The sequence below is a fragment of the Lontra canadensis genome, unplaced genomic scaffold, assembly GCF_010015895.1.
Source record: "Lontra canadensis isolate GAN:19392208 unplaced genomic scaffold, GSC_riverotter_1.0 scaffold196, whole genome shotgun sequence".
In the NCBI taxonomy this organism is placed as follows: domain Eukaryota; kingdom Metazoa; phylum Chordata; class Mammalia; order Carnivora; family Mustelidae; genus Lontra; species Lontra canadensis.
This window is the reverse complement of record NW_022631190.1, coordinates 133,742-277,920: the sequence shown is the minus strand read 5'-3', so window position 1 is coordinate 277,920 and position 144,179 is coordinate 133,742. Positions and strand designations below refer to the sequence as shown.

Genomic DNA, 144,179 nt, shown 5'->3' with positions numbered 1-144,179 from the left:
GCTGTGCCTTCCTGAAACTTTCCCAAGCTTCCAACGGACATTTGTAAAAGGAGGTGAAGGAGGGATGAGTAGGTGTCACATTTCCACAGATGTGGAGCTTAAGCCTCGGTGTCCTTCCTGCTGGGAGGTGGTGTGCTATGAGAGAAAAAGCATGGGCTTTGAAGTCAGACAGGTCTGGGTTCCAGCCCTCTTTCGGTCGCCATATTAAACAGTTCTGGCTAAGTTATGGAGAAGTAACAGACAAATCCAGAATGTTGGTGGCTTGCAATAATAAAGGTTTATCTCTCACTCAGTTCACATTCCATTTGTAGGTCAGATGCTGTTCTGTTTCAGGTTTTTCATCTCAAGGCCCAGGCTGAAGCAGCCTCTCTCTGGGAAACTGACCTTGCGGTGGAAGGAGACGATACAATGAAATCATACGCTGGCTTCTCGTTTCTGCTCTCATCCCTTTCCATTCATATTTTACCAACCAAACTAGTCATACTGCCAAGTCTTAAACCAGCAGAGCAGGGAGAGCTAACTCATCCCCAACAAAGGATAGCAAATATATTGAACACTAATACACCTTGCCACAGCCACCTACTAACTGTGTGTCCTTTGGCAAATTACGGTGAGGTGAGAACAATGAGGTGAACCTGAAGTTGATGACAGGAAGGTTAAATAAAATACTGATTTTAAAAAATGAGTATAATATAGTAGGAACTAGACAAGTTAGTTCCTTCTCACAATTCATATATCAAACTTATCGAAGAAATTCTCATCCTTTCAGAATTAGCTTTTCTGATACTCTTCTATGCAGCTGCACCAATGTTAATTACTTCTCTTGGGAAATACTTGCATTTTAATAATGGCCCTACATGCTATTTTAACCTAAAGGCTTAACTCTAATGGTGGGAATTTCAGACACCAAAAGGTGTTGGTATGCTTGACAACTTGCTTCCCTGCATTGCTGACCCTCTAAACTTTCCAGTTTGGACCACTGTCAGAATGCAAAGGAACTATAATGCATCATGCCTTGTAAGAAAATGATAGTTGGGAAAGCCTCAGCTCTCAGTCCCCAGGACTCTCAGAGGCTAAGAAGGCCTCAGTGACACCATGCAAAGAAGTACAGACATTGTAGCGCAAGGAGGAGTTACAGGGAAGCCAGTAGGCCAGGTGAAGGGATATCCCCTTGGGAGAGGAGGGTGGAGATATGGACCACTGGCTAGGCCAAAGACACACAACTAGCTCTCTACGAGGGATCCTCAGTACCAAGGGTGGGGCAGGGAGAGAATCAGACAAATTTGACATCACCCTCAAAGAAATCTTGAATAGTTATCTATAAACACACCCCATTAGCAAAGGCAACCAGCATCAATTCGAATGGGATCAAAACAGAGCTTGGCCAGGGACATCTTCTTGATGCATATATATGGCCAGACATATAATATGACCCCTGCCTATACCATCTCTCCTTCCAGCCCCCTACTACCTCAGAAGATGGAGCCCTAGAATAGGAGACAGCAGGATGTGTGCATCTCACCTCCTCCGCTTTCCGCGTCCAGAGGTCATGCTCAGGCCTGTGCTGCAAGGAGGGGATAAGGTGAGTTTTTATAGACTTTGAAATTGAACTGGACCCTAATTAGCAAAAGTGACAAGAGAATTATGGAATCGGCTGAAGATCCTGCTAAGAAACAGAAAATGGAGGGCTTATCAGAGCGTAGTTTAAAATGGTAATTGGAAAAAAATAAAGCTGTTATACTCCACTGAGTTAAATCTCCTCAATAAATTGTGAAACCTATTTCTGAATCATTACTTGATTGTATTTCCCTGATTAAAGACTAACTTTCTAATTCCAGAGGTAGAGTTAAAAGTGGGTTCTTCTTCCTTTAAATAGTAGGCACTAATTCAGGGAACATAGACTGGTAACCACAGGTAAAAGCCAACCAAGCTTTAATTCTGCCTTTCAATCTGCCTTGTCCCAAAGGGATCCCAAAAGGAAGTAGGTCTCCCAACCAGAAGAGAGTGAAGTTTTGTGGGGTTTTTTTGTTTTTTTTTTTTTTTCTCATTCCAAGCAGGATTTCACACTTATGGTAAAGAGGGAATGGAATGGTTCCAACTGCCTGGTAGGTTCCTAAGAAAACTAGGTCTCCTTCCTCCAGTCAGGAGAAAGGACGGCATGAGAGTAGCTCTCAGAAGGTGTACTGTGGAAGCATGGACTATGAGTCCCATTACCTGAGACTATCCTGGAGGGACTGGGTAAGCCCTGAATCTTAACAAGAGTGGTAATGCCATTTCTTCACTAATTAAGCTGGTACATTCATACAGCAGATACATACTGAACACCACAATAAGTCAGGCATTCATCTGCTTTACTGTTGGGTCACGTAAGTGAACACACAAAAATATCCTTACCCCTGTAGGGCTCAGATTGCAGTTTGGGGGAGAGAGATAATAAATGATCATCATATAATACACTTTTTTAAGCTGGTGAGGAAGTGGGCTGAGCAGTTATCCGCATTCTTGCATTCAAACAACCAACTGACTCAGCATTGAAAGATTACTTTTTCCTCTGCTATTTTTTTCCAGCAGGCCATATACCACATGAGCAACTTCATAGAGTAATGTCAAAAGGTTATCCATCATTGCCTTGACCTTTGATATCAAGAAGACTTACAGTGAGCAGCATGTGCCCCTCCTTGAAAAGACTATCTGTGATAAAAATGATGTACCCTAGACCAAGAAAAACAATCAGAAAACATTGTCACTTTCATGCTGTGCTCAGAGTACGTGCACTCCTTTTTATATCTGCAGGTTGTATTAACATTTAAATTAGGAAAGAGTCTTTCAAAAAACCTCCAGATACTGGCCATTTCTCACCAAATCTGTCACTCTCACACTGATGTAAGTGGCCATCATTTTTTATTTTAGTACATAATCAAAGTTACAAACCAAAACAATAGTGAAAGAACTTATTATTTAGAAAATGATATTGGGAAAAAAATCAGTATTCAAAAAAATTGAGGGAATCCCCATCTCTTACTATATATGAAAAAAAAAAAAACCTTCTTGTGATTAAATTTCTAAATGTGAAGGTAGTTACAAATGAGTAAGGACAGATTTCAAATCCTGAGTTTGGAAATAGAACAAAGGTATGTGCCACCATCCCTTCAATAGAACATTGTACTGGAAGTCATAGCAATGTGATGTGGGGCAGAGGGCAGTATGATCTTAGAAAAGAAAAATAAAACTGTCGTTATTTGCACGTGATATGTAGCGTAGACAATTCACAGGCTGTAAATATAAATTTTTAGAGTTACTCATTTAATTTAGCAAAGTTACTGGTTACCAAGTCAATATTAAAAAATCAATAGTATTTCTATATATAAACAAAAAATTAGAAAATAATATCTTCATAATAGTATTAAAAATATCAATTCCCTGGAATAAATTTAACAAAAGATGCACAGAACATCTACCAGAAAACTCTAAAGAACTGCTGAGATAAATAAAAGAAACCTAAGTAAGTGAAAACTTCCAGTTGAAATCCTAAGTAGGTTTTTCTATGGAAATGGACAAGATGATTCCAAAATTAATAAAGAAATGTGAAGGGTCATGAATGGGCAAAAATCTTAAGTAATAAGGAAAAATGGAAGTACATGAATAAATTCAAGACATATGAAGATATAACTTTAATAGAGAGCAGAGTTGATTGGGAATAGACAAATAGATCAATGAAATGAACAGAGTGTAGAAACAGAGCGACAACCACATGGATCTGTGAAGTGTTTACACAGGTGGTACTGCAGAGTAGTGGGAAAAGGCCATCTTTCAATGTTGACTCGACTGGTTATTTGAATGACATTAATTGATCTCTACTTCACCTTACACAACAATTAATGCCACGTGAATTGAGAATCTATCTGTAGAAGATAAAACATTTCAACTTGAGACTCATGTCTTCATATTAGAGATAGAGATTAAACAGGTACAAAAACATTAATAACAAAGGAAAAGATTGATAAATTGAAGTAAAGTCAAAAACTTCTGTTCATCAAAAGATGCCATTAAAAGAGTGAAAAAGGAAGTATAAAGTAGAAAAAGATATTTGTAATTCATGAAATGAAAATTTATAAAGAATTCCCATAAATCAATAAGAAATAAGAAAACGCAATAGTAAAATGAACAAATACCTGGAGACAATATATAAGAAAAGTTATCCAAATGGTTAATGAAATGAAAAGGAGTTCAATCTCATTAGAAATCAGATAAGTACAAATTAAAACTAAAATGAGATGTTGCTATACATTTCTGAGAACAGTTAAAATAAAAAAGACTGATAATACCTAGTGCTAACAAAAAGGTAGAGTAACTGGAACTCTCATACACTGCTGGTGAGAATGTAAATTGATAAAACAACTTAAAAAAAAACTCTGGCATCATTTACCAAAGTTGCATATATGCATACTCTATGACCCAGCAGTTCACTCCAAGGTACATATCCATCAGGAATGCATGCACATGTGTACCAAAAGTTATGTGCAAGAATATTTATGCAATATTATTTGTAATAGCCCCAAACTGAAGTCAACCCCTGCCTACAAATATATCAACTGTGAGATAGTGGACTGCTATCCAGAAATTAAAACGAATAGCATACTGCTATGCTCAGAAATGAATCCTACAAATGTAATTCTGAGTGAAAGAAGCCAGATACAAAAGAATATATTCTATTTCTTTAAAGTTCACTCAGAAGAAAAATTCAAAGATGTTAGAAGTAAAGGTAACTATAGTGATGATTTAAAAAGTGTATCTACAAATGTTTTGATGTTGCTCGCTTTAGGAAGTGGAGTCTAATTATCTTTTCTTGAAGTGTGGGCTGGACTTAGAGTCCAGCTTCCAACAAATAGGATAAAGTGAAAATGACAGTGTGTGACTTCAGACAGTAGGTCAGAAAAAGGCACTATAGATCTTCTTCCCACTCTCTCTTCTTCTCTCTACCACCTCCACTCTGGCAAAGGAGGCTAACACATTCTGGGAGCTTGAAAGGCTCACATGGTGAGAGAATGAGGCCTCTTACAATAGCCAAGAGAACTAAGGACTCCAGTCAAGTCATATGAATGAGGCTTCTTGGAAGAAGATCCTCCAGTCTTAATAAAGCCTTTAGATGACTATAGCCCTTGACCACATCTTGACTTCAATCTCATGAGAGTCAGTTCAAATCACCAAGCTAAGCTGCCTCTAGAGTTCTGACATTCAAAACCTGTGGGATAATAAATGTTTATTATTTTAACTCACTAAGTTTGGGATAATTTGTTATGCAGAAATAGATGACTAAGGCAGAAAGAAAAGGTAGTAAAGAGAAGAGAGCAAAAGGGAGACATATATTCTTAATGTTCTATTTCTTGTCTTGAAAGTGAACAGAGAAGAGTGTTCATTTAGTCGTAAACCATTAAGTTGTACACTTAGGTTGTGCAAAATTTGCATCTGTCATATTCCAGATATATCCCAACCTGAAAATTTTGCTAAGTTCAACTACCTCATCCAAAAGGTTTCTGCTCTTTACAGAGAAGCTATAAACAAAATTTACAGTTATATAACTATTTAAGAAAAAATGTTTATAATGTCCATGACTGACAAGATCTAAAATATGCAAGAATTTTGTAATGCAAAGAAAGGTAAGCAAACACTAAAGTGGTCAAATAATAAAACCAATTCACAAGAAGCACAATTACTTAATAACCACATAAAGAAATGTTCAACTTCACCAGTAAGCAGAGAAATTCAAATAACAATAGAAACATACCTCTTTGTATGCATCATATTGGCAAAAAACAGATAATTTCAAGTGCTGATGAGGATGTGTGAAAACAGAATCTCTCTTACACTGCTGGTGGAAAGGCAAATTAGAATAGCCATTCCATAAAGCAATCGAGCCTACAAAGCCCACTTGACAGCTCTGTAATTCTACTCCTAGATGTATAACCACAGAAACAAATGCACAGAGAAGCATATAAATTAATATTAATTGGAGTGTGGTTTGAAACAGTAAAGAATAAGATTCAACACCAGGGGATTTCATAAGTAAAATGCAGTGGATATACAAGTAGGAAACCTAGGCAGGTGTCTGATAGAATGAACTAGGTCTGCATATTGAAATGACAACAAAGCTCAAAACGTAGTTCTGAATTTTAAATTAAAGAACAAAATGATATTTCTGACAAAATGCCATTTCTGTACACTTAAACACACAATACTATGTATTTTATTTATACACCTGTGTGTACATAGGCATATGAATAGTAAAATGGGCCTTCATAAAATAAGCAAGAATGGGTCCTTTGAGTGAAGGAGGAAAGACAGGTTGAGTTTAGAGGGATATGGGAGTTAATATTGAAATAAGGTATAAATAAAGGAAGGGTTTTCTATGAACCAAGGTTGAGAATGAGGCATGAATTTAGGAGACAGTGAGGCATGAACTTGGGAGTATATATGATGAACTAATTCTGTACTCCAGAGTGAAGAGAAGAAAAGGAAATTTATGAACAGTGGATAATGCATTCGACTACCCTGGATAGGAAACTTAGCTTCAAAGCTCTCAAAGCCTCATTCTTAACTGCCCTAGCCTGTGCCATACACTTTACCATACAGTTTCTTTCTCAGAGAGAATAAGGGGGAAATGAACGTGCTCTGGGCCTACCTGTAGTGAGACTGCATTGGCTCCTATTGAAAGATAATATCTTCTTCTTCTCTGCCCACACACCCACCTCCAAGAGAAAAAAAAACTTACTGTAAATAGTAATATTTAAGTTTAATAACCACCATTTATGAGGCACCTACTATCTGTCTTGAACTATGCTTGCACTTTACATGTAAAGCCTCACCACAATCTGTAAGTTAAATTTCTTACCCCATTTTATAGATTAGCAAGCCAATGTTTACAGACTTAATTTCCCCAAAGTCATATATTTGACACATTAACAAACTGAGCTTCTGGGCCTCTCTGGCTTTCTACCACACTGTGCTGCCTCCACACTGATTTTTGAAAAAGAAACCAATACAAACTCTTTGGGACAGAAAAATCTAGACATCATAGACTAATAGAAATAGAAAATAGAATATAAAAATAGAAAATAGACTAATAGAAATAGAAAAAAGTCCCATGTTTAAACATGTTTTAAGTGTGTCCCTGGAAGTGGTGCATTTGTAAATACAGTCTCAGCCACAACCCTGACAATAACTGCTGGGAAAAGTGGTCCAGGAACAGCTGCTGAACTATGTGTCCAGACACCCACAGCCCGGCTGCCTACACATACCCATGGCATTTGCTGCATCAGGACATGGGGGCAGAGAGCACCTACACTCACTGTGCTTCCCCCACACTAGTGTACTGAGCCTTCCTTGGAGTCAATGAATCACATAAGGAATTAAACAATGCACAACCTGTGCTGTCCTCAGTGATGACTGCTCATAAACACTTCGTTCTCTATTAGTCCAAATGGAGTCCGCCTACCCTTTGCTCAGCTTTTCCTCTAGATAAAAGTCTTCATTTCTATCCCCCTCCCCCAATTTTAGAAACCAGTGCCATTTTTACAATCTGCTTTACCCACACAGAAATATCTGTTCCAGCACCAAGGACAGCAGCCCCTGGCATCTTGGCTCAGTGGATGGTAGACCCTGCCACTCTAAGAACCACACAAAGTTTAAGGCAAAGGTCTTCAGCAGGTGAAGGGGACTTATAAATACTGTCTGATCATTACTGTCTAGCTGATCAACCCCTACTTTATTTCCAGGCCAGCTCATGAAATGAAAGCCATAAACACTAATGATTGTTTTAGGCAATCCCTGATTATCTTAGGGCTTTTCAATAGCACCCACCAGAGTGTACTATAATTTTCAGTGTACTTCTCTGCCTCCTCAGTTAGAGAGTAAGCTCCTGGAAGCCCGATATTTTATCCATTTATTCCTAAAAACTAGCATGTCACAGAGTACATACAGGCTTTATAAATGATTGCTTAAATAAATGAGATAAAGACCCTGATAATGTGTCTAAATAAAAACCTAAAGGATATACAATGTTTTAAAACTAAAACCAAGGGCTAAATTTTACTATCACTTTCTCAGTCCTTCCTTGGCTTCCTCCCCAGCCCCAAGCCTTCCCTGCTCCATTTACTCAGGCCACCATCTTAAATCAAAAGAAGAATAATTAAACAATTTATTTATCCATACAAAAATATGGTCTAGGAATTAATTGGGTGTGGCTGGAAGGATGGTGAAAGGGAAATTCAATGGAGCTAAAGAGTGATGATTTCACTTAAGGTAATATCAACTCCCAAAATCAAAAGAGAAATTATAAAAAGAAAAAGAAGAATATAAGAGTGCTCAGCGAAAAATGAGAGGAGATTGTCCAAAGCCAAAGGAACTACAGGCAGGTACTGACGTCATAGTACGGAGTACAGATTAAAAGTTGGAAGCAAGAGCAAGCATCAGTGAGTGCCATTATCTCTGAACATGGAGACACGAAGGAAAGTATAAGTAATATTCCATTGAGATACTATCTATTTAGATGTTTAAGAAAAGATGTTTTAAGAAAAACTGAATGCAAATATCTCTTAATGTAATTTTTCCAGAAAAAAAAAAATTCCACAAATAACCCTTGGCATAAACACAGACAACTTCTAATCAAAGCGTTTAGTCATTTCTGCCATCACTGAGTAGTTCCAGACATACTTTCACAGCAGTTCAAATTTAATATGACTTAAGATATTTTAAGAACTGTTCACTTAGTTTTACACTTAGTTCACAGAAGTACCCCTCTCCAAAACGATGCAATTTTCCATGAAAAATTGTGCTGAAGTATAAATCATGAATTCTGATGCAGATTGTTGCAGAGTGAAGCAATATGGAAAAGAAATTCTACTCATTTTTTCCTATAAATTCACAGTCTTTTGTGCATGCTCTGATTTTTCAACTACTCATCTGTGAAATGAATACAAAGCATGATAATTTAATTTGATTATAAATTTATTCCATTGGAAGAGAAAAATTTTTTTTGCACAGACATAAGGAAGCTTTGACAAATCATCCATCTGAGTAGCCATGACTTACCAAAGTGATGTCTACAAAAATTATTATACACTGATTATTGGAGATGATCATTTGAGTAGCGTATTCTACCACTAACAACAAATATTTCAAATAAGAGTGGCTTTAAAAATTTATAAGTGAATTTTTCTCACACATAAAAGAAAACTCTATGTAGGAAGAACAGGACCCAGCATTCTTCTCTTTCTGCTCTTCTGCCCCTGCACATGGTCTCCATTCTCAAATCCCCTTCTGATCCAAAATGGCTGCCTGGGCTCTCATGATTACAGCCTGCTTCAAGGTAAAGAGCGAGATAAAATAGAGAAAGTCAAGAAAGTCACACATCACTTGTCAGTTCAGCTTTTAAGATTTCCCAAAAGCCTCAGAGACAGAGTAGACCAAAAAACATAGACATTAGCTGGCAATTTTCCAATCAGAACAGAAAGGCACTATTATTACTAAGGAAAGAGAAAATGGATATCAAGTAGGTGAGTAGCCCCTGTTATTCAGATAAGGAAAATAAAGCTTGAACTGGCTAGCTGTCTTGCCCAGTCTCATACAGCTAGTGAAGAAAGATCCTAGACTAGTGTCTGGACATTCATTCTTTTTCTGCTGCTTCCCTAATGGAACCCTGATTTTACTCAGATATCCACTCCTCACACACATGGTGCCCTTGTATTGACAGAAGCTGTGCACACATCTAGCCCCAAAGGTGGGCTCAATTCACTTAAGACCATCCCACCTTTCTTGCTATAATTGGCTCCAGACTACTCACAGGTTATCAATTAGATCAATTAGATAGGAAAAAAATGTTTTCTCAAGGCTTCTGAAAAAGTTATTCCTTGATCTTCTAGAAGGAAGTCCCTCGAAGCAATACTTTATTGGTCTACCTTTATGCTCCCTCATTGGTAGATAGGAGGTTTAATTCTAGGGCAACACCTCAATACCAGCATGAAGCTACCATGCAGAGGGGAGAGAAGAACCAAGAAAACAGCAGAAAAATAAAGATGGAGTAAATGAATTTATTTGGCATAGATAGTACTTACCTCTGGGTTATTGGCAAATTTCCTTATTCTTTATGATGATTTCAGTTTGGTAGTTCTTGTTATTGTTGGGTTATCAGACAGTCAGACACACGTGGTTTGACACTGGTCCCTACTTGTTTGCCTGAACCACCTTGAAAGACTGTTTTTCTTTCTATAATGAGAGCCATGGTATTAACATGTTAGTGCCTAAGAGTACTTTGAAATTAACATACAAAAGGCCATGTGAGTAATAATAAGTGCTTTCTTCAATTTAGACTAACCCCAAGGGTATTTCTGTATTTAGCTATTTACCGCAGTAAGTATAATTAAAGCTTCCTTTTTTTCTGCTTTCACATAAATCCACATTTTCTTTCTTTAACAAAGTTTCATGTTATAGTATGGGTCACAGCATGTCTTCTTTACCTCAACAATCATGTCAGTTTTGTGGCTTGACATAGATTGAACATCACTTGACTTCCCATTGTTTCCCATTGCTTAATACATTCTTCATTGTGTCTGATCTCTAGCTCCTCTAGCATGTCAGCTGTCTCCTTAAATTGTTATTTGCTGATGCATATATGAGGCAGCAATTTAATCAGCTGAAATTGATGCTGCTACATTTACTCCTGGGGGAGTTGCCATCACAAATACTACTGTAGCTTGAGTGAACATGCCATGACCAAAGTCCACCAACAGGTTAACCTGTATCAACACTGGCTTTTCAGAATTGTACACAAGCTGTCTTTACTGACAGCTGTTTACACATCCAACAATGTTTGTTGATCCCAGTGATTATCATAATTGGACATTTTAAATATTTTTTGTTGTGCTAAGTATTTTTATGATTAATTGTTAAATAAGGAACAGGCCATTAGAGGATGTAAGCAGATTGTCAACAAATGCACAAATACTGATTAGAGGATTATTAATGAATTTTAGCCAGTTGATGGACATTTGCTGTAACAGCATATAAAATAGATAACAGTGTTTATAACTGAAGTTATTCACTTATATCAAGGTTGAAAAAGATAAGTTATTCATTTATATTGAGATTACATTTTATGTAATATGTATTAATAATGGAAGATTATTAGCAAATTAGCTCAAAACTGGCCTATTTATATATCGATTGTCAAGTTAGTTTGTTATAGTATACTCAATAGTGTACTTATTGAGTATAAGTACTCAATAATGTACTTCAATTTCAGAAGTAATCATGAATTACACACTTGCAGTTTACTCCCTGAGATCAGTCCTTAATCAAGTTTTTTTTAATGTTTATATTTTATTTATTTTTTTAAAGGAAGTTCTATGCCCAGCATGGGGTTTGAACTCATGACCCTGAGATCAAGAGTTACATGCTCTACCAGCTGAGCCAGCAAGTGCCCCAGTCCTTACTCAAGTTTTAAACAGTGATTCTTTTTACAATGTCTTACTTAAGATTAAAAATAATGACTTTGGGGCAGTAACTGTTAATAAATTTGCTATAGACTACTCCCAGTTTTCCAAATGTAATCTAATTTGGTTCTTTAATAAGTACAGGTGCCTGAGTGGTGCAGTTGGTTAAGTGTCTGACTCTTGGCTTCAGCTCAGGTCACGATCTCTAGGTCATAAGATCAAGCCCTGCACATGGGCCTGTTTTTCTCTCCCTCCTGGTCAAGCTTTCTTGTTCTCTCTCTCTAAAATAAATAAACCTTAAAAAAAAAAAAACAGTACATATTACATATTAGAAGAGAAATATAAAACGTTAAGAGCTAAAGGCATTTCAGCAATCATCTAGTACACCTCCCTTATTTTATAGATAACAAAGTTGAAGGCAGGGAGGTTAAGTGATTTCCCCAAAGTTATGAAGATACTTAGTGTTTAGAACCTACACCTTCTAATTCTTAGTCTGTGATCTTTCTACTAACCCACAGTATTTAGTTATTATTACTGTTGATAAATGTTTAATCATTCTTAAACATGAACTTCCATTCATTTGCACAATAGCTACAGCTTTTTTTAGAGTACAAAGTCTACTTAGAATTCCCAATTAGATTGCTATTTCTCTATTATTTTCAGTCCAGAAACAAAGTTCTCAAGTTCAACCTATAAATGTGTTTAGTGATAAGATAGAATTTGTGCCATAAATACAGATTTCAAAGAGTTTAAAATGGAACAAATGCATTTACCCCTAAGGCTGGTCTGAATGTTACTCTGCCTATGTTTGATAATTCAGAGATACTAACAGTATCTTGAGAGTCACAATTACAAATATTAAGCAACACTGAACTATTAAATCACATGTATACTGATCAGCATGAATTTCCAGTATGTAAAGACAAAAATTGATTTTCCAAGTTTCAAAAGGTGAGAAGTAGATCTATAAATTGACATATTGATAATTAATGGATGGCTATCTGTATTTTATACCCAAATCCCTCTGGTAAGGGGTTTGGTAAGAAATCAACTTGGAAACATTAAGCCAAGAATGCTAAGACACTTTAAGAAGTGTGAAAATCACCATTTTTAAATGTCTTAATGTCATCTCCTAATCATTTTTTAGGATTAAGAATATAAGGAATTTTATCCAAAATACTTATGGACTTCTGAGGTTTAAAGAAAAAGCTTCAGAGGTGAGGTCCTCCCATTATTAGCTACTTGTAAATTTACCAGTTACAGACAGCCTGAGGAATTACCACTTAGTAAGCAGCTACTATGTGCCAGGCACCATTTGGCACTATATAGTCACCAACTTACATAACATCTCTCAAATATAATGAGGCCAGTGTCATTATCTCCTTTGTCATATGAGAAACCTAAGGATCGAAGAGGTTAATGATTGTTCCTGGTTATACCACAATATTGTGTCTATCTGTTCCAAAATTCATGTTTTTTACCTCTGGATATTCCAAGGGGAATAACTGGTACAGTACTTTACACTGCAGAGCATAATTTCTCCCCACATGACACTGTCCTAGGATTCTGAACGTGTTTCTAAAAATAACTCATTTGATCATAGAGGCATCCATCTGGTCTTTTTCCAGCTATTCCAAAGTCATTGTTTCCGTGCTCAGCACCATATATCTAAAAGCCACTGCTGCTGCTTTTTTCGGCAACTGGAGGTTTAGGATAGAACATTTTCCAAAGCAAATATGCTGCTCTGAGTGATTGCTCTGAAATCTCTATTCCTCATTAAATGATGACAGCCATAAAAAAATTAACAACTTACATTTGCATTGTAAACTAGAAAATGCTACTAAATTTGTAATCTTTTCTTTGATCACAACAACCTTGTGAGGTAAATAGGGTAAATATTATTCTCATTTATCCAATGAGAGAGACCGAATTTCAGATATAAGATATGGGACTTGCCCAAGGTCACAGAGGTGGGATGTGGCATCAATGAATTCCAAATCCTATTCTCTCTCTGTTATCTTCAACCCCTTCCTATGGATGGCCCACATCAGCTTAAAATGCTTTGTAGAATGAAGATAAATAGATAATATCTCAAAGGTAAGAAAGATTGGGTAGGGGGAGAATATACAATAATATAATCCTACTCTAATGGGCTTTGTCTGAAGTTTCATACCCTATATCTGACTCCCATTCCTTGATAACAACCCAGTTCACTCAGCCCACATATGATTCAGAGTAAGTCCACCCCACATCTGACTGCAGGGACAGAATATCGATTGGCATAATCCAAATATCTGGTTAGAGCTTTTGATCAGGAAGGGGTATATGATCTATTCCAGGCCAATAAAACTGGAGAGTATATTTTCTAGGGTCTCATGGGATAGAAAGACATGCTCTCCCCTTCTTGATGGCATATGGAGCAGATGTAAAGCCTTTTCGATGCCATGTTAAGCTCTTTTTGATGACTGTGGTAAGCCACTGAATCAAACAAATGCTGAACTCTACCCTACATATTATCTACCTATCTACCTATATCTCTATCTGTCCAGTCATCCATTGTTGTCCTAAGACTCTAAGGCAGACATAAGGTTATATGAGTCAATAAATTCCCTTTATTTTTAAGTCAATTTGAGTTGGACTTTCCTTTACTTACAACCAAATACATCCTCACTCATTCATCCTCATTCATTCAAATGTATATTCAAATACACTTATACATTCTTGGTTAAAAATGAATTGCTCAAAGCTCAGTGACAACTCCAACTAGGCCATGTCAATGTCACTGCTCTTAAACCTAAATACCTTGGGGCCTGGACCATTGCCTTCTGTCACTTTTCAGATTGAAAAGTGGGTGCTATTAGCCAGTCTTCTCCCTCCAAGCAGCCTTTTCTTCTGCTAATTTCTTATGGCACTACAATGAAAGATATTTTCACTAAGGCATAGTTAATTAGCATCTTCATTAAGAGGTTTTGAGTCCAGCAAGGTGACAGGTAGAGTTAAAGGGAGCTGGGAATTGGGTGTGATATTTTGACAACTAATAACAAGAAGACTGATGTCTGGTAGCTGTGGTCATTGAGTAATTAATTACATTTAATAACATCTAAGCGCTAATGAGATGGTATGTGGGGGTAAAATTTGATAAAATGTACAATACTGAACAAATGCAGAGTGGTTCTTTTAAGAAGAAATTTAATCACAACTATCACTGTCAATATGGCTGGCCCTAGGGGTATAAAAACCATGCAATGCATTTGTCACCTTTATTTACAAACAACTTTAATGGGGTCAGTTAAGAATTTCTAGGCATAAGACCATGATTGTTATGAGATATTTTTTAGGGATGAGATCACTTGAGACTGCATTTACCCAAGTATGTTCTACTGAATAATAATCTCAAGGAAAAAGGATTCTATAGGCAATAAAGTGTGGAAAATCTCCATTGTTCTCACCTGCCTATAATCTGTTACTTTCTCCTGATAACTGTCTTTTTCCCACTCCAAGCCCATGTGGTTTATATGGTTCTAATCTCTTCTTCTAGAATTATAGTGGGCACTGGGCATAAATCAGCCAATTAGCACATTCTCTTTCCCTGAATTTAATGATTAGTAAAAGAATGGGCAAATGACATCAATCAGTCCAATGAGAATCAGCCCTGGGACTTGTGCTGGAACTATTAAAAATAGTTACTCTCAGGGCACCTGGGTGGCTCAGTTTCTTGAGCAATTGCCTTCAGCGCAAGTCATGATCCTGGAGTCCCGGGATGGAGTTCAGCATTGGGCTCCCTGCTCTGCAGGGGGTCTGCTTCTTCCTCTGACCTTCCCCTCTCATGCTTGCTCTCTCTCATTCTCTCTTTTTCAAATAAATAAATAAAATCTTTTTAAAAAATAGATACTTCCCTTCCACTGGAGTTGTTAGCCTTTTTACAAAAAAAAAGAAAGAAAGAAAGAAAGAAAGAAAGAAAGAAAGAAAGAAAGAAAGAAAGAAAGAAAGAAAGGAAGGGAGAAAGAAAGGAAGGGAGAAAGAAAAGAAAAAGTGAGCCTGGGGCCAGTGGTGGTCATTTGCCACCTTTGAGGAGAGCTTGGCTGAGGCAGAAGCTAACTCAGAAACAAGCAGACAAACACCTTGTAATGGTCTTTCACCACCTGAACCTGGCTGTATCTTTAGTCCCAAAATTTTCAGTTACTTGAGCCTTCCATTTAGAAAACCATTCACAAGAAAGATTGCAGAGGCCAAATCACAGCCACCTTCTCCTTACTGCTCACTCTAGATCAGATCACAGCAAGGCAAACTAAATTGCTGGATGCCAACTGCCCCTTACTTCTACCTACTCTTCATTCACATATGTCATCCTAGGGTCTATATTAAAAAAAAAAAAATCTCAGTTCTACTAAGCAATTCAATTTTAGGAATTCTGTTTTTCCTCTTTTTCTTTTATCACAAAGGCCCATGTTAGTCCCAAATGACATCTGTCTTTCTCAAATCCCATCAAGTCAGCACCCAATATGTGTTAGCCTTTATAACTTTTTTTAAGGATTTTTATTTAATTATCTGAGAGAGAGAGACCGAAAGCATGGGCATGAGCAGGGGATGGGGGGAAGCAGAGGGAGAAGCAGATTCCATGCTGAGCAGGGAGCAGGGAGCAGGGTGCCTGACTCAGGGGCTCAATCCCAGGACCCTGGGATCATGACCTGAGCCAAAGACAGATGCTTAGACAACTGAGCCACCCAGGTGTCCCTTTCATTTTTAAAAATCTTCTAGTTTTCTCAACCAGGCTGAAATCACCCAAAAAGATGCTTTTTTACGTGTATCTTCCCATTTTGCCCAAATAAACATCTCTTCCAATAATTGTGTTAAACCAGCCCAAGTCTTATCAGAGAAGGCTTTAGGTCATAGCAGTCATTTGCATATCTCATATCACTGAAGATTATTTTACCCCTGACATAAACACAATACACAAAATTTAGGATTTCTTTATCTTGTAATTCACTTACCCAACATGGGGAAAAGATATGATTCTCACAATCCTTAGTGCTATTCCCTTAACTAGACACACACCTGTCTCAAATCCCAGAGGTCATGTGCCTTTCTTGACCTCTCTTTCATGTTGACCATTTTTCTCTTGTTTTATGAGAATTTCAAACCATCCAAAACACTGGCATGTGTGACATTGGCCCAAGTTTAATACAGAGATCATAGCAAAGAATTTGGAATATTAAGCTACTTACAGAATTCAGAAGAGATGGGCACTTGCTTGTTAAACCAGCCAACATCAGCAACTGTTCTGGACAAAACAATTACAGTCTTTAAGCTTTTGTAAGATGGGATTAATTTTGTCTTAAATAGCTTAAAGAACCTCTTCTGATGATACATTAATTGGTACAATGTTTTCAAGACTAAACATAATGAAAAGAGCAGTAGCTGGTTCAGCCTGGGTAGGGGGCTTGGGGTACTGGGGAGTGGGAGGAAAGGCATCAACACTGTTACTGCACTGCCATCATCATCATCTTCATCACCATGTCTTCATAGCAGAAGGTGGAGATTCCAGGGAATAAGAAGGAAAGACCAAGACTGGAAACAAACCTCCTGGATGAAACAAAACTTTGCAATTACTTATCAGGACAAGGTAGGGGTAAAGGGAGCAAACCTTATTTCTCACCATTTCAATAGAGATTCAAGCCTCTATTGAACATGGATATATAAACATAGATCAAAACAAGGAATAATTCAATGTAGCTCCTATACAATAATACAAGGCTTGGCTAGATCATTAAAAGGGAGGCCTGTAGTGTCAGAACAGAAAGCAGTGAACTTGCGTCTGGTTCAAGACTTGGTCCCAAAAAGAGATGAATAGAGCACAGAAAATTTTTAGGGCTGTAAAAATACTGTGTATGCTATTACAGTGATGGATATATGTCATCATACATTTATCCAAATCCACAGATTGTATACCAGGAGTGAATCCCATGGTAAACTATGGACTTTAGGTGATAATGATATGTAGTGTAGCTTCATCCTTGACTAAAAAAAGAAAAAGTACCACTCTGGTGAGTGAGGAAGGCTATGCATATGTAGGGGCAGAGGTTATAAGGGAAATCTCTGTATTTCCTTCTCAATTTTGTTGTAAATCTAAAATTGTTATAAAAGAATTCAGTCAAAAAATAAAAATAAAAAAGACTTGGTCCAAGAAGCTAAGTCATATTTCAGGATCTGAAAGTTCATCAGTAGTTACCCCAAGCCACACAGAGAAGGTGTCCCAAACGGATCTGAACACAGAATGAAGGGCCAGTGCCTAGGGGGTTAACCCAATCTGAAGACAGAGGGCTGCAGTCCTCCAAGCACTTGAACATACTGACTCTTACTTGAATCAACTTATAGGCACCCCTATACCTGATATGATGAACATAGAAAGCCTTAATGCAAGGATAACTGAATACTATAACATTTTGTTGAAGGAGGAGTGGGGCAGCCAGGCTATAAATTCTCCCTCCCTGGGATTCTGAAAACAGGTGTCTGTGGTCATTGACTTAGGCCTTCCTCCACTAGGACCTGGAGGAGATGAAGACTGGAGTTTCATTGCCTTTTCTAAATTATCTCATAGCTTTCATCTACTGTGCTTGAATGCTTTACAGAGTCTTTGGTCTTCTTAAGAGCTTTAAGGAATGAGTAAATGGAATAAAGTATTCTCATTTTCTAAAAGTCATTGAATTAAACAGGAGAAAGCTCTTACATTGCAGGTGAATACATATCTTTAAAAGTCTGACAATAAAATAATCACTGTTTTACACGATGGATGTTTACTCAGAGTGTAGTGGTTTGCCTGCCCATTTCATGAAGGGAGTGTGCTGTGGACATACTTGACCCACTACCGATAAAATGCATCCTTTGAATGGTGGCAATAGCAAGGGTTGTAGAGACTGGAGCAAGCTTACAAACTCATTAGTGTGAGCTCCATTCTTCTTCCTGTATTTCTCTCTGGTGTTTATTGATTGTTTTGTATTCAAATCTGCTGCTGAGGCTGCTGTCTCTGTTAATAATGTGACTTTCTTACATGCAAAGGTGGCTAAAAAGAGCGCCCCTTGACCCATAATCATCCTTACATTGCCTGTTGTAATGGGTCATTGGTTGATGGCAATGGCAATCGCAGCAGTTTATTGCTGTCTGGGGCTCAGAAACTCTGACGATGGGCCCAGGGACTCCTTCATTCAGCACGAACTTTTCCCCTTCTCATTGCTGCACTAGGTGTGACTGGTCACTTGGACTATTCCTTAGCTTTCCGCAGGAGAACTCCATGACTCCAGGTTCATTGACTTGAGTCTATGGGGGAGCTCTCAGAAGAAGAAGAAATCTGCTCCCATGCCCTCCTTTTTCTGAAGAACAGATGAAGGCTCAGAACAGGAAACTGCCATAGTTAAACCTACTCAAATAATTGGAGGTTGAGTCTCTTCAGTCTCTTTCACATTCATCTTCTTTTTACTAATAACATTAATGATAGCCATTGATGTTGAGAAACTATATGCAGTGGGCAGTTTATGTATATTATTTTCATTCTTCATCATAACTCTGAAGTTAGGCATTATGACCTCCTTTTTACATATTGGAATGCTGAACCTCAGAGAACTTGAATGATTTGCCACATGCCAAATGCCACATCTGTAACAACTGCTCTGACTCCCATGTCCCTGCTCCTTCCCATGATGACCTCAGCAGCACATGGGACAGTTCTAGACCACATCATTCTCAGGCTCCAGAGAAAGACCCCTCAAGGGGTGCCTGGATGGTTCAGTCTTTAAGCATCTGCCTTTGGCTCCGGTCATGATCCCAGGGTCTTGGGATGGAGCCGCGCATTGGGATCCTTGCTCTGTGGGAAGCCTGCTTCTCCCTCTCCCACTCCCCCTGCTTCTGTTCCCTCTCTCGCTGTGTCTCTCTCTGTCAAATAAATAAATAAATAAATAAATAAATAAATAAATAAAATCTTTAAAAAGAAAGAAAGAAAAAGAAAGACTCCCCAATATCCATACTAGCCCTAACTATTACATCCCCCACCCCAGCCCGCTTAGTGGTCTCCCCTCGGAAGAAACTTGGCCTTCCGGGAGGACTATATAATCTCACATAGTAACTACAATGAAATCAGGATGTTTCAGCTGTATGTCTGCAAATGCCTACTGCAACAGTGCCAAGTCTCAGGAATTCGAATGTCACTGTGACCAAGTAACCTATTCTCCAGGACCAATCTTGCCTTGTTCTGTAAGAGTGACTTTCTTAGACTTCCTGGGAGACATTCTAGGTTTACAGCCTGGCATTGATTCTGATTTACTCTCTGTGTTGACCTTGACCAGTTATATAAACCCTCTGGGCCTCTGTTTCCTTGAGTGTAAAACAGGCTAATAACAGCCTGACAGGAATTTTTTGAGGACAAAATCCGTAAATGTCCTAATAAAGGGTCTAAAATTTTCTAAGCCCTATAGAAATGATCATTTCCTTTCCTTTCCTTTCTCTTTTTCTGTGCGCCTCCCCCTCTCACACCATAACATCTTTCCCTGACTGGCCTCTTTCTTTTGATGCCCCTGCTATCACTGAAGTTTTCTGGCATCCTACATTCTCAACAATTAAACTTTCTTTTCTTTCTATGTGATACAGAAGGACCCGGGAGAGAAATGGACTAATGGTAGCCCTGTTAGCCTGGGGAGATCATGAGAAGAAGGAAAAGATTGACATGACAAAATCATGGATTGTTAGTGATAGGAAAACTATATTATTTGGGAGACTGTTAATGTTCACTGTTTCTGATTCTACTCTCATTCTAGGCAGATGGAAGTATTATTCTTCTCCAACCACTCTTTGTAATTGCAGGTGAGTTCTAGCCAATGGGTTGTGGGCAAGGAGGATGTGCATCACTTCTGAGCCAGGGCATTCAGTTGCTGGTATAAGGTCCTCCAGCTTTGGTCCTGTGAACTCTGAAGTTAGTAAGTAAGAGGCTCTTACTGCGAGTATAAATGAGGTAGAAGAGAGAATTAGTGATATAGAAAACCAAATGATGGAGAATAAAGAAGTATCACGTTTGTTGGAATGGGGCAACAAAAAATGGCATAGAGTGACTACACGGAACAGTGCCCATAGTGACCCACAGTGGAAACAAAATGTCAACAATAAGTAAACTAATTTTAGGCTACTGCCAGTTTGGGCATGTTTGCTACCACAGCATCACCTACAGAATACAGCAATCCAAATTGGCTTTCCTGTCACTGCCCTTTGAAAAACGTGTTTTGTTTTGTTTTTTTTGTCCCGAGTATCAAGTCAGGGACTTTACAAGTCTTTCAGGAAAGAGCACTAGGTTGAGAGAGAGGAAGCCCATGAAGTGAGTTTTAGCCCTGCCTTATCTACCAACTATAGGACCTTAGGTTATTCATAAACTCCAAGTCCTTACTTTCTTGTCTGTAAGCTAAGAGTTAGCATATCCCCAAACATGAGACACATAACACCACTGGTACTTTAGGTCCTTGCTACTCAAAGAGTGGTCAAAAAACCAACAGCACTAGCATTCCTGAAATTGTATTAGAAATGCAAGTCCTGGGACATCTGGGTGGCTCAATTAGTTAAGCCTCTGTCTTTGGCTCAGGTCATGATCCCAGGATCCTGGGATCGAGTCCCTCATGGGGCTCCCAGCTTAGCGGGGAGTCTGCTTCTTCCATGCTTGCTGCTCCCCTTGCTTGTGCTCTCTCTCTCTCTCTTTCTTACAAATAAATAAGTCTTTTAAAAAAGAAAAGAAATGGAAGTCCTTGGGTGGACCCAAGGATAATGAGTCCAATTCTACATATTTAACAAAATCCCCACATAATTCCTACGCACGTCAAAGTTAGGAGAAATATAGGGGCACCTGGGTGGCTCAGTCAGTTAAGCCTCTGACTCTTATTTTGGCTCAGTCCATGATCTCTGGTGGAGAGATCACACCCCTCCCTCTCACCCCTGGGGACTCGGAGCCCAAGGAGACTCTGCACCCGGAGTGTGGAGTCTGCTTAAGATTCTCTCCCCTCGGTAGGAGAAGAGTAAATGAAGCAAGATGGGATTGGGAGGGAGATAAACCATAAGTGACTCTTAATCTCACAAAACAAACTGAGGGTTGCTGGGGGGAGGGGGGTTGGGGGGGATGGGGTTATTATGGACATTGGGGAGGGTATGTGCTATGATGAGTGTGGGGAAGTGTGTAAACCTGGCGATTCACAGACCTGTACCCCTGGGGAAAAAAATATATGTTTATAAAAAATAAAATTAAAAAAAAAAAGATTCTCTCCCCTCTCCCTCTGCCCCTCCCCATTTTGAGTGCCTGTGTGCTTCAGCTCTCTAAATAAATAAACACATAAATAAATAAAGTTAGGAGAAATGCTGATTTAGATGGTACTAGGTCTCAAACGAAATGGCGTATAATCACAGAGCGAGAAATTATTTCATTTTCCATTTGTTTTTCAATCTTTCTGATTACTTCATGGAGAAAGTCTCAGTTTGATGTCAATATGTCTTTAATACTTCTCTACAGTTGCTAATTTCCTTCTTTAATAAGGATAAAACAAGCCTCAGGTTTCTAGCCAGGCAACAGTATTTAGCTTGACTATAATAGCATTGTTTTATTTTCATTGTGTTTATTTAAGTGGTTATCTTGTATTTATGGCAACTGATACCAGCTTTCTATTTAAAGTAGTAATAGAAACCTCTTCAAAATAAATTAATTTAAGTAGAAAAGTGAATGCATTTAAGGAAAACATAACAAATGCAAAGAAGTGTTTGCTCTAATGTTTCCCCCCATGTCAGGGAACTCCATTGTTTTGACACTCCTAACTCCTCTCCACAGCTTCATCATTAGAGGTCTTTATTCACTCCACTTGGTTGGGAGTGGGAAAAGTGATGTATGTCACTGTAAATTTGGGAAGAATGAAATGAACATGCTTAGGACAGAATCCCCCTTCTTCCTCTTAGAATTTAGATACCCAGAGTATAATTACTCGTAAATAATTGACTTACAAACTCCCAGTACAATTGGTAGAATCCTAGCAGCAGGTTATTTATCCAATATACCTTTATCGTGTGCCTATGACATACTGGGCTCTTCTCTTCTCCTCCAACTACCCAGAAACACCTCTCCCTTTGGACCAGCCTCTGACCAGGCTGTTGTGGTGCTTTTGATTTCTCAGCTTCTAAATATACTCAGAGGAAAATGTCAGTAGCATTGATGGACTTGGAATCCTTCCAGAAGAAAGCATCAGGTACTCATTATCATAAGTCATGAGACAAAAACCAGGGAATTGTTCTTAAGGCATCTAGCCAATTCCTTCAGAGCCTAACCATAATCCACCCAAGCAGGTCTATAATGAAGGATTTTCATGATTACCCTGCTAATGACACAGAATTTTGGCAAAGAGCCCTTATATAAAAGGGTATTACCCCTTTCTTGCAGAGTAATCACTTTCATGTCTGGACCCTTACATTTTCCTTTGTCAGTTCCCCACCATTCAATACAGCAGTACCCCTTTACTCCTGGTTATAACACTCCATTTTGTTTTTATCATGATACTTATCTCTACTTCTTTGTTTTCTTGCTTAGAGTCTGACTCTCTCCCTTAGACTGTAAGCTAAAGGAGAGCAGGAGTCATCTCTGTATCGTTTGTGGCCATATCACAAGTGTCTAGAATATGTTGAATAAATGATTCAACCCTCCCATATTCCAATTGGAATAAATAAACAAGGATGTATACTTTCAAGGTCTAATTAGCAGTCACTCTGTAGTATCATTGCTGAACCCTAGAACTGAGATATGTATCAAGTTTTCCTACTATGTGTGACTCTACACATTTTTATCTACTGCCTTTCTATTCGTTGGCTCATTTATGCTCTCCCAACAGCTGAAAAGTATCTCCACTGGCTTATAAAGGCAACAGTCAACAGGCAAAAGATAAGAGCTTATAAGTAAAGGAGTAGGACCCAAGGGAAATCTTATCAAGAAATCATTGTTAAGGTACAACCTTTCTATTGCAACCAATCCAAGATCTGTCCCCCAACCTCCTTTTTCTGCCTTTAGCTGGGTAAAGTTGATTTGGGTATTCAAAACTGGTTCAAAAAAAAAAAATTATTCAGAGTGCCAGAGAAATTTCTGGTGAAACTATTCAAAATTCTCTAAAATTTATACTCATCAGAGTAACTGCTTATAAAAGCACCATTTTTGAAGCAAATTATTTCATGCTTGTTCTTCCATTTCTCATGTTTTGTCGTGACAACACAGAAGTGGGTAGGAGTCAGGGGCAGCATTTTACCTAGCCTGGACAATATTTTTAAATGATATGTTTAGAAGCATGAGTTGACACCTTTTGGTCTTTTGATCTCTCTAAATTTAAAGAGGCCTAGAATGATACTTTCTAAGGAATATTAAAAGGAAATAAACCAGAAAACTGGACTAGAGTCTGCTTAAAGGTAGGGGAACTTCCTCGGAGGTTTCTGGTTTGTGTGAGGATTTTATTGGATTTATTGGCAGTGGATTGGAGATTCATATCACCATTTAGGTGCTGATGAATAACCGGAAATTGCTCCTGGATGCTGAATATTTTTTATTTTGAAATCAAACCCATTTTGAATTTCTAATGCAAATCAATTTTACCTAGCGAAGACAGAAAAATCTCAACTCTACTGTCCTGAAATACAAGCACTAACTTATCTCAGATACTAAATACTCAAAACCCCTGTGACTGTGGCTGGTGGTGTTTTAAAAATGAAAGGCCAGGGGAAAAAATGAGATTTAATCCAGCAATCCATCACAGAAGAGGGAAAAGGAAAAAACACAATGCTCAAAACACCACAACCCCTGAGTTGCATGCACACACACAGATTTACAGAAATACATTGACATCTTAGTAGGTGTCCATCTTATGACAAATCCTATCTTCCCATCATGCCCATAATAAATCTAGACAAATTCAGGGTTTTTTCAGTCCATATTCAGTCCATAATATTTTCATATTCAGTCCATAATATTAACAGCTTGCATTTGTTTACCCTTTTTTACCTTTCACAGTGTGTCTTCTTACACATTATCCCATTTTAGTATTACAACTATCTCATGGAGAAGGCAGATAAACATTCCATTCCCACTTTTTTTGAAAGATTTTATTTCTTTATTTGAGAGAGAGAAAGAATGAACAGTGGGGAGGGACAGAGGGAAAGAAAGAGAAGCAGACTCCCTGCTGAGCAGGGAGCCTTATGCAGGGCTCCACCCCAGGACCTGAAGATGGTGACCTGAGCCAAAGGCAGATGTTTAACCAACTGGGTCACCAAGGAACCCCTCTATTCCCATTTTAAAGGTGACACTCTGAAAGCTTGAGTGATTTGCCAAAGACCATACAATAAGTAACAGGCAGAACATGCACTAAGATTCCAAACTTCTGATTATTTAACTCTATGACTTTCCTGCAATATTTCAGAGCTTCTTGGGTATCCCAGGAGGTCTGACATACCCTGCAGGACTCTCATAATCTTGATTATGGGGATGTCTCAAGACTTCAGATCTGGATCCAAGATAGTAATGAGCTTGAGCTAGGTGTACTTACCAAGACTGTCCTGGCACCATTCAGTCAGTTTTCTGGGGAGAACCAGAGCCTCTAAACTAAAATCCACAAACTAAAGGTAGATTTGAACTGCTCTATCCTAGGGAGGGGGTATCAGTCAGCCAGTATTCTTCTGAAACACAAGTCCAGTGAATTTGTTTCCAAGGGTAGATTTCATCAGTTTCCATGTATTTTTGAGGGCTTGGACCAAAGATGCAAGAATTCGTGTGGGCAGTTTCCATCTATATCAGTCTACTCAGTGCATGTTAAATAATTCTTTCTCTGATGAGACCAGACATGCCTGGATTAGTACAATGTAGTCCTCATCCTTTTGAGTCGTAACATAGTTCTGGGATACTTACTATAATGGAACCAATGAAAAATATAAGTCTTGTGTCTCTCCTGCGTCATTTCAGACTGGTTATCTCTCTAGCTTAACCTCACAGATGCCCAACCCAATTTCATAGAAAATACTTGCATTCTGCTGGCACAAATCACATTGTTCTTGTTTTCTAAAATTTATTCTAATAGAGGCAAGGGAAGAACTCTCATTTATTGAGTTACAAGTATGTGTCCAGGACTGTGCTAGGCAATTTCAAGAACATCATTGTTTAGAATTCTCATAACAGTCCTGTGAGGTGATCATTTCACAGATGAGAAAAGGAAGCATAGGAGTTAAATAACCCAAGCTCACACAGACTAGAATTCCTGGTGGGTCTTCAAATCTCAAACCCACAGTCTTTCCATTCATAAGATGCTGAGAACCCAAAGATGAATTTGACCTGCTTGAGTTTTGGAGAAGGAGGAGGGTCTTATCTTTTTTAGGAAGAAAGACGAAATCAATCTCTCCCATCCCTTCTCTCCAGTAATGCTGGGGAAGTGGAATAAATTTAAGAACAGCAAGGCTCAGCAGAGGAGGGAAGCTTTCAGAGGGTAGGAAGCAGGTCTGGAGAGCCTGCGTAGTTCAGCGCCAAGTCCAGCAAAGGTGGAGCTGCTGGAGGATGCCTTCTCAACACACAGACACTGCAGACTTCTGCCTGGCCCTGCTTTCTCACGGCAGGGAACAGGCAAGGAGCCCCTAAGCCTTAGGACAGCCTGAGATACTGGAAACGGCACCCGGAGGCTCAGTAGACCACAGAGAAGTTGAGAGTGGCATAAAGCTGTGTGTGTGTGTGTGTGTGTGTGTGTGTGTGTGTGTGTACGCGCGCGCGCGCGCGCGCTGGGAGGCGGGGGCGTCTGGAGAGAGGCCTCAGCTCAATAATGTAATGGGCCGCCCACGTGACTCCAGGAAGGCGGAGACAGGCGAGCTGGAGAGAAGACTGACAGGCTGCCTGGAGAGAGGTGAGGAGGGGGTCGAACTGAATAATTGAGGAGCTGTTCAGCAGCTGCGGCTACCTCCTGCCTTCCTTTGCCACCGCCACTCCGCATCACAGTGGGAGAGACAGACTCTGGCGCTGTAAGTGCAGACGACTAGCCACCAGTCCCCGCAGCCTGTTAATCGCCTCCAGCCCTCTGGTGAGTTAACGTAACCCTTCGCCGCAGTCTGTCCCCCTCCACAAACCCTGCACCCAAACTAGACCCCCACGAATAGGATGGTCGCTTCTTGTTGAATGAACGAGGGAGCCGGAGCCAGAGGGAGGGGGGAAACAGGAACATGGCGCGGAGGCTGAGGGCGCCCTCCGGGAAGGGGTCCGTTGGAAGAAGGAAGGAGCTGGGTTGGGGTCTCTTTGTATCTGGCCAGAAATGGGGTCTGGACAGCGTCCGGGGTCGGGGGACTCCAGGTTCCGATTCAGGGGAGGCGGGGTTGGGGCAAATGCAGCCCTGGCGCGGCCGGAGTGAGACAGAGGAGGGAGCTTCGAGCAGTGTCCGGGTCGCCTGGGTCTCCACAGATGCCGGGCCTGTCCTTTTCTCCCTGCCTTGTCATACACCCAGCTCCCGCAGCTAGGTTATCGGCCTCGGACTGAGCCCACGGAAAGGAAGGGACGTTTTTCCGGCCGTAGCCCGAGGGGAGGGCGGGGACAACATCTGTCCTTTTACCTGGGAGCAAAACTCTTCAAAAGGACTCCCCCTGAGCCTGATACCCAGACCGGGCTGGTGCGCTACACAAGGGGTATCTGTCCCCAGAGAGTGGTGATACGCCGCGGGGCATCGAGAAGGACGTGATGGGAGAAATGTCCAGGGAAGATCTCTGGCCAGAGAGGGCAGCCCCGGGGAGAGGATTCTCGCCCGCACTTATTCATCCCATCTGATCTTCCTTTTTCCCCCATCCCAAATACATCCGTTTGTAAGAACAAATCCAGAAGACCAGAGTAAGGCAGTGTGGCCTCGCGTGATGGAGCCCCAAACCTTCTTCCCTCACGAGAGTCACCCCCCCACACACACAGGTGTATTTTAGATTGTGATCGAAAAGTAAGATAGAAGTCGCCGAATGACTAGAAGCAAAGGGAAAACAGGAAAGATAGAAGGAAAACTAGAACAGCAGGGCTCTCTCGCCTGCTCCTGGCACTCCTCACCGCACTATCTGTGCGAGACTCCATTCAGAGTCCTGCCTGAACTGAGAGTCTTGAACTGGATGCAAATTCAGAGGAAAAACTTGGGAGGGGGAGCAGATGTAATCTTCTGAGTGATGGGGCCAGTCCCTGGAAGGAGTTGGCCAAGGACCACAGAGTGTAAATCCGCCAATCCCCCCGGGTAAGGGGTCCCGAAGAACATCCCAGGCAGCAAAGCAGCACCAGGGTGGAGCCTGGGCTTGAGAGCGAGGGGACAGCAGGGTTGGGCGCTGTCCGCGGTGCTGAAAGTTCGGCGAGGCCGGGAACTAATAGCGCGGGAGAACGGGCGGCTCACCGCTTCCCAGCACTTCCCCCAGGCAGAAACTGCGTTAGAACCATGTAAGGAGGATCATATGGAATAAGCAAGCTGGAGAGATAGGTATAGGTGCTCTGCGTTCCGCGGTTCTGTGCCTTCCCCCGGACTCCTCTTGGAAGGAGGTACTCCGATCTCGGGTCGAGGAGCAAGGAGTGGGCGTCACTCCAGAATCCATATTTGCTAACTTCAGGTGGGAAAAGGATGTGTGGCTCCGCTTTCTATGTCTTCTGTCTGTGCGGTGAATCTCCCTACTGGTAAAGTGTTGGAAAAGCAGTTAGGTTGTTATTCTGATGAACACTTTTGTGGCTTTCAGGAAACAGAGAATTGTGAGGCTTCACTTCATTAATGGCGAACCTGGGCTATCTATTCCTGGCTATGGTTTTTTCCTCTCTTTAGCACCCTTCCCTCCCCTCCACAGATTGTTTACATCCTCTAGATATAGATCTCTAAGCAGCCCTGCATGGCTGTTTCTTTGGTTAGTCTTTTATATTATGGGTAAAATGGGAAAGAATTGAACCAATTTGGGGAGGCCAAGTTAAGAAAATATTTACTGAACATCTACAATCTGCTGGGTAATATTGTCTCATTTAATCTTCATAATAGCTGCTAACTGTAAATATCACAAAGATAAGAAAAATGAAGTTAGATGTCTTGAATCTAGAGCTTGGATTCAAATTCAGGTCTGCCTAACTCCAAACTCCAAGCAATATTCATGCCCTCATTTTGGCACTTGGCTTTGTATAGCTGTTATTGGAAAATTAGCAAAAGAATGCCAAAAGAGGAAGGTCTACTTTCTTTTTCACACATGCTACTCTCTTCCAACCCATTCCTCTTTAATCTGTTCACCCACCCACTGTCACTCACTCCCACCATACCAACTGCTTTTGTGCATGCTGATTGAGTTACCACTCTTCACACAACTTGGTATTTAGGATTCCAGAAACAAGTTAGGGGACTAAAACAATAGGCTTTCCTGATAGAGCAGCAAAGCTTCATGGGATCTGGAGGACTAAAGCCCACAAGTGGTTTCATATTTAGAATTATGCTCTTGAGTTTTAGGGCTGGAATAACCTTAAAGATCATTCAGCATCATGCAGATCATTGTTTTCCAAGAAGGGGAATTTGGGGACCAAAAGATGATGATTAGTCTAAGTCTCATGATTGAGAAGTTAGAATTGGAACCCCAATAACTCGATTCCAAGGTCAGTGTCCTTTTCACTACCCTCGTAGTGACTCGAATAGTCTTCCCTGCTTCTTTCTTGGGTTATTTTTGACAAGAACATTAGCATCAGTAAAGTACATTCAATAAAAGCCACATATACAAATACCTAAAATACAAACACTTGTGTTACCTACATTTTCTTCCTATTCTTCTTCCCTCTGATCTCACTGGTTCATTTTTGTCTGACCCAACGTACCTGACCCACCTTCCTCAGCAACAGTTCTCCCTATGGTAGTAATTTGAAAATGGGGATGTGGCTATGACATTTCTCTACTTGCCTCTGTGTTGCCTGTACCTCCTCTTCTATGGTCTATTCCCAACAAAATAATTTTTCAAATAAATTATCCTAAGCATTTTCCTATGTTCTCACAGGTACTTGGAAGAGGCCTTTAAAAGATCCAGGCAGAATCAAATGATCATTATAAGTGCTAATATCAATCAACTGTGAGGCACTATCCTAGGTGCTTTCATAAATAATTTCATTGAAACTTCACAATTCTGTCAAGTAGATAATTTCATTAGAGGTGGTCCTACAGTTCTAGTCCACTCTAACATGCAGCAAATCTGATGTTCTATGTATTTCTTCTTGCTTCTCTTCAGTCCCTAATAAAATCTCAACTTTATTAATTGGATTCTTGTAACCCTAATAATTACACTGGCAAGAAGAAAATTTTTATATTGAATTGAATTGTTCTGTCCTATTCCAATGTTTAAAGTTTAGAAACTCAAATTCAGTTCAAATGGTAATGTTCTGTTCTTTTATCTCAATATTTACCACAACATATTTTCTCTTCATTTGTTATCTTTTACTTAAAGATCCCTATATACCTTCTTAATTCTAATATTAAAGATTTGTTTCAAACCCCATTTAGAACCAACTAAGGCACAATTCATAACTAAATACATAACTTCTATTGAGCCCTCACAGAGTGATCCTGGAAGGATGTTGTTGCTGGGATGCTCTGGGCCCTGTAAACCATAATCTTAAACTGTCTAGAAACATTCTGCCCAATATGGTATCATTAGCCACATGTACCTATTTAAATTTTAATTAATTAACATTAGCATTTAATTAACTTTAAATCTTCAATTTTTTAATCACACTAGCCATATTTAAAGTGCCCAATAGCCATATGTGGCTAATGGTTACTTAATTGAACAATGTAGATATAGAACATTTCCAGCATTGCACAAAGTTCTATTGGACAATGCTGCTTTGGAAATTGCTGAAAACATCCTCACGGGAAATGAGAACTTGGAACCGTGAAGAAGAAATAGGGACAGTGCTTTAAAACTTCTTCCAACAAAGGAGGAAAAGCCACTTGTGGCCTAGGACACCCCCAAAAGCCCAAATAGGCTCAAGACAATAAGGCTAGCAAGGACAGTATATGTCTCATTAAAGGAGCTGGCAACCATGGGATTTGCTTCATATAGATTGCATTTTACCATGAAGTGAAACCGGGAATGGGTCTTGCTAGTTTCCTGGGTTCCAGCTTAGAAATAACCTGGAAGTTCTTATTCAAAATTCAGGTTTTATACATAAACACACACACACACACATGCATATTAAATATACATGTAACAACATGTATATATGTGTGTGTTTATGTGTTTATGTACATGCATTTTGTCTTAGTAAGTATAGTATGATAAATATAGAAAGAATACAGGACTTAGAGATAGTAGTAAGTGAGCCACTTCCTACTTGGTGACATTATATGGCCCTCTGGAGCTCCACTCCTTCATTTGTAAAATGGTGATGAGAATTGCTACACCCATCTCAAAGGGTTATTGTGAGACTCAAAGTATAGGTAAATGAAAGTCCTTTTCAGAGAGCATGATTGATACGTAATGGTTGATAATCTCTTATAGAGATTGTATAGTATATAAACAAATAGGGTAGTTTAAACTGAATGCATTTCTGAACACTTTTAATCCCAGATAAATATATTTTGTTTTTTCCCCCATGTAAGTGAAGTTTATTTTCAGTGAGTTAGATGACTAACACTATCCAGTTATGAGTGGTAGGAAAACTATGATGTGCAGATTTCTAAATATGTTAAAATATGGTGGTATATCAAGGAATAAAATAAATTATACTTCACATTGAATTTGAAAAAATATATTTTGCTTTTGTTGTAATTTTTTTCCCTGAAAAGTAGAATGCTGAAGAAAAAAATCTTGTTGGTTAATTCCTATGAACTGAAATACTGTTTATTGCTCATGGTTTACTTTATTTTGCCCTGAATATTTTCCTTTTTCCAGAAAAAAAAAAAAACTAGAAAGTCTCAGTGGTTCTGAAACAGCTTTTACCCTTTAACTAATAGTTTTTTTAAAACGATTTGTTTATTTATTTGAGAGCAAGAGGGCATGAGCTAGTGCATGAGCAGGGGGAGGGACAGAGGGAGAGGGAGAAGTGGACTCCCTGCTGAGTGGGAAACCTGATGCAGGCTTAATCCCAAAACCCTGAGATGGTGACCTGAGCCAAAATCAGGAGTCAACTTGAGCCACCAGGAGCCCCTCTTTAACTAAAAGGTCTAAGTCAATTGCCAGCCATTAACCAGTCATGACGATAGTGGTTCAGATAACAGAAAAAGTATTATTGATATTCTTCAGCATGGATAGATGAAGGAGATGATTTAATGAGCTTCTACCCATCTCGTGAACTGATGAAAACAAAAATAATTCTATTTCATGCATTGATTAACCCAATATAAAAGTAAAGACTACCAGTTTGACTGAATTCTTAAAGGTACATTAGGAATTCTGACCTTAAATAAAGGGTCTCGACACCATCCCTTCTCTAAAGTAAAATCTGTTGGGGGTCATAAGTGGAAGCTTAGCTTACTGACAGGGGAAACTGGGAGGCCAGAAGATCCAGGGCACGATGCAGTTATTCTCTACCCCCTCTGAATCTTAATCCACATCTTTTATAGAACAAAGGGCATTGTGGTGAGGTAAAGGGGTAGTTACCTAAAGTGGCACACCTGTGTGCCAGTCATCTCTATTGGTCATCTGAAGTGGAGACTTCTGTGTGCCACTTTAGGGAAGGTCGGAACAAGCCTTCCCGTTTCTGATCAAGACACACATTAACTTCTGAGGGGCCTGGAACATGTAGCCCTAAGGAAGTTCACTGCATGGGCACAAAAGAGATGAAAGGCCAAAGATGGAGACAATGCTGTCAGCACTCCTACAACTTAGCTAACATTTACTGCCAAACCTGGCATCTCTTGCCTATTCCTAAACCCTGATCTACAGTGTTTATAACTCAAGTAGGAGTGCTTTTTTATACCTCTGACTGGGTCAGGAAATCGCAGACAAAAACACAATCATGCCTTCTTTAATAGATCGTCATTTTGATACTTAAGTATTTTTCTCTTATAACACAAAATTAACACAATGCTCGGGCATTATAGGAAATAAGCCTGCAAAGGAAGCTATTCCATTAGCTGAGTCTTAACTCTATTATGTTTGCTATTAATCCTGAAAATTCAATGCAGTAATAATTTTATGGGGGCGGGCAGAAGCCCCTGAGAAATCAAGCTGAGTATAGCTAAGGGCTCTAGATTCTATCTCTAGTTCCAGGAGCTCCGGCAAGTTATTTCCTTTTCTGGAACCTAGTTTACCTTTATTCAGATTTTGTTAAGGCACGAATGGTAATTGATAAGATTCTATGCCAAAGAAATAGCTGAAATAACTCTCAGCCCCACGTAACAGCCAAGTGTGCCGTTCTCAGGCCTTTGTTGCATATGAAATTATATTACTAAAGGGAAAACTAGTTGCATTGTCAACTCTGGTCTCTAGTAGCTCATGCTGGCTTTAAAAATAGACACCTTTTGCTGGGAATCATGGTTTATTCATTTCATTGGAATTGTTTGTCTCTCGGAAGGACTTGGATTTTGGAAGGAGGAAAATACACTACCTTGGAGCTGAAAAGAGTTTACTTTTCACTGTCTTTAGCTTGGGAGATTTCAATAATTTTATATCTCAGAAAAGAAAGAGAATTAACAATGTAGCTTTGAAATTTGTGCTGCTAGCAAGCAATCATTTGCTTGATAAAGTAACTGAGACTTGCCCTATATTGGTAATCATGGGTGTTTGGAACTCCTATAGCCCGGCACATGAATGCTCAATAAACATGTTGAATTAAGGCCATGGTTTCAGGTCAGTTCATGCCATACACTCATCTAGCCAAGAAATTAGTATACGCTGCTGCATTTTCCTTTAGCAAATAAAACAGGAGATAAGCACAGAACATCAAATCTTACCCTGAAAACCAGACTTGTAACCCTTTTGGGGGTGTAGGCTGTGGTGGGCCAAGACAGACTGCTCCTGAGAATTGGGTCTTGCTGCTTTCCTCCAGAAAACAAGGGACACATTAGCTGATGATCTTGCATTTCACTGCGATGAGGCAACTCCATAAAGTCAAAGCTTAAATAGAGTTGTATGTTATTTTCCACTTTTACTTTAAAGAGATATTTATTATTTCCTTGAGAAAGTATTTGACTGGTAATTACTATTGTTCCTAAATTCAAAAGGAGCTTAGCTTAGAATTAAAGCACATGCATTAATTAGAGAGCTTTGACATCCCAGTCTGGAAGAGCACAGAATATTATCCTTTTCCAGGAATAATTGGGCCTTCCTCTAAGAGTTTTAACTGGTTGTTACTGACAAAAATGAAAGAAAAATCGATCATTCTATTCTAGCAAATCAATAACCAAATGCCTAGAATTAACTGACTCTCACTTGCTGAAGGCAAAATATTCCAGCCCGATAAACTGTCCTACAAATGAGCAAGCTGGCTTCCATGGCCTGTTCGTGTATTAAATTGTTATTTTTCTTTGTTTCTTAAATGATTAGCAAATTTAAAAAAAACAATTGCATTCAGGTGTTTGAACATTCTGATGACAAAATAATCTTCATAATTATAAAGACTTAATGGTTCATTTGAGACTATATTTGTACAATATATTATCGCATCAATGGTTTGTAATAATCACATAACCCAACTCTCTCATTTGACAGAGAAGAGCCTGAGAACAGTCACCCAAGTTAACAGCAAAGGCAGAAGTAAGATTTGAGCCTCCTCTCTCTCCATCCACTGCTCTTTGCAACTTTCAACCTCAGGCATCTTTTCATTAGTCATAAAAACCTATTTGATCAATGAGGTTAGCCACCAAAATTTACCAGGGCAACTAGGAGTAGGAAAGTATATGTATTTGGATTTCATAGTGTCTCCATTTGCCCCTTCAGGTGAAAGAACTTCTGAGTCAAGGATAGTCAACAAGTAGAAATTTCATGGATGATGAGCCAGAAGAAAAGCATCAAAACCCCAGATCCTTGTGAGAACCTGGGCTAGGATTTAAGGGGCACATTAGCCCTTAAACCATTATCTTCATCATTTTCATCTCTAAGAGATTTGAATTAAATAATTTCCAGATCCTGTGAGCCCTAACATTCTATGGTTCTATGAAATGAGGCCAGGATTCGAATTATCCATATTCTGCCTCATTCAGCCCACATAAAAAAAAAAACAAATCAAGATTCTTATTTTTATACCATTACTTATTGGAGGCTCACATTTCATGCTAATACTTTACTCAGTAAAACAATAATAATAACAGCTCTAATGACCATAGCTAACAATTATTGACTTATTTACACTTACTATGACCCTATAATGTTGGTAATACTAGTATCCCCATTTTACAGTTAAGAAACCTGGGTCCCAAAGTAGTTAAATAATCTGCCCAAATTGATAAAACTTTGTGCTTTTAACCAGCATGCACACTGCCTCTTTGAAAAGCACTGGTCTCTCAAATAACCGATGGGCATCATTTACAGGACACTTAACACACAGGCCCCTTTTCTGGGGGAATTACGGTTTTACCTATATTTTCTGGCTAGAACAGCAATCAAGAGAGTAAATAGAACTTCAGGTCTCTGGAGCTGATGAAACTGTAGGGTGATCTGCATTGTCTTTCTGCAAGACAGCTCTTGTCCTTTTGAATTCATGCCATTGATCAATTTTTTCAGAGGTTTAGTATTGAATGTTGGTGCTTTGCCAGCCGCTGCGTGTATTGAAGACCATTCTGCTGTGTTTTTCCCAGAACATGTGGACTGCTTGCATTGCCACAAACGCATGGATGCTGGTGCAGGATTCAGCACCTTCTAAGGCCACAGAAGTCACCCTAGCACATCTTCATTATTCAATGGCATCTTCTGGCTTTTGTCTCTAACTTTTTTTTTAAAGATTTTATTTATTTATTTGACAGAGAGAGAGAGTTCACAAGTAGGCAGAGAGGCAGACAGAGAGACATGGGGAAGGAGGCTCCCCACTGAGCAGAAAGCCTGATGCACGGCTCAATCACAGGACCCTGAGATCATGACCTGAGCCGAAGGCAGAGGCTTAACCCACTGAACCACCAGGGCGCCCCTTGTCTCTAACTTTTTGACTCAAAGTAACAATCTAGACAGTTTTTAAGGTAGAGGAAGAGAGAGTTTCCAGAGTCACTTCCTGGTGGTGGGATTCAGTCCAAAAAAAAAGACTAAAGCTTTCAAAATCATGTGTGAAACTCATTTTCTTCTGAGTAAGCCTACCTTACCAAATTAGTCATAAACACAGTACACCACAGTTCCCATCTATTTCACTGTAGATTTCAACATGCACTAAATCTGTTCATGGACATCCTTCACTTAATATATCATATCTAATAAGCAAAAATGCTCTGACAACAGCCTAGTATGTACATATATTTTACTCCATAAATATATGATTATATAATAACTCATAAATATATAAATATTTGTTTATGTATTTTATATGCATTGTTTTATTCTTTATAAATTTAAAAATTTTTTTTAAAGTTTTCATTTAAATTTGAGCCAGTTAACATACAGTGTAATATTAGTTTCAGATGTACAATAGAGTGTTTCAACACTTCCATAAAATACCCAATGTTCATCACAACAAGTTCACTCCTTAATCCCCATCACCCATTTCACCCATCCCCTCCCCACCTCCCCTCTGGTAACCATCAGTTGGTTCCCTATAGGTAAGAGTGTATTTCTTGGTTTGCCTCTCTCTTTCCCTCTCTCTCTCTTCCCTTTGCTCATTTGTTTAGTTTCTTGAATTCCACATATGAGTGAAATCATATGGTATTTCTCTTTCTCTGACTGACTTATTTCACTTGGCATGATATTCTCTAGCTCCACCCATGTTGTTGCAAATGGTAAGATTTCATTCCTTTTTGTGGCTGAGTAATATTCCATTGTATTTATATATACCATCTCTTCTTTACCCATTCATCAGTTGATGGACGCTTGAGCTCTTTCCATAATTTGGCTACTGTAGATAATTCTGCTCTATACATTAGGGTGTGTGTATCCCTTTGAATTAGTATTTTTGTATTCTTTGGGTAAATATCTAGTACTGTGATTGCTGGATTGTAGGGGAATTGTCTTTTTACCTTTTTGAGGAAACTCTGTACTGTTTTCTGGAAAGGCTGCACTGGTTTGCATTCCTACCAACAGTGCAAGTGGGGGGTCCCCTTTCTCCACATCCTTGCCAACACCTGTTATTTCTTGTGTTGTTGATTTTAGCCATTCTGACAGGTGTGTGATTATATAATAATAATTTATATAATACAATAATATATATATTATATACTTAATAGCTACATATCCCACCAATACCAAAACCAACTATAGAATTCATAAGTTTACTCCTGCTTCTGTTTTTTTCTAGATACTTTATAGAGAGTGGGGATGGTTTAGGAGTCAGCGGAGACCTGGTTTCTAGTCTCCACTTTGAAATGGCTGTGAAATTTAAGCCAGCACCATTCACCTTCTTTTTTTTTTTTTAAGATTTTACTTATTTATTTGTCAGAGAGAAAGAGAGAAAGAGCACACAAGGAGGCAGAGAGGCAGGCAGAGGCTGAGAGAGAAGCAGGCTCCCTGCCGAGCAAGGAGCCCACACGGCACTCGATCTCAGAACCCTGGGATCATGACCCAAGCCAAAGGCAGTGGCTTAACCCACTGAGCCACCCAGATGTCCCATTCTTTAAGACTCAGTTTTTATACCTATTAAATTGAAGTAAAAGAATATGCTCCTCATATCACAAGAAGGGCCAATAAGATAACATTTGTTAAAACTCCTTACAAACTATAAAGTCTATATAAAAGAAAGAAATGGGTTTTCCATCCTTTCAGTCTTTCTCAGTCAAAAATAACTCTCAAACAGAACAGGACTCTCAAGTTGCTGATACCCAGTCTTAAACCAAAGTTGACAGTTAAACCAAAATCTTATGGGTTAAGAAGACCTTGGATTGAAACATGCATGTCAAGAAAGTGGTATTTATAATGTGGGAGTCCTTCTTCTTCTAAATCAATTGTTCTCAACCTGGAGCAGTGCCACCTCATTAAGAGGTATTTTCTATTGTCCCAATCATTGGGGATCGAAGGATAATAAATATCTTGCACTAGGCAGGATAATCTTGCAAAATAAAAATAATATGACTCCAAAATGCCAACAGCTCTTCTTGCAATGAGAAAGAGTGCTCAAAGTAATGTGCTGTTCATAGTCCCTAAATCCCTAACTGATATGGAGAGAATTTACTTTTGATATCCTCCCCCAGCTAAAATCTAGCCAGTCACACTCATGAGAAGTCTGCAGCAGCTCAGAAGCAGCACTGGGCTTTCCATAATTTTATTAAGAAGGAAAATATGAGGTCAGAGATAATAGTTTTCAAACTCACCCTCAGAACCTTCTACAAGAATCCCCCTCTAACATTAGCAGGAGCAAGGTGTCCCAAGAGGTTAACATGCCATATTGCAGGGCTCAGACTAAAGGCTGGCATACAAGGACCCAAGATGGGTGAGTCATGGTTCTGAAAATCTTTGCAGTTCATTGGTGAAACACTGTGACTTACTTTGTGACGGGCGTGGGTCTAGCTGAGCACTGGACACAATCCCTCCCCTCAGCAACAATCTGACAGACAGATAAAATCTCCACTAATCGTGTGTGCAGCATATCAATATATGTTATGACATGTTATGAGGAAGTCTCAAGGACAGACCAGGGAATGATTTATGTCCATAGAAGAAGTACATTGGAATTGTACTTTGAATGATATGAAGTATTTCCTCATGTGGGTAAATAAGAGGGAAGGCCATTGTAGAAATGGGAACATCATAAGCAAATGCTAGAAATGTGCATGTAAATGACATTATGTGCTGGCTGATGTGGTTAGTTAAAGACCTGGCTGGGAATAGTGGAAGGTCCTATCAGAAAGACTGACGAAACTTGAATTCAGCTGGGTGGATGTATTAATTCAACCTGAAGTTTATCCTTCGAATAGAGTTTTTATGAATATTTTAGAAATACCACTGAATTCAGGGCTGGTTCTGGCCAACACCAGAATCATCAAAGTCTAACTCCATGGCTAGAAAGAACCTCAGAAATCAGCCTAGCCTTCCCCTTTCTCTATATTTTACAGTTGAAGTAATAAAACCCAGAGATATCAAGTGACTTGCCCAAGTTCAGCAGCAAATTAGTAACAGGACAAAAACTGGAGTCTTGTCTGTCCTCTTAGCCCATAGCATTTTGTCCTTCTCTGTGCTGCCTTCGGGAATTTTATTCATCATCTGAACATAATCCAATGTAACACATAATGTGATTATTAAGTATTTATGAAGCTCCAAGTTTTCCATTGCTCACTATTAAGATATAGTTCCCTCATTACAGCCAGATGATAGATCAGATCCTGAGCTGCTTCTACATGAGCGCATTCTCTCAGAAACACAGACAAACGTCATGCCAAATACACGGGCATGACATTCTTCCCCCGCCTCATACACCCTCCCCTGCCTCCTCATTTCAAACTGCCAGAGATTACAGAGGCACAGCCTGAACAGAAGCCATCTTAATCTCTGGTGATTCTGTAAATAATATGCTATTCATGCTTGCATATAAATAATCACAGCTTCTCTATTTTCTACATGAGGGATCCTTCAGAAAAATGAAGTTGCTTGCACACATAGCACATCAGAGAGGATTTCAGATCCGAGGGCACCAGACCTCTTTGTAACAGGTTTAAATTTTTTACCCATCTGCACACTCCTATTAATTTATCCAGGCTTGTTGTCTTAAATTTATTTCATGATGTACTTAGTCTTAAATTTTATTTCATAGTCTACTTAGTATGGGCATATTTAAGTTCTGAGATTGGTTATTCCCCACTTCTTTTTCTCTGGCCACCTTTCCTCCACCTCTTATTCAATATACATCCAATAGAAATCATCTAAATTAACCCATTCATTTTACACAGTGGAAGCTGAGAACCAAAGAAGTGAAGCCACTTCTTCAAGGTTGCACAGTCAAAAGCAATATTGTGGCTAGATTCCCTGACTCCCGGGCTCATGCTCTTCCCTCCACGCTGCTCGATCCTTTCTGAGGGTTTATTTCTAATGCTTTCTAACACAGCATTTTCCCACTCTCCACCACCCCATCCCCCAATTCATTGCAAAATTCCCTAAGGATGGATGGAAATGACTAATTGCACTGCCCAGGAGTTCATTCCGAAACCTTATTTAGAATATCCACAACTTACCACCTCCCATACTATACTGGCCCATCTATCATATTAAGAAGCTGGTTATGGAAGAGCTTGGCTCAGTTTCTAGTCTAGAGGATATATATACAATCATGGCCATTGCTCAAGTACAGATTATCACAGAGAACAGTGTGCTCCAGAGGAAAGAGGACAGGGTCCATGGCTCCCATCATTTGATAATAGACCAAAGTTCATCCAAAATTCATTGTAAGTAGCAGGTTATTAGATTCATAATCCTAGAAACCAGACAATTGGTTGGAGTTAAGCAAAATTGGTAACACCCAAGAAAATGAAAAAAGACAAATCCCACACCATTTCTTCTTTAGGAGTGAAGTGTTTTGCCTGAATTGATCAGCATGGTGTGCTTAGTTTAGTGTACATAAAGTTTACAATGATAGGTTTTTTGTTTTTAGAAAATCAGTGGAATTCACACTTTCTGTTTAAATTCCTTCTGGTGAGTCATTTTAAGACAAAAAAAAAAAACAGGTGGTGTTTGAGTAAAGAGCATATTGGAAATAGAAGTAGAGAAGAGGGCAGAGAAATCCAAGAACTGGCTTCTCAGGGAGGGCTTCATAGACTCATGACTGTCTCACAGTCTGACCAGGCACATTAGGTAAAGAAACCCAATTTTGTCAGTTCTGTCAAAAGCTCTCTAGTTCTGCAGAATCAAGCTATGCCCCCCAAATCCCAAGAGGCTGATTTGTAAATAAATGCAATATAGTCAGGTGCGATGGCAGGAAGATGTAGGGTGTTGCCCTGGTCATTCCCTTCCTGGTATTAGGACCAGAAGAAAACTAAATGAGTGATCACAGATAAGCTGTATGCACCAAATAAGGATCAACAGCATTAGACAGACAGTCTCGTGAAATGTCCCACCCAGGCTGCAACAGACAAAATTCTTTCAGATTCCACCCAAGAACACCTTTCAGAACACTGGAACAGTTGTGTCCTTCAAGTGGACCCTCACAAGAGGGCCTTCTTTCCATATTCCCTAGTGCTGGAGAAATTTCAGCAAATACTTTCAGTAGGAGACAGAGACCATCTAGTCTCTATGCAGTCCTCATCTTCTGTTAGGATATGCCTTCAGACATGTTGTGGCCTGTTAATTCATAGCCTATCTCCTATTAGTTACATGCTAGTCTCCTTTAGGGAGTTCTGGTAGATGTCCCAGTTTAACCACCAATCATGAATAAACCGCCCTAGGATTTTTCTGTAAGGTTAGGTTAGGTTATTTCTGTAAGGGGCACATCTCTTGTACTTTGTGCTGGTTTTGTTTACTCTGCTTTAGAGGGTACCATGAACTGACCTTGCTCTGAGAGCATGGGGTCTGGTTTATCCTTGTCAGTAATCTCCGTGTATGGACTCTGACATTTGAAACTGTATCCGTTAGTCACTCTCAATACAGAAAACATTCATAGGTGACTATGACTCATCCACAAAATGCCAAGGAATCAACTTTTAAAGGGTTTTTTTAAAAAAAAAATCAGACAGTTAACGCTGAAAGAGGCCAAATAACCATTTTAACTATTTTTATTCTCCCTTTGACCTGACTGGTTATCCTGGTTCCATGCAGGCACAAACTACACAGACAGTTTGGGATTCATTTTAAATTCATTTCTAGTCACACAGACTTTTGACACACTTTCTATTCCAGCATCAGAATACAGAGGAAAAAAATATCTGAATGAGTATAAACTATTGTGCCAGAAATAAATTCCTAATATAGACAACTGAAATATGCCTCTATAGAACTTTGCTGTCAAAATAGAAACAAAACTTCTGTTTCAATACTATCTTAGTGACTATTCTGTGTTCTTCCTTTCTGCCCCCAAGTTATAGTTATAAATAAATACTATAGTGCCATTGCACAGTACGTTAAGAATCTGGTGAGAACTTGTCCATTGAGCATTATGATGTTATCTCTTTACATATGTGATTCCAATATGGCCAATTATTGAGTATTCTTCTTTAAGTCAAGAATAACAAGATAGCTACATCATAATACTCCTAAACAGAATAGCTCACATTTACTCATTTAATCTTATGAAGTAGGTGGGATTATCCCAATTCTACATATAATGACTATCAAATTTAAATGACTTTCCCAAGGCTTTACAGCTAAAGAGCTTTAGGGTTGAGATTCAAATGCTATGCCTCCTGACACCAAAATCCTCCCCACTCACACTGCCCAACCACAATTTGAAAATTCTTTCTGAAAGAGACCAACCTTAATGTGTCTCATATGAGTAGATGGTTAATAAGAATGATCTTGCAGGTCTACCTTCATGGTCTTTCAGAGGATTAAACTTGGGGGTCCAAAGATTTAGTATGGGACTTTGGGCAACTCATATCTTTTTTTGGCCTCAGTCATTCTAAGAAATGACTATTTTTCTCTTTCTCTAAGAAAGAGAAAAATAGTGGCTCTTTATCTAGTTAATTTTTCATGTATTCAACAAATATGCTTAACACTGAAGCTACAATGGGAAAAAACACAGACCAGGAGCTGTTAGTAAAAATAAGAACCACTGTATAGAATATTGTTACTAAAATAAAAAACAATACCAAGTTCCCAGTGCTTATGATATGGGGATCCTAGGATTGCATCCAAGATTGATTGTTTAAAAAAAAGGAGGGGGATTGTTTGTTTGTTTTTTTAAGGTTTTATTTATTTATTTGACAAAGAGAACAAGGGGAGTGGCAGAGGGGGAGGGAGAAGCAAGTTCCCCACTGAGTAGGGAGCCTGATGTGCTGCTCAATCCCAGGACCCTGCCATCAGGACTTGAGTGAAGGCAGATGCTTAACCAACTGAGCCACACAGGCACCCAAGAATTGGTTGTTTTGCTTTAGTTTTCGTAGTCAGTGAGGTGATTTTAATTCTTCTCATGTAATTGTCAAATAAACAATATTTTGGGCTAAACTAACCAATTAATTCAAGTTATTACTTAAAAAAACAGAAGCCTCAATCCTGAAGATTCTTGTGGATGGTTTCTGGAAGATAGATTTGCCCTAAAAGTATCAGTAATATAAATTGCATCTAAGGACTTAGTACATTCGTATTCTAGAAATTCAAAGTTTATTTTCACTGCCTAAGGAACTCATTCCTTTCAGCAACAGCTAAGAGTATTTGATTGTCCCAAAGCAAGAACACAGTATAGGAAGACTAATAAGCTGTAATGGGAGACTGACAGCAGAGAGATATTTATTAAGCAAAACAAAACAGGGGATTTGAAAGAAAGAAAACTAATTTGAAAGGCAATTTTCAGATTAAGAGAATTCTAAAGTTTAATATTATTGATGGACTAGAGTATATTAAGGAAATGTTGAATGAGAGGAAAAAAGAAAATGAAGTCAATGAAAAAAGGAGAGGGAAAGAAATTACCTTCATTCTAAGGCACTTTTCCTTAAAATTACCTTCTTTCTGAGTACTTCCTCTTTAAAAGTCATGTGAGAGATATTTGCTGGGCAGTGAGAAGGGAAGAGACATTTCATTCCACCTAATCAAAACCTTTGCCAATATCCCAGACTTGAAAGTAAAAGGTACACCCCACACATAAAGATAGTTGGCTCTTTCTCAGTTCTGCATTATTCAATTTGTCACCAATTTTCAGAAGCCACTTGTGAGAGGCATCATCACAAAGCCATTATCTAATGACCCCAAATGTACCAAGCCGAGAGGCCTAATTTATACACAGGGAACTATTCGAACTTTCAAGGTGATTTTCCCCTTAAAACATGGAACATTAAGTCTTTCCTAGCATAAGAAGAAAGAAAGTGGTGGGGGAACCAAAAAAAAAAAAAAAAAAATCAAGGAGAAACCACTGTCAGAAAATGAGGCAAATTTGCCAGCCTAGTCTTCCAGCTGAGCTTACGTGCAGGGCCAGTTTCAACCACGAAGTAGGATAATATCCACTGTAAATGTGGATATTACTACATCACATCTCTCAGGGTGGTCCATTTTAACTCCACTTTTAATATTAAGGCAAAGGTTTCAGTGCTGGCTGTTTTGGATTTTCTTTTTTTAAATAAACTATATAGTGATCCTCACCAACATTTGTTCGGGGCTCAGCTTTTTGGGGTTTTTTAGAGAAGCGTTTCATTACAAATTCTGTGGCTCCAAGATGAGTAAAACTCATCTCTCCTGGATCTCGAACGCAGCACAAAAGAAATTAGGCTCTAAGCCACAATCAGTGGGAGCCATCAAAGGTTACTGTGCAGAGGCGTTGTGACCAGAGGAGTGACAGAAGTTTCCAACAACAGTGAGAGGGATAGATCGGGGAAACACAGAGAAAGGGTGAAACAGAAAAGCAAGTCAGGAGATGAAACTGCAAAAAAAATGTGCAAGAGACGGGCACCTGGGTGCCTCAGTGGGTGAAAGCCTCTGCCTTCAGCTCGGGTCATGATCCCAGGGTTCTGGGATCCAGCCCCGAGTCGGGCTCTCTGCTTAGCGGGGAGCCTGCTTCCCTTCCTCTCTCTCTGCCTGCCTCTCTGCCTACTTGTGACCTCTGTCTGTCAAATAAATAAATAAAATCTTTAAAAAAAAAATGTGCAAGAGGAAAAAAAAAATTTCATAGCTACAGAATCAGAGGCCATTGTTGCTATTTCTAGGCTGGTATTGAACCCTGTAACCCAAATCTTGTTTGAGATGAACATAGCACTGAGGGGACTAGGAAGAGAGCACCCTTCTCTTCTTGGCTTCTCACCTGACATTAGTGGTCCCACTTTCTCTCCGCAGACAGAGCCACTCTCTGCTGGTGGTGAAAGGGTTGGTAGGGGTGGCAGCAGTGCAGAGAAGGGGGAAACCAGAGAAGAGTTGCATGCCTGGAACCAAAACAAAGCCAAGTGGATATGTGGAGCTGGGGAGTGGTTTCGCAGCCTCTCCAGCTGTGGGGGCCTCAACTCACACAGGTCCTTTTGCTTTGGGGGGCCCAGAGATGCCTCATCTATAAGACAGAAAGTCTGCCATACAAGATTGCCATGGTTCTTAACAGCTGGAAAATTTTTAACTTTGGCAGCACATTATTAATTTAAAGATGCATTTCATGGATCATTTTCAATTCAATTCAATTCCAGGGTAGATCATTGCACAGAAGTCCAAAGCCCCTAAGGGCTTGATTTCCTCACTTTATTTTTCTGCCTTCCATTTCTTGTTTTTTTCCATTACTTCTCTAAGGCAGTATTTTTCCCCTCTTCCAATTTTTTTTTTTCCTTCATTCTCTGGTGACAGCAGGGAAGGGGCTGTTTGAGTAAGACAAGAAGCTGAGGTCATTTGTTTATCCATAGGACAAGGAAGACCCAGTGCTGAGGCAGCCCACCATTCTGCTGCGGAACCTCAGTCCTCCCCAGCAAGAAGAGAAAGTCTTACTCAGCCTCCCTTCTGACTGATTTTTTTTTTTTTTTATCACTGCTTTCTCTGCCAAACTGCAGGCTCACAGATGTTCTAAGCAACTCTCTCTCACTGCTGGCAGGCCAAGCCAGGTGATTGCTGTAACCCCGTTCTCGTAGGAAAAGTATTTCAGAGGGAGGTGATTTGCACAAGTCTTGGTGTAGTTTTAGCTTGGTGATAACCATGTGAGATGCCATGCACGCAGGCACACCCAGGGCCAGTATCCCTTCTGCAACTGCCTCTATTTAAACTTGGCCTGCTCAAATCCAGCAAGTCCGTAGAGCCATGGAGGTCACACTTCCCAGAAAGAACTGAACCTTGAATTAGTCATCTTCTAGTCTCCCAAGCTACATGTGCATTTCAGAATCATCACCTCCTTGCCTTGCTCATCCCAGTGGAGGCTGAGCTCAGGTAGGTTCTCCCCTACCTTATCACCCTTCTTCATCCCCACCTCCAGCCCAGAGCTTCTGCTTGAGTGACTCATTTCCTGTACTAGCCTGGTTCTCTCTGGAGACAACTGAATATGCCCTTGAAAGATGGGAAAGAATACAGATTTATTTCTGCTAGTCCTCAGAACCAGGAGAGGCTAGAGATTTCCTCCTAATGACACAAGAACTAGATTATTGATTGCCAGAGTCCTTTAAAAAAAATTGATTCCCAAGAGAGGCAATAATCCTAATCCTACAAGGTGGGCGTGATCATCTCCATTTTTTAGATGAAGAAACCAAGACTCGGACAGATTATAAAACCATAATAGGCAGGGTGGGGACTCTAACACATGTCCACCTGACTTCAGAGGCTAGACCCCTATCACTTCTGTGAAATGGTAAACCACTAAAACTTAATAAAATAAAACCAAAGACAGACCTCTTGAGTCGTGGAACCACTGCCTCTCACCAGCAGCGTGACCCTGGGCACATCTTTTGGGTTTCACTTTCTTTGTCCGTGAACTGAGAGTGCTGGATCCAATTATTTCTTCCAGCTCCAGCACCTAGGAGTGTGCTTTCTAGTCCCTGTGTCTCTTCCACAGCAGCCAGCAGCTAAAATCTTACCTCAGCATAATAGATATCTAACAACAGGAAGTGCCACTTCAGAAGCTCTGGAAATGCTCATAATATTTCTGTTCTCCAGAGAGAACCTATCATTTATATGACTTCGATTACCCACGGGTCAGGGCTGGCTGAGGTCACCATTCACAGCTGTTTATTCTGTGGCAGGAACGCTCCATGGCATTCTCTGCTGACGTTGGAGAGAGGATCTGGGCTCAAAGCTGTTATCCCCAGTTTAAAGATTCAAAAGTAGTGATTCAAAAGTGAAACGGAGGAAAAAAATATATTACACACTGACTCATACTTTTTTAAAAAGATTTATTTATTTATTTATTTTTAGAGAGAGAGAGAGCGCACGTGCAACCATGGGGAGGAGGGGAGGGACAGAGGGAGGGAGAGAATCCCAAGCACACTCTCCACTGAGTGGGGTGTCTGATGGACCCCATGATCTTGACCCCAAGATTATGACCTGAGTTGAAACCAAGACTCTGACACTCAACCAACTCAGCCACCCAGACATCTCCACTCCTACTTCTTATGTGAAAACCTATTACAAGAACGTGGTACAGGTAGATAGAATTATTTAGCAGCAAAGATTCTTCACTTTAAAAAAGGAATCACCAGGATTCCTCAATAGTGTGTATTTAGTCTGAATATTAGAGACTGAATTTGATGGAGAAATACATAATAAATCCAATGCTGACTGAATACAGATCCTAATCAAAGGGGGGAAATGTGTTGTTTAAAGTGAGAAAATGATATCCTTTTTGCAACAGTTTGCTTTACACACAGCTGTTAGGAACCAGTGTTTGTTAAACTAAGGTGAATGTATCTTTTGTGTGGCAGGAGGCCCACTGGTGTAAATCTACACGGGGGATCTGGGTTGTACACTGGTAAGGGAAAAGAAAAGGAGGTAAAGACCAGATGTGAGTGAACCCCATTTCTGCCTAGAAAAGCATCATGGTGGCAAATGTTCTACTGACTTAAAAAAAAACTGGAATGATGTTATTAAAAGGGATGATGACATTGGTGCAATTCTTTCATTAAACAGCTAAAAATGAAGCTTTTTCTAAGCCATCTAGAATAACAGTAAGACTCCTTTTGTCAGCATATTAACCATTAAAGAAATTTTGACAAGTGAAAATAATATTTCTATAGCATAGCCTGTGATAATGCCAGAATAAGTAATATTTCCCAGGAGGAATCAGGAAATCTTATTACTGCCTCTGTGGTTTACCATGTCCTGACCCACAAATAATAACACAATATCAACAACACCCATGGATCGACTTTTAAAGTTTATACCAATGTTGCACATGGCATTTCTTATTTAATCCATGTCTCAGTTCTGTGGGGTAAACAGAGTAGATATACTATCTTCATGTCAGAGACAGAAAACATGAGATCCAGGAAGGTAGAATTATTTGTCTGAAGACACATAATTTTGCTATAATAGATTCATCTAAAATCCTGGTCTTCTGACTCCTTGTCCAGTGATCTCTTCACAACACCCCAATAGGATCTGAGGCTTAGAACACTCCCAACTTTATCAGTTTAATTGGAAAACAGCTTATATATTTTTTTGAAGATACACACACAGCAATTGCCCGGACTGGTGGGTCTGTAGATCAGAGAACAAATATTTGTTGCAGGAAGCTTGCTAGGTTTTACATTAACCCTGAAAAAGAGTAAAACATGGGTGATATGCTCAGCAAGCTGACAGTTGTGAGGTCTAGACTGTGAAGGGACTTGAAGCCATAAGATGTATTATCAGAAGAAATGTTAGTAAAAATTAAGGCTCAGAAAATGAAGAGACAGAAGAGTCAGAGGATAGAAATGGGAGCATGTTCTTACAGGTAAGGATGAGAGGAGGAAGAGTTATAATACCCAGGAAAGGGTACTAATGCATAAGGACTTGGATTTGAAGGCCCATGTAGGAAAGACAGCAGATTTATGCTCCCTGGAAGAAGGGAGTTGGAACTGAGACCCCTACATGAAGCTAGGACCGTCAAAGGACTTCATTCTCAGTGAAAAGAGGGGCTAGAGAAACACTCCCTGCATCACTGATCGTCAAGGAAGCGTGTCCCTGCCCCAAGTTCTGAGTAGAGGACATACAATGTCTTGCACGAGAAATAAAAATCTTAAGCCTTTCCATGTAAGGGTTTAGAGTCCAGGTTCATACTACTTACATGATATGAGACTCCCAAGGCTGAGAATTTAATATAAAAATCGAGCATGGATATTTGTGAAGCACCCAGCAGAGGGAAAACGCAGAACCCTGGAGGGATGTACTTCCACAACCCAGGCTAGACAGGATACCCCAGAGAAAACAAACCTGCTGTAGTTAGCTCACACACAAAAAGTCAAGAAACATACAAAATTCAGAATGAGTAAAAACAAAGAACTGAAGGTTAGCATTCCAAGAGCCTTATATAAAAGAAAATCTGAAGGAGACTATGAAATAAATGAGTTTGAAGTAATTAAAGAGCTCAAAGAAAGGGGGCAGGGAACCACAAAGTAAAAATAAGATGTCATGAGAAAAAAGTAAACTGTTTTGAAAAGGAACCAATTGAATATTTAGAAATAAAAAATATGGTCCTGAAATTTAAAGCTTAAACAGATTACACCTAATTAGAAAGAGACATGGTGAACTGGAAGATTTTAAGGCAATTGCATAAGATGCATCAGAGAAAGATTAAAGAGCTAAATATATGAAAATACGATTAAGAGACAAGAAGAATAAAATGAGAAGGCCAAGCATTTATCAAATAGGCATTTCAGAAAGAGGGATCAGAGAAAATTTATAGGCAGCTATGTTTGAAAACATAATGTCTGAGAATTTTCCAGAATTTTCCAGAATGCTTAATGAAAGTACAATTAAAGAGTATTCTTAGGGAAGAAGGAGATTGAACCCAAAGGAATAATGAGCAAAGAAAGAAATTGGGAAACTTGCCACAAATCTAGGAAAGCAGCTACCTGTTAAAAATAGATAAACGAATGAATGAAAAATAAAAGATGATTATCAAGGCAGTGGAGTCTTAAAAACAAGGTGGGAATAAAATAGTAGGCAATAATAATACTGAAGGATAGGGGAAATTAGTAAGAGTGAAAGGAGTTAAAGCACTTGTTTTATGCAGAAAGTAGGCAAAGACACCGACCAGCTTCAGATTTTTAGTCAATACTTACTCAAATGTTTAGTCAATACTTACTCAATATATTTACAAATATTTAAGTTAATATTTGTAACTTACAAAAATAATATATTCTGTAGCAATAAAATAAGTAGAAGGGAGAATTTATTCAGTCTATAGAAACATAAAGGGAAGGGGGCAGAGGATGCAGTGAAGAAAAGGCACAGTAAATACACAACACAGTACAATGGATATAATTCTAACTATTCCAGCAATCCAATAAATATAAATAGATTAAATGAACAATTTTAAGGTTCTAAGATATTTTTAATATTTTAGTTATGAGATATACTTGAAAAACATAAAAACACAGTAGGTTTTTTGTTTTTTGTTTTTAAAGATTTTATTTTATGTATTTGACAGAGAGAGATCACAAGTAGGTGGAGAGGCAGGCAGAGAGAGAACGCAGAGGCTTTAACCCACTGAGCCACCCAGCTGCCCCAAAACACAGTAAATTTTAACATAAAGAGGTAGAAGAATATAATCAACATTTTTCAAATTCTGATTAAAAAAGGCTATTGTGGGGCACCTGGGTGGCTCAGTCGGTTAAGCATCTGCCTTCAGCTCAGGTCATGATCTCAGAGTCTTAGGATCAAGCCCCATATTGGGTTCCCAGCTCAGTGGGGAGCCTGTTTCTCCTTCTTCCTCTGTCTGCCACTCCCCCTGCTTGTGCTCTCTTTCTCTCTCCAATCAGATAAATAAACAAAATCTTAAAAAAAAAAAAAAGAGGCTATTGTAGCTCCATTAATATCAGACAAAATAATTATAGGATAAAAACATGATTATTATAAATAAAAAATGGTAATAACATAATAATAAATGGAAGAACTTACCAGGAATATATCATAATTCTGAACCTCTATATCCCTAACAACATAGCCTCAAAATATGTAAAGCAAAAATTGTCAAATGAATAAAGTTCCCAAATGTGAAAAAGTAAATTTTAAAACTTTTAGATCAATAGATAAGATAAAATCCTTATGACATCAGAAGAAAAAGGATTTCTTAAATCACAGACACACACACAAAACAGTAAATCATAAGGTAAAATGGTTAATGACTACATTAAAATCAAAGACTTCTATATAAGATGCTATTTAAAAAAAAAGAGATAAGCCACAGACTCATTATAGCTGTGTATTATGAACCACACATAAAATAATAGAATGCAGAGTAAATGTTAAAATAGAAAACAAGACTAGCTCCCACAGCTCCTCATATACGTAAGAATTTAAAAAAAAAAAAAAAAATGGAGACAACTGGCCAGCACTGTTTTTTATAGGTCAACACTGGAGTTAAATGTGTGTGTGTATGTGTGTGTGTGATGGTGGTTATATATGTGACTGAGGCAATTTCAATGTGCAGGCTAAAATAAAATAAGTCAAACAGATTAGCTGAATATAATTGTTATTGAAAATTAAAAACAATGTCTAATAATGCTCAGGATTTTCCTGAAAAAAACTTACTGCTATTTTTGAGAAAAAAAATTGTTACTGAGAAGAGTTGCAAATGCTAAACCACTTTTTTTTTTTTTGCTGAGCCACTTTTTGATCATGCTATTTTCTTCCATGAACCAAAATCTTGCTCCATTATGTGCAGATTATGTGGGACTCTGTAGAGAGACATTGCTTGCTTTGTCTCTCAGGGAAGAGACTCATCTCCCGGTTAAATGATTTCTTTTGGCTTTAGAACATAGGTGTCATTTTAACCAAAAACATTTTTGCAGGACTCGAGCTGTTTTGAATAAAGAAAATCCAATCCCCATCCCCATAATTCCTTTTTTTTAATTTGTAAAATTTCTCTCAATGGCTTGAAGAAGTATGTGACTAAAGCATTACCCCAACTAAATTCTCTTTTAAAGCAAACTTTACATTAGCTATCAGAAGTGGTAGGAAACTGTACAGGAGGTCTACAAATCTTAAATAATTTTATCATCTTTCGTTTTAGTTTCTGAAAGCGAAACTGCATCAGAAAGAAAACTCTCTTTAATTTTTAGGATTCTGTCACCAAAATAAGTGCATTAGTTGTAAGTCTCCTTGATACCATGATAAAAATATACTTAAAAAAAAAAAGAAAAAGAAAGAAAAACCACAGACCTGGGGAAGATATATTCAATGTCTATAACTAAGAAAAGATTAGTAGAAATCATATGCATCTTTAAATTCCTACAGATATACAAGAAGAAAATGAACAATGATGTGAACAAGCAGTTCACAGAAAAGGAAACTCAGATGGTCAAAAGTTCATGAAAAGACCCACTTGACTAAAGGAAGAATTAGAGAAATACAAATGAGACCATGGAAGCCATGTCAAACCTATCATATAAGCAAGTTTGAAACTCCATAACAAGAGGTGTTGGTGAAGTTACACATTGCTGGTGGAAGTACAATTTCTGCCCTCACTTTTTTTTAAGATTTTTTTTATTTATTTGTCAGAGGAAAAGAGAGAGAGCATAAGCAGGGAGAGCAGGAGGCAGAGGGAGAAGCAAGCTCCCTGCTGAGCAAGGAGCCTGATGTGGGACTAGATCCCAGGACCGTGGGATCATGACCTGAGCTGAAGGCAGACACTTAATCAACTGAGCCACCCAGGTGTCCCACTGCCCCCATTTTAAAGAACAACTTGGCAAAATCTAGTCAAGTTAAAGTCCCCCCCAGCTTAAAGCCCAGCAGCAACCCCAACCACACATGTCAGGAGACATGTACCACAAAGATATTCACTGCAGCTTTGTGGCTATTCATGGTGAAAAGAGAAGTAACCAAATTCCCAGCACTAAGAGAATGAATCAATAAACTAGTATATTCACACAGTGAGATACTGTACCTGAATTAAGATAGATTATTTAGACCAAGAGACAGGTAAATCTCAAAAATTAAAATTTGAGTGAAAAAGGTAGTATATACTGCCTAGTATAAATATTCTGGACATTTACAAAACAATAATCTATATGGATACAACTTATGATTTTTTTTTTTTTTAAGTGTTAAATATCCATAGGAATGGTGCATAAGGTCTCTAGGATTGCGGCTCCCTCTATGGAGGGAAGAGATGAAATGGCTGGGCCTTAAGCTATTTACTTTTTGCCTTTTCTTTCTTTTCAGAAAGAGTGATCTAAACCAAGAATGTTAAATAGGACTGGCTATGGCATTGCCCCCTATACTTTCATATATATGTGAAATATTCGCAATTTTAATAATTTTATTTTCATGTATTTGGGTTTCAAGGTTTCTTTTCTCAAGAAGAGGCACCGTGCTTGGTCCCATATCAGAGTAGGATGGTGTTGGTGAGGTTGGGGGGATTATAGAAAAGTCTTCCTGACAATTCATGAAAGGGTGGAGTTTTGGAGGGCACAGTTCCATGGAGAGAGATGGGGATGGTAAGATCCTCAGGCACCCCAGGCAGGGCTCTTGCACACTTCAACCAGCCCTATCCTAGTCGTGCTTGTTTCTTCGAAGACTTAGGATCCTGGCAGCATCAGCCACAGGTGCTTCATACTGAAGTTCTTCCTCCTGGTTACTGCTGATCCGGATGGATGACTCAGCCAGGCCAAAGGGGAAACAAAAACTGACCAGTCCTTCTCACCTCTGAAATGTCAGGGGACCAAAAGGGTGCAGTGGACCATTTGGTTGTTAATTACACATTGTGTGAGACTGGAATCCGAGGACAGAATCAACTTCACTGGGGAGTGAAGCCTCCCAAATTCAAGAAAGAGAGACCTAAAGAGGGAGGGAGAGGGTGACGGAGAGAGAGAGAGATGTATGTTGCCAGTTTAATCTATTTGCTTTTCTAACTCAGGTATTAGAATTTGTAATTTTTTTCAAAATCTGTGGCATTTAGTTAGAACATGGAGTAATCAGTGTTAATGAGTGGATTAATCCCTTTCTTGAATAATGCAAACTAGTGAGTATTCAGGGATTTTAAAAAAAAAGATTTGACAGAGAAAATGAGAGGAACAAAAAATGACTCTGTGAATGCTGCATGTCTTACATAAAAATAATTTAAAAGCTGTTAACAGTAGGCACATTAAAGTGATAGAGTATAGGTTTTTTCCCTACTTTCTAAATTTTCTATAGTGATAGTTAATTATTACTTTTATAGTAACAAATTTTCTTAAGAAAAAAGGATAACATTGCATTTCTGACACCAATTACTTCTACTGATTAAAAGAAACATCTTTTCTGCTATCCAGAAGACAATTTTATTTTTCATTTTTTTAGTAATTATTTTTATGAACATATAATGTATTATTTGCCCCAGGGTTACAATTTTATAATCGCTTTACGAGTTGATTTTAATTTGGCAACAATCTACTTTTCCAAAAGAGACTAGAATCACATTCTGTATTCTCCCCCTGGACAAATTTAAAATTCAAAACAACCCTTTGAAACTACTAACCTTCTGTTTAAATAGGTCTTTTATCAGTATTAATACTCGCAATTGGTAAGAACGTATTAATTAGTAATTTTGTGAGGTACAACTTTAGAAAGCCCTGCCTGTCGTTTGTGGATTGTGTGAACAGACTTGCATGCCGTCGAACTCCTATATAAGCCTCCTAAGACAGTCACTTGGCCTGGCAGCTACTAATGTGAAAATCAACAACTCACATCCTTCAGCTCAGCAGGGCCACACACAGGGAAAACTATTTATAACAAGAAGGAATTGTCACCCGTCTGTTTGAGGTGTAAGGAGAAGCTGAAACTGGCCATTCTCATACTATAACCTTATACTTACAGCCAATGAAAAAGCCCCGTCATAAAAACCCAACTTTGTAATTCTCCATTCAGAATGACACTGTAGGAAAAACATCATGTTTAACTCTATCATTTGACATTTTCATATGCAGTGGGTGTGTTTCCTATTTGAATTTCAGCCATGCAGCCTTATTACTGAGCTACTCACATCTACCATAGTGATCTGAAAATAAAACTGGCTAGTTGCCCAGATACCTCCGTGTACAAAACACAGTAAATTAGAAGTAGCCTGGGTATTTAGAACTTAAGAATTATAAATCTGAAAGGGAATTTAAGTAGTTAACCCCTCCCACCAGGCTTTTTCCTAAATTGAGAATATCAAGGCTCAGAGAACTCTTGCCTGAATCTGGTTGTCACGGTTTCCCGTTGACACTGACCACGGGACAGGGGACACTGAAGTGCCCTGGGGGAGCTCATGTATTCCCAATATGCCCTTCCTACCCACGGTGTGTTTTAAATCCAGTTTCTCCTTGACAGTCAGGACCAATCAGCCCAACCAAGATAGTAACCCCCTTCTTTCCTTTTTGATTCAGAGGCATGAGTTTTGCCTGAGATTTTACAAGACTTTTCAGTGGGAAAGAAGGACTAGAATTCAGGGCTTTTGCCTCTCAATCATTGGTAATAAACAATATTTCCTGATACCCTGCATTTTCTAAGCAAGTTCCATGGAGCATCTCATTTAATGCTTACGGTAATACTTTTGGGGAAGATGCTATTATTACCTCTATTTTACAAAAGGAAGATATCAAACTCAGATGTGATGAATTCAGGTTACAAGCTCACACAGCTGGTCATGGACAGAGCTGGGATGTGAATGAAGGTAGTTGGACCCAGATTTCTGCTCTTAACCACCAGGTCATATACTCTCTTTCGGTCCACGTCTCCCAATCCAATGGCAGTTCCACTACACAGGCTAGAAGCGACTGAGTAAGAGAAGCCTGAGGACAGTCCCCTTCATCTCCTGTTCCAGCACTCAGCTGACACAGCATCCGTGCTCATTACGCATTTGATAAATGGGATTGAACTCTAGGTAACAATTGGGCAACTCCAGACTCCTGTTCTTAAAATCAATATGGAATGACAGAACTCAGGGAGAGTTACAAATGAAGGCTGAATGCAAACTTCCTGACCTGAAGCCATGAGATTTTAAATAATAGACAGGTTGGTTTGTGGGTTTGTTTGGGTTTGTTTCTTTAGCACTTCCAAGAGCTGGGACTGGTCTTAAGCACTTCAGGTAACTTGTTCCATAGTAATTGTTCACAACAATTCTGCAAGACGGGTGCTATTATCTCCTCAATTTACACACAAGAAAACTCAGGTTTGGAGGACTGGAGTAACAACTTGCCCAAGACCACACAGCTAGTAAATGGCAAAGATAGGCTTTTAACACAGGAATGTCTTATTCCAATATGTGCATTTTACTATCATAGATACAAGATCTGTGTAAATCTAGCCATGTTGACTTTTTTCCCAAAAATCTCTTTATCAGTTGGTGAATATAAAGATTCTTGTTGGGCACTCCCACCCCCACTCCAGTTATTCAGAGTGGTCTTTGGGGCCCAGTGGCTAGAAAGAAGAAGCCACAAGGACGGTGACAAGCTCCCTCTCCAGACATGACTGGGTCCTTTCCTCTGAGGTACCAACAGTAAAGATATAGGCAATGCCCAGGCAGCAAGCATTAAAGTTACTTATAATATGGCCCTGCCCTCCTTAGCCTGGGCCCAGCTCAGCCTACTGCCTCTGTTGATAGAGTGCCTACATCTCTCCACCCTGTTCCTTGTGGACTCAGGCTCAGCTGAGAATTGCCCACTGCTACGTGACTTCTGTGAAAGTGGGCTCCATGTTCCACAGAATAAGCTTACCAGTGAACCCCCATAATACATCACATTAGAAAGTCTGGTGTGGCCTACACTCAGGAAAGGGGAAAAAAAAGATTCATCCCTGAAAAAGCAGGGATTTAGTACAGAAATATACTTAACAGAATTGTGTTCCATAATCCAACTGGAAGCCACAGGAAAGAATAGACAGTGAGAATTCACAGGAAGCCCAACACATCTCCCCAGCTGATTAGGACAAAGAGACAGGTGAAGAAACAAGATTCCTTGAGGTACCAGAATGGCCGTATGAACACTGTTTTTAAGTGAGACTCCCATTTATTCGTGTATTCCTCTGGGCTCTTATAGGACCTTCTTGTTTTTCTCCTCAGTGCCTCAGTGGTTTTAATTTTACGTTTGTTACAAAGTTTGTGACAGGAGTTGGGGAGAGCCTGGTAAGTTATATTTCAGGAAGAATAATGTAGTTCTTAAAATTATTTACCTCAAATATCAATGAACTGGCTTCCTTCGGTGTGTCTGTGTCTGTCTATGGTGGGGCAAAATCAAAACCTAGTTCCTCTACGTTTTCTGGGAAGTGCCCAAGTAGGCCCTGTGTCCAGATTCTGCCATTACAAACACACATGTAGAAAACAGGCTTAGACAGTGACTCGCCATTTAGTGTGCTGTTACTGAAAAAGAGAATTAATGCTTTCCTTAAAGACAAACCCCGATATAGCAAACTTGTGTGTCACCATCTAGAGCACATGGTGCCTACATGGTTTATTAAAATGTATATTATAGTAATAGCTATGATAATTCAAACTCACTATTACAAGGAGCCCTACATACATTATCCCATTTAGTTCTCCCACCACCCTTGCAAAGTAGGCCTGACTAATAACATTTACAGAAGAAGACCTGAAATCCAGAGAGGCTAAGTTACTTTGCCCTAGGTCACACAAAGGAGAAATTGAAGCTGGGGCTGATGGAATGCAAATCCATGACTTTCCCAACTTGTCATATTGCCTTTCAACAGCTAGACCCAGTCATCATCCAGGCTGTAGGACATCCTGAGCACCATGGAAAATTAGCTAGCCATACCAGAAGAAAGAAAAAAAAAAAAAAGAAAAAAGCTATGATCACAACTATTTGTGAATATGGTATCTTAGATAAACGCTATTAGCTCAAATCTGAAGGTACAAAAACCATAGCATGTGTTTGCTAAAAGGTAACATAATTCAGTGCTTCATTTTACAAACAAAGGGAACTACTGAGGAAACCTGAGACCCAGGGAGGTGAACTGCCTTTTATTTTAACCAACATTTTAGTGCACCTGCTTCAGACAGAACTTTGTGCCACTTTACACAGGATAGGCACACGTTTAGAAGGTGAGATAAAACAAATATGCCAATTACTAAAATAATAGGTAAAAGAGATGTAAGATATCATCTTTTAGGAATCTATTCTAAGCAAAAAAAAAAGTATTCATCAAAGATTTATATGTAAGCAAATTCATTTTAGCATTATTTATAATAATGATAATAAAAATGGATAGAAACCTAAATGTCTAACAACAACCAACAATAGATTTATGATTAAATTATGACACAACTAAATAATGGAACAGTGAACAACGATTCAAATCACATTTTATAAGAATGTTTGAATAATCTGAGCAAATTATTCAAATATTTACTTATTCAAATATTCAAATATTTACTTATTATAGTAATATTACTTAGTAATATTCTTAGTAATATTAGTAATATTACTTAGTAATATTCTTAGTAATATTAGTAATTCAAATATTTACTTATAATAATAAGTAAAAACACAAGACCATGATATTGTATGTACAGTTTGAGCATAATTTTGGACCATTTTGCACCAAAATGTTAACAGTGGCTAATTCTAGGCAGTGGGATATGGGTGATTATTTGCTTCTTTATACTCCGTGCATTTTCCAAACTGTCTACAATGAATATTATGAAAGCCTAACTTTCATAATCAGCTAAACAAACAATATATTTTTTTAAAGTGCTTGGCAGCCTCTTCAGACATTAGTTTCCATCTAGAGACATCTGAGAGTCATAGAATATAAGACAGGGAAGGCACATTGTGACAAATAACTTGCTAAGGGTGTGAATTCATTCCTTTTGCATTAAAGGAACTGTTGAAGTTTTCTGAGCAAAGAGGTGATAACCAGGGTTGGCCTTTGGGAGCAGCGTCTGTGCTGGGGCAGAGGCTGGGGTGGGAGGAACTGGAAGCAGAAACTGATCTAACTTCCTGTTAGAAGTGGTCAGAGTAGCCGTGGCTCCCAAAGGCTGACATGAGTGAGGGCTGTGGCAAGAAAAGACGGGGTCGTACCAGGGACTCTGCATGGGCCTAATGGAGTCGAAGGAAAAGCCACCGTCCCCTCCCCGCCAGTGAGGAGAAGGAAATGCTGAATATCAGTTAAGGTGCATTTTCAACATGACACCTTGGATTTTGGACTGAACAAATGAAACATAGACACAGAGGAGAATATGTTGAATTAATAACCCTTAAAAAAATCATTTCTCCTCAGCTTAAGGAGCCATGGGCTGCCATCTGACTCAGTTAATTTTGTTCTGGTCATTCTGAATTGCATTACTGACGTCAAGCCTGGGCAATGGAGGATGTAATAGAATCAATATCCTAATCACTCCTAGCCATGCCCCGCAGAGTCCCAGATGGAGAAGAGCTGACAAACTCCTCATCGGGTTTTGTTTATACTTTTCTTGGTCTTGCTTTTTTTTTTTTCTTTTTCAGCTTTGAAATTCACAGTTTTCCCCAATGACTGACTATCAGAGTCACACCAAGGAGGGGTTAAAAAAACGAGGGAGAAAAAAAAGTTACTGAAAGCATGTACACCAGAATATTCACAGTGCCATCGGTAGGCAGTAGAATTCATGATGGTGGATGTTGCTTCATTTTACTTAACCATATTTTTTAAAGATTTTTCCAATTAATGAGTATTAATTTTGGAAAGAAAAAATTAATTTTAAAGTGTCAAGTCAAGCAAGGAAAAAAATGATTAACAGTGGCTGAGGCATCAGAGCTGACACAGGAGGATTTGTGTCCAAGGTTGACTCCAGGGCCAATGTTTGCAAACAGGCCACTTAAACATAGCAGTTGCCACTTCAGACAAACTTAGTCTTCCAAATGCTTCTTTGTAGGGACCTCTGCACTATAGTTCCTTCTAGATCCCCAGGGCCTCCTCATCTCTCCATTGCCTCTGCTTATCTTCCAACAGACGTTTCCACTGTCCTTGAATATCTTACATGAGACATTTGGGTTTTAAACTGTCTCTTTACTTTATAAAAACGAAAAGGCTTTGCCCTGTTAGAGAATTTCCAGTATTTAAAAGACTTTCTGGGGGCACCTGGGATCAAACCCCACATTGGGCTCTTTGCTTGGCGGGGAGCCTGCTTCCTCCTCTCTCTGTCTCTGCCTGCCTCTCTGCCTAATTGTGATCTCTGTCTGTCAAATAAATAAATAAATAAATAATCTTAAAAAAATAAATAAATAAAAGACTTTCTGTTGTTGATGATGATAATGATGGCGGCAGAGGAAGGTGGGGGAAGAATGTTGATGTTTTGAACCAGGAGTTTTCTTCCCTATTCTGTGAAATTACACATAAAGACCCCTATCTATCTTCTCAAATAAAGGCAGGCACATGATATAAATAAATGGTCATAAATCCTTGTAAGCTGCAAGGCTAATCAATGTCTCAGGAGACCTGGAGAAGTAAGAACTTATGGTAGTACTGTGGATTTATTCTTTCAGTCAAAATTCACTGACCCCAACAGTATGTCAGGCAGTGCACTTGGCATTGAGGTGGAGCCAGGGTTGCCCAGATGAATAAGGCAGGGCACTTAACAGCAGCAGCAGAAAGAGAATTCAGCTCTTGCATTTCAAAATGATAAATGCCGGAATGGAAGTCTCCCAAAGGTGTTTTGAGAGCTCAAGGCAAGGAAGCACCAGCTGGAGTGGAGACCCACAGGTCTTCCCAGGGAGCTGATGAAGCTGATCCCAAAGGATGAATGTGATTTCCAAAAAGCTGTCAATGTGCCCAACGGAGGGGCATTGTCTACTGGCAAGCCCAGTTCCAGAGGCCAGGTGGCATGTGGCATGAGGATTTGAAGGGTCATGGAACTGATGGTCCAGGTTGAAAATTTTGAGCTTCACCTCACAGGGCATAAGGAGTCACTGAAACTTTCAAGGAAGGAATAACCTAGAAAGACTCCTATTTTAGCCATGTAGGAGATGGGCTGAAGAGGCAAAGAAAGAAAGATACTGAAGAGTGCAGAAGGTAACTTTAGAGAAGCAGCTCTCAAATGTGGCATTAACTTTTTTTTTTTAAAAGATTTTATTTATTTACTTGGCAGAGATCACAAGGAGGCAGAGAAGCAGACAGAAAGATAGAGGGGAAGCAGGATCCCTGGCTGAGCAGAGAGCCCAATGTGGCTTGATCCCAGGACCCTGAGATCATGACCTGAGCTGAAGGCAGAGGCCCTAACCCACTGAGCCAACTAGATGCCCCTATAAGACCTTTTAAACGTCAAATTGGTTGGGGCACACTGACATTTTGTTAGATTGTAGATATATTGCAATGGGCCACACTATGTGGAACCATGCCTAGTTCCACACTAGGAAGAATTGCCTTCCCTCCCTCATGACTTTCAAATGTCCACAAAACAACCATACAGGTGAAAGCCTGTTAATTGTCTGAATCCAGAACATAATTCCATTATACTTGTAAATGTTGTATGCAAATTTTCTATAGGCTATAGATGTACAGATCAATAGAATAGAATTGAGAGTTCAGAAATAAACCCTCACACTTACACGCAATTGATTTTGTCAAGGACAGCAAGGCAATTCAATGGGATAAAAATAGTCTTTTCAACAAATGGTACTGGAGCAACTAGATGTCCACATGCAAAAGAATGAAGCTGGACTCATCTCAGATCACATACAATAATTAATGCAGGATGTATCAAAGACCTATAGTTTTAAACTATAAAACTCTTAGAAGAAAACATAAGCATAAATCTTTGTGACCTTGAATTAGGCAATAGTTTCTTAGATATGACACCAAAAGTATAAACAATAAAAGGAAAAAAGAGACAAGAACCCTATGATACTCTCCATAGATGCTGAAAAAGCATTTGACAAAGTACAGCATCCCTTCCTGATCAAAACTCTTCAAAGTGTAGGGATAGAGGGCACATACCTCAATATTATCAAAGCCATCTATGAAAAACCCACTGCAAATATCATTCTCAATGGAGAAAAACTGAAAGCATTTCCGCTAAGGTCAGGAACACGGCAGGGATGTCCGTTATCACCACTGCTATTCAACATAGTACTAGAAGTCCTAGCCTCAGCAATCAGAAAACAAAAAGAAATTAAAAGCATCCAAATCGGCAAAGAAGAAGTCAAACTATCACTCTTCGCAGATGATATGATACTATATGTGGAAAACCCAAAAGACTCCACTCCAAAACTGCTAGAACTGGTACAGGAATTCAGTAAAGTGTCAGGATATAAAATCAATGCACAGAAATCAGTTGCATTTCTCTACACCAACAACAAGACAGAAGAAAGAGAAATTAAGGAGTCCATCCCATTTACAATTGCACCCAAAACTGTAAGATACCTAGGAATAAACCTAACCAAAGAGACTAAGAATCTATACACAGAAAACTATAAAGTACTCATGAAAGAAATTGAGGAAGACACAAAGAAATGGAAAAATGTTCCATGCTCCTGGATTGGAAGAACAAATATTGTGAAAATGTCTATGCTACCTAAAGCAATCTACACATTTAATGCATTTCCTATCAAAGTACCATCCATTTTTTTCAAAGAAATGGAACAAATAATCCTAAAATTTATATGGAACCAGAAAAGACCGCAAATAGCCAAAGGAATATTGAAAAAGAAAGCCAAAGTCGGTGGCATCACAATTCCAGACTTCAAACTCTACTACAAAGCTGTCATCATCAAGACAGCATGGTACTGGCACAAAAACAGACACATAGATCAATGGAACAGAATAGAGAGCCCAGAAATAGACCCTCAACTCTATGGTCAACTAATCTTCGACAAAGCAGGAAAGAATGTCCAATGGAAAAAAGACAGCTTCTTCAATAAATGGTGTTGGGAAAATTGGACAGCCACATGCAGAAAAATGAAATTGGATCATTTCCTTACACCACACACGAAAATAGACTCAAAATGGATGAAGGACCTCAATGTGAGAAAGGAATCCATCAAAATCCTCGAGGAGAACACAGGCAGCAACCTCTTCGACCTCAGCCGCAGCAATATCTTCCTAGGAACATCGCCAAAGGCAAGGGAAGCAAGGGCAAAAATGAACTATTGGGATTTTATCAAGATCAAAAGCTTTTGCACAGCAAAGGAAACAGTTAACAAAACCAAAAGACAACTGACAGAATGGGAGAAGATATTTGCAAACGACATATCAGATAAAGGGCTAGTGTCCAGAATCTATAAAGAACTTAGCAAACTCAACACCCAAAGAACAAATAATCCAATCAAGAAATGGGTAGAAGACATGAACAGACATTTCTGCAAAGAAGACATCCAGATGGCCAACAGACACATGAAAAAGTGCTCCATATCACTCGGCATCAGGGAAATACAAATCAAAACCACAATGAGATACCACCTCACACCAGTCAGAGTGGCTAAAATTAACAAGTCAGGAAATGACAGATGCTGGCGAGGATGCGGAGAAAGGGGAACCCTCCTACACTGTTGGTGGGAATGCAAGCTGGTGCAACCACTCTGGAAAACAGCATGGAGGTTCCTCAAAATGTTGAAAATAGAACTACCCTATGACCCAGCAATTGCACTACTGGGTATTTACCCTAAAGATACAAACGTAGTGATCTGAAGGGGCACGTGCACCCGAATGTTTATAGCAGCAATGTCTACAATAGCCAAACTATGGAAAGAACCTAGATGTCCATCAACAGACGAATGGATAAAGAAGATGTGGTATATATACACAATGGAATACTATGCAGCCATCAAAAGAAATGAAATCTTGCCATTTGCGACGACGTGGATGGAACTAGAGGGTATCATGCTTAGCGAAATAAGTCAATTGAAGACAACTATCATATGATCTCCCTGGTATGAGGGAGAGGAGATGCAACATGGGGCTTAAGGGGGTAGGAGAAGAGTAAATGAAGCAAGATGGGATTGGGAAGGAGATAAACCATAAGTGACTCTTAATCTCACAAAACAAACTGAGGGTTGCTGGGGGGAGGGGGGTTGGGGGGGGTGGGGTTATTATGGACATTGGGGAGGGTATGTGCTATGGTGAGTGCGGTGAAGTGTGTAAACCTGGCGATTCACAGACCTGTACCCCTGGGGAAAAAAATATATGTTTTATAAAAAATAAAATTTAAAAAAATACAAAAAAAAAAGGAAAAAAGAGGTAAATTAGACTACATTAAAATCAAAAACTTTTGCAATGCAAATGATGCCATTAACAAGGTGAAAAGATAGCCCATTGAATGGGGAAAATATTTGCAAATCATATAACTGGTAAGAGTCTAGTATCCAGAATATATAAAGAACTCCTATGATTCAATAATAAAAAGACAAATGACCCAATTTTAAAAATGAGCAAAGGATTTGAATAGACATTTCTTTAAAGGAGATATACAAATGGCCAACAAGCATGTGAAAAGATGCTCATTATTTATTAGTGAAATGAAAATCTAAACCACAATAAGATATCACTTCGCACTAAGACAGTTATGGTAAAAAGATGGACAATAATAAGTGTTGATGAAGATGGAGAGAAACTGAAACCTTCAAATATTGCTGATGGGAATGTAAAATACGACTGCTGCCTTGGAACACAGTCTGTAGTTCCTCAAAATGTTAAACATAGATTGCCATGTGTCCCAGAAATCCCACTCCTACTATATAGCCAGCAGACTTGAAACCATATGTCCATAAAAAAATCTGTGCCCAAATTCTCATTGCAATTTATTCATAATAGCCAAAAAATATAGATGACCCACATGGCCTCAGCTAATGAATGGAAAAAGAAAATGTGGTATAACAATGCCATGGAATTTTATACAGCCATAAAAAGAATTGAATTTCTGATATATGATACGATATGTTTTCCGGGAGTTGGGTGTAGGGGCGATAGACAGTAACTGCTAATGGATATGGATTTCCTTTGGGAGAGGGGTGGTAAAAATGTTCTGAAATTAGGTTATTGTGATGATCTACAACTCTGTGAATATGCTAAAAATTGCTGAATTATACTCTTTAAAGGACGGATTTTGTGGCATGGGTATTATACCTCAAATTCAAAAATGTATATGTGTTGAATTTTTCAGAAAAGCAACTGACATACAAATCAAGGAAAGATGGTATTAGGTTTAGTCTGGAATTTTACATGAGTTGTTCACCATTTCACAAAATCACTTCACGCCTAAGTGCTCATCCATGGCCTTTGAATCACACTTGATTGTGTGTGGCTGTTGAGATCTCAAGGACTCGAATGCTCGGATGCAAGTTTGAGGACTTCATTATATGGAGCTTGAGCATCTATAATTTGAAGAGCATGTTTCTTATAAATTAATTGTCCTCCAGTTCTTCATATTATGAGTGCACTGTATTGATTTTTCTTAACGAATACCTGTGGATTGGTTACATTTTCTATGAATCTCATGTGAGGAGAGGCATAGGTGTAATGCTCCATCACATTCGTGGTGCGATGCGTGCTGTGGTAAAAGGTGGCAGGGGGGCTAGAAAAATTGAGATCCAGTGACCTGTTTTCAGATCACGCTCACTAAACACACTGGTTGCAAATACCATTTAATTGTAGCCGCAGGTCTTCCTCTTTTCCCCTCTGCACGTAAAATCGCCAAGAAGTAAAACCACAGCAAGCCCAGCTTTGGCATTTTCCTAGACTGAAGCTTTCACCTATTGGGCCTCTGCCCCTAAAATTATAAGGATTTCCTTGTAAAGAGCTTAAATTGCTTTCCAGTCTTCACTCTCATTGAGAGTCCCCCCACCTCTGTGGGTATGGGAGGAAGCTGATTTTTGCTGATTGGTCTACATATGTTTTATCCCCCACCCCCTCCACTGCTCACATTTTAAAAATGTAACATGGAAGTGACCAGGGTAACCACTGTTTATTCTCAAAGGATGTGCTCTTCATGTCACTGTTCAAACTAAGTGCTTCTCTCTAGGATGTCAGGTGGGGATAACTGTTAGCATTTTCAATTCTGAAACCATAATAAAGGTCACCCTAGGGACACTTAAACAGATGTCTTTCACGTGGGCTGAGTATAGAAGCTGTAGAGGAGGGGCGCAGGCAGGCAGAGAGGGGCTGGCCAGTATTCAGAAGGCCAGTGGTCAGGTCTACCTCAAGCTGTGTCAACACTGAATGAGTCACTTTCTCTCTACAAACTTTTGTCTTTTCATTTGCGAGATGGGGACATGCCTGCACTTCCTGCCTTACAGACGTAGGACAATTGAATGTGAAAATTTTTACAAAGTGTTTTATAAGGTATGTCTACTCATTTATTCTCACCTGTGTCCTGAGTGCCACCAACTTGCCAGCAGGCCCTGAGTACCCAAGAGAGACACAGCTGTGCCTTCATGGAACTCAGAGACTAAAAGGGACACAGACTCTAATGAGTAAGGACACAGTTCATGTATTACATGGAGTGGGGGCCCCAAAGGAGAAGTGCAGAGTGCTACAGAAGTTTACAGTTGGGGTAGAATCCAAACCCACTCATAGAACAGAAGCGACATGCAGACTGAGACCTGGGGATCAGTAGGAACAACCTAATCAGCAGTTCCAATAGTCTGGTCTGTGGTTTTGTTTAAAATACTGATTCTTCCAGAGATATAGACTCAATAGCTCCATAGAAAAGGCTGAGGAGCTGTGTTTGTGCTTTTGTTTCTTTAAGGTTCCTACGTGATTCTCATGTGCAGCCAGGTAGGGGAACAATTGAGCTAAGCAAAGAAGGGGAAGAACAAAACAGGCAAAGGGAACAGCTATTGCAATGACCCAGAGGTAGGATGGAGCCTTGCTGCTAGATGCAGACCAACTGTACAGGCACAAGCACCTTCTGGAAGCTTCTTAGAAATGCAGAATCACAAGGCATCTGGGTGGCTCAGTCCATTAAGTGTCCAACTCTTGGTTTCAGCTCGGGTCGTAATCTCATGGGTCATTGGATGGAGCCCTCTGTCAGGCTCCCCCCCACAATAGGGAATCTGCTCAGGGATTCTCTCTCTCTTCCCTCCCCCCACCACAAATAAGTAAATAAATCCTTTTTAAAAAGAAAAAAAGAAATACAGAATTACAGGCCCCATCTCCGACTTACAGAAGCAGAAACTGCATTTTATCAAGATGCTCACATGATATTTATATACATTAAAGTACCCAGAAGCACTAAGTAGAAGAAGGCAAGAACTCTGGCTTACATGTCATGGTGCTCTTAGCACCCAGCACATATTAGGCACTATGTAAATGCAGCTTAAATCAAGTTTTACAGATGCAGATTTTTGTTTTATGGTTTCTACCTATTTCAGAGACTGTTAAGACTGATGGGAAATGGGCACAGGCATGTTATCTTGGGGATCATGTAAACTGATGCAATCTTTTGAGAGGACAGTTTGGCAAAGGCCTCATAACATCAAAGATACATACCCATTAACTTGGTAACTCCATTTTTAGGAACTTAGAGTAAGGGATTATACAAAAGAGTCTGCAAAATGTATGTCCACTGAGGCATTGTTTACTAGAGCAACATAATGAGAAGAGCTTCAATTTCCATTAAAAAAATTAAACTAATTATTGAATATACATAAAATGAGCAACTCCTACAGTTCTTTAAAGGGGTGTTTATCTACATTACAGTCATAGAATGATACCTCTGATATACTAAGTGAAAAAAAGAAAGATCACAAAATAGTGTCTCAATTTTGTAAAAGTGTGTGCGTGTGTGTGTGTGTGTGTATGGATAAAAAAAAATACTTATGTCTAGAAAATATTCTAGAAAGTCATATACCAAAATCAAGAAAGTCATATACCAAAATCATCTCTAGTGGAAGGTAATGAGTGGTTTTGACTTTGTTTTTTAGACCTCCAACTTATTTGAAATTATTTACAATAGGTATAGATTGCTCTGTTTCTAAAGGATGGAAAATATTTTCATGTTCATAAAAGGAAAAAACCCTCCCACACACTTCAGAAAGTAGAAACTACCTGTTTGGCTCATTGAGTCACTGCAGTAGACACTGAGGAGGGGGAAGGGAAGGAAAGGGGGCTCCTGAGAGCCTGAGGCTGCTGGTTGCTCTATATGTGGGTCTCAGCTCTGGCTGTACACTGGGATCACCTGGGGAGCTCTCCAACTTCATCAATGCCAGGTTCCCACCTCAGACCAATTAAATATAAATATAAATATTTTTTTAAAAACAAATAAATATTAAAAAAAAAACTTGGAAGTGAGACTGGACATTGTTATTTTTAGAAGCTCCCAGGGGACTCAAATGCTTATAAATGATTCTAAAGAGTTGAGAACCCTTGGGAGTCTAGCTTGAAAGACCAAGGAGACGTGTGCCTCATCCACTTGCATGTGATATTATTCATGGTGCTATGGCTCTCACCAGCAATACTAGTTCAAGTCCAGCCTTTAAGGTGAAAAAGAAAAATGACTGGACTCATGAAAAACTGCTCCAAATCGCCTTCTAGAGCCAGCTGCCCATCTGTATGAGGGTCTTTCCATCTGATTGCTTTCCAGGTGGATGCACAAGGGAACAGCACAGTTTGACAGTGGGATTGCTCCAGGAAGGGCTTGTACGTCTGATTGGGAGTAGAAAACTGTTTAAAACTACAATGCTAGATGTCATGTCTTGAGAAATTATAAAATGCCTTCTTTTCTCTTCTGTTGTGCTACCATATGAGCTCGTTCCCTCTAAATGAGTTAGTGGAAGGGAGAAAACTAACTTACATTAATGTTCTGGCTTTCTAAGTACCATCAGTTTGGCTATACTGGCATTAACTCAATCATCATTTGAGATTCCCCAAGTCTAGGGTCTGTCACAGGGGAAGTAGAAGAATCAAGGAGGCCCAAATACAGATGTCCTTTCTCTCCATTTTTATAATGTCCTAAAAGAGTCCTGCCTCTGTCTCTTCTCAAGCTGCTGTCCAATGGACTCTGACTTTCCAGGTCATTGGAAATACTGGTGTGCTCCTCCCTCCACCCCCCGGAAACATTAGATTCTGCCTCCTTCTGTCTGGGACCTGCGTGAGTCTTTGTCTCCAGATAAGACCGTGATCACATCTTGTGATCAGATGGGCAGACTGCTATCTGACAAGTGACAGCATTTCTTCTCTTTTGAAGCCAAAAAAGATTGCCTGGGTGCTTTAAGCCTGGGTACACCAGTATTTGAATTGGGTTTTTTGTTGTTGTTGAACAAAGTTCTGTTTTCTCTGTTCATGCCCAGTGGTTAAATTGAGGTTTCCTATTCAGATAATTCCTAAGTCACTAATGGAAGGTAGAAAAAGGCCAATCAATGAAAGGTTAATCGTTGAGAGATTAGTGGGTACAAGACACTATGTCTGGCTCACCATGAGTTAACATAAGGTTGATTTATTCAAAACCATGCTTAAAAAAAGTGACAGTCTTCTAAACCATTAATTTAAGGTTGTATTTTTTTCTTTAATAATAGTATTAGCCAACGAACCTAATTGGAAGAAGTTTGTTTTCGGAGTAGGGGAGCAAATAGCAAAGCTTGAAGTAGATAAAACTTTAATACTTTTAATCAAAGGTTGTTTGATTCTGCAGCATATATTTTATTACCAATGATGGGAGAATTGGGGTGGGTTGGAGAAAAGAATAACAGAAGATAAAGACAACAAAAGAATAGCTTGGGATCAGCATTCAAGAATGTTAAGAATGAGTATACCGCTTACTGCTTACTACCAAGTTAAGCTATTACAGTTTGGCCAATTAGACTCTACGGGACCACGCCCCCTCCCCCACGCATGTTGCATGATGTTCTGCTGCCACGTGCTACTCTTCTACTGTTACTGCATTCATAATAGAGGAAGGGAAAAAGACTTTGATAAGGGTGAAGGAAGAAAGATATGCTTTCCGATCCTCTTTGGAAAGAGATGCAGAGCCAGAGGGCGGGGTGTGCATCTCTGGTGACCAAAGTATGTGGTGTTAGAGGCTGGCATCTTGGCTTTTCCACATTCTAGCTTCAAAGCATTGGATAAATCCCCTAACTTTTCTAACACTCGGTGTCCTCTTCTGTAAAGGATACCATTACCTTTCTGATGTTATTTTGGAAGTTATTAAGTGCAGGTTATATAGCTTCTAGCCACATGTGGCCATTTAAAGTTAAATTGATTATAACTAAATACAACTTAAAATTCATTCCTTCAGTGGCACTAGCCACATTTCAATGCCTGATAGACCCATGTGGTTAGTGGCTACCAGCAAAAGCACCCACAGCAGACAGCACAAAGAACATTTCTATCATCACAGAGCTCTACTGAACAGGGCTACTCCAGCTGGTTCACTGTTCTGGAGCTACACTGCCTGCACTGAAAGCTCAGCTCTGCCATTTAGTAGCTGCGTTCATTGCTCTGTGCCTCAGTTTCCCCCTATTTAATGTGGAGGTGGTTAAAAATATTAGTGAGAGTAGTGTTATTGTACAAGTAATATAGGGATGCCTGGAGGACTCAGTTAGTTAAGCGTCCAACTCTTGACTTTGGCTCAGGTCATGATCTCAGGGTCTGTGGGATTGAGCCTCTCATTGGGCTCTGCTCTGGGTGAGGATCCTGCTTAATATTCTCTCTCCCTCTGCCCCTACCCCACTTGCACTGGCTCACTCTCACACTCTCTCTTAAATAAATAAATCTTTTTTAAAAAAGCAATATATGTGTGTGCATGTGTGTGTATCATATAAGTGATGCTATTATTTAGGTGAGGACCACCCAAGACAAGGCATGGGCAGTATCTGGCACATAGGTGGAAATGGGCAAAGATTTCTACCTCAGGTGTGCAAACATAGAAGACAGAGAAGGAAGACACTCTTATTTAAGTTCTATGATTGGTATTTTAGGTATATCACCACTTAACATATCATTTTTAAGCATTGCAATAAGAAACTCTCTTTTTGTCTATTTAACACGTTTTCTACTGGAAACAGAATAAGACTCAGAATCCAAAACAATAATGGAAGCTGTTTCAAACCTTTGACATGCCCAAGGGTAGTTCACCCTTTCCTAGTTGGAGACTCCTCACAAACTGAATGGAATGGGGGTTCCGATCTGACCTAAACCACAGGCAAGAAGGACTTACATGTTCAGTCCTTGCCTGTGGGAGGTAGAAATAATTAAGCATTCTGGATAGCAGGCTCTGAGGGCAGAGGCTCATTTGTTGGGATACATTTCAGCTGCCAAAATATAAAACGCAATTTGGCATATCTCTTTCCCCACCTCGCTTGGTTCTAAAGAGATTGTGCTTCTTACAGATGAAGGACCATGTACTCATGGACCTCATTGATGCAGAACATAGAGCAATGGGCTCTTCCTGGGCTGATTCTAAACAGCAGGCACCATGGCCTTCCGTAGAGAAGGCATAAAAGAATAGGTCAGATCGGGGCCGGTGTCTTCTGAGGGAAGAGAAGAGGTCAAAGACACCAGGGCAGCAGGTGTACCAGCCTCACTTGGCAAGCGGACTATACACTTTCAACCTGAGCTTCAATCTCAAGGAGGGCAACAGCCTCAGACAGGTCAGCTTCAAGCATGGGTCAGGTGCAGAGATGGCCAGACAGTCCAGGTGGACATGAAAGTTTGTAAACCATTGGATGCTCTACCTCAAGGGTTATTTGTATTCTTGTTCATATTGTCAAGCAAATTCTCACATTTCTTTTTCATGTCTCTTTACACTTAGGGACCACTCTTTCAGCAAAGACATTCCAGGCATCAAGACACAATAGTTTCTTGATATTGACTCACACCAATACACGGTCACACCAGAACCTCATTGTGTAGACTCCATATTGAGAACTAAAAGCCTACAAGCTGTAAAGGTCTTCTGGGGGATGTGTTCTTCCTTTTAAAATCTCATTACACTGAATAAGAAAAAAAAAAACCCACAAAAAAACCTTATTCTCAAAAAAAATGATAGGAGGTCACCGTCCAGTTTGCATGTGACATACACACACACACACACACACACACACACACACACACCCCATAACTCTCACTGCTGTAAGATGAAATCCAAATCTCTTAGGGATAAAATGAGAGTGTTTTGAGAAGAGGAACTTAAACAACTGTGTTGAATGCCTCTGACAGCTCAGGTGAGAGGGAGGAAGGCTAAAATATGTTCACTGGGTTTAGCAACATGGACCTCTTTGGTGGCAAGAAAGATGCGGAAGGCAGAATGGAGAGTCTCAATGACTGATAAGATCCAAAGAAGTGGAGATAGCCCCTAGGACAGGAGTTTAAGTGTGGCAATAGCTAAAGAAGGTGTGGTGTTTGGGTGAAGAAGTGTTTTTACTTGTTTTATAAAAAGCGATGAATATAGTAGAAATAATTAGAATTTTTACAACAGTTCTTGAAATTATCAGAATTAGTTGCCTTTGGGGGATGATCAATATGGAAAGAAAGAAGACAAAGCTATGAGAAAGCAAAGTGATAGGACTAAGGTATTTGCTTTGGGGACTGATACTATCTTTCCAGCAGGGAGGCTGTTCTGAGCTTCGTGTAGCAACTGGGAAAATCCTACCTCCAAGTTTCTGGTAATCCAAACTTGCTGTGTGAAGCTGATTCTGTAACCAAGTCCAAGCTTTCCCTGGGCCTGAAAATTCTATCTCCAAAGTGAAAATAATGGTAGTGATAACAGCTAATCTCATTTTATGGGAGAACAGATCCTAAAACAGTTTTCCACAATAAAGATGCATAGACACAACATGTAACTACAGAAACCAAGGATATCTCTCCATGGCCAGAAATAAAATCAGGCTCATCATTCTGGGAAGGTCTGTGTTCTGTTTTGGTTTTTAATTAAATATTTCTTTTTTTATTTTAAAGGGATACATGCTGCCCACAGGAAAAAAATGAAATAGGAATCATTCCTACCGCCACACTTCGGTCCATATTTTTAACATTTTGGCACATTGCCTTCAGAAGGAGAGAATGAAATTGGATCACACTGAATACTCAATGTTATAGTAACTTTAGTTGATTTTTGTGTCATTAAATATTATTTTAGAATCACATTTTAATGTTTGCTTAGTATTTTATTCTTTGAATAGCTCATAATTGAAATCCATCCTTAGTTTTGGGCACTTAGATTGTCTCCAGTCTTTACTACTATAAATAATATTGCAGTAGATGCTCTTGAAAAAAAATTTGCCTCTGAATATTTCTACATGATATATTTACTTTCCAAAAACATTTATGACAGTTTATACTCCCATCATCAGTGTATGGCAGTATCCCCACCATCAGGAATGAGTGTTTTTTTTTAATCTTTGCCATGTTAAAAAGTGAAAATGTCTCCCTTTTTTGGCATTTCTTTGAATACTTGTGATAATGGACATATTGTCTCATACTGTTGAACATTTGTATTTGTGTTAACAGTTGCTTTTTACTGTGCTCTATGAGGAATACATTCAAACTCAAGAATTTGCAGTCTGAAAAAATTTGAACTCAACAGTTTGGTAGCAAGCACTTTTCAGTTGAATAGCTTGTGGGTTGGAAATTCATTTCAAAGTCTCCAACTGAAACCTGGCATTTTTCTGTGAATTAGTGCTGTTGGCATTGAAAGATGCACCCCCAGCTTTCAGATTCCCTAAGGAAATGACTGATAACAGTCAGGAAAAGAATCTACCCCGAAGAAGAATTTTCTGGGCTGTGGATCCAGAAAATATCGAGGGCCTACAGACTAACCAACCCTGCACAGACACCATTCTCAAAAGAGGCTCAGAAGTTAGACATGAATAGTATACCCACAGAGCAAAGCACATCTCTATTTTTCAAAAACATGTTAAATTCCCAGGCTATCAAAAGTCTCAACTATTTTCCTCCCAGATGGAAAAAAAAAAAAAAGCAATAAACCAAACTAAAAAATATACTTCTATGGTGCATACTCTATAATTTAAGAGGTTTCTGCTGCTCTGGTTGGGAAAAAGACGAAGATCTACCAGTTGCTGCGTGGACCATCTGTATCAAAAAGTACAACTCTAACCTTAAGTGGATTTTAATATTTTAATATTGTGTATTTCTCATTCAGTCTTCTCTTGACCTAATGAATATAAAAGAATCAAAAACATAAAGAGATAATTTATTTATAATTAGACATACTTACTTATATAGATAATTTAATTTCCCAAAGGGATTTGTGAAAGCATTCAACAAAAAGAGAATTTTCTCATTCGTAAAATCTGATACTTGGACCAGTTGATTTCTCAAATTCTGTGTTCTGTGATTTTATGCACAAAGAGTAATTAACAAAGAAAATCATCTTACATTGCAATGATATCTCAAGATCGCAAGGATTATTACATACTGCTATTATAGGGTGCCTGGGTGGCTCAGTCATTAGACCTCTGCCTTCAGCTCAGTTCATGATCCCAGGGTCCTGGGACTGAGCGCCACATCAGGCTCCCTACTCAACAGGAAGCCTGCTTCTCCCTCTCCCACTCCCCCTGCTTGTGTTCCCTCTCCTGCTGTCTCTCTGTCATATAAATAAAATAAAATAAAATCTTTTTTTTTAAATGCTATTATAAATTATATCTTTTATAAAGAAATGCTTTATGCCCAACTGTCTTTTAACCACTGTGGAGGAATTGTTACTTTACAAGTACTTATTGATTACCTCCTATGTGCCAGTTCCTGCTGTGGTGACTAGGGATTCTGCAAAACACAAGATGGACAAAATCCCTACCTTCAGGGAGTTTACAGTCTAGAGGGAGAATACAGACAATGAAGACAGAAACAAATAAATATCAAATAGGGATAAATTACTCAAAAATAGGTAGATAAATGGACAGATGGATAGATGGATAGAACACGAGGGAAAGAGTACAAAAGACAGGGCTACTTCTAGCTTAGGTAGCTCAGGAGGGCCTCTTCTTGCAGGGCAACACCCCAGCTGAGACTGGAATCACGAGAAGGACAGAGCCACGCAAAGACCTGCAGCTAGAGATCCTAGGTCGAGAAAGAAGTGCAACCGCTGAAATAACAATTTGCTGTGTTTAAAGAACAGAAAGGAGGACAGCATGGCTGCATCAAAGAGAAGGCTGGCAGAGATGAATTCAGGGGTGAAGTAGACACCAGACTGTGTAGGAGTTTGGATTTCATTTTCTTTCAAAAATCGGAAGGTTTTAAGGAGACCCTGGTCCTCAAGTGTATAACAATCTGTGCAAGGCCATTGAAAAATACATGTGGACTTGGAGCCTCCGTAGGAAATCAGAGAAGAGGAGGCCCAAATGGTTAACACACATTTAATGGCAGATGGAGGACGAGTTGGGTTGTCAAAAGAACAGGAAAATGTGGAGGGCTGCGGGGGAAAGGTGAAAAAAACAGCAAAAAGAAAGGCTAAGAAGTGAAGTCATTGTAATCAGTGGGGAGACATACTGTATCACATTCCCTGGTCACTTCCTTGGCAGGCCCACCTTCCTGGGCCACTCGGGAGCTCCTGGAGGAACAGGGTCGTCTTCTTCCTCCTTCTGTCCCTGCATCTTGCACACGTGCTGCCAGACATCTACTACATGCTCCGAGCCCATTGAAGCAGAGGGTGTGTATTGAGAACAGTACAAACGAAGAGGAGAGTGGGGCCGGGTGTGTGGAGTCAGGCTTTGTTCAGAGCTGGAAGTTCATGGAGCATGGAAAATGACCTACATCGATTAAAATTAAGATTCTGTGCACTTGTCTGTTTATGGCTGTATTACATAAAAATGGCCATTATCAAAACTTGAACGGTCCACTTGAAATGATCTGATTTAAAATGCAGACTCTTTAGAAGAGTAGAAATTTCCCTTGGGGGCAGCGGATGGAAACTCAGACAGGTGACTGGCCTCTGGAATACTGAATCCACCGTACAAAAGAGTCCTGGGTATCCGTTAAGACATGGTGAATAAAGAAAACAAAACAGTTTCAAATATGAGCTCCACCCCCAAAGGCACAAAGTCAGTTACGCAGTTGTGGATTTGTATTTAGCCTCTCTGGGGAGAGCAGCTGCAAGGTTGCACCTACTGAAGGATTTTCCTGAGCAACCCTGGGGAAGCTAGCTAGTTCATCATGTGAATAACAGCATTTGGAAGATTCCTATAGGAGCCATGCTTCTCCAAACTGGGGGGAGGAAATGCCCAGTGAGGCCAAGCCACCAGGTAGAGTTCTGCTTATTTTCCTTTGGGGATCATCCCAAGCCTGGCATGGGAGTGATATCATACAAAGAAAATATAGGTAGCTCCATTCACCTTCTTTTATTTTTTTTAATTTAACTTAATTTTATTTAAATTCAATTAATTAACATATGGTGTATTATCAGTTTCTTAAATGCGGAGCAGTAGGGAAGGCCCGGGGTGGAGGAAAGGAGACTCACATCACCACATTACCTAGTGCGTGGCCTTGGGTATGTCCCTTCAGTGCTCAGTCCCCAGAGCTGCTCATCGAAAAGTAGCTGAAAGTAACTGAGTAAATTACTCTACCAAGGGTATTCTTAAAGCAACAGTGGGCAAACATAGTTTTGGTTAAGTTTTAGTTGATAATTAGGGATGGAACCCTGGAGAAAGGGTACAGAGAAAGCCTGAGCCAAGTATTTTCAGAAAAAGAAGAAAGAGGTGAAAGTATGCCATAGTGTGGGCTTATGAAGAGATATGTGTAAAAAGTGTGAAAAAGGCGTGTGGGCTAAAGAATGACCCCTCCAGGGATGTCCACACCTAATCTCTAAAACCTGTGACTAGGTTCCTTTACATGATAAAGGGGATCCTGTAGAGGTGATTAAATGAAGGATCTTGAGGTGGGAATATTACCCCTATTAAATGAATGGGCTGATGTAATCACATGGACCCTTATTAGAGGGGGTCAGGAGGAGAGAAGATGCTATGCAGCTGCCTTTGAAGATGGAGGCTCAAGCCCCATTCCTGATATTCTGTGCCTTGTAGTAGTTTCTTTTATGGCCACAATAGCTACCATTGAGCTAAGTGCATAGTAGAAACTCATTAAATACTTTTGGCAATGATTAATTTAATGCAATTTCTTAAATCTTTTCTAATGGCATGGAGAAATTAGCTGATTTTCTTGTGTGATTTGTCCCTTCTGAAAGAAGTGTTCACCCAACAGAATTTGAATAGTGCAGAGTTTTGCATTTTCCTGGGCTCTGGTTTTGTTCATATTGCCATATGTACAATAAGTAACACAGGATCCCGCACAGAGACCAGAGCCCCTGGACCTTGGATTGGTGGGAGGGAAGAGTGGAAGGTGACATCAGGCTGTGAGATCCTCTCTGACTGGGGTGTTGGAGGAAAGATGTGGTATCTTAGTGCTTCTCCTCAAGTTTCCCACAAGGTAGGTGCCAGTCATTCCCCTTAGAGTGTTTTCACAACAGTTTCTGCCAAATATGTACATAGATAATATTCTCTGTTGACAAACAAAGAAGCAGAATGGGAAATTTTAGAATCAGAAATGTTGTCCTAGACCAGGTAGAAATAAAATATCTTCATAAGGTTAAATATATAATTATATATATATATATGTATACATATACATATATATATGTATCTAGCATTCGAGGTTAGAATGACTTCCCATTGTTTTGTTGTGCTTGGTGTCTCTCAAAAGCAGATGAATTTTGGATTTATACTGGTCATTAAAGGAAATCGATATTCATACCTTTACAGAATTAATTGTGGAAGTACAGAAATGAGCAAATCAGAGTCTCTAAGTTTATATACCAGACAGATGGACTTCTACCCATTCCAGAAAAACTAGCCTCAAAAAAAAATTATAATGCAGTTGCTTTGCCTAGTACATAGTAGTACATGTGAGAGAAGTTATATTACTGTCATAGCTTTTCATATCTTCCTTTATAAGAAAAGTATACAACCTCATGCTTTGCCATCTGACTTACCTGTCTTCAATGACAGCACTCTACATCCTACCCCATTAACTTTGACCTTGGTCATGTGCCTCACCTTAACCCATAGAAAATCCGTGGAGTTCCAGCTCCAGCCAAAAGCAGAATAAGCATCATACATTTCCACCAGACCCTCTTCTTGGCCTGTGCCACAAATCAACAGCCTGTGTCAGCTGGGGATTGCTCCTTTAGCCTGAATCTCATGTCTGAGAAGACATGCAGAGACTCGCCGTCCACCGTGAGGAAAAACCTTGAAGTCAATCCACAGCCTGGAGTAGAGTCATAGCAAGAGATAAATGTCATTGTTGTAATGTATTGAAATTTGATGTCATTTGCTATGGCAGCAAAAGCTGATTAATGCACTCAATAACATTTTAGAAATAGAAAAAGAAACAATAGTATTTGAAAAGGAAGCTGAATGGAAACAACATTTTTGCTTAGCTACACAACTGTCATAGATCCAGACCCCTCTTTAGAAACATTCTAAGCAAAAAAAGCCAGCTGGCCTCAGGCTCCACATACAATATAAATGGGGTAGCATGTTGTTAAGTTATACGGAAGGTGACCACAAGATACTTGAAGTGGTTTCGATCAATCCAGCATTTCACAAAGACTAACTGGGAAGATTAGCAATCTAAAGTCAGGAACCCTACTTTTGAGGTCGACAGTATCTCTGAGTTGATTTGTCAGGGACCAGCATTGGGTAACTTAAGACACACACAGCGCTAGACTGATCAAAAACATCTTCCTTACTGCTTTGCCACGGTCCCAAAATGTCAACAATGATACACTGCAGCCTGCTCAAGAAGTATAAATCAAGATGTATTGATTTAGAAGCTGTACCATGTGAGACACTGCTGATCACTGAAGAAATTGAAGATGTTTAGTCTGGAGAGGCTAAATCTCCCAAGAGTTATGTTAGTTGTCTTTGAAACCCTGAAGACTTTTCCTGTAAGCAGATTAACCTTAATCTGTATAGATACAGAGAGCAAAACTGGGGACGACAGGAGAAAGCTACCTGGACACAGATGTCAATTCCATTGGCTAGGATGTTCTGTTGGGGCAGACCCTGGGATCAGACACCCAGCATACCGTTACAGTGACTGACAGGCAGTGTATCCACAGTCAGGGTACAAACAGAGAGCCGTATCTGGCAAGCTTGGAAGGAACAGAAGAGCAACAGAAAAGAGGACCTCAGCAGAAGTTCCACCATCAGAGACTCTGGCTGCGGTAAGGGATGGGCGTAAAGGTCAGAAGTGGAGCATGTTTTCAGGGATAGGGTGATGACTGTGGGGGAACACATCATGTCCTAGCCACCTCATGGTGTGTGTGTGTCTTGTGGAGAAAAGTCAAGGGCATAAAAGAATGAGAAGAGATGTAACACCCAAAGGGCCAAGCAAATCTGCTAGGAAGCCCATTTCGGTAGTGAAACATAGGAAAGGAGAAAACCACTCTCTACAAGCATGAGAAAGGGAAGCACAAATCCTTGGTGGGAAGGTCAGCAGCCAGAGGAAACCCAAGGGAGTTTCGGTAGAGAAAAGCTCTGGGTGAGGTCTGGGCAGCAGGCCAAAAGTCCTCCAAAAACTCCCTAGGGAGGTGAAAGCAGTGGGAGGAGGTGTCAGCAGTAGGGGACAGAAAGACCTGGTCAGGGAGCAGGGTGATGCCAGCTAGGGCTCTCGGGGCACTCACAGTGTGCGAGGCACTGTGCTAAAAGCTTCACACTTGTGAACTCCTCTGCTCCTCGCCACAAGCCGATGAGCTAGTACCATTATTATCCCATTTTATAGATGGCAAAACTGAAGCACAGAAAGACTCCATGCAAGTCCACTTAGCTAGTAAGGGCAGAGCTAGCACTTGAACCCAGAGAACCCAGAGAACTCAACTCCTGAATTATGTTCTTAACTAGGAGCCAGAAGCTCCGCCCAGAGGAGAAGTAGGAGGCTAGTAGGGAGGAGGGTTAGCTCCAGACCCCAGGATACAGGAGTGGGGCAGGCCTCAGAGGGCTCCTCCAGATCCTCCAGGTGGGGCTCATCAAACCAGGCACCTTCTAGTCAAACACTAACCTCGTTTTGCCAGGGGACGCTGATTAAAAGAATTTTGCAGCAATCCAGACTCCCCATGTCAGGAAGGGGTGAAGGGGCTGCTTCCATCAGCCCATGTTCCCTGCTGCTCCAGATGTTCCAGCAAAGGCTGGATAGCTATTCTCAGGGGATGTCACGGAGGTATTTTTGTAATCCCTTGGTGTATTTGCAAAATCAAGCCAGAACAATGTTTGGCTGTTGACTGTTTTATTAGCCTTCATTTCCTTCCTCTCCTCACTTCCAAAGTCAGGCTCCAACCTAATTCGATAATCCTACCTATTCAGTGAACTTCTCTCTCTTTTTTTTTTTAAGATTTTATTTATTTATTTGACACAGAGAGAGACAGATCACAAGCAGGCAGAGAGGCAGGCAGAGAAAGGGGCGAAGCGGGCTCCCCGCTGAGCAGAGAGCCCAATGTGGGGCCCAATCCCAGGACCCTGAGATCATGACCTGAGCCTAAGGCAGAGGCTTAACCCACTGAGCCACCCAGGTGCCCCATTCAGTGAACTTCTAAGCCATGATTATTTTCATCCCGACACAAACCTGCTTTTACCATCATTAGACTTAGGAGTCCGCTGAACCCTCAAGCACACCAGCAAACGCCACAATGATGACTCTCCCCTCCCAGAGGCCCTGTAAGCCTTTCTTAGTTATCGCTGTGAAGTATTTTGAGAAACCTGAATAAAAGTGCTAGAGAAAGCACAACACACATTTGTTGCTCATCTTGGAAAGACAACAGCGGAGAGCTTCCAAAACTATCTTTGATTAACATAATCTGAGAGTAATGAATATGGATATTGTCAATAGTCACTTAGAAGCATGTTTTCTCGTACATTTTGTTCTCTCCAGTAAATTTCCAACCGAGAAAGAAAATGCCCCAAGTCCCTGTTTGCATCAATAAAGCGAATACTCAGAGGAATTACACAGAGGAAAGAGAGCCAGGAAGGAACACTCACCACCCCCAACCCGTGTTCCCGTTGCTTCTCTGTGTTTTCACCATGCTTATGATTACCTATCAAATCAAAGCCTTCACCACCCTAACAAGCCTGGTTCATTTCTCAGTGTCCTTGCGACAGTTTCTGAGGAAGGCTGCTCAGACAAGTATCCCAGAGGGTGTCTCCAGACCGACAGCATCCGTAGTCACTACTTGCAGGAGACAGCTACCAAGAGGCCCAGCTACCTACCCAAAGAGAGAAACAGGAGGTACCTGTCTGACCTGTGGCCCCATGTGAGAAATGACAATGTTTTAGGGTTCTCCAGAGAAACAGAACTAGGACATCTACAGATACATATGAAAATCTGGATTTATTACAGGAACTGGCTCCCATGTTACAGAGACTGAGAAGTCCCATAGTCTGCTGTCGTCAAGCTGGAGACCCAGAAAAGCCAGAGGTGTAATTAAATCTGCGTCTGAAGGCCCAAGAATCAGGGTGGAGGGGCCAATCATATAAACCCCACTCTGCGTCCAAAAGCTCAAGGACCAGGAGCACCAATGCACGAGAATCGAAACTGGGTGTCAGCTCCAGCAAAGACAGTGAGCTCACCCTTCCTCTGCCTATCTGTTCTATTCTGGCCCTCAGGGGATTGAAAGATGCCCACGCACATGAGGAAGGAGGACCTTCTTTCCTCAGTCTTCAGAGTCAAAGGCTGATCTCCTCCAGAAACCCTCTCACAGATACATCCAGAAACGTTTCACCAGCTATCTGGGCATCCCGTAGCACATAAAATCAATCATCACAGGAAATACCTGGTTTTCCACACCCACCACTTTAGTCTTTCCTGGTGGCATGTGGACCCAACTGGGCCTTGCTAGAACCAACCGGGGGAGCCTTACAGAATATCCATCTCCAGACCACACCTCAGGCCAATTGAACGAATTTCTAGGGTGGGAGCCAGGCAGCAGTGTTTCTGAAAGAAGCCTGGGGCAATTCTAGACTGCAGGGAACCACTGCAAAGGGATCAGATCAGAAAACTCTGTGACTATCCTTCAGAAAGCCAACATTAAGGCTCCTGCCCTGCCCTGACATGGGCTCACTCTCCTCATTTCTGACACAGGTGACCTGTGAGGCTGTACCTGGCCCTCCGGATGGTTGTCCCCTTCCCCCCATGTCCTTTGTCCTTGTGCACAGGCTGCTATGTAACTGCTCTGGTGATGGTTCTCCGTTGGCTGGTCTGTCTCCTCAGAGGCCAGGCCATACCTCAAGCACCTTTTTACTCCATCCTGGAATTAACTTATCATTAGCACATGATTCTTCGGTTAACCTCACAGACACTAAAAGGAGACTTTTATTTATTTTTTTTTTATTTTCTTTATTGTGTTATGTAAGTCACCATAAAACACATCATTAGTTTTTGATGTAGTGTTCCAAAATTCATTGCATAAGCAATGAATAAGCACACCCAGTGCTCCATGCAATACGTGCCCTCCTTAATACCCACCACCAGCTCACCCAACACCCAACACCCCCCCAAAACCCTCAGTTTGTTTCTCAGAGTCCACAGTCTCTCATGGTTTGTCTCCCCGTCCGATTTCCCCCAACTCGCTTCTCCTCTCCATCTCCCAATGTCCTCCGTGTTATTCCTTATGCTCCACAAGTAAGTGAAACCATATGATAATTGACTCTCTCTGCTTGACTTATTTCACTCATCACAGTCTCCTCCAGTCCCGTCCATGTTGATATAAAAGTTGGGTATTCAGATGGCGGCATAATACTCCACTGTCTATATGGACCATATCTTCTTGATCCATTCATCTGTTGAAGGGCATCTTGGCTCTTTCCGCTGTTTGGCTATTGTGGACATTGCTGCTATGAACATTGGGTACATATGGCCCTTCTTTTCACTACAGGAGCCTTTTAAAACGTAAATCCTATCATGTCACTCACTTAAATAAAACCTCCAGCACTTCTCACTGTGCTCAGAGTGACAAAGCCCTATCTTAGCTCCGAAGCCCTCTGCAGGCTGACGCCGTACCTCAGGTGAGAGGGGCAGGAGGAAGGACATGAACTCGCAAGCAGGTGTCCCAGGGCCAAGGACTGGCACTATGGGCTCCTCGACTCTGGAGACGTTACGGAACCTCTCCCGGCCTCCTCTCTAAAGGCAGATTTGTCATGAGGATTAAATTAGCTGGCACATGTAAAGCTCTGACAAGACACCGGATTCCTCTTCCTCACCACATCCCAGCTTCATTCAGTCCCGGGAACGGGTCACACCCGCTCTCGCATTGGGACTGCGGCGCAGGACCGCTCTCTCCTGACAGCCGGCACGACTGACTCCCCGTCACTCAGGGGCCAATGCCAATCCGTGGCCTCATAGACCCTCTCTCACCCCTTCAGCACCCCGTTCTGTGTCCTTCACGACTGCGGTTAGCTTGTGAGGGCCGCTATAACCAAGCACCCCAAACTGCGCATCTGAAAACCAGATATGTATTGTCTCCCTGTTCCGGAGACTGGAAGTCTGCGAGGACGGTGCAGCGGGGTGAGGAAGAGGCGCGCTCCGCGGCGCTCTCCCAGCCTCTGGGGGTTTGCTGGCAGCCCTTGGTGTTCCTTGGCCTTTAGATGCATCAACCTGGCCTCTGCTTTCATCTTCACACCTCATTCTGTGTCCAAATGTCCTCTTTTCACAAGGACACCTGTCATATTAGATTAAGTGCCCACCCTATTCCAGAAGACCTCATCTTAACTAATTACATCTGTAACAACTATTTCCAAATGAAGGCACATTCTGAGACCTTGGGGGTTAAGATTTCAACATACGAATTTGGGGGGTACACAATTCAACATCTGATATGCCCGTCATGTCTCCCTGGAATGATCAGATTTTATTTATCATCCTGCGTATTGTGTTATATTCTTTCCTCTCTGAACAGCACTGTTTATGTTGTCTGATTTTTCTGCGGTAGACATCCTATGGCTTTATAATAAGAAAAACAATAAAACATAAGCCTCTTAGAATATTTTATTTATTTATTTGACAGAGAGAGAGCGAGCACAAGCAGGGGGAGTAGAAGGAACAGGGAGAGGGAGAAGCAGACTCCCTGCTGAGCTGAGACACCACTCCCCCCCCCCCCACAACATGAGGCTTGATCCCAGGACCCTGGGATCATGACCTGAGCCAAAAGCAGATGCCTAACTGACTAAGCCACCCAGGCACCCCTAAAAAATAACCTTTTCAGGAAAAAGCAAAAACAAACCTTAGTCCTTGCCTTGTGATTTAGGTGTTCATCACCTCACATTCTAGACTGAAAGCTCCATGAGAGCAAGAACCATGTCTTTGTACCCCAAGTCTAAGACCACGCCTGGCACATAACAGATACTTGGTATATGCTGGCTGAGTTGAAATTAAATAGATATATACATTAATTTCTCACAAGAGCTCAAGTAAAACAATTGTTCTCACAGACTCTCTGGTATATATGTGATACATTTTCTGACAAATCTCGAAATCTTAGAAAGAAAGGAAGGAAGGAAGGAAAGAAGGAAGAAAGAAGGAAAGATGGAAGGGAGGCAGGGAGGGAGAAGAAAAGGAAAGGAAAGAAAAGAAAAGAAAAGAAGAGAGAAAAGAGACTGCTGACACCCTAGGCTTTTAAAATAACTCTGCCATATACAATGGCACTATCCACATGTACTGATATTTAAGGTGTTGTCAAGAATTAAAACACAGCATGAAACAACACTGTCAAAACTAGAGGAAATTAAACCAGTAGGTCCATTGCCCAACCCCTGTAAACCAAACTGCCTCATGTTGCCTGATTCTTCTAATTAGGTTGTGTTTGTAAAGCCTTTAAAAGCAGACAAATGTTACATTAAGCATTAAGTAGTATTAATTAATAATATTGGTAGATTACATGGGCTGGTACTTCTTGTAAATGTAAATGTCCTAGGCTTGTCAGCACCATAGTTGGAATTAATGTTCAGCTGTACCTGAACTTTATAGAACTGCATAAAACTTCTGGCTTCCAAAGAAAGTAGCTTCATATCATCTCGGCATTCTCTAACTGTTCAAAACTTGGGAAATCATCTAATATAATAGTTCTCAGCTCTATGAAGACCAGCAGCTCTTTTCTGTAATAAAGGCTTTGTTAGACCACCCCCTTTTAATACCCTGAAGCAGAATGCATGAATAACCTGCCTGTATGGAACATACTTGAGTATGGAAAGACTCAGGTGGGCACCCAGGGAGCTGTCAGATGCTTTCGCTGTATACAGAACCACTGTCAGTGTGCTGCTTCCAAATGGCAGGCAGTCACAGGTATGCTGCATGGGAGATCCATGGGTGGTGCTGACAGGGGGCCTTGAGTTTCTGAAGCCGTGAAGAATTCCTTTTTGATTCCAAACTAAAGAGTTTACAATCATCCTTCCATTTACTCTATAGTTGGATTCCTGGAAAAGTCAATGTATATTAAAACCATCCCTGAAAACCCCATATGTTTATACATAAAAATATTAGCGTTTGGGTTCAAATTATCATGAGCAGAATTTTCATCTACAAGAATGTCTGCGAGATCATGGAAAATTGGGTGACACCTTCCCAGCCGGTTAGCGTCTCTGGGGCTCATCCACCAACTGCCAAGAACACGTCCTCTTCTTCGATCTTTGAGAGCAAAAAAAGGCTCAAGACAGTTTTCATTTTATTTGAAAGCAAAGTTCCGAAACAACACCATGGGGTGGGATTGTCCCCCTTAAAAGTCATAAATCTAATTTTACATCTTTGTATTTAAAAAATGAGGATGTTGTTTCCCCCAAAGAATGTGTCCAAAAATCACAGACCGAGTCTACCAAGAAGCAGCAGCAACAAGGTAAGTCTTGGCAGAGCCAGGCCAAGTGAACATTTTCCATGTGCCAGGCATTGTCTTAAGCTCTTTTTAGATACTAATCTAATCTTCACATCAACACTAGGTGGAAGGTTTTATTAACCCCATTATACAGTTGAAGCTGAAGCACAGAGAAGGAGGGTGACTTACCCAAGGTCCCATAGCAGTAAGTGGCAGAGCCCTGACTCAGATCATCTTCTTCAGAACGACTCAGAGACAACAAAGTGCAAATGGCAGATTGTTATTTAGGACCTGAGGTAACACACAGGAGAATACAACCCTCCCACATTGTGAGTACACAAGATAGACCTATTTAAATGGTTCAGTATATCGACCTCCAAACATGCCTCCAAGTCATCGTTTGTCCCTGCTTAGTCTCATCTTCTTCTTTCTTGTGTTTTTCCTGCAGACATTCATGCCCAGGAGAAGGCGGCTTTGGGTCCCTCTGGACCTTTCCTAAAAAGGAGATCCCTACTCACTAGATGAGTTCCAGAAGCACCCACTAAGGCTCCCATAGAACCTCTTTCATCAGTTGGCCTTCACCGAGACCCTATCACACAGGATGAGTGGCTTCCTTGCCTCCCTGGACCCCCGGCGGGTGCAGTGGGGGGCTGCCTGGTATGCCATGCACTCCAGGATCTTGCGCACCAAACCAGTGGAGTCCATGCTGGAGGGAACTGGGGCCACCACAGCTCATGGCACCAAGCTAGCTCAGGTGCTCACCACCATGGACCTCATCTCACTTGGCGTTGGCAGCTGCGTGGGCACGGGGATGTACGTGGTATCTGGTCTGGTGGCTAAGGAAATGGCAGGACCCGGTGTCATTGTGTCCTTCATCATTGCAGCCGTTGCATCCATATTATCAGGTAAGTGTCTCAGTACAGTGGAAGGCCTGTGGAAAGTGCACTGGTCAGTCTGTTACTTCTCATCCCACTCCTCTAGAATATTCAGTGCTGAGAAGTATGAAGTGTCAGCAAAGGGGTCATCAGGCTCCTTTCTTGCCCTTACTGCCAGAGAGCTCAAAACTCAACTGTAGTAGCTTCTTTTATCTTCGGTTTTTTGTTACAGATAATTATTCTGGTGTCTGACCACCTCCTAACTTCTCATTCCCTGTCATGTCTTAATGGCTCCGTTTTTATCATAACTCTCTCTTTCGATGGAAGATAGGTCAATCCCTTTGTGCGGAGGTGGATATAGCTGGATTATAAGTAATACATAAAGGCTAGGCAGAGTAGCAAAATGACAAGTCACTAAATCTGATATGACTGGGATTTGATGAGCCAAAAATTGGCATTGTGACCCCCAAGCAGGAGGAAACCAAGCTAGGAAATATAAAGCCATCGTGAGAATCACAAAGCACCATCTGCCACAAGCACTTCAACAGATTGTTTTCTATAGGGGTATTTCAGCCATAGCCGTCTCTCTCCTTGGGAAAGAATCATAAAACTCATTTTTTACATAAGGCACCAGGACTTATATATGGATAATTTGTGAAAAGGCTCCTCTATTTTCCTTTTCCTCTTCCCTCCTTTTCTCTTGATCTGTGATCCACAGTATCTTCCCAGGAATAGGTCAATAGATAATAACTTGAAAAAGAAGGACAAAGAACACATCCTGCTTCTTGAGAGTTGTAAATGCAAAAGCATTTCGCTGGGGTTTTGGTGGCAGATCGTGTAGGTCAGCTCCTGTCCTGGCAGGGAACATCATGGCCTCATCCAGTGCCTCAGAAGCAAGAATTCTTAATATATCAGGATTCCTATGTACAAAAGCACACCAGCACAAGGAAAGTTCTACATGAATATTGTCCGTCTAGACTAGCCTTCATCCACAGGGGATGCATAGCCCAGGAACACATAACCAGAAAGTTTATATCATTTTAACTTAATGAGGGAAGTAATTCCAAACTGATTTTATTTATCTCTTGTCAAGGCTTACTTCCCTATTGGTTGTACAAGTATCCCTTTTCCTGAAGTCATCTCTAAGATGCATGAATAGCCTAATAATTGAGGTTCCTTCAGAACCTATGTTTTCCTATAGATGAAAATAAATTATTCAATTGGATGAATTCTGTGGAAACTTCAAAGGCTATTAACCCAATGGCAATCATTTTCAAGCTTATTGGCAAAAAAACTATTTGGAGGAAAGTGCCAGATTCTTACTTACTATAAATATATAGATCTAGAAGTATTAGCATATAGAACAAATGAACGATAGTAGGACAAAAAGCAGACATATAACCAGGGGTTCCACTGAAGGCATAGGCCAGATGGCTGAGTCCTGTCCAGTTAATGCAGATTGCCCACTCTCCTCTAGTTCCATTCTGTTATGACCCTATCTCCCATACCACAATGAGTCCTACAAATAAGTCACCCACATTTTAACCTTTGCAGTGTTACATTATATTTAGAAACCGGAACAAGGCTCAGTTGCATTCTGGAAGGCTGACCCCTGCCAAGATGCTTGTGGCACTACATAGCTCAGACTTTTCTGTTGCTCATATGGAGGACCAAAGACTGACCCAGCCAGTGCTGTTCTGGGACCAGCTCGTGCCAGCTGCCAAGAGCTGTAACTGTGCACACCTCTCCCCAATTTTCCATTGTTACCTTGAAATTGGCTATAGTAGGAGTATTTACACCACAAAAATTGGCAAGTACTCCCAACAGAGTCTGGTGTGTTGCCTGGTTTCAGAGAATCCATTGTTGAGAATTTGTCAGCAAAACTGGCCCAGCTCTACTGAAGGTCTTGGAATGTCCAAGTAACTGGTGACTTCACCACCACACCAAACACCAAAATAAAACCCTACCTCTTTCCAAATAAAGGACCCCCCCCTTCAACATGTGGCTGTATCCATACGTTTCTCTACACTGAGGCCAGCCAGAATTCTCCGATAGCTCCCAGGCAGAACCCGGGCCAAAATAATTTGTGACAAATTTGTGCATATTTATAACACATGCCTCCAACCAGGCCTCTCATTCTGTAATCCTTTGTCACTAAACTGAGGGAAGTCCCCCTCTGCTATCTTCTTTCCACTCCTGTATCATCATCACTATATTTCATCTCCCCTGACCAAACTTCCCACCACTTCTCCATATCACAATATTCAAACTCCCCTCTACCTTCAGACTTTTAAATACATGCTCCTTTCTCCTTCTGGCCTTACCAAAACCTGGCCCAACCATGAGGACACCATTGAAAATACTGAGAAAGTGCACTAGAACAGTAGACATGAAGCCAAAAAGCAGGATGTTGAAATTGAGATTTCAGAAGTGGTATAGTAATCACCAAAGTTAAGATTAGACTTGGGGGGTGCCTGGATGGCTCAGTGGGTTAAAGCTTCTGTCTTCCGCTCAGGTCATGATCTCAGGGTCCTGGGATCGAGCCCCGCATCGGGCTCTCTGCTCAGTGTGGAGCCTGCTTCCTCCTCTCTCTGCCTGACTCTCTGCCTCCTTGTGATCTTTGTCGGTCAAATAAATAAAATCTTAAAAAAAAAAAAAAAGATTAGACTTGGAAATGGGCTGGGCCACTGGCTGGCTGTGAGACCTTGAGCAAGTTCCATAATTTCTCTAAGCCTCAGTTTCTCCACCTTGAAAATGGTCATAATGATATCTCCTTCACAGAGTTTCTGTAAAGATTAGAGATGCCTGGGAGTGCTGTGGCAATGCCTGGCACATAGTGCTACATAAGCAGTTGTTATTATTGTGTGCCAAATCCTGTATTTGGAGCTTGTCGTACATTATCACATTTAATACTCATAACATCTCTGCACCACACCTGGGTGGTGGGTTGAGCATCAAACTCTTGATGTTGGCTCAGGTCATGATCTCAGGTTCATGGGATCAAGCCCTGCATCACATTGGTCTTCACACTCAGTAAGGAGTCTGCTTGAGTCTTTCTCCCTTTCCCTCTGCCCCTCCCACAGGTCCTCTCTCTCTCTCTCTCTCTAAAATAAATAAATCTTTAAAATTAAAAAAATTCATAATATCTCTTCAAGGTGGGTTTTATTATCTTCAGTTTCACATATAAGAAAACTGAAATTTAAATACCAGAACCTAGATTCAAATTTGTTATACCAACAACATCTTTTGAAGTTGGCTATGAATTTAAATCACTTGGGGAATTTTTTTTTTTCTAAAGAATCGTTTGGGGGAAAGAAGTCAACTTTACTGATATAATTACATACAGTAAAATGTATCCTTTTAAATATACAATTTTATGAGCTTGACCAACACAATTACATAACTGCCACCACACTCAAGATATAGAAGAGTTCCATCATCCCCAAATAATTCCTTCTTGTTAACTCTTTGCAATTCTCCTCTCTTCCACCCCCACCCCTGACAACCACTAACCTGTTTTCTGTCCCTATACTTTTGCCTTTTCCAGAATGTTATACACATAGAATCATTCAGTATATACTCTTTTGAGTTTGGTTTCTTTCACTTAGAATGATGCATCTAATGTTCATTCATATTGCATATATCGTTGGGTCATTTCATTGTTATTTTTTAGTAGGATCCCATTGCATGAATATACTACAGTATATTTATCCATTTACTAGTTGAATGTTGAATTGAGTTGGTTCCAGTCTGAGATCATTATAAATAAAACCATTACAAATATTTATGTACAGGTTTTTGTGTGAACACAAGCTGTCAGTTCTCTTGAGCAAATACCTAGGAGTGGAATTATCAGATTGTGTGGTAAGTGTAGGTTTAACTTCATAATAAACTGCTAAACTCTTTTCCAAAGTGACTGTATTATTTTTCATTCCCACCAGCTCTACCTGAGAATTCCAGTTGTTCTGCTCCTTGCTAGCCCTCAGAATTGTCAGGTGTTGCTTTTTCTTGCTGCTTTGTTTGTTTGCCATTTTAAAAGGTGTATAATGATATTTCAATGTGGTTTTCATTTGCATTTCCCTAGTTGCTAATATTGTGAACAACTTTTTATTTGTTTATTTGCCATCCATCTTCTTTGGTGAAGTGTTCAAATCTTTTGCCCATTCTTTAACTGGGTTCTTCATTTTCTTATTATTAACTTTTAAGATTTCCTTATATATTCTGAATATAATTCCTTTATTATATATGTGATTTTGTAAATATTTTCTCCCACTTTGTGACTCAACTTTTAGTTTTCTATTAATTCCTGTATATTTCCTTTTTAAAATGCTGATGCCCAGGCCCTACCCCAGAGATTCTAACCCAGTTGCCCTGGGGTGAAACCCGGGGAATGGTCTCTTTTTAAGAGCCTCAGAGGATTTCAATGTGCAGCCAGAGTTAAGAACTACTCTGTCATTGGCACCAAAACTTAACTCCTACTTCAGCTATGACCTACAAAAAGAGAAAGCATATGTTAGAATATAAATTATTTGGCCAACAGATTCTTAAGAGATTTTCTTGGTTCTATGGCATCATCCCCTGTGCTCTGCAAACTAGCTTATACCATGAAACAAATCTAAGACAGAGAGCCACTTCCTCTATAATTTGACAAGAGCCAAAATTACAGGAACCTCCCAAGTTCCTCCTACTAATCAACATCATTACTGCCCACAGCCCTTTTGCAGGTGGAGGGAAACTTATCAGAGGAAGCAGCTTGTGCTGCACATTTACCCTCTGTCCATAAGGCCTTATCTACTCTTTAATATTCAACAGGTCACAACCAGACCCCATGCTCATACCAAATCTTAAAAACTCTTTGAATACACCAGATTAAATAAACGAGATAGGGGAAATTGTTTTTCTTCCTGGTTCCCACCTACAACCATATTGAGAGACTGAGGGATGAAAGCGGGATGGCTTCCAGAGGTTCTCTAATTCTGTTGACTCAGGATGAAACACAGAACAAAGCCACCATGCTGGTGACATCTGGCCACTCAAAGCCCTACAAGCCTCCTATGACTTGAGTAAGGTTGCCTGCTTTGATTCTTTTTCCAAAGTTTATTTCCAGTTCTCTTTTAAGATTATCAAATTTGAACCTTAAATAGAATGTAGTTCTGAATGACTCCTAAGCTCATGCACATCCTACAATAACCCTTTAGTCCTGTATCTCAGATTTTTTAGGAGGGATGAAGTGACAGTGTGCTTACAGGGCATCAGTCCCCAGTCTGATGCACAAAACCAGTGAGTTTCATCATTACTCATAAGAAATAGTTGACAAAAATATAAGAAGATGTGTTTCAGTAAAAATGTATTGTGTGCCCACCATCTACCAGTTCTGAGGCAGTCCCAAAGGCAAATAAGAAATTTTTTCTACTCTAAAGGACCCATTGCTTATGGATGAAGATGAACACCCAATCTGAGGGTAAGTATGACAACTGTAGTAGTAATAATAGTAATAACAGCAGCAGCAACTAACATTTACTGAGCTCTTACTGTGTACCAAGAGTTCTAAGTGTTTAACACATTATGTTACTTAATCCTCATATCAACTCTATGTGATAAGTGGTGTCATTGTCCTCACATTACACATGAGAAAATGGAGGCTTGTAAAAAGTTTGGTAACTTGCTTAAGGCACCTGATTAAGAGGTGACAGAGAAAAGAATGGAGTGAAAGCAGCCTGATTCCAGAGCCCACGTAGTAATCACTTTGCTCATCTGCCACTGTATTAGCAGATTAGGGTCAGATCAATCACACACAACAGAAAAGCAAAAATGAGAAACGATATCACCTCTTTCCTGCGTAGAAAGAATCTGGAAGGAGGCTGCTATTGTGGCTCTGCAGTCATGGGGACTGAGACCCTTCCATCTTTGTGTTCTACCATAAAGGATGCTTGGCTTCCCTCCTTAAGGTGACTTCAAGATCCAAGAAGGCTGCTGGAGCTCAGTCAGTGTATCTGAGTTCCAGACGACAGGAAGGAGAACAGGTTGAGGCAGGTCTTTTCCCATATTTCTGTGTCCTTTTTAAGAGACTTTTTCATAAGTCCTTCTCTGTAACTTACATTGGCTGAAACTGGAACACTTGGCCACAGCAGAGGAGGGTATGAAATGTAGTCTTCTGCCTGCATATATTGTCAACTCCAGTATTAGAGGAGCTCTGCTGATGGGAAAGAAAAGGAAAACTGTCTGTCACTCCCACATCTAGCGGATGTCCAATCCTTAAGCCCTCAAGCTTGCTGAGGTCAAGTTGTCCTAAAATACTTAAGTAGAATTGTCTCTGATGCCCTGTAATGTAGAATTGGAAAATCTAGAGTCCCCTTCAATATCTCAATAGGGAGTTGTAAGGCTTACCTTTTCCTAGTTGTGCCAACTCTGAGTCTCTGCTCCCATGGAGTCTCTGTCTCTATCTCTCTACAATTTCATCCCTGCCATTCTCCAAAGACTATTGTCCCCTAACTAAAATGGCCCATCAGGATCATTCATTAAACAAAGTGGGTTCTTGGAGGAGGGACTTGGGGGCCAAGCAGGAAGGCCTGCCCCTCAGGACTGACCAAGAGATCATTCTGTCAGTGGAGAAGTTCAGCGACACAGCCAGAACCATGCTGTAGTAACACAGTGGGGAGAGAGGAGAGGTGGAGACACTGGTTATGCACGTATTGTACAGAATGGGCAAGAGATCACGAGCAAGAGTGGAAGGAAGCTTAGGATGGAGAGGGTGTGGGAATGGGTAGGCGAGGGAGGATGTGGCAGAGGGATAAATGCTCTCCCTAGCTGAGAAGACAGAACCAATGAAAGTGTTTTTGAAATAATGTCATTAGAATAACAGACTTACAACACAGCTCTGGTGACAGAAAGTGAAAGTAGAGGCAGAAAACCCTAGGAAAGGGGACACCACAGAACGCCACAATAAACAAATCTACGTGTCCAGAACACCACAGGGGAGCTCCCACATAACAGCTCCTTCCCATCCTCACCAACACGGTGGAGGGAAGAGTCATTTTATTTCTTTCCTCAACTGAGGAGGCAGACGGTCAGCGGTTAAAGTAACTTCCTGAGGGGCAGGCTGATAGTGGCAGGGCCAGAACTCTCACCTCAGAATGCAGGATTCCAAAGTTCATGCTCTTCTGTTTCAGCAAGCTGCCTCTGGGATCCTTGAACCCAAGCAGCTAAAAGGCAATTCAGGCCATCAGGCTGAGTAGCATCTTTCTTGGCATTCTTAGTTTATGGCTTGGCACTGGAATTTCTAATCTGTGCTTCCTGCCTTCTTCATTTGCTATTTGGCATCTTCTAATCCATCATCAGGTGAGACCATGGGAATCGAATCCCTGGGGAGGTGGTGAGGGGAGCAGTGCTCCTCAAGCAGATGCCTTTCCCACAGGCAGAGCTCCCCAGCTTCCTCCCTGGCTGGGTGTCCACAAAGCCTAAAAAGAATCTCCCCATTGCAGTATTCATCTCACGTTGGATTCTCATGACCAAAGAAGATTTCTAAAGATTCTAAGTCTATTTAGATAATCTGCTAAGTTCCCTTGTTTTGTTTTTTGCAGAACAGACCATTCTCCCCTCCTCAAATTGAAGCCAGACTAGAGAGATGAACACAGGACAGTTGGCCCTTTTGCATGGCTAGTCATTCTCAGGGATCAAGGATCACGCATTCATTCCACAAGCTTGTGTCTCATCGTTCACCCAAACATATCTGAGCACTGCTCTTAACCACACTGGCTGTGGGAGAGGCAGGAACACTGAAAGGGTAGAGAGGAAGTGCAAAGACAAACAGATGAGTGCCAGTGTTCAAGCCTCTAGAAAAATAGCTCTCCAAAATACTGTCCAAACTCATAGCTCTATGTCGTAATACTGATAATGATAGCAACTACCCTCAACGTTTATAGAGTCTCTAAGATATAATTTAATAAGCACTTGGTAAATGTAAGTCATTATTATTGTTATTGTTTTTATTATTATTAATCCAATACTGTGCTCCAGGCACCGTGCACTTAATGCTTTTAGTCTCCCTACTGGGTGACTATTAGTGTCCACATTCTATTAATCATAACAGCTAAACCCCTGGGGACTTCTGATGTGTCTGGCACTAGTTGCACACAGTGGCGTAATCCTCGCAGCAAATCCCAAAAACTGACACTGTATATTTATTTTGCAGATGACAAAACTGAGGGTTAGAAAGGTAAGGTGACTTACCCAGGTCCTTAAGGTAGTCAGTGGCCAAGGTTGAATCTAACTTTGATTCTGCCTGGCTCCAGAGGCTGTTACCCCCAAGCTGCCTCATGCAGACCTGTGCCCCAAATTTAAGAGCTCACCAAAGGGAATCAGGTGTATCAAGAAACCCTTCCCTCTTACTGGGGTTTCAAAAGATCTTGTAGCACATCTTATTCTATTGATGAGTTGAGCGGTTTTCTAGATCATAACTTCTATAACCCAGGTCATGAAAGTGCATTCTAAGCTCAGTGTTTTCCTGCCACCTGTCAGCAGTGAGAAGGGTGTTGTTAAGTTCATGTAAGCCTTCTACACAGAGCAGGATTGACAGCCCTGTAGGAAGGATGTCAATTACCAGTTCAGAGAAGGTGAGCTCATTTTAATAAAACTTTACAAGTCTCTTAAATTGATGATTCTGAAATGAGCTTCCTCCAGGAAACGAAGGAGAACCTGGGCACCTTTCACATCTTCTGCGGCACCTGGGAGAGTGGACAGTGCATGTCAAGAGCAGCTAGTGTGTTGTGGGAGAGACCGGCCACCTGCTTAGGGCTCAGCATCAGGGCGCATGTGCTGCAGAACGCAGGAAAGAACTCTGCGACATCCGTGCAAAGAAACCATACAGGCACACGTGAAATCATCCTGAGCACTAATGGGGACCACAGGGGCTGGGACAGAAGTCAGGACACCCGAGCCCTCATTCCAGCTCTGTTCTTTGGCAGCTCAGGACATTTAGGCAAGTCCCTCACCTCTTGAATTCACTTTCCTTCTCTACAAAATGAACAGCTCGGATTCGATTGCCTGTAGGAGGGTAAAAAAAAGAAACCAGGGAGGGGAAAGATTTGTATAGAAACATCCAACGTCTCAACAAACACACATACACACACAAACGCGCGCGCGCAGATGCACGCGCGCGCTCTCCAATCCCAGGTAGCACCAAGGTGCCAGTTGGGGTCAGCCCCCAGAATGGACCAGCTCACTTCAAGCCTTGCTCTGCCATTTACAACTTGTGTGACTTGGGAAATGTACTTAACCTAGACCCTCCCAAACAGTTTGCCAAAAGTTACAGCTGTGCCGCAGTACTGATCCCTCACTCAGCCCTCCGCACAGCTGGAAGGTGGCAGAGGCCCCAGGCTATCACCGCTGCCCGTGATTGGCCTCATCCCTGTGCATACTGACCTCTTCATCAGAGCCATCCAAATGTGACCATTCTCTGGGTGTGTGCTGTCAGGTGGGAAAGATCGGGAAGTCCCAATAGCCTGTCTGGATCTTGGATTTGTCATCTGTAACTGGAAATAATAACAGCTTTGCATCATAAGCATCTCGTGAAGAGTGCATATGTAATGTGCTTAGGATAGCCAGTGTGCGTGACAAATGCTCAGTACCTTTTGCTCATGTTCTTATCACCACTCCCACATTATTTGCCAGCTCTCCAGCCTAACAAGGCTCCATTTGTTCTTAATGCAAATGAGCATCCGTGGTTCAGATTCTGACGCCCCTCGGTGCATACCTAGCAAAAGACCCAGCAGGCCTGCCTCCTATCCACACTTTTGCCAGATGAACTTTGTACAAAGAGCATTCTTTTGGATCTGAAGGTATTTTCCCAAGAGGAATTCTCATCTCTACCAGGATAGCCCCCTTCAAGACGATTGTGCTTCAAAACATGCAAGGAGGCTATGCCTCAGAAAACAAGTAAATGAATACATATAACTACAAATTGTGGTTAAGGGCTGTAAGGAAGTTAAACAGGACCCCGTGACAAAGTACACCTTCTGAAGAAGAGATATTTAAGCAGCCTCAACTCTGTGCACTGAAAAAGGTGCTCGAAATGAGTGACACATGACCACCATGAGATAAAAGAGGAGTGACACCAAGCATCGGCCCTCGCCCTAGGGGGGCCTGGTACGGAGCCGACTCAGTGCGCGGCGGCTCAGGAGATTTGCACATGCCTAGCGTCCACTCTGAACACCAGTGCCCATCTTCACATTGCCCTCCCTGCATATTAGCCCTGTCTGGGAAGAAGCTGAGATGGCACCCCTCTTTTATGGGGAGTGGCTCATGTCTCTAGGAATGTCCTCCACAGAGAACATATCCAGGCCCATGAGAGATCCACTGTGTCTCACACTCCCGGGCATCTGCTGGGAAGGCAGCCCATCCCAGGGGAACCCAGACCCCCCTGCTCGTCAGATGGGCTGAGGAGTCACACGAGGGCTGGGGCATGCTGTCTTGGCACTCAGCTTTAACCCCAACCACAAAATCCTCAGGGCAGGAAGGGATGGCTTCGTCCCTTCACAGAAAATTCTTACGTCTGTCCTTGCTGACACCCTTTTCATCAGCTTCAGAAATGGGGGTACTGCCTACTCCTGGAGTGTGGTGAGCTGAAAAATATCTGGGTGCTTGAGAATTGCCAGCTGGCACTTTAGTCCTGTTCTGTCCTCTCTGCACAAAGCCTTTCTAGCCCAGTTGTCAGAATGCTCGAACAGGGGCTGGAGGCCTCCTGCAGAAAGGCTGAGCAAGTCAATGGGAAATTTCTCTCCATCCTCACAGTCTCTAACTGGACCTGGAGAAGAGAACACATGCTTCCAGATTAAATATTTAGAACCTAAGAAGGAACTTTCCCCGGTTCTGATTTAGAAGTGAATTGGGCGCACAGAGGGCTTGGTCTAGACTTCAGATGATTTCTGATATCCCTGCCAAGGCTGAGCCTCTAAAATCGTCTGCCAACAATTCTTGCTTCAACTCCTTTGATCCCACCCACAAGGCAGAGGGTCCTGCCTGAACAGTCAGGAGGCTACTGCTAAGAAAGTCTGTGCGATTCCCTTTCCTCCTCTGTAAAGATCGCCATGGCTCCCACTGGAGGAGTGCCCACTGCATGACAGAACAGTGCATGTGTTCCTTTACAGACCATAGCAAAGCCCTAGCAGGGATCACCATTGCCGCTTTCCAGATGGGGAAAGTAACACTTAGTGAATTGGATGCCTAACTCAAGGCCACAGTTAGTACTAATTACAGTTGTCATTTAGTAAACACTTGCTCTGTGCCAAACACTGGGCAAAGGGATCTGCATGCAGTATCTCATTTAGTTGTCACAAGCACTCTCCAGACCTCTCTCCAGAGACTGGGTGGTTCCCATGACACTCACTGCTTCTCCTAAAGCAGAGACAGGCTGCTGATGGTGGCCTCAGCATTTGCGAACAGCTGACCAGAGCATGAGATGAGAAACCATGTACAATGGGCCTAGCACAGGTAGATGCAAAAAAAAAAAAAGGTGCTTTTCTCTTTTGTAACATCTTTTTCCCTCCAAGACTGCCTCTGACATTGACCTAAGGTCACCTACATAAAAATGTTAGGAGCAGAGAAAAGGGCAACCCCAGCCCACCTGCCGCCACAGCAGTGAAGAGGGACTAATCCAGGTCAAATGGGTTCCAGGAACAGCTAACCCTGTGGGTCATTTAGTTGAAAGCAACCGCGTGAGCATTATTTTCATCATCATTTGATGAAGCTATAAAATAAACTAGCGTACACTAATGATATTAAAGATAGCATGTCCAAATGATACAAAATTCTAATTCATCATGCTGTAGAAATTGTACCTCCAACGAGCTCTAAAATATTTTCACGGAAGGAGATCTAGAGAAGAAAGTCAACAGATAGTCTGGTCACATTTAATCAGTAAATTACTAAACTTCCTTGACCTGCCTCAGGGGTCACTTCTCTGACTATGAGAACAGCTTCCTTCCTTCCCATGTATGTGTTGATACATCAGTGCTCTGGTGTGGGGACCTTGCAAACCCTCTGTTCCCTACCCAACTTAATTGAAGCCCTGTCAGGTTCTGTAAAGAACAGTGTCACACACACACCATGATTGTTGATGCTGCCCTTCCCCTAAATACAGGCTCTTACTGTCCACCTAGGGCCTGCTTTGACAGAAAAATTACAAGTGTCTTCCTAGACGCAAAGAAAGAGGCATTGCCAGACAAACTGATTTTCTTCCAGACACATTTGTTAAAATTACCTGGGCTTCACTGACAGGTGACAGAGTGAGCAAGGTTAGTAAGGTAGATGAGACAGAAGCAGAGAAGGGAGAGGAAGAGAGAGCCTGATGGATTCCTCCTGGGGAAAGAAATAGACAATTTTCTCTGCTAATCAAGAGCGTTGGGAAGAGGAACCGGGTGCAAGATGGCAAGCTCCCACATGCCAGGGGGCTGAATAGAGGTTTCTGAGAACCCAGCAACCTGCTTCTCAAGGGGAACAGCAGTGACGGGGGACACTTCACTGCTCACCATCTGGAATTCAGTGTCACAAACAAAACAAATGTTTCCAAGAGAATTCACACTCTATTTCTCTCTGAGGTCCTGTGATTTCTCCTTACAGCCCACTCCCAATCCACATTTAAGCAGTGCTACCAACCACAGCAGTATAGAAAATGTGTCTCAGCCCTGCTGTGAATTTATAAACAGAACAAAGATGTTTTAAGAAAACTAACAAAATGAGAAAGAAATGAGTAACAACCATCATGTTAAATGCTGTTTGGTGAGGACTTTCTTAAAGACATGTTTGGGCCTAATTGGTGGGGTGCACTGGTTCAGTCCAACGGCTGATTCCATCCTGTGTCTGGGAGATGGCAGCTAATTGGTATTCAGAAGTAACTGACTTAATGACTGAGAACACTGATAGATAGTGTGTTCAAAGTAACTGCTCGGGCCTGCTATCTGTGACATATGGCCAGTCACCCAAGACAGCCCGACTGACCCTCTGAGCAACACTACCAATATTACGGATCCCAGACGTCTAAATAAAGATGCAGTGTTGGCAAATTGTCTTCTTGGAGACCCCTCTCCACCCCTTCTCTCATCTCCTGATATCCTCTTTCCCAAGGGAAAGTCCTTCTGGCTGTCCCAAAACCTTACTTCAGAACTCAACTTTGCAGCTCTTTAAAGCAACGCCTGCATTTTCCCCCAACCCCTGCAGTGAATATCTCCTCTGTTATTTTATTATAATTGTTGGTTTTCTTGTCTGTCTTCTCCACTAGACCATAAGACCCACAACAAAGGAACTGTGTTCTTCCTCCTCACCTCTAAATGTCAGAAAGCTAACATGGATGCGTAGAGATGGAACCTTATAAGTGTTTTGAATGGATGAATGAGTTGGAAAGTCCTAGGACTGCATATCAGTAGGCTTTGATTCTAGCCATTAATCTCTGTCATTATTCAAAGGGACAGCTTCAGGTCTGGGGCTTGGGCACATCAACCATCAAGAGAACAACCCCAATAAGCAGTTGACACCCATCTCCCCCCATCCCCGCACATGCTCAGTGCAGCCCTGTGAGTCCATGGAAGAAGGTCAGAGCTTCGGGAAAATATGGGATGAGGGAGATCCTGAGCGGACCAGCCTCAGGCCTCCCACCCCCTCCTCAAACAGAGCCACTGCTTTTACTTATTTTCATATGAGACTATCAAAAAACACTATGTGTGCAAAGAGGGTTTTACAACCAAGACAAAGCTTTAAAACTACAGAAGTAGACGAACTGGGTGGATTTTTTCAGCTAGATTCCCCCAATTTATTAAGAAGGTCTCACTCCCTCAATCACTTGAACCCAGTTCACCTCTGCAGACTCATCCTCCTCAATCTCCAGAGCAGCCCTCATGAGCCGCTCCAGCTACCCCCTTCCATCTGCCTGAGACCACCCTCGCCCGTCTGGTTTTGCTTGGAAAAGCCCACCTCACCCTTCGATATGTGATCAGAAGCTTACCCCTTCATCCCGACTTCCCCAGCAATGAAGGACTGTGTTATCTAAAAACTGCTCACGCCACCGGGCTCCCTGAGCACCTCATAAATACTACATGGTATTAAATACTGGATATGTGGAATCATCTGTTTATCAAACTCTTTCCTGATTGGAATATAGATGCTTTAAGGTGAGGAGATCTCTGTCTCTGGTATTCATTTCAGGGCCTAACGTAGTAGGTACTTAACCACGTGTGTCACTTCGGGGTGTCTGAATGGCTATGTTGGTTAAGGATTTGACTCTAGTTTTGGCTTAGGTCATGATCTCAGGGTCATATGATTGAGCCCTGCATCAGGCTCTGCACTCAGTGTGATGTCTACTTGAGATTCTCTCTCCCTCTCCCTCTGCCCCTTACCATACTTGAATTCTCTCTCTAAAATAAAATAGAATGGGGCACCTGGGTAGCTCAGTGGGTTAAAGCCTCTGCCTTCGGCTCAGGTCATGATCTCAGGGTCCTGGGATTGAGCCCCACATCGGGCTCTCTGCTCAGCAGGGTGCCTGCTTCCCTCTCTCTCTCTGCCTGCCTCTCTGCCTACTTGTGATCTCTCTCTCTCTCTTTCTGTCAAATAAATAAATAATCTTTAAAAAAATAAAATAAGATAGAATAATATAAAATCTTTTAAAAAAACAACAATGGGTGTCACTTAAAAGAAACTAGGAAGTCAGAAGTTATTGTAAGAAATTGGTATGTTAGTTGATAGGTTAGGGAATTAGTCAATAAGTTAAACTACCTGTTAGTGGAAAAACGTCTATTTAAGTAGAGTAATTGGAATTCAAGTGTGAATAACCTCTAGATGTAATCTCTCCAGGTGAAAGTACACTTTTAAAAAGTACTGGTATAGCTAATGGCTTTCTTTAGTGGAATGTGAAGGGAAATAGAGTTCTTGAATGGAGAAATCCTTGTCTTTCACCTACTCCCAGGGGGATCTTTCTCTTTTACACCTTCCTAGGATGTAGGAGATGGTCCTAAGAGAGTAAAGGAGAGGCAGAGCAGGCTGTGAGTGGTGGGAGGCACAAACAGTGATTATTTTGACTACTGGAGGCATCATACTGAGCACAGTTTGGAAAGATCAACATCATACGTGGGGTCTCTGGGAGTACTTAGTGTAAGGAGGGTTGATTATACCTGTATGTGACAGAAGCACAGACTCTCTGAGTGGGAAAGACATTCACACTGAAAAGGACCAAATTTCTCGTAACTCCAAATTATACATCACTTACAGTACACAAGAGGAGATCAATAGAGAATATTTCAAATACGGAATACCCTTGCTATCTTATCTCAAGCCTCTTTTCAATGCGTAATTCCTAAGTTTGACTTCTCTTTAGGCTGGCAGTTTGTCAATTTAACCAAAAAGAGTCCTGGGTATAGAAATAAAACAAAACAATAGGGAAGTGACAAAATATATATTATAAACATAATATTCTTAAAGAGTGGATCATTTGAAAAGGATATCTGAGTTGCAGGCTATGAGAAATCACTCTATTTCCTCTTGTTCTGCTCAAATGAATCCTCTGTATTTATCAGGGATCAGGACTTGCCATCTCTGAACAGCTCCATTGGGAAACTTCCACCCAATGGTCTGCAGCAGGTGGTCACTCATGATGGCCATCTGTACCCCGACATTGCACTTCATGTTGATTTTCTCCAGGTATGCAGTTACACTTTTGGAATCAATATGTCTCTCCCTCTCCAATCACTTGATGGTTAGCCAAGAGATACAGAATCACTTTGATAATAGCATAAGGCAAATATGACTCGGAAGATAACCCCAGGGGAAGAAATTTTTTAATGCATTACTAAATTGAATAGAGAATAGTTATAAATTTTTCTCTCATTTAGAATAGTGATTCTACCCCCTAGTATACCAAATTGACTTCAAGTAATAAATACTTTGAAATTCTTCCTTTGCTACCTTAAAATGCAAACTAGAGATAATACTATCTTCCTACACAATTTTTATAGACATTAATATTAAATTTTATTTTTTTAAGTTTTTATTTAAATTCTAGTTCATTAACATACAGTATAGGGGCACCTGGTTGGCTCAGTCAGTTAAGCATCTGCCTTCATCTCAGGTCATGATCCCAGGGTCCTGGGATCAACCCTCACATGGGGTTCTCAGCTCAGCAGGGAGTCTGCTTCTCCTTCTCCCTCTGCCTGCCACTCCTCCTGCTTGTGCTCTGTGCATGTGTGTGTGTCAGATAAATAAATAAAATCTTTATTAAAAAAACATAGAGTATAATATTAGTTTCAGGTATACAACACAGTCAGGTATACAATAAGACTTCCATAAAACACCCAGTGCTCATCACAACAGGTGCACTTCTTAATCGCCATCACCTATATAACCCATCCCTCCACTCAACTCCCCTCTGTAACCCTCAGTTTGTTCTCTACATGTAAGAGTCTGTTTCTTGGTTTGCCTCTCTCTGTCTCTCTCTTTTTCCTCTTTGCTCATTTGTTTTGTTTCTTGAATTCCACATATGACTGAAATCATATGGTCTTTGTCTTTCTCTAAAGACAGACACTGGGACTGTTTCCATAATGTGGCTATTGTAGATAATGCTGCTATAAACATTGGGGTGCATGTATCCCTTTGAATTAGTATTCTTGTATTCTTTGGGTAAATGCCTAACAGTGCTGGATCACAGGGTAGTTCTATTTTTAACTTTTTGAGGATACCTCTACTGTCTTCCAGAACTACAAACTTAATTTTTTAAAAAATCAATATGCCATGAGTATGGAAGTTAGATAAAAGAAAAGTCACTTCTAGTAAAAATAACATTTCATTGTACTTAACCTGGGGCATAAGTGCATTAAGAGACATAATGCACTTATCAGAAGTCTGCTGTATTTACACAACTGCTGTTGTGTAAATGTGTAAATTTACACAACTCGCACAGGTGTGCTGTTTGATGTCCAGAGACCATGAGTCATGTTACTCTTCATGATATGGTTTTCCAAAATAATGGCCAACAATTGGGAAATTCCAAACAAAACAAATCACAAACGTCCCTCAATTTACCCAGTTGTTGTAGTCCTGGAAAATTCAATGTATATGATATCATTTTTATAAAAATGTGTTAATATATAAAATGGAGATAGATTCAGGCTCAGAAATTATTAACAGGTTTTTATACTTCCTAAACCTGTTTTTATAAACAGGTCCACTGGGACCCTCAGGAGTTATGGAAGACATAGGACAATGCCTCATTCTGTGGGAATGTCTAACATTCTGTTAGAATGTCTAACCACACAGGCTCCTCCCTACTCAATGCCTCAGGTGCCCACAATCATCATGAGAATGATGGGCACCCCCACAGATTTCCAAAATGTCCCTAGGCAGCAGTATCACTTTTGCTGAGAACTACTGGTTTGCTGTTTTTTCTCCAGGGCTGCCCCCACTGACTCAAATGACTGAAAGTTGATTCTAACTGTGAAACCAAAGAATGATAGCACTAGAAGGGACTCTAAAGTTTATCTATGTGGCCCCCTCCCTTTACCCATGTTAGGTAAGTAACTTGCCCTTAAACACTCAGTTACTACACGATCTAGGATAAAAACCATGGTCTCCCTTCGGTTTTTCTTTTTAACTGAAAACAGAAAGATACCTTTGAATATGTCTCTCTTACACACCAGATATTTTTAAAAAGTTGAGTGATTGACAATATTTTCTAGTTTCTTTCAGGACATTTGGGGTTGAAATCATTCCTCACCACTGAGCTTTAGTGTCAGGCTGGATACTCTCTAGTGCCCACTAAAATCCTGGATTCTTGCATGCAAATAAATCAGAAAGAGGCAAAAATCAAATCCTTTACAAAATGTCCAAAAGACTGGCCTCTAGGAGCAGAATTGTCTTACCTGGTTAGTGTCCAATTGGTTTTCCCACTATTCTTCCCAAACTCCAGCTATCAGAATCTAAGCAGGACCTTGGAAACTAAATAACTGACTTCATATGCTCCTGCCCTGTGCCCAGCGCAGGGCCTCTGGCTCTGCCATAGGACAGCAATGCACTGGTTCCTTCACATGACTTAAGGAAGACTTGGCTATTTGCCAACTACCCTTGGCGAGTGGGTTCTGATGGTGAATTGGGTATTTTTACATCTAATTTGGCAGATCAAATTAAGGAGAGAAACACTGATTGCCCAAACTTCATAATAATGGCTCTCCAAATTAAATTTACGATCAAATTTAATGCCAATTGCAAAAGCACTGGCTGAGAAACTTCAATTTACAAGACTTGTGCACTATCAGGAGTAAAGAGGGTGAAGAGAAGAAACTCATAGGATATCAGACTTACTGGGTAAAGCTGTGGATCCTACACCAAAGAGTAGAATTAGGATTGCCTCCTAATCCCTTCCTCATGCCACACTAAAAGGGCAACCTAATGTATATCTGCAAACCCATCTTCAGGAGATGAAAACACAAAAGTTCCTTCAAGTATTCAAGAAAACACTATCAGGTCCTCATACTCAGCATTTATACACTCTCTACTTTCCTCACAGAAAAATTCTCCAGCCCTTCCTTCGGAGAATAACTCCTCTTAATTTTAGACTCACTCTAATAATTTAAAGAACAGGTGTTGAAAACAGCAATTTAGAAAAGGAGGTGGTCTGCCTGCTCAAGGTAATCCCTCTGACAGCAACAAAAAGAAACAACTGACAGACCTCCAGGAAGGAGGTGGAGAACTGTTTTACAATGGGGCGAGGGGATCGACATAGGAAGTCAAAATGAGGGGCCTAGAATGGCCTAGGTTATTCAGTGCAGAGACTGGTGGCTTTGCTAGCCCTGAGAATGTCTCCATATATAGGAAAATACAGCAAATGATGTAAGGGGAAAATATGCCTAATATATTTAGCAGCAAAATCTGTAAAATTCAATGAAACAAGTAGAATCCTTGAGTGTCAGAGTAGGAATAGCTTTAAGAGAACATCCTTATCTAATTCCTTTATTTTACAAAAAAGGAAACAGAATATAAAGGAATGAGCAGGGTCAAGGCAGAGTTGAGACAAGAGCACAGCCCCGCTGGTCCAGTGCTCCTTCCACACAGACATCCTGAGAGCTGACAGCACTAAGGGGTAGGAAAAGAGATGTTGCATCAACTTTAGTCATTCATTTGTGTCCTGGCTTCTGACATCTCTGCTTTTGCTTCCTTTCACTGATTTTACTCCCTGATTTGTGATGAGATAACCTCAGGATTGGCCCTGAAAATTAGGACCAAAGGTAAAGTTTACCTTGAAATCCTTCCTACATCCCATTCCTGGTGTGTTTTCTCTAAGCCGTCCTATGTTTGTCATCTGGCTTGGCACCTCACCCGCTGGCCTCACACCCAGAGTTCCCAGGATGATGTAGGAAATGCTCCCAACTCCCAGAACTTTGGCATATTCCCAATTTGATCTATAACTCCATCAAAGAAAGAGGGAATATGGTAGTGTTTTTCAATAGTAAGTGGAGAGCTTGAGAAAACGTAGATTCCTGATCCTCATCCCTAAAATTATGATTGAATAGATGATTCTATTTGAAGTGGGTCTTGACCCACTTTGGAAAACACATGGCTTCTACTTACCTCTCCAGGCTCCTCTGCCCTCAGTCCCCTCATGCACATTCCCCTCCACCCAAGTTCTTCAGACTGCCCACCCACCATGTCTTCATGTTCCACCTTCTTTGCCCAGTTAATTTTTCCCTATACCTCAAAATCAGCTGATGCACATGTCTCTCCTCTCTGCTTTCTGTATTCCCATATGCCTCTGTATTATTAAGTTTATACAGCCTATGATGGACACTGACTTTTTGGTATATCTCCCCTTGAGGTCAGGTTCACGTCTCCCTTGCCTTTTTTATTCCCAGCATTTAGCACCCTGCCAAGCACATAGTGCGCCCTCTATAAATGTTCATTAAATTATCTTTTCCACTTGCTAAATTTCCTTGTTAAAAACTAGTCACTTTCTTAGATTTGCATTTTTTATCAACCCCACCCCCCACATACAGTACAAAATTGTCACAGATAGCTTGAACCCAGGGTCCTGGGATTCTCCTCATTCTCAAATGAGGAGCACCTTCTGTCATATGGAAAAATGAAAGAGAAGAATGTTAGCATAATGTAACCATGAAGTGCAGAGGTCATAATGACCTAGGCTTTCATTCAGGATCTCTGACACCTAAGGAACATCACAGAGACATATACAACAAATAGAAATTTTTCTAAATAAAGAGCAGTTATCAATAGTTCATTAGGATTATTTCTGATTGCCTTCCCAGACATTCAGGTTAAAAGTTTTTCAGAACTGACATTGAAAGACGTTAGAATTGGCCTTGAATTTTATTCGTATACATATGTAAATTTCACGTGTTTGTTCTAAGATCGCAGAGGCTCCCAGTATTTCGTACCCAAGATGGTTAAACCTCTTGCTGAAGAGGTTAGCTCCTCTCCTGAAGTCCACCACCCACGTGTGCTTGTCCCATGCAGGCGTCTGCTATGCAGAGTTCGGAGTCCGCGTCCCCAAGACCACTGGGTCAGCCTACACCTACAGTTACGTCACCGTCGGGGAATTTGTGGCGTTTTTCATTGGCTGGAACCTGATCCTGGAGTACCTGATTGGCACTGCGGCTGGCGCCAGCGCTCTGAGCAGCATGTTCGACTCGTTAGCAAACCACACCATCAGCCGCTGGATGGTGGACAGCGTGGGAACTCTCAATGGCCTGGGTGAGACTGCCATGTCCTCTTACCCCAACCAGCAGACTCACCCCAACAAATAAATGGGTTCCCCTTTCAGGATTCAATTTGGCGAAATGTATCAAGAGCCTTAAATATGTCTTTTTTTTTTTTTTCAAAGTAATTCTCCTGTGAATCTATCCTAAGGAAATCATCCTAATTTCCATAAAAGCTTTATATGAAAAGATACTTATCACAGCCTTATTTGTAATTAAAAAAACTTAGAAACAGCATAAGGATTCTACAGTGGAGGAAATGATTAACTAAATTGTAGAAGCATATTGTGTAGCGATTAAAAGGATGATTAGGAAGACTGTTGTAATAACATGGAATCCATTTTTTATATGATGTCATGTGACAAAGGATACATATTATATATACATCATGCTTATAACTATATAAAAATAAAACCAATACAGAAAAAATAATTGTAATGAACTTCTCCAGTGGTTTCACCAGATTTTTTAAGATGTTCATAAATAAGCATGTGTTAAATTTTAAGTGACAAAATATACTTTTAAAAGGGACAAAATGGATTCAAGTCTAGCAGAAATTAAGGAAGGGCAATATAACGGGGTAAATACTAAATCATCAGAACTTCACAAAACAAGGACCAGGAGTTCCATCCATCACTTGCTCCCACTTTCCATCCTGATGTCTAACTTTACCCTCTCTGATATTCATGGGAAGCCAAACAATAGTTGAGGAAGATTGGGGGTCTTGCCCCTAGAACTTCCAAGTACAGTTTCCGTGGCTGTGTGCCACTCATGTGACTTTGATGTCCCTATCTCAGACGAACGGATAAAAATGCTGAAAATCCAGATACCATGAGAAGATAAAAAGTATGAAGACCACACGTCTGCACAGTATGCTGATTTCATGGAGTTTTTAGGTCTGGAAGGGCCTCCAAAATCAGGCAGTGCACACCCTTCACTTTACAGATGAGGTCCGGGAAACTGAAGCATTTGCCCAAGACCACACAGCTGGTCTTGAGCAAAAGTGCAACTGAGATTCAGGAGCCTCACAGCTGAGGCAATGCCTTTTCCCCTCTATAGAGGGCAGGAGTCCACTGGCCAAAAGACCAGACCAAACAGGTGGGGTGTGTCCCCGGCTTCTTTTCTCATACACACCACATACACATAAATGCAAAGAACACCCTTCTTCCAACAGTTTTCAAAGATACACATTTTAAAACTTTCTAAAAATGAAAAGATTCCAGGAATGGAATGGAAAACGTCTGGACTATAAAGTGAACAACAGTGAAGATAAACCACTTTTCAAATAACATGTTAAATCCATATATATACAGCATGAATGTCTCAGGACAGTTCTGACTTCAGGAGTTCTATGCCATGGTTCCATAGACAGTGTTGTCATTGTCATGTCGTATAGCCCAATTTTGGGTCCAGGATATCAGGTCATCTTACCTACATACCAAAACCTTCCCATTTGCAAATAGACACTTGTGGACCACCACGTAGACACAGGTGCACACACATATATACTTGCACACAAACACACACGTGGACACACATGCATGTCTGCACACACTTGCTTCTCCTCCTTCCATGACAAAGTGATCACCCTTGCCAGAGCTGAGAGCAAATGTCCTGACGGGGATGCTGTGAGTTTGCATGGCCCTTTTTTCCCTCTGGACAATATTAACTCATGTCTTTGCCCCCTAGGGAAAGGGGAAGAATCATACCCTGACCTTCTGGCTCTAGTGATTGCAATCATCGTCACCATCATTGTTGCACTGGGGGTGAAGAATTCCGTGGGCTTCAACAACGTCCTCAATGTGCTGAACCTGGCAGTGTGGGTGTTCATCATGATCGCAGGCCTCTTCTTCATCAATGGGAAGTACTGGGCTGAGGGCCAGTTCTTGCCCCATGGCTGGTCAGGGGTGAGTGCTTCTCTAAAGCCTCTTAAGGCTATTGCACATTCTGCCTTCCGCCCTGTGGCTAGTCTGAAACATATTTTCGAAAAATGCTGCTCTGTCCCATAATCTTCATGTCATCTTTTTCATCATTTTTAATCTGAATTTAATGGGGATGCTCTGAAGCGGTTCCCATATCATTTTTTTACTTGTTTCACAAACATTTATTGAGACCGTATTTTATGCAAATAACCATAATAGATTTGATGTTTAGGCCATCTGAAATATGCCTAATCCTATGTGAAGTGCTCTGCATGTAATATTTAAGTGTCCTAATAACTTTGGAAGGAAGATATTTATATTCTGGTCTTATGGATGAAAAACTCATGCTCAGAGAGGGCAGGGGACTCGCTATTAAGCACACAATGTAAGTGGCAGAGTCAAAACCCAAAGCCAGGACTGTCTGACTCCAAAGCCTGTATATGAACAGCTTGGTCCTAGAGAATCCCTCTAGAGTATTTTCAGAGAGACAGATAGCCCGAAATAGGCAAGGCAGTAAAGGAGCCAGAAGAGCGGGTAGGTAGGTAAGGGATGAGTGTTGCCTGGGTATAGAACTAGGGAAACAATAGTTATTAAACTTAATCCCAAAGTTTGACCCAATGTGGAGAGCCCCATTAAGGTCTAGGTGCAGTTGAGTGGGCACAGTGCGGGTTGGTCATAAATCCCACTCTAGTGGCATGGCTCATGGCAGAGAAGTCCACGTAGTGTGGTCTGAGAGTTGGCCAGAGAGTGGGATGGACCAAAAGGACATTTTCAGATCTCAACCCCCTGATCTGGGTGGTGAGGTTTACACTAAAGAAAAATGGGAAGGTCGGGGGGCAAAATCTTAATACTGACAAGGAGTTCTAAATTGTGCCTGGATCCTTTTCCTGGAATGATGAAAAATGCTTACTTGATTGAATTCACTGGTAAAATTCAACCACCTCTTCCTTTCTTGAAAATAGAACATAAATCAGAGAATTTTGAGCTGGAAGAGATCTAAAGAATCACCTGCTGCTACCCCTCATCTAGCAGGGGAAGAAACTGAGCCCAAGGGAGGCAGGTCTGCCTATCCCTGGCAGAGAGCAAGTCTGGGACTCCACCAGACTTGCTTTTGTAAAAAGCTCTGGCTTAGACTGGTTTCCCTCCAAGATGTCCAGGGACCAGAAATCTCTCTTGGAGAATGCTCAAAATAACTCCTATCTATTCTGAACCATGCCACACTGTTCAATGCAGAGAAATAAGCAAGAGAGCAATTCAAGCCAAGATTTCTAGTCTTCTGCTTATCTGTAAGAATTCCACAGTACCACAAATTTCATCCCTCCTCCTTGAAATGCATAAATCCTGAAACTGGTCAAAACCAGAAGAGACAAAGACACTGTTGACCTCATTCTTGATCCCCAAGTCAACAATTTCTTCTAATACAAATCGTTCCTTTCCTATCAAATAAAAGAAACAACAAATTACAAGAGTGGCAAAGAAAAAGTGTTTTTCCGGAACTCAACTGCATTTTTATCTTAGCACACAAAAACGTTCTCACCATTTTTTTTTTTCATAATCTAAGAAATTTTGAGGTCATGGACTTATTGCTAAGACTTTGGCCAACAGCTAACTTCTGTGCTTTTGGATTTTCTCATTCATCACCTGGGAAAACTAATTGTACCAAAAGTTCGCCAAAACGAATAACATCCTGGATGGTTTCTTGCTACACCTTGTGAGGTAAATAATAGTGATACTTATTATCACCATTTACAGTTTAGAGTTTATCAACTATCTATTAGGTGCCCAGCATTGTGCTCTAACAAAACTTTAAAGCAGGTACTGCTGTGCTCAACTTAACAGAGAATCCACGGCTCAGAGAGGCAGAACTCATTTAGCCAGGGTCACTTAGCCAGTCAGCACCAGGGCTGAAATTCCTAGTTGGGCCTATGTGACTCCAAATCGCTTCCTATTACATGGCCGTTCCTTGCTTCTGAGTCTTCTTTAAAAGTGTAATAAGATAACTAATCCAACATGTTATGTTCTCACTTCCTTTAAACTTTCACAAAGCCATAGAGTCTTAGAGCTAGAAGAAGCATTAGGACATGGTCTAGCCTCTTTTCTTACCTTCACATGGGAGTGTAAACCAGCCCAGACCAAAGTCCTTTGTTTACTAAGACATCATAGCAAAACAATTTGAAAATATTTTGTAATTACTCAGTTCATGTCTAATTTTCAAAAATCTAAGAGCTCACCCAAATGGCACACATTATAGTCTAGGCCCCATGTAAAGACTGGAAGCAGTTAATCTCTTCTGTCCAAATACCCTTTGTTCATGCTGAAGAAGATGAACTGGTCTTTGAACCTGTCCCTCTGTCTTTGTTCTGGGGTCTTTATTCTCTCTGGGGGTCTCCTCTTCACACTCAAGGGCCCCATATCCCTCTTTGGGATAGTCAGGAATCTACTCCACGAGGAAGGAACTAATCAAGGCAGACTTAGGGGCTCCCATTTATACACCCAGGTTTTCACTAGCTTTTGTAGCAAGAAAAGAAGATCAGAAGTCAGCTATAAAAGAAAGAAAGGAAGGATGCCATTCTTAACTTACCATTTTCTTTGTGACACATGCTTTCATAGACACTTTTCAGGTAATCTTCACTACAGCCCTGATCTCTACTTTTACATCAAAATACCTTAAGTTGAGAAAAGTTAAGGTTACAGATCTAGATTGTAATAGAGCTGAAATTCAATCCCAGTCCTGGCTGAGTCAAAGTCCTTATTTACTCCACTACTCCCCTGAACTGGGTTTGGACACGTGAAACCAATTGTCTCTTTTTTGCACCTTTGACCTCACTAACCTCATTCCAACCCAACCTTACTGTCTTGAGTAAGTTTGTCACTGGCCACTAAAAAAGTTTGCTGGGATTCTGCATTTTTCACTGCAAATTCATTATCCCTGTAGGAAATTCAAATATGTGTTCTAGTGGCTGTGACTAAAAGCATCAGCTGAGCACAAAGGACGGCCCAGTTTGAGGATGGTGCTGACTCATCCTCTTTCCTATCTGCCTGGCCTTGGGTTCCTCCATAGTACATTTCCTCCCTAGCAAACTGGCCTGGACCTGTTCTTTCTCAACTTTGTTTTCTGGTCACTCTTCCAGTCCAGTGAGGCCACTTTGGTTTCGGTTTGGTTTGGTTTGATTTTTAAGTAAGCTCTATGCCCAACATGGGGCTTGAATCCATGACCCCAAGTTCAAGAGTTTCATGTTCTACTGACTGAGCCACCCAGGCAACCCTAGCAAGGACACTTTGAATTGGATCCCAATTTTTAAGGTGGGACACCCTCTCATGAACATGTCATCCACTGAGTTAACAAACACACTCGCGACGTTCTTACCTAACAATTGTCAACAAAGGTGAGTCGCCTACTTGGCAGCTGTATGGTCTCCTCCTTAGGGAAAACCTGACCTCCACCCCTGACAGGGGGCCGAGTTCAGAGTTCTAATCCACTTCAGGTAGGAGGGAGTGGAGAAGATCATTGTGTTGGAGATGGTTTTATAAGGATACCATTACATGACTTGAAACACAACTCTCACGTACTTTGAAAGGATTAATAATGAACAGTCTATCCTCTGGCCATGGACCCCTCATAAGCTTACTCTTTCCCTGCTCCAACCACATCCTTCCAAAGAAAATAGCTTAAGGAATGGTTTACTCACTTACAGGTTCTGGGTCAAATGCTTCTTTGGTCTTGAAGAGCTTAAGAACAACAAACATTTTTCTCTAGATCAAGTAACTGCTGGCCCTCAGCTGAACCCCTGCTTCCCTCTACAGTTCCTCAGCCCCTGAACATTGCTGGATGTGTATTCCCTGTATGTTATTTGTTCTTGATGATATCTTATGGTTTTTCTTGAACCAAATGAGACACTCTGCCCGCACAAATAGCTCCCAGGAAAATGGTCCATGACAAGTATTTGTGGGGAATGCTGACTGCCTCCAAACAAAGGGAAAGTTGTTTTTCATGTTCTCCACATTTTAATTCACTTGCTGGAACCTATTAGCACATTCCACTGTCACTGTGGACAGGGTGCTAATAGATCTGGAGCATGAGGGTGGTAGAAAACGCTATTAAAGTCAGAGTTTTGTCTTGTTACCTTGGGAGTGAATTATATAAAGGTACCTAATTAGCTCCTAGGCATCTGGCAGAATGGCCAAGGCAGAGTATGGAGAGCTGCCTCACGAATACCAGTTCCACATAGGAGGCCAGCTTTTAGGGACTCCACACCCTGAAAAGCACGCCACTAATGACATTGCTTGGCAGCTAAATAAGCAGCAGCCAGCCCTCCAGCAACTGAGGCACATGCTGCTTTCCCCACTAAAGCTCTCTAAGGGGATGGGCTGATCTGCATCGCCCAGCTGAGAAGCTACACCAGCTTTACTTTGGAAAACCATTTCTGCTTATGTCATCAAATTAAAAAGTCAGTTTTTTAAAAGTTGGGATAAAGCGCCAGTGAACCTAGAGACACACATATACACACACTTCACCCACCAATTTCATTCACAGATGCTCACTCCTAAGTGCACACACATTCTTCCATACTTGGAAGGGAATCCTAATCACAGATCCCAGTGGCCAGATCTGCGGTCTGGATAGAGCAAAGTGGAAAGTAGTTTTAGTAGTGGTCTTTAGGGTAGAGACACACCCAAACACAGTTTCATTTCCTGGCTCTTTTGTATTCATCACTCAGGGATCATTTGTTAACAAGCAAGAAAAACTCATTCAAACTAACAAGTAAAATAGGTGAATTTATTTGCTAATTTTATTCTCTTTTCTTCGATAATCTGTTTGATCTATGTCTTGTTAGATCAGAATCTGTTTGATCTCGTAGGTTTGCCCCCCCCACCAGATCCATTATTCACCCTTCCTACTCTGTTTTGTGCTCCAGAAGGCCCCTTGCTCATTGTTCCCTGTTGGACTTAGCCAATGGGCCTTCACTGAAATCATTTCATTCAAACCATCCGAGTTAAATTCTGATTCCTACCTAATGCAGTGGAACCTCTAAACATCTTGCCTTTGATCTGTCCAGTCGTCCTTCAGTCATAATGGCTTTCCAGTTCTACATAGCAAATTCAGGCTGACAGACGTTCTCTCCACAAACTTTCCCCCTCCATTCCCAACTTGACCAGAGTTAGTCAATATTCTGGTAACCCATAATTATCAGTAATTGCCATCTATTCTTTAAATTGTTTGGAAAATACTAACATGTGTGTCTTACAAAGAATATAAACACCTATTAATCTTGTTCAATTTATTACCACAGTCAAGGTCGCACTTGGGGTCTTGCAGTGTCTTCTAGACTCCAAGCCCCAGGGGGTTAAGCTCATGGCTGTATCCATATCACAAAGTGCCTGCCAAAATGGAGCAGTTAATAAAATATATGTCCAGTTCTAAAAAAAAGAAACAAGGAGGAGGAAGAATTTGTTTATGCCTTTGGGTTCATCTGTTCTAGAATACTTACTCTAGTAATAAAAAATGCTGTTAGCAAGAAATGATATTTATTAAGCACCTATTGTCGTCTATGACTGAAGTTCACTATCTTATCTCATTTAATCCTCATAACCACACTATGAACTAAACACTATTTTCATCTCCATTTAAGAAAATGAGGCTCCAAGATTAGGAGGTTGTTCTAGGTCACCAAGCCTGTGTGTGACAGAACCACCCTCAGTTTGATAGTCCCCAAAATCTGCTCTCTTAACCAAATCCAATGCCTGCCCCCAACACCCCCACCCTCTGTATGGCTTTGCAATTCCCTCTGGAGCCCACAGTATACTTCTCCTCCAACTGTTTCATGGTCAGTACGTCAAAACTGTAAGGTGTCTTCCATGTCTTTCACTGAGTTTTCTTTTCACGTTACATATCTCTGGGTCCCCAGTGATTCCTCACACAGCATGGCTTACAGACCTCTCATCTTGTTCTAGTGTAGATGTGCCCCAAAGTTCTTATTTAACACACTTCCACCCCACCCCCCCTCAGCAGTAAGGGCTGGAAATATCTATTAACTTTCCATCTAGAACCAACCACACCAAAGAGGCATCACACTGTCTCCCTGGGACCTCCTAACTGGGAGCAATACATCATCAGACTGATTATCCTAACAGATCCATATGATTTACAGGAGTTGTGTGTGCACGCATGTGCATAAATGTGTAAGGGAAGAAGGATGTTAAAGGAAGAGAAAGCAGAGCCTGTTTTCTGGAAACTGTCTTGAAGCAACGCTTTCCTTGATGGGGGCAGTTTAAGGAGTCTGCAATTCCAGCATCTGTTCATCCTTAAAAACCAAAAACATTTCCTAGACAACTGAAAACAAGCACGTTTCCAAACCTGTGAACCTCCATGCACAATGAAGTGAGATCTGTTTTCTGTCCTTGACTGGAGATCCAAACACTTTCCATTCCCTGAAATGAAGGACTTTACTGAAGTGAAATGAGAGTTATCTCCCCTCCCAGAAAGTAGCCCCTATTCCCTGACAACAACTGCTTGTTTGAGAAGTTCTTTCTACCTGACTTATTAGAATAGACCAGGAACTCTTTGATTGTTCTGTGCCACGTGCTCCTTGGCAGTCTGGTGAAGACTCTGAGCCCGTTCTAAGAATCGTGTTTATAAATGAAGAACCTAATTACATAGGAATTCAAAAGAAATCAAATACATTAAAATATAGTTATAAAAATATTTTTAAATTGTGATATAATAACAATGTGCTTCTTTGGTACTGTTTTAAATATTGATATCTATGTCTAATAACTATCATAATTTGGAAGTAGCAACAAGCACAAGTGATACTTCAACATCTCTACAACAATCTATTATGGAAAAAAGATCTGATCTCTATTGGTGACACAGTCACAGGTACTGCCTGTTACCTACATTCGTTATTAAAAGAAATGCTGATGTTCAGTCAGAGGTTAGTAAAAATAAAAAGGTAATCTCTTCCCAGCAAAATTCATAGACCCCCTGAGTTGAATGGACCCCAGGATAAGAACCCCCAGTTAGGAAACTGAAACTTTAGAAACCTGGAAGTGGGGAGACTTGTGACCAAAACTTGCTTCTGAGGTTTGAGAAGATCTTCAGTTTGTAATGTACCGGTAGGTTCCAGTACTTAGTATTTTGTCTTTTACTTATTGAGAAACCAGTAGGATAGTTTAAGAGTGAAAATTTGGACACAGGTTCTCCGCTTGGCACATGTATTGAATTTCATCATTTATAAGCTGTATGTGGAGAAAAGGTGGGAAATGGTCTATTCTGTAATGAATCTCATTCCTGAACCCCTGGCTAGAGCTTGCATACTGCCAAGGCCCCTCACCCTCTACACACAAGCCTGGAAAAAGCTCTCTCACCTTCCCCTAAAAGGACATTCCCCAAGCATTCAAAGAGGCATACTTTTTCCTTTCAGCTGACACTGCAAATGCTTAGGTGGGGAAATATTAGTTGATTCCTTAGAAGAAAGTAACACTCTCATTAACGGAAGATTTTCACTGACATCTTGACTTATCAAGTCCCAACCACCCTTGGAGCCAGGCAGGCTCCTGTCTGACAGACATCCAGCAGATGTCACTGGATACCACCTCCACAGCCTACAGGGCCTCTTACCACACATGCTCTCCTGCCTTGTAGTCCAACTAGGTCACTCAAGCCTCCAAAAGAGCAAAAAATCCAGCTGTCTCTACCAGTGTTCCCATGAAAGACAATAGGATATCTGAAGATCTGAACATCTTTTATAGCATTTCAGATCTAGAAGTTACCACAGAGATGATCTATCAGGGGCACTAATGGTAATTTGGGCAGGACAACTTCTTGTGCATTAGCATTTGAGCCCCGTCCACTAAATGCTGGAAGTGCATGCCCCATGTCTCTGTGACCCTCACAAGTAGCTCCTTATATTTCCAAACATCCCCTAAGGGACGTCACATAGCCCCTGGTTGTGGGTCAGAACCGCTGAATGAAAATGAGGCATAGAGAGCTTTCATGAGTTTCCCCAAGACATAGGCATAGCCAACTTATTGATTTGCTTATAACCCCACTTAGTTCCCAAAATGATCTGAATGTGTTGAACAACCCAGTTTTCATTTGGCCAAAATTCTCCTTATCTCCATTTTACGCATGAAGGAATTGCCCAGGGTCGCACAGCTAGAAAGTACAGGAGATCAGAACTCAAGCTTTGAGCACAAGTTCCACTGTGTTACTCCCTCTGCTGCTCAGTAATGTCACCAGACACTGGGCAGTTGCTGGTACCGTGTGTTAGGCCCTTGTGCTGCCCTGACGCTCTGAGTCGAGAAATGCCATTATCCCACCAGGTGCTGCAAGGAGCAGCCACGTGTTTCTATGCTTTCATCGGCTTTGACATCATCGCCACCACTGGAGAGGAAGCCAAGAATCCAAACACGTCCATCCCTTATGCTATCACCGCCTCCCTGGTCATCTGCCTGACAGCATATGTTTCTGTAAGTACTATATCCTTTCAGGACCATCCTGATGGCCTTTTTGTATCTGACTTTAAAATGGAGCTCTGGGACTGGGTTACCTTCTGTCAGGAAGTGGTCCTTCCTTGTGCAATCTTGGTAACTGTATGCATGTGTCCACACATGCTCTATCCCCATCCACACATGACAAGAAGGAAATCAGGACTGCAAACGGGACACAGGAGCAGCCCTGAGCCCTCACTTCACCCTTGGTCTCTGAGTCTCCATCCCCATTCCTCCCCACACACGCAGGCTCTGGGTGTCTGCTGCTGCCCAGGGATGGTGTACAGGGAGTGGGCTGCTGTCCAAGGAGCTCAGATCATAGGCTGGCAGTAACGGGTGGGTGTGCAAGCAGAGGCATTGTGGACCTCTGTGCACCCTCCTCAATGCTCTTCTGTCTTCTGGGAACTTCCCAGCAGCGAGAGGCAAGGCTCTCCCAGAGTGGGGAGAGAGAACACATCATCCTCTAGAGACACTCTTCCCCTTAAATCTCAGAGGAAATTTCTTTTTGCTGTTGCTCCCTCTTTTTACACTGGTCCAAGCTTCTTTTTAAGGTTTTCCAACTAAAAGGAATCTTCAGAAGGAAGCCTTCAGCCTTGTCTTCTCAGGGTCACTTCCCTGAGACAATCTTCACACTCTTCATGTGTCATTTGTCAGCTCCCATCTCAGAATTTCTATCACAGAAATAGTTCACTCACAACGAACATTCCCCCCACCCAACCCCTGGCAATGGAAAGAACCAGTTGAGAAGCCAATAGGTATGTCATTACACCAATGCCCCAGGCCCTGAGGGTTCCACTCACTTCAGTTACCAGAAATAGGAAAGAGCCAGCAGCTGGGACATGTCCTATCAACACTGCTACACCAGCTGCATAGCATAGGAAAAGTACCTTTCTCCCAGATACTAAAGCAAAACAATAACATCTTTAGCAACTAAGGAAGCCAGACCGGTGACTGGCTTGATCATGATGGCAAGCTGCAAAATAATATTGTCCTGGACACCAAAGGAAAACACAAGAGTAGCCTTCAATGTGGTTTATAAGGAATTCACCTGCTCCTCACAATTGTTTTATGGGTAGGTCAATTATCACCTAGCCCTATGCACACACAGGCAAGTGGCTTCATTTTATCCATACCCTAGTTATCCCTGCAGACAGCGTGTTCAGGGAGTGATGTGGGAAGAGCAGCAGAGACACTCCGCTCTGCCTTTCCCCTCTTATTCCTCCCTCATATCCCTCCCCTTTCTCCTGGGGTCAACCCCTGTGGCACACACAATAAAGTTAATAATCACAACTCCTTTCTTAGAACAGCGCTTTATAGACTGCAGAGTACTTCTATGCATCCATCAACTTTTTGCCCATCCTGATCTAACGTGAGCAGCAGGCTCAAAGCAAGTTGTTGTAGGGATCTGTCCCACTCTCCTCTAGTCCACCCCCGAAGAGGATGTTGCAAGTGGTGAAGTTGCTGGGAAACATTCTCTTCTACAACACATGGCCCTTACCCATGACTCAGGGGCTGTTTGGTGTTGCGCTGGTCAGCAGGCTGTCATCCCACCATCAGAAAAGCCAAACTGTGGGGCTGTGGTAGTCCATCCTCCTGTCCTCCCTAGCAGCCCGTGGCTTTGCCGGAGGATTTTGGCTCCTGAGAAATATGCAAAGAAGTGGTCTAGAAATGCACTGCCCTCTCCCTTTCAGGCTCTGAACTCTCTTCTTGATGCCAATATTGGCCTCTGCAGGCCAGGGAAGGCCTGGCCTTATGACCTGTGGCTTCATGGCCCAGGGCCATGAGAAAGGGATGTTATGGCAGATTTATCACATACAATGGAAGATAGGTCCTGCGAGCCAAGTGATTCCTGGCTAAGCAAAGCCACAATAGCCTTACAAAACCAGAGTAGAACTGGGTTCCATCTCAATGCCATAATTTGTTTGTTGGTCTGCTTGGCTCCTGGCACTGAGCTGCAGAGAAGAAATGGAAATATGAGCCCTTATCTGGGTCACATCTGTTAACTGGCTATGGATTTCCAATCACTTATCTTTGGAGTTTCTATCTCTGGTGTTCAGGGTGAAAGGGAGTATATAGCTAAGACTGCATAGGACCCTGAAAGTATAAAATAAATGAGAGTCTGGGCTATGTGGGCAGTGTGCCCATGGTCATTGCTAGGCCCTGGCTCCAGTGCCTTTGGCTGCCATTCCTTCCTTCTGGTGATATCTGCCCTTCATTGGACTGTCAATGTAGTTCTGCTGTTGTGGGGCTTACGTACCTGCATTTACTCCTCAGTTATGAAAGGGCCAGAGAGATACTGAGGATCATCTCACCAAGACCACTAAATTCTAATGGGAGGAGAAAATACTGAGACCAAGAGTTCTGGAAGCCAAGTGACTGGTCTAAATTAAGGGCATATGCCAGGAAGTGGCAAATCCAACATCCAGGTCTCTTTACTCTCCTGTGGGACATCCATCCATGCTGACCGTCCTCTCTACCTCCAGCCATGTTTTCTCTTGTTTTAACAGGTGAGCATGATCTTAACTCTGATGGTGCCATACAGTGCCATCGACACGGAATCCCCGCTCATGGAGATGTTTGTGGCCCATGGGTTCTATGCTGCAAAATTCGTAGTGGCCATTGGGTCAGTTGCAGGACTGACAGTCAGCTTGCTGGGCTCCCTCTTCCCAATGCCAAGGGTCATTTATGCCATGGCTGGTGATGGGCTCCTTTTCAGGTAAGGGCTATGCTCCATGGAATGTATTCTATTTTGCCATGCCTGTCCAGGGAGAATGTCACTCACTGTCAGCCTGACTATAATTTTTTTTAAAGATTTTATTTATTTATTTGGCAGAGAGAGAGAGAGATCACAAGTAGGCAGAGAGGCAGGCAGAGAGAGGGGGGAAGCAGCCTCCCCACTGAGCAGAGATCTCAACTCAGGGCTCAAACCCAGGGCCCTGAGATCATGACCTGAGCCGAAGGCAGAGGCTTAACCCACTGAGCCACCCAGGTGCCGCAGCCTGACTATAATTTTGATGTGAATGTTAAGCAGCATAGACTATGGAATTTGTCACATACCCTAACAAAGAGTTTGAGTGAAAGGAATATAAGCCCTGAAAGGGTCCCTCAGTTTGACTCTGGGTCCTTCAATCTAGCACAAACTAGTATGTTCCCTTAACTGCCCCACCCCTCCTGTTCAGCATTGTGTGTTGCTTTGTGAAGATTCTGGGTGTCCAACTGTCACACTGGGGTGGCTTCCAGAGGGAAGGATCCCAGGAACATCTCAGGCCTGCCCTCACATTGAGGCCTGGTACTGCCCATCTCTCCACAGCCCCTCTGAAGCCACAAACATTCCAATCTACCATCACAGGAAGGACAAGACCATCTGAACAGAGCCTAATATCAGTAGCAACGATGGCTACCATTTATTGAATATTTGTGTATCCTAGGTGCTTTGTATACAGTATTTCAGTTAGTTTTGCAAATGAATATAGTAGATGAGTATACTCAGGTGAAAATAACTTGCCCCAACACCCAGTTACTGAGTGGGGGGCCAGGATTTAAACTCATGACAGTCTGACTCCAAAGACCAGATTTTTAACTACACCAACATTAGCCGTGAAGTGGCCAATCTGCCCATGGACGCAAAGGGAATGTGCCCCACTTCTTGGTTCCCAGTGCCCACCATATGAGGGCTTGCAGTGAAGGCATTCTTCAAGTGCACGAAGCAAGGAGTAAAGCATAGAGACCAAGGAGCTCTCAGGGGTATGGAGGGATCTCCTCAGGGACTTTCTGCCATCAGCTGTCATCTTCTGCTTCATTTCCTCTGCATACCCTCAAAGTCATCACAAGGTCTGAGCTGCCATGTTTGGGAGCTGGACTGATCCAGAAGAGGCCGATTATCATGGAGATGTGACAACTTCACACATCCAAAAGGTTTTTCTGCTCTCAAAGAAAATTAAGAGGAAAGATCCCAAGCTCAGCCAACAGTCATGTGTAAAACACAAAAATAAGGGAAGGGAACCTGGAAGGCTTAGTCAGTTAAGTGACCAACTCTCAGTTTTGGTTCAGGTCATGATCTCAGGGTTGTGGGATCAAGCCCCATGCCATGCTGGGCATGGAGTCTGCTAAGATTCTCTCTCTCCCTCTCCCTTTGCCCGAACCCTCATTCACACTCACTCTCTCTTTCTCTCAGAGGGAAGGAAGGAAGGAAGGAAAGAAGGAAGGAAGGAAGAGGAAAAAGGAAAAAGAAAAGAAGGGAGAAATGGAAGAGAGGGGAGGAGGGAGGATTAGGAGGAGAGTGAGGAGGAGAGCAGGAACCAACTTAAGACCCACAAGAACTACTAAAATAGTACCTGCCATTCATTCACCTTTGTTGGTCTTCTCCATTTGGTAACTGGCTGGATTTAGCCTGCATCTATGAGCACATGTTTGGAATTATTGTGCTGTTTTGCCAGCTAAAACCCTGCACTTTCATTATAGAGCTGTGCTTCTCAAGTTTTGGCATAAATCAGAATCCTCTGGAAGTTTTCTAAAGTATAATTTGTTAGGCTCCATGCCCAGAGATTCTGATGTAGTAGGTCTCTGGTGAAACCTGAAAATATGCATTTCTAATAAGCTCCAAGGTGATACTGATGTTGCTGATCCGTGGACTGACCACACTGGGTAACACAGGGAACCCCAAGCAGGTATGTGAATTCTCCGTCCATCACTTCTTCCTAGGAAAGCTTGCACTTCAATTCAGGTTTCTGACATACTTCCTAAATTCAATCAACCCTTCACATCACACAATGAAGTAGGAACTTTAATAAAGAAGTTTGCCTCAAAAACAAGGCATTCAAGTAAATTCTTTTTAAATTATACTTCGAAAACCAAATCCTACAGTAGGAATAGGAGCTGAATTGAAACCAGTGAATCCAGAAGTAAAGTGGAGGGGCAGGACCAGGAGGAGTTAAACCACGTTAGAGTCTGTCACCCTCTGTAGCTCACTGCTAACCCTGTGCTTGCCCCTCCCTCCAGGTTCCTGGCTCACGTGAGCTCCTACACAGAGACGCCAGTGGTGGCCTGCATTGTGTCGGGGTTCCTGGCAGCTCTCCTCTCACTATTAGTCAGCCTGAGAGACCTAATAGAGATGATGTCCATTGGCACACTCCTTGCCTACACCTTGGTTTCTGTCTGCGTCTTGCTCCTTCGATACCAACCAGAGAGTGACATTGACGGTTTTGTCAAGTTCTTGTCCCAGGAGCACACAAAGAAGAAGGAAGGCATCCTGGCTGACTGTGACAAGGAAGTTTGTTCTCCTGTGAGTGAAGGGGAAGAGTTTTCTGGCCCAGCCACCAACACATGTGGGGCCAAGAACCTACCATCTCTGGGAGACAACGAGATGCTCATAGGCAAATCCGATAAGTCAACCTACAGTGTGAACCACCCCAACTATGGCACTGTGGACATGACCACAGGCATAGAAGCTGACGAATCCGAAAACATTTATCTCATCAAACTAAAGAAGCTGATTGGGCCCCGTTACTACACCATGAGGATCCGGCTGGGCCTTCCAGGCAAGATGGATCGGCCCACGGCAGCTACAGGGCACACGGTGACCATCTGCGTGCTGCTGCTCTTCATCCTCATGTTCATCTTCTGCTCCTTCATCATCTTTGGTTCCGACTACATCTCAGAGCAGAGCTGGTGGGCCATCCTTCTGGTTGTTCTGATGGTGCTGCTGATCAGCGCCCTGGTGTTTGTGATCCTGCAGCAGCCAGAGAACCCCAAAAAGCTGCCCTATATGGCCCCCTGCCTCCCCTTCGTGCCTGCCTTTGCCATGCTGGTGAACATTTATCTCATGCTAAAGCTCTCTACCATCACATGGATCCGGTTTGCAGTCTGGTGCTTTGTGGGTAAGCAACTTCCTTTGGAGCCTTTAGAGTTCCCTCTCAAGGCCTTGAGCAGGCTTATCCCAAAATTACCTCCTAGCTGGACTAAGTTTCTCCATTGCAAGAGAAATCTGGCTGGTTCTATGGACACTTGCTTTATGCATTAGAGTCAGTAAAGCCAGTTATGCCCTTTCTGCCTATTAGGGTCTTGGTCTTTGGTTCTGAAGAATGATGCTGATCAATCCATCACTTTCCATCACCTCATTGAATACCATTACTGGACATTCTTTTTATGGATAATTAATTCCATAAAAAGTCCACTTAAAATGAATCCATATAATAAAGGGACAAAAATAGCACAGTAAAAGTGAGAGTAGAAATGTCCAACTGGAATTCTACCTTGGAAACTAAAAATTATGAAACTAAAGTTTAAAAAAACATTTTTCTTACATTTGACAAAATTAAATTAAAATACCAATCATGCCCTAATTTCTTTAACAAGCAAAGTATGAATTAAGTGTGGATTTTTGGGCATAATATTTCTGACTAAATTATGCCATTTCACATCCTCACTTCATATTGACTTTTATAAAATATCTAAGACTTTTTCATTTTTTCCCAAGATTCTTTCTTCACCCTTCAGATATTCTAGTCATTCTCTTGGGAAGCACCTATCATGCCATCGGTCTTACCGATTTTCTCTTCTCTTGTTGGTAACTGATATAACTCTGCCAGCTCCTCAACCGTCCACAACTTTGGGTGTAAATCAGAAATGCTCTCTCCAAATTCACATTTATTGCCTTCGAAAAGTCCTGCAGCTTTCCCAAGATTTTTAATCTCCCTTTGTGGCCAATTTACATTATCACATGTTTCTCACACCCAACAAGCACTGATGTTCGTGAGATGACTGGGGATTGGTGCTCATGATAAGTTGAGAGGGAGGTTTAAGTGAAGTCTAACTTTAAAGTTCCTCAGTCACCCTCTTGAAGTTCCTTATACAGATTGGTAGCCCTGAAGCCTCATCCTCTCCTTGAAGTCAGGAAGATGGGTGTTCAGCACTGCTGTCCTCTGTGCCTGGAACACAGCATGTGCTTAATAAATGCTCCTCTCTGAGTACTGTTTCAATGAGAAAAAAATGGAATAGCTGGAAAGAAGCATGAGGAGGCGGAATTTAAACTGTAAGCCTGGAAGATAAGATTTACATAGAGGGAAGTAGGGGAGAAACAGTGCTCGGAGGACAGGGCTTTGGTCTTCCAGCAGATTCCTCACTGCTGAAGACCGGCCTGTGTCTTCTTGTAAGCATCCTGGCCCAATTTTTCACGACTCTAGGTCTCATCCTTTGTTAGGCTTTCAGAGGAGTTCTTGAGAGAACCCCACTAACTCATCGGGGTTTTAACTACTTACATGATTTATTCACAGTTTCTCTTCTCCATTTAAACATATTTCTGTTGGAACATGTAGCTAACCAATGGAAAGATTTGACTGAAGAAGGGAGAAATGTTTCACTCATGTATTTGTCAAATGACTGAAGGCATAGACATGAAGACAGAGGCATTCATTCCTAGATTGTTAAAGCTGGAAGGGACCTTCACTATCTAGTACAATATTACCCACAGGGTGGTGACCAGTGTATTGGTAATATTTGGGCTGATTTTAGAGAGTCTAGGAATGAACTTTTTTGAGTTTTTAAAAATATTACATAGTTATTATACATTTTCACACATACTAGAAAAAATATATTTGCTCACATCAATCTGGTAATTATTTTTAAATTTAAAATGAGTCAAATTAAAGAAAAAAACATCAGTACTAATACAGGTGCCATGATTCATAGTAATAATTAACACTTAATATAGCCCTTAGCACATACCAGCCATTATGCAAGGACTTTCCTTACATTAACGTATGTAACCCTCAAAATGACCTTCATTTTACAGATGAGGAAGCTGAGACATTTGACTGAGGTCACATAGCTAGAATTTGGTAAAGCCAAAATTAGCAGTCAGGTGGTGTGGGTCCAGGGATCGTGACCACAGCCACTATACTAAGTACGTGGTATAGAAATAATGGAAGTTGGAGAAACACTAACATCATCTATCCCTTCCCACTTCTCCATCTCTAGGTTTTACAGATGACAAAACTAAACTTCCAAAAAGTTAAATAACATGCTCAAGGTCAACAGGAATAATGGGAAGCTCTTCACACGGCTATTACTAAAACCCAATGTCTCCACGCTCAGCTCTGCACCTGGTACCACCCCACCACAGAGCCCCTGAGCATCCTCCTTATTGGAGCAGAAAGTTTGATATGTAGTTCCTGCAGATTAACCTCTAACATCAGGGCTGACTCCGCAGTTGCACAACCTCTGCACACAGGGCCCCACATTTGGTCTAATGCTCTGCTGCTGCTGCTGCTGCTTCCTTGAATTCTTACCAAATTTTTTTCTTCTTAACAACTTTTTCACAAGAGGCTCTATGATTTCATTTTGCACTGGGGCCCACAAATTACATTACCAGTTCTGCATTGTATCTGTGGTTTCTGGAGCACCAGAGGCATTTTGCAAAAGTGGTAAGGAGGTGGGGATCCTTGCCTTTGGAATCAAACCACCCAGGTTCAAATCACAGCTCTGCCACCTCTGTGTCTTGTGACCTTGGGAAGTTCACTTAGCTCCTCTGTGTTTCAGTTTACTCATCTGTAAAAATGCAAATAATTCACTAGTCTTGATCTGGTTGCTCTTTGAGGCTTAGATAAGAAAAGGGGTGCCTGGGTGGCTCAGTTGGTTAAGCATCCGACACTTGATTTCAGCTAGTCTCAGGGTTGTGACCTCAGGGTTGTGAGGTCAAGCCCTGCACAGGGCCCCATGCTGGGTGTGGAATCTGCTTGGGAGTCTCTCTCTCCCACTCCCTCTGCCCCTCCCTGCCTCTCCCCTCCTAAAAAAAAAAAATAATAATTAATTAACTAATTAATTAAAAATTTTAAAAGAATATATTGGGGAAAGTGATACGGATTATTTCTCTCCTGCCCTTCTTTTTAAAATCTAAAATGATTCATTGTCCTCCAGACTAGCTATCACATGCCAAAGTACAGCATGAACCTGTTCTGACTCAGGTTGCCCTCCCAGTTATCAGGCAGAAGAAAACTCCCAGAGAGCCTTTTGCAATCTTGCTGATAGCATAAACTTCAAACCTGTTCCAGAAACGGATACTACTCCCGAACATGGGAGGAAGTCACCCTGCAGCCTGGGGCTGCCCAGAGGGCACAGGAGCTCACAGCTCAACAAGCACCCAGCTGCTAGCCACCAATTTCCTTAGCATCATGGTCTTTGAAGACTGGTACATGAGTAAGCTTTGCCTAAAACAAAAATTTGCAATCTCAACTACACAGCAGAATTGCCTGACTGCTGAAATATTCTGTGCCCAGAATCCCCCCCTCAGAGATTGTCTCAAGTACTGGGCATTTTTTAAGGCTCCCCAGGTAATCATGAGCAGTCAGGTTTAAAATTATCTAGAACAGTGCTTCTCAGAGTTGGGTCCCCGACCAACAGCATCAGTATTACTTGGGAACTAGTTAGAAATGAGATTTTGAACTCCACCCCAGACCTACCAAGTCAGAATCTCTGAGAGCAATTTAGGTTTTAACAAACCCTACAGAGTATTCTGATGGATGCTCAAATGTGAGAACCACTGACCCAGAGAGAAAAATAAGAAGATAATTAGTAAGCAGGGTAGATAATTTAATTACAAAAACTCCCTGTTTTCCAAAAACAAATTTTTGCCCATATAAAATATATCTATCCCACAACCCCATATTGGCTTATAAAATTTTCAGTGCTCTCATAGAACAAAGATTCTACCTCTAAATTTCTGAGTCTCCAAAATGTCAGATTTTTTTCCTAATTTCTCTATTCATAGTATAACTTTCCTGGGGAGAACAGAAGAGATATTTTTAAATGGAACTACTTATGAAACAGCAGCTACTTTTTAAAAAGATTTACATGGCTGAGCTGAGTCATAACTTGATAATCTTCTTGGGCACATTTTTTTTTTTTAAACCAGACTTCTCTAAATGAATCTTAATTACAACATTTTTCTAACAATGTTTTGCTAAGCTTTTGACCTTCAGATGAGCACGACTCATAGAGTAAAATAAGGCACAAGTCCCAACAAGATTACTCAGCACTTGTTTCTTTTCCTTCAGACAAGAGGAATAACACACATAGCAAATGTTTGATAATCCCAACAAAATGAGCACAGGGAAGCCTGAGTTTTCCTTTCTTCTTAGCTGATGTGGTTTTGTAAAAGAACACCTCAAGGGGTTGGGCAGAGTCTCAGGGAGTCTGAAGCTAGCAGCGACCAGTGATGACACTACTCAGTGGCACTTTCCAGCTCTTCGGTTCCCTGTGGGACTTTGTTAGAAAGTAGCCATCTGGTAGACCAGCTCATGGTGGGGGGGCCCCTCAACCCAAGGGCTGCCAAGTTCTTGCCTGCATTTTTTCAGCCCCTCTGAGAAAGCAAATTCTTGTCTATAGATTTAGAGAACAGACAGTGATTTGACAATGAACCTCATAAATCTTGTACTAAGACATAATTTCCAAAGAGAAGACACACCTATGGTCTTTACCTTTGCTATCATTTGAAAATCCTTTTGGAAATGGACTCAAAGCAGCCGTTGTCATGAAGGGAAGAGGAGGAAGGAAGGGGGTTGTGTACTGGGGGCAGAAGGCATCAAGACAAATCAACTCCTGAGAATGTGTCCCATAAATAAGCTTGAAACTCTCCCTGTAGGCAGAGGAGAAAACAATTGGCAATTTCACCAAATAAATGATGCTCAAAGGGGGAAAAAAAAATCATGAAGGCCAGGATGAGGATGGTAACATAGCCAGTGCAACTGGGAGTGTGGAGGGGATCCCGCTACAGTCCAGGCTGTGTGCTGGACGGGGCTGTGCATGGAAGAGAGGGCCTGGGGATCCCATGGCTCTACGCCCAGCGGCAGTTGCAGGGGTGGCTCTTCTTTGAGACAAAGGAATGAAGGAGAGGGGACCTTGGCAGAGACAAAGGTCCTGGAGCAGGTGTGTGCAGCGTGCCTGGGACACAGAGCCATGACACAGTGAGCCCTGGGCATCTTTCCCTCAACATCACATTTATAAGATTCATCCACACTGTTGCTTGTGCTTAAGTTGTTCCTTCTCCTTGCCTGGGCAAGCCTTCCCCGGTGAGAATAATACACCGTTCTCATGCTCATGGACATTTAGCTGGCTTCCAGTCTGGGGCTCTTACAAATGAAGCTGCTGTGAACATTCTTGTACGTGGTGTTTGGTGGACACGTGGGGTTTCTGTGGAGTTAGAAGTGGAATTGCTGGCTTGGATTACTGGGTTTTTAAAATATTCCTTTACAAGCTTGTATTCTGTCTCCTGGCCATTCTAGCCCCTCAAATAAAAAAAAAGGGTCCCCAGTTCCATTTCGTGGATGGGAGACTGAGGCATAAAGTCATGTGACTTTATATTTGATCTGTGGCAGAGCCAGGGAGAGAATCTCCAACGCCCCCCAAACCCCCCTTCAATCCGAGCTGGCTCCTCCTGGCCACACCAAACTAAACAAACCTTATTGTTATTCTAATCAACAGGGCTTGTGGCGGTATTTTAAAAACTAACCAGCAAAGTGGGAGTTGGTAGGGATTGCAGCGGGTGGGGAGGACACCTTCTCATTACCATCCCGTCTTCCTTTCCGCACTGGCAAATGTCTGTTTTGGAAAGCTGATCCCAGGGTAGTAAAAATAAAAAACGCTCTGCGCATAACAAAGTGCCTTCAGTTATCTGCAGCGGGCAGGGCTTCCTGCTGGAAAGTGAGCCCCAGGAAGAGGCTGCTCCACCCAGCCCGAGGTCAGGTGGCCCTACTGCTCTGGCCGCCGAGCCTGTGACTGCCTACAGAGGACAGGAAGCTCCCAGGGGACTCTGGAGATCAGGCAGCTGCTCCTCAGCCAGAGTTCGGGCCAGTGGGGTTAGAAATCTGCTGTTACCATCTATCTCCAGGTCCCCGGGCTCTGTGCAGAGCTGAGCTTTTGTTCAAGGTGTTCCCCCATATGATCCAGAGATACCTCCCCCCTCCTCCCAACCCTCTCACTTTTAGATTTGGGGTCATTTACTTAATTTGCCCAGGTGGATCCACACAAGCAGAGTAAATGGGTGTGTTGCCCCCGATGCTCAGGGATCCCAGCTTCTGAAAGCAAACCTGGCATTTCTAACCCTTCCTGGAGGTGCCTGGGGTTGGGAAGGGCCATCAGTTTAGACTCAGGAGATGGAAGTTCCAGCACCATTTCAGTCACTGATTTATTAAACAGGTCTTAACCTCTCTGGGATGATCGATGAGAGAGGACTTTTTTACAAAGGGTTTTACGATCACAGAGTGTTCTACCACATAAAGAAAGCCCATTAAATTGCCAAAGTCATGTTTCTTCATCTTGTCTAGCCTGAGTCTCTCTTGGGCACATTCTCCATCAGGGAATATCTGTCTGGAAGAAAACCCAAGGCCTCCTTTCAGATATTTCCCTTCACTGCAAACAGCCTTTCACTAGACTCATTGCCATTACCTAGGAGCAGGCCTGGCATTCGGCCCATTTGCCTGGAGAACAACCATGTCTGTTTTTCAAATACTGAAACCCTTCTGTGCCTACTGCTACCTAGTGGGTGCCCTACGTCTCTGCTCTCCCTAACTCAACAACTCAAAAAAATAACTCCAGCCTAGCTGGAGGGTCTCCAAGACCCCCTGCAACACAAAAGCTAATTCCCTTCTGATTTTTAACACCACACGTGCATTTCATGTGTTAGAGCTAGAAGATGTATAACTACAAAGCAATAGAGCTGAGTTTTTAAGGAACAGCAGGATTAAATATGCAAATATCAGTTAGCCTTCTCATTCTTGGGGCTTGATTCCAAATGACTTCTGCTTATGCGGAAAGCAAATCCTCTCTGAAAAGTAAAACTTTGCCATCTGTAAGGGTTTATGAAAGAACATGATGCCCGTCCCAGTGACAAATGACAGTGCCCAAAAACTATATGAAGCAGTAATAGCATCATTGGAGTGAATCTATAGTCTCATAAAGTGAAGAATTTTTCCCCACGTGCTTAATAATTCATGGAAATTTCAATAATTCTGGATATCAGAAGATATTAAGGAATTATTATCAGTGTTTAGATGTGATAATGATACTAAGTTTTTAAGTCTATTTTAAAGATACATACTTAATTATTTACAGATGGAGCATAGGATGGAAAGGATTTGTTTCCAAATGATCTAAAAACAAGGACTCAGTGGGGTGGGTGTCAGGAGGAAGCAAGTGATGAGTATTTGAGCTTCTTTATACTACTCTCTCCACTTTGGTACACGTTTGGAATTCTTCAAACTAAAAAGCCAAGCAAAATTGTTTTCAATCAGTCTATCCCGCGTGGCCACCCCTGGTAGGTGAGATACACCCTGGATGGGGACCCGGGGAACCCCTAAGAACTCACAGTCCCAACACCATCCATGTTGCTGTGGAAAATCTTATTTTGTCCTATGCCCCCGTTTCCTGTCTCTGAGACGTATGTAATCCTAACCTCCCCACTCCCTGCCCCCCCACACACACTCACACACTCTCACACTCACACTCACACGCACATTCCCAAACAAGCTGCAAGGAATCTAAACAAGATAACATATATAATGTTTTGAACTCCTTGGGAGAAAGATACAACATAAATCGCGCATCCTGAGGACCTCAGCACCCAGAAGTGTTGTGTGAAGTTCGGTTTAGATGATTCAGAATTCCCAGAATCCCCACAGATTTTTCAGAAACTACCTCATGCTTAGTTTTCTAAGCCAACTGAAGAAAGAAAAAAAAAAAAAAAGGAGCAGAAACAAAACACCCTGCTGCTACACAGGAGGCTTTTAGCAGCTCTGTTTACTCCTCCGACACAAAGCCTTTGTTTATGTGTGACAGATGGTCGTCCATGCTTGTCTCCTCACTCTCTTTACCTCCCTTCCACCCTCTCCCTCCCTCACTTCATTTGATCCCCTCTGCTGCTTTGTGCCCCTCCATTTTTCCTTTTCTCCAATCCTTGGTGCCTTACACCACTTTCCTTGAACTTACTCAAGGGCCAACAAGAAGCGTCAGGCAGAATGCCAGTCCTTTGCCCAGGCTGACAGTTGGCTGCGTGGCTTCCACCAGGCTGCGTGCACACAGTCACTTCTTGGTTCAGAGCATTCGTGTTTGAAATATATATATATATTTTTTTTTAATTTATTTATTTGAGATCGAGAGAAAGAGAGCATGGTGGAGAGAGGCAGAGGGAGAGAGAGCCTTAGGCAGGCTCCCCACTGAGCACGGAGCCCAACGCCGGGCTCCATCCCCCGACCCTGAGATCGTGACCTGAGCGGAAACCAAAGAGTCAGACGCTCAGCCAACTGCGCCCCCCGGGTGCCCTGAAATATATTTTTAAAGACAAAATAACACTTTTGAAATTATAGGAGGCTCAGAGCAAACATTAAAAGGCCCATAAATACTTACACGACAGATTTCCATGGGTTGCTTTTTCAAAGTAATCATAGTCAGTGCATTCAGGAGCACACATGTTCCTCCGGACGCCATCATTCCCAAAGAACAAAGAACGAATGTAGCCATAACCCCTTACTCAGTGCATACTGTGATAAGCATAGTCGGTAAGCCGGCCTGCGGAGCGCAGGTGTGAAGGACTGGGCTTACAAGACTCTTCTCTCTCTCCATGCGAATGCTGTTTCGGCCCTCAGCCTGCTTCTTTTTTTGTAAAATGAAGGTACTGAAACAGATCTAGAGATTCTTTCCAGCTCTAAATATCTAGGATTCTATGAGGCTCTTAGAGAATTTCCATAAATCAGTCTACCTGACACCACCACACCTGGTGGGGCAGGGGAAGATCTGTCAGAATAGATGTCAGACCATGTGGAATGACGACCTGTGTGATGGCAGAGCAGAGAGCTGAGAGGCAAAGGCGAAAGAAAAGAAAGGGTATTAAGTTCAGTAGGGAAATAACTCACTTATAAATAGGGTCTGAGAAGGGGATCAGATGGAAAGAATTGATATAATAGAGACAAAGCAGGAATCGGAGGCAGGATTCAACCCCTGCCTCATTGCCTAAGGGAAAAGATAGCAAAACAGCAAAAATGGGCAAAAAGAGCTGTGTGCCTGTTGATCCCACCTGGTCTCCTGAAATTTATTCTCAGGTCTCAGACATGCTTCCAACAGAGACATTCTCCAACCAGGAACATACTATCCCTTTTAGAAGGGACCTTAACTTGATGCCTTGTCCTACACAAGGGTAATAACTATCACCCATGGCTACTCGCCCCCCAGCCCCCCCACACACACAAGAAAGAGTAAAGATCCATGTTCAGAAAAATGAAGTCGCTATTTGAGAGTAGCTACATCTGCAAATGATTAACTCTAGGATTTATTACCAATTAGGACTATAAATCTCTGCTTTCTTTGGCTTCTGGAAAGTTGATTTCACTGGGGGATGGGGCAGGGGTTAAGGAGAAAGTCATTTGAAACAGAGAGGGAGAAATCCAAGTTGAAAAAGACCCACTTCAAATTCAAAAGGAGCAGGATTTCTCAGGCACCAAAGAGGAAAACAGAACAGAACGTGACCTTGTGGTTCTGAGCAAACAGCTGTGCAGATGCCTGCAGGGTTAGCAAAGTCAAAGGAATGGGTGCCACTCAGAAGAGGGATTCTGGGGGTTGGAAGGGAGTTGTGTAACTGAGTGGCATCCAGTGGCCAAGCCCTAATTGGCCAGTGTAGGCAACAGAATACAGGTCTCAGGAGCTTTATGCTCCTGGTCTGAAGGAGTCCCAGTCTTGGCTGCCCATTGGACTCACCTGTGAAACTTTAAAACATACCCATGCTAAGCAAAATAAGTCCATCAGAGAAAGGCAATTATGTCTCTCTGATATGATCTCTCTGATATGAGGAATTTGAGGGGGGAGGGTCATGGGGGTTAGGGAGGGAAAAAATGAAACAAGATGGGATCAGGAGGGAGACAAACCATAAGAGACTCCTAATCCCAGGAAACAAACCGAGGGCTGCTGGGGAGTCGGGGGGTAGGGATAGGGTGGCTGGATGATGGACATTGGGGAGGGTATGTGCTATTGTGAGTGCTGTGAACTGTGTAAGACTGATGATTCACAGACCTGTACCCCTGGGGCAAATAATATATTATATGTTAATTTAAAAAATAAAAGATATAATGAAGAGAAAAAAAAATAACCATACCTATGCTTTGATCACACTGCAGACCCATTAAATTAGAATCTCTAGGGGTGGGGCTTAGGTGTAAGGGCAGTTCAAAAACTCCCCAGGTGGCCCTCCAGCTGAAGTCAGAGTTGAAAGCACTGCTTACCCATTTCATCCTCATGGCAACCCCATGTCATAGGTGCAGTGACTATCATGAAGAGAAAATGAGGCACAAAGAAGCTAAGTAACTGGTCCAGAGTTACATGGCTAATAGTGATGGAGGCAGGATTTGAACCCAGGGCTCACACTCTTAATCATCATGCCCTATGACCCCCCCCCAAGGCTATGATTCTCAGCTATTTCAAACTCTGAGCCTCCGTGAGCTTTTCAAGATAGAAAATGGGGGTTGTCGAACAATTTTTTAATATTTATTTATTTATTTTGAGAGAGAGAAAGAGAGCATGAGCAGGGGGGCAGAGGGAGAAGCAGAGAGAATCCCAAGCAGACTCCAAGCTGAGTGGACCCTGAGATCACCATCCAAGCGGAAACCAAGAGCTGGATGTTTAACGGACTGCCCCACCCAAGCGCCCCTCAAACTATTTTTATACTTAATTACAGAAAAATTATAATAGAAATGAAACATTAACCCTAATTAATGTTCCATATTGCCTAGGAAAATAAGTTTCTTCCCTTGGCCTGGAATGACATCAGCTAAGGAGGTTGCACTGGAAATTTCATGCTCATCAGAAGTTCTCATTCATTCATTCATTCATTCAACAAAGATTAAGTGCCAGTTTTTCACAGAGTCTCAAAATAGAAGCACTCTGGGCAGATAATCACACAGTAGGCGTTCCAAGGGCCCTAACAGTGGCAGGCAGCAGACCCTTTGAGAGCGAACAGCTCTGAATGGCAGTGATAACAATACTCCTTTGGTGAGTGAAAAATGGCGAAGTAAACCATGGGGCGGTATATGTGCACTGCTGGGTGGGGAGATAAAAGATGGCGTCCCGGGACGCCTGGGTGGCTCAGTTGGTTGGACGACTGCCTTCGGCTCAGGTCATGATCCCGGGGTCCCGGGATCGAGTCCCACTTCGGGCTCAACAGCTCCATGGGGAGTCTGCTTCTCCCTCTGACCTTCTCCTCGCTCATGCTCTCTCTCACTGTCTCTCTCTCAAATAAATAAATAAAATCTTAAAAAAAAAAAAAAAAAAAAAAGATGGCGTCCCTAACCGGGGCGTGGGGTAATAAAACGCTACAAGAAGGTTGGGGAGACACTGTGGGTGATTCACAAATATTTAAGTCGGGGCGGAAAATGCAAATTCCTAGTTGGCACCTGCATGAGTGTAGTGATACAGGGAGGTGGGGACAGAGGTGACTAGAGAGTCCACATTCTGTCTAAAGAGGCAGCTAGCGCTCGCCTCCCGTCACACCTGCCATATAGGACTGTGGGAGTAGGGTCGTGAGACCCTCTGACTTTTTTAGGGGAAGCTGTAAATACGGGTTGCTTCATGCCAGACAGCCCAGTTTTTAAATGACACTTAGCTCGAGTCTCTTCCAGACACGATGTAGACCAAAGAAAACACATCCACAGCGGACTCCGCTTTCACCACTGAGCACCCCCCTCTCCCCCCGCTGGTACCGTGGATCCCCAGAGCAACTGCTTACGGGCCTGTGCCTCTCCCTCCCTGCAGGTATGCTCATTTACTTCGGGTACGGCATCTGGAACAGCACCCTGGAAATCAGCGCGCGCGAAGAAGCCCTGCACCAGAGCACATACCAGCGCTACGACGTGGACGACCCCTTCTCGGTGGAGGAGGGCTTCTCCTACGCCACGGAAGGCGAGAGCCAGGAGAACTGGGGCGGGCCGGCCGAAGACAAAGGCTTCTATTACCAGCAGATGTCAGATGCCAAGGCCAACACCCGGACAAGTAGCAAAGCGAAGAGCAAAAGCAAACACAAACAGAACTCAGAGGCCCTGATTGCAAATGATGAGTTAGATTACTCTCCCGAGTAGGAGTAAACACACAAGAAACGTGTAGAAACGGTGGTGATTCCTTTTCAGTAACTTAAACCGTGGGCTAGAGGATGAAAACATTTTTGGCTCTCATTTCAAAAATCCAGCCTTCCCCAGAGTCAGTCCCCAGTCATAGCCTGTCATTTGCTAGTTTTGCTCTTCCGGATAGTTCTGTCGAAGAGTTTAACCTGGGTTTCATCACTGATCCCCTTGTTTTAAAAAAAAAAAAAAAAAGAAGAAGAAGAAGAAGCTAAACCAGAGGCTGCAAGAAATTCTGTCTTAGGTGTGACCATCAGAGCTGATGGCGGCTAGTGTTTCCTAGGCCTTTGCTTTGCTGGTTGAATCTTTTTGCTTCTTATGGAGACCCCAGAAGCAAGGGGCTCACTTTGGGAGCCACCCTGAGGCTGCAGCTCCTCCTGGAGATGTGCCAAAGCAGGCGGGTGTGGGTGTGGGCAGGTGGACGTGGGCACTTTCTCAGCAAGAAACTCTGAAATCTCACAAAAATGAATTCATGGAGAAGACACAGGCTTCTTTTTATTCACCAAGGTTCTCCCAATCTCCAAACTCTCACTTTAGGATCCAGCAAAGGTTAGGGACTCTGAGACCGTTTCCCCCAGAGGTCTGAGAGCTATCCTAAGGCAGCCTTGCAGACCCAACAATGTGGTAAGAAGCACCATCAAAGCACTACTTGAATGCCCAGAAAAAAAAAATTAAAAAATCAGCTAACCATCTCTTGCGGTGAAGGCCAGAAGGGCACTGGCAGAAATTAACTCTCTGTCATACCTTTTCTTTTACCAGCCTCTCGGCTCCTGCTGATATAATCAAAGGGGGCAAAGTCGGAGCATGATTTCATGGCAATAATATGCCTTGAAGAAGTAGGCCGTTTGTTTTCTAATCGGATAAAAATCTTTACAAGGAGAAGTGACCCAGCCTCTGAGATCACATTGCAAATTCTATTTCAGATTTCCAAAATTATAAATTGCGTAGTTTGTTGAGATTTGCCACCGCGTGAGCCGTGAGCCTTGGGGGCTTCTCTGAAAACAGAACTGTTGCAGCTCGGCTTGTGAGGTAATGGCATTCCAAGAGATCACATTTCACTTCTGAACCTTACTCTCAGATACGAGTAGCTTGCTTTTAGATACATATTTTGTCTGTTCTTCCCAGAGCAGGTTCACCGAAGCCCAGAAAAATGCCTACCTGGTAAGGTCTGCACCCCCTAAGAGGGGCTCTTAAAGGAATTTTCTCCTAAATAACCTAGATGAGAGAATGTGTGGCAGGAAAAAAACACACGGCTTATCAGTTCTACTCCTGAGTCCCCGGGATTCCTGCGGCAGCCCGCAGTCTTGCACGCGTGAACTCAAAGGCACGGTGGCAATCAAGCTACAGTCTTTATGGGGGTTTCCTGAAAGGGGGGCAAAATAGCAGATTTCTTGCCCTCCCTCTCCCAGATCTAGTGTTATGCCAAAAGTTTTCTAGACTACATCAACTAATGTGAAATCTATTCTTTGTTGAAAGGTTGAGGTTCGTGCCATCTTGGCATACTTTAGGATTACAGACAGGAGGCAGAAGTCCATTTTTTCACTCAGTGAACAGTGACTGAGACTGTATCAAGGGCGAAGCAATGGGAATAGAACAAAGTATAATATTCTGCCCTTGGGGGCTCCCAGGGCAGGGAATGAGCAGCACTGGCACCTGACAAACGCAGATAAAACCACCAAGCCTGACAAGTCTTCCTGGCCGATGCCCTGGGCTTTAGTATAGAATAAAACAGAAGGTCAATAGAAACTAGTTTTGTTTTGTTTTTTTAAAACATGCTTTTAAGTAAATTGCATATTGCACCTATGGCCAATGAATGCCGGTAAATTCAAGTAACGCCTATTTTCTAGAACTTCTTTTCCATTCTTCTGTATGAATTGTTTAGAATTCTGGTTTCCTGGGGTCATTTTGTCAATGTAACGTGTGGCAACACCATGTTTTTTTCTTCCCTAAACTTACCCCTACAGATACAGTGCCTGGTCTGTGAAACACACCCTTGGGGATGAACTATGGACAAATTATCAGTAGTTTTTTGTGAATACAAAGTTTTGAACTAGTTTTGAGACTCAACAAGTCTGTCTAAACTAAATACAATGTGTGAAGCCTGAAATATCCAGAGAGATGGCAGGGTGGGGGGGCTATATTCATTAAAAATGTCCAAAAAGAAATATGGGTGTAAAACAACAAAATCTTAATGTGGCTGAAAGAGCTCCCTTTCAGTAGTGAGTGTTAAGTGTTAAGGTTATGATAGCTTGCTGGCAGATGTATGGAATTTCTGTAGCATGAGGAGAGAGAATACAGAGTGAACACCGTTGGTATTGGTTTTGCAAAGACTCTATGAACTCTTCTGGGTTCTGGAGACATTTCTCCCAGGTTGTATCTCCTTTCTATAATCTTGGTCTCTTTATTTCTCTAAAGTTAGTCATCTCCCTAACAATCTTAGTTTAAAAAAGATTAGTATGATAGAGAAAGTTTTTTTAAGTAAATTGACATGTTTTGTTCATGTTTCCCAGCCTCTGTGAAATGGTCCCAGGTTTCACAATGCAGTTTCAAATACCGTCAATTACTAGAATGATTATATTAGTGTTTCCTAGCAATTTTCTCAAGACCGCGTTAGTGGAATCACGTGAAAAGTAAGATCACCTTATAATTACCGTAGAAACTTAGCCTTCTTGAATGGGTCCAAGGAAGACCTACAATTTATTGAATTCTTCTCTCCTGCAGGAGCTTTTCCAGGAAGGTTTCATTGTGTGAATTAGTAGTGTGAAACCAATTATGAACTTTTTTGTAATTGTATTCAATTTATTGGTACCCTGCTTCCTTTCAGAAGGATTTCAAGGTGGCTATTAAAAAACATATAATGCAAAAATAAGCGAGGAGCTTGGGTAAATAAAAACAGAAATAGAAAGGATAAGACGAGGCTTGAGTGTGTTCAGTGCACAAATGCAAAATCTTGACATGCATTGCTAAATTTGCCAATGAGGTAGCAACTTGAAAAACACTGAAATTGTTGGAAAGGACAAGACAAAATACTCCTGCATGATAAGAACAAATCTTTCCCCATGAGAGAATAGCATAGATCATTGAAACCCACATACAAGCTCCAGGCTTAGATTTTGCCAGCTCCCCGTGCCTGGCATAGAGTGGGTGTTCAGTAAAGTATCTGATGATCAAATGGATGGCTGAATGGACAGATGAAAGGAAAAGGAAATATCACCTATTCAAGAATGTTTTGTGGAGTCCTTATCTGTGCTATGGTCTAAGACATGGGGGAACCAGGACATATAATATATATCAATAAAAACCATAGAGAAGGTGACACGTAAGATGAGGGAATTACAATGTTCAACAAGAGTTCAAATACAGAAAAGACCTCCTTCCATTGGGAAAAACGATAGAGAATGTAGTCCCTGTATGGAGCCCTGTGGAATGGGCAGAACATTTCCCCCAGGTAGAAATGGGGGAAAGGTTTGCCGAGTGGAGAATCAGCATGAGTAAGGCAGAGATGGGCTGACAGCGGTCTCTGACTAATAATGTGTACTGTGCCTCCTGCACGGGAAAGCAAGAAGCTAGTTTGAAAGGAGCTTATGATGTACGCATGATTGAGCTATGGAACAGTAAGAAATAATGCTGAGAGGGTGGCGAGGGCTTATTCACAGACAGACTTGAACAACAAACTAAGCGGGCTGGCTCTCCTTGGGTGGGGAGGCACCAGGGAAATGATGAACGTATGAATCAGGGAGGACTGGGCTTTAGGAACCCAGGGCCACTGCATAAGGACTGGGCTTTAGGAACCCAGGGCCATTCACTTGTGTAAGGACCTAACAGATCACACACACACACTTCGAATAGATTCAATATGTTAAAGGGGAAAAAATATCCAAATTTTAGCAATGTATGATTGATTCCTCTTTTGAATCCTGTCTGATTTCATCCTTAACCTAGGAGAAGCATAGTCATTTAACATGTAGACAGACAATACAAAATTGTTCACAGCCATTTTAAAGTTTTCAACAGTAACTTTAAACAGCCCTACCTAACTATTTTTTCTAGCTAACTAATCTAAAAAGTAAAATCTCAGCTCCAGATTTTACTGAGCTTGAGCACAAGGCCACTTTGAACTGGTGAAAGGAATCAGATGATAGAATTCGGTGAAGAATCCAGTTCTACGGCTTAGTCACTAACAGCTAATCAAATGTCTACATCATGATCACGATGTTAGATATATGGGGGAGAGGGGAAGCTGTTGAGATTAACAACACATTTCTGTACATACAAACCCAGCAATTACTGGGAAACAAAACACAAGCTCCTCCAAAGAAATATCTTTCCCCTATTCTCCTGAAAAGGACTGATAGACTTGACCCTCCTTTACATCACATTTGTTGGAAGTTTACAAGGGCGTACCTTTTCTCTGCATTATAAATAGAAGCTACAGGAGTATGAGAATTGGCCCACAAGACCACTAGAAATGCTTGTCCCCTCTCCCCAGCTTTTTCCAGGCACTGAGATGACCATGGAAGCTCATGGATGGTCAGTTACAGGTTCACCTAAGTTTGTATGTCAGAACAGAGAAGTCAGAAGTCAGGGAGCATGTCCAAATCCAGGGCTGGAACCAACTCACTGAATCCAGGCAGAGTGAATGGCCCGCTCTTGGATGTAAGCTTTCAGGCTAGCAAACAATCCAGAGATGGCCTTAATTTCTGATGCTGGCGGGGAGCAGAGGAGCGAAGGAAACACACACTGGGGGTGCATGATAGCACTCCATTTCTATGCCATGTGGAACAAGACTAGTCAAAGAAGGTGTTTCTAACCAACATTTTCTCGGAGTCTCGGTTTCTTCTGCATGCTTGTATCTCCCTGACACCGAGGACCCATTTGTCTTCAAGGGCCCTTTCGAGTTCCTAAGAGAGAGAGAGGCACCTGCTGCTAACCATGGATGGCCTGGCCGTGAAAGAACCAGTGCTTGTCATTAAACAGCAGGCAAAGCCAGGAACCACATCCCAAACCACAGGAACCCGGATGTTGTTCATTGAAGGGTGGACTTTGTATTTCCCAGTTCCGTGGTGATGGGGAGCAAAAAGGCCCCTTTCCTGTACATAACTGTTAGTGCCGTGTCCATTTTTCTCTCTAAGACTCCAGAGGAGAAGCTATTGTAATTCCTTTTTCTCCTCAGGAGCTACTGCTTTTGAAAATGCTTTCCTCCTCTTGCTCGGCTCAACTAACACATGCATCATTCTGAAATATCTAGGCAGCTGTCTTTTGTCAAAATTATCTCTCTAAGAAAATGTCCTTTTTTTTCTTTTAGGACTGAAAGCCCAAAAGGGATTAGTGGAAGTTTTGCAGCCCACCAAAAGTGAACGTAATTCTGCACTATCAACTAAAATAGTGTTAGAAACCATTAAACAGTATTCTACGTGTGTGGAATTACGAAATTCGTAAAGAACGTTCACAAAATCAGCTTTGGGCTTGAAGCCTTCCGAAAGCAGGGAGCTGTAATTTCTTACCCTCTGAGAACTTATTAGTGCATTCTGGTACAATATGGAGAGAAAATGGCTTTGTGTAAGAATGAAGAAAGAGGCAGCCTAGATTTTTTTCATCAGGGACCCCCTCTGTGCTTTCTTTCTATGACGCTTTCCTAACACGGACACTGGTGACATTGGCTTTTAAAGAGAACGTGGGTCATGTAAATTTCCCTTGAAGCACAGACTTTGAAGGACTGTGCTCCTTCAGAGAGTGAGATGAGGTGAGTGCTTCTTGCATATCTCCTCCTGGTGGGTATCGGCAGTTGCCAGTTCACGGGTCTCACTCACTCATGCTCCTGGAAGCAAGAATCTACACCAGAAATCATGGATTCCCCAAAGCAAAGACATGCTATGTTAATGCTACAATAGCGCATAAATACCTCAACTGTCTGGGCTGATAGAGGGGCTGCAGGTTTTAAGAGAGCTGATACTGTCCTCCTCCATGTAGTCACACCATCTAACGACAGGACTCGACATTCTAGCTTTCTTCACTGTGGAAAAGAAACGTCACTGTTTAATCCGTATCCAAAGTTCTAAATACAGCTTGTAAATTTTACTGACTTGTTTCCTTTTGTTGGGTCCTTGAGAAGTACAACTTGCTTTTTGCAGATGGTAATTTCTAGTGTCTTTCTCTGCTATTTTTTTGTTTTTGGTATGAAATTGCTGTATTTGTTAAAGTTTGTTCGTTCTGTGGTTTTTAATTCCCATTGGTGCACCGTACAATGGGGTGTTGTAGTGTATCATCAAGAAAGAAATAATATGCCGATATGTTATGGAGTGTGTTTTATTTTCAAATGACTCTGTGGTGTTGATGATATATTGATTTACCAAGATACTAAGGGAAAATTCTAAATTTACCAAAATGTGTATATTTTAATAAATGTGTAAAGCTTTATTGTGTGCCTTTAAATTTAAAAATGGGTTATAAAGAAAGTCAGAAACAAAAGTGTCTTACTATAAATCCATAGCAATGTAAAGCTTTTACACAGAAGACTACCAAAAGAAAAAAAAAAGAAAAGAAAAAGGAGCTTTCCCATATTTTGTTAACCTTAACCAGTATCTGAAGTCTGATATTTTCTCTCCATTCTAAAATGGAGAAGAATAAGTGAATCTTGCCTTAAATGTTTCAATTGTCCTTTGTAGAAAAGCCAGATAAATGAGCTCATTTCTTTTGGAACCTATTGCATTATTGTGGAAAATTCGTTTTCAGAATAAAAGTATTTTAAAAATTACAGCTAATCGACTATTAAAATTAAAATTTGAAGAAAGTCAGTGCTATCCTACCATTTTAAATTCACTTTATTTCCATGAAGAGAATAGAAGTTCTTCTTTAGTGGACTCTTGGGAGAACAACAAGTGACCTGATCTCCTCTTGACCATTTTCTTCTAACATGGTCCCAGACTCTGTCAAGGACCCCCACTACACTGCCTCCTGAATTACCCCATTCCCAGTGCCTGCTCCTAGGCACAGCCACACCCCTGCCCTGCACCCTCAGTACCAACCACCATTCCAATTCCTTGCCTCCATTCATTTTAAGGACAAATCAGAGGAACATTATCTGCCTCCAGATAGCATTTGTGGTGGTTTCTTTTGACTTTTTGACCATATAGTGGTGACATCTGGAGAAAAGGTAGAGGCATAGGGTCACATAATGTCATACCCCATGAGCTACAAAGAATCCACAATGTTTTTATTTTCTCCAACACATTTCAGTCCTTTGCAAAGGGCTACCCGCCTGAGCAGCAAGGAGAGAAAAACAAACTTTAAATGCGTTAATTTGCAGAATCACAGTTGTCTTCTAGTTTAGACTCCTCTTAGACGATCGAGTCTCTTTGGGATAAACGCTCAGTCTTCTGGATTTCCTGCCCTCGCTCCCAAATGGCATCTGGGAACAGAGCCTATAGAATCTCAAAGAAGCAGGGTTGAAGGGGTTGTGGGGTGGAGACTGGGAGAGTGATGAGAACTGGGGTGCTCTGGACCCTCACTGCTGCGGAGTGGCCATGTGGACGGCTCCCTGCACGGGGACCGCTAAAGGAAAACTGACTCATCCAGCCGTGTGGGTTTCATGATGACATTCACTTCCAAAATCCACAAGTCTGGCTGGCCCTTAACCCCAGTTGTGAAGTTCCCTGCACACACATGCTCCTTTGTATGGTTCCAAGCCTCTGCTGGTCCACCAAGCCCTCAGCACTTTCACTTCAGAATCCACTGCATGCACTCTGGGACCTGGGGAACCAGGAGCACCACCTCGGGTAAAAGTGTCCAGCTACTTCCCTCACTAATGATATGTGATCATTTCCAGACTCTGCTCATTGATGCTTACAGCCCATGACTGCGGCTTACAGCCTGTGATGTGCGGCAGCCGGCTCCCAAGAACAATTGTTAACTTTCATATCTTTGGCCCTGTTATATGCCCTGTAATTCATTCTTACTGGTGGAGGAGTTGCCCATTTGCCTACTTACAGATAGTCTCCAAGAAGAGCCACAGGACAACCTGGAACAGACAACCTCATTACATGGGTCTTAATGTTGAAAAGTTACTTAACAACAAGTGTCATTGAAGATGGAGAAACTGGAACACTTATGCACTCGTAGCAGGAACATAAAATGATGCAGCAGGCCCTGTGGGAAACAGTGTGGCTAGTCCTCAAAAAAAAAAAAAAAAAAAAAAATGCCCTATGATCCAACAACACCACTTCTGGGTATATATCCAAAAGAATTTCAAGAGGGGTCTCAAAGGCATTTGTTTTCACAGCATTACTCACAGTGGCTTAAATTTGAATGCAGCCTAAGTGTCCATGAATGAATGAATAGGTAAACAAAATTTGTTCTTATATATGTTTGTATATATGTAATGGGATATTATTCAACCTTAAAAAAGAAGGAAATCCTGGGCTCCTGGGTGTCTCAGTGGGTTAAGCGTCTGACTTCAGCTCAAGTCATGATCTCAGGGTCCTGGGATTAAGCCTCACATCAGCTCCGTGCTCAGCAGGGAGTCTGCTCATCCTTCTGTCCCACCCCTCCTCTGTCTTGCCCCCTGCCTTCTCTCCCATGAATAAATAAAAATCTTTATTTAAAAAAGAAAGGAAGGAAATCCTGACATAAGGTACATCATGGATAAACTCTGAGGACTCTATGCTAAGTAAGCCAATGCCAAAAAGGCAAAGACTATATGACTCCACTTATATGGGGTACCTAGAGTAATCAAAATCAGGGAAGCAGTAAGAAAAGCAGTAGTTGTCAGGGGCTGGGGTGGCGGGAAGAGCAGGGAGTTATTGCTTATGGGCTTACAGTTTCAGTTTTGCAAAATATAAGAGTTCACGAGATAGGGCACCTGGGTGGCTCAGACAGTTAAGTGTCCCACTCTTTTTAATTTTTTTTTTTTAGATTTTATTTATTTATTTGACAGAGAGAGAGATCACAAGCAGGCAGAGAGGCAGGCAGAGACAGAGAAGGAAGCAGGCTCCCCACTGA

The 144,179-nt window shown here is 41.5% G+C and overlaps 1 protein-coding gene across 1 annotated transcript; it reads left to right on the top strand.

Moving 5' to 3' along the window:
* Window positions 1–26,322: 26,322 nt before the first annotated feature.
* Window positions 26,323–135,221, top strand: SLC7A14 (solute carrier family 7 member 14). The gene is made up of 8 exons (XM_032847936.1): window positions 26,323–26,584; window positions 85,454–85,910; window positions 106,380–106,616; window positions 108,311–108,528; window positions 116,869–117,015; window positions 119,544–119,752; window positions 122,035–122,912; window positions 134,821–135,221. Exons 2-8 carry the CDS (start codon window positions 85,607–85,609, stop codon window positions 135,141–135,143), a joined length of 2,316 nt encoding a protein of 771 aa, XP_032703827.1. The 5' UTR covers window positions 26,323–26,584; window positions 85,454–85,606; the 3' UTR covers window positions 135,144–135,221.
* Window positions 135,222–144,179: the final 8,958 nt, after the last annotated feature.

Excerpts from the sequence above, each read along its gene's own strand:
- SLC7A14 (XM_032847936.1), top strand. The coding sequence starts at position 85,607 with ATGAGTGGCTTCCTTGCCTCCCTGGACCCCCGGCGGGTGCAGTGGGGG. Across the intron at positions 85,911-106,379 it reads CGTTGCATCCATATTATCAG|GCGTCTGCTATGCAGAGTTC; the intron begins GTAAGTGTCTCA and ends TGTCCCATGCAG. Across the intron at positions 119,753-122,034 it reads GGTGATGGGCTCCTTTTCAG|GTTCCTGGCTCACGTGAGCT; the intron begins GTAAGGGCTATG and ends CCCTCCCTCCAG.